Below are 144,179 nucleotides of genomic sequence, written 5' to 3'. Positions count from 1 at the left end.
CCAGGTAGTTGGCGCTAAAATGAGAAAAACTTGTCTTTCAGCGTCTCAGTCAGACCCTTCTTTGGCTACCCACTGTGGGAAATTATGTGGTGGCCATGCTAATTTACCCAATATTATGAACTTTGGAATGACAACAGGGTGGAAAACACGTATGACTATCTATAGGTCTATATAACATGTTTTTCTGTACTTGGAGTGCCATAAAGAACATGTTTTTCTGTACTTGGAGTGCCATAAAGAACATGTTTTTCTGGACTTTGAGTGCCACGAAGCAGAAAAACTGACATATTGTTCATTTTCTTGCTGTATATGCTAAATCAACAAGTTAATGTTTTGTCAAGATGTAGTATAAAGCTACCCCTGATTTTGAGTTGGTCATGAGGTGTCGTTCCGGGGTGACAGTTGTACATGGTAATCAACTTGAATCCCTCTCAATGGAAAATGACGAAATAAAGTGGCCTGTTCTCTCGGATTCTCCATCTCTCGTGCTTCTTTTTAGGACACGCATTGAACCTTCCGAAAAAACCCACACCACACACACCGGGGTCGACTCTGTAACGTTTCTTCTCTTAGCTGGTCATACTGGCTTGTCAAAGCCTGATCCCGTCAGATCTCAGAAGCTTAGCAGGGCCGGGCCTGGTTAGTATTGGATGGGAGACACCGGGAAAATCAGGAGTCACAGTTGGCACCAGTCGTTGTGTCCTTAAGCATAGCACTTCACCCATATTGCCTAGTATGAAAGTGGTGTGTGTGTGAGTGATGGTGGTGGTCGGAGGGACCGATGGCGCTGATTGCCATGGTAGCCACACTTCTGTCAGTCTGCCCCAGGGCAGCTGTGGCTACAATAGCAGTTTACCATCACTGGGTCTGGAGTGAATCAATAATGCTGAATAATGCTCTGTAAAGCGACTTTGAGACAAATGTCTGAAAAGGGCTATATAAATAAAAATACTTACTTACTTAGTCGCTCTTTCAGGCATTTGGTCAGAGCCTCCGCGTCCGGGCCTCTGCTCCACCATGGGTCCTCTGGCTCCCAACTCCATGCTCACAAAAGGCTGGGGAAGGACAAGTCACGCCTATAATTTTCTTTCTTGGCGACGGGTTAACCCACACACACATGTGCACACACACACAAGCCGTGACACGTTCTTCTACGTCGCTCTGTCAGGCGTTGGGTCCGTGCCACCGAGTCTGTGCGCCAGGTCCCGTTCTCGTTCCCCTCCAGACTCCACCGGTGTGTCGAGGTCAAGCGGCTGCAAAACAGAGAGTGCCACTTAATGCTTGTCTGTGGTCAGATCTCACTCACGCCCGCCAGGTTCCCCAGATTCGTCCCTCTACTTAGCTGTGTTAAGGCGATGTATCCGTCCTTGGTGGCGCGTCCCTCTGCTTGATCCAGCCTTGTTCGTTCCCGCTCCACATCACCTGCCGGCGTTCCCGCTCCTTCACCTGTGTTCTGTTTTCCCTTTTCCGGTGTAACAACCCCACTCCCCAGGTCTTCCTCCTCCCTCATGCCCTCTGTCTGTCTTTAAAAGAAAATACTGCTCCGGCCACAGCAAATAAGAATGAGTGGGAGAGATTGTTCAATTAGTTCAGTCCACTCAGTCCTGCACTCCAATATAAACACATCAAAAAATAAAATCACAGCAAACAAAATAACCCAGAGTAAGCACGGACTTATCTTCTCACATTTGACATGTTCAGTCATATTTTAAAGACTTGAGAGTTCAGATGTTGTGTGTGGTTCATGTTTAACAGCATGCCTGGATCGGGCTGTATGATGACATCAACATTTGGAGCTGGTCCCTGTCAGACCCGACCTACTACAGCGAGGGACAGGAGAACTACAGGAACTGGTCTCCCGGGGAGCCAAATAACATCGATGCAAACCAATTCTGTGCCTGGCTGCATGCGGATGGACTCTGGAGAGATGATGGCTGTGCCAGTACTTATTGGCCCAATTTGTGTGGATCTGACAGGTGAGACTCTAGGCTCCACTTCACCTTGACGCTGCAGAACTGACACAGTCGTTGTAGTGAGTGAGACTTGTGTATGTGCAGCGCTGGTGCTCCTCCACTCCGCTGTGCTCACACAGAAGTACAGACCAACTTTATTTTGTTCTAAGCCGGTGTTCAGCCACAGTTCAGAAAGAACCAAACAATAAAGAGAACAACATCCAGATTTACAAAGTAAACACACTCTGTGATCTGATAAAAATAAAGTTTGTGCTAACACAGTAGTTCTGTGGCGCAGTGCAAAGGAGTTGTGTCCTTAGGCAAGGTACTTCAACCACATTGCCTAGTATGGAAGTGGTGTGTGTGAGTGACGGTGGTGGTCGGAGGGACTGATGGCGCACATTGGCAGCCTCACTACCATCAGTCTGGCCCAGGGCAGCTGTAGCTACAATAGTATCTACCACCACTGAGTGTGGAGTGAATGAATAATGCTCTGTAAAGCGTCTGAGTGTCCAGAAAAGTGCAAGTTAAGACTGATGCGTTATTATATCCCCCTGTATAAAATATACAGATATCAGAGATCATTCTGGATTTGACAGACAAATAATCTCACAGTTAAACAGCAAATTCTACCACAGACTTCTGACCTGTCTTCAGTTCAGAGTTAAACTATGGAGATTCTAGGATGTTGTGATGTCACAGAAATGTCTCAGAGTAAATGCAAACAGGACTTATCTTATTCATGTGTGTGAAACTCTGACAGACTGTTTCTGTTATGTCCCAGGATCCTCAGAGACCTTTGTGCTCACTAATGCCTCCTTCACCTGGGAGGAGGCTCAGCAGTACTGCAGGCAGCACCACACAGACCTGGCCAGTGTGAGAGATGCAACCCAGAACAGCCAAATCGCAGCCCTGATCCCTGAGTTCCACTTCGCCTGGATCGGCCTCAAGAGGCAGTTCTGGAGGTGGCTGGATGGAAACAACTCCACTTTCTCCTACTGGAAAACCCAAACCTGGCAAGAGCACTGTGTGGTGGCAGACTTTGGGTCCGGAGGAAGATGGGAGGACTCAAACTGTGACAAGATGAGGCCTTTTATCTGTTATGGCTGGCCTGGTGTGTATCCTGCACTGCAGAAATATGTTATTCTTAATAACAAAAACTAACATTAACCCATTTAGATTTAATGTCACGCTAAAAATAAAAAAAAAAATTCTTCTGTTCTGTTTTAGCAAAGACATACAGATTAAAGCTAGAACTGAAAACAACCTCTGCAAATCCCAATGAACCTGTGGTGACAGATCAAGTGCTGAAGCAGGTGAGTCTAATCAAAGTCTGTGTTACAAATGATATTTAATGATGGTTATTCTCATTTGTCAGTGGGACCTGTAGTACTCTGCAGTCTGAACTCCAGTACAATAAACTACAGTCAATATGTTTACAATACACATTCAAAAGTCACATTCACAAGCCATATATTATACATACATATAAAAAAACATCTCTTCCTCACCCTCCATGGTCTCTCTCATTCTCATCCAGCTCAGGTCGTCTACCAGAGGCCTGGGAGCTTGAGAGTTCTGTGCAGTATCTTTGCTGTTCCCAGTACTGCACTTTTCTGGACTGAGATGTCTGTTGTTTTTCCTGGTATCTGCTGGAGCTTCTTCCAGTTTGGGGGTTACAGCCCTGAGTGCTCCGATCACCACGGGCTCCACTGATGCCTTCACCTTCCAGGCCTCCTCCAACTCTTTCTTGAGCCCCTGGTATTTCTCTAGCTTCTCGTGTTCCTTTTTCTTGATGTTACCATCGCTTGGTATTGCGATGTCCACACCACGGCTCTGCTCTGTTTCTTCTCCACCACCACTATGTCTGGTTGGTCCATCACCATCCTGTCAATCTGTATTTGGAAGTCCCGCAGGATCTTGGCTCAGTTGTTCTCCACAACCTTTGGAAGTGTTTCCCACCTTGATCCTGGGGTCTCCAACCGTACGCTGAACAGATGTTTCTGTACACTGTGCCCGCCACTTGATTATGTCTCTCCATGTTTGTTTCCCTGCAGCATCTTACACCTGCAGTTATGTGCTGGACTGTCTCAGGAGCCTCTTTACACAGTCTACACCGTGGGTCTTGTCTGGTGTGGTAGATCTGGGCCTTTATTGCTCAGGTGCTCAAGGTCTGGTCCTGTGCAGCCAGGATGAGCCTCTGCTTCAGACCAGCCCTCTCGAGCCATTGGTAGGATTTCTTGATATCAGCCATTTCAGTTATGTTCCGGTGGTATGATAAAAAAAGATTATTAGATTTATTGTCTCCCATGGGAGAAATTTGTCTTGGGACAGGGGATCACTGGCTTTAACACAAAGCCAAGACAACACAGGAACATAAGCACCATACAAACATCGACCATAGAACATAAAAAAATAAGAGACCAAGTACGACCACGAGTGACACACCAACAGGAGCTTTAAGTTACTCTATACAGACAAGCCCTTCAGTCTTGTATTCTATTAATAACTGCACATTACCTAAACCTTTTACTTTTATTTTTTAACTGTGCTTTCTGAGTTTTGCAGATTAATGGCTAATGGTACAAAAGAATATTTGAATTTGTTTGGGACCCTGGACCTAGACTGACTGAAGAACATGGGGTGGGTCTCTAGCCACTTTCCTGCGTAGCTTCCTAACAGTCTCCTCAAGAATTTGCTGAAGTGAACTATGGGATGCACCCTTTATTTTACCCGCTCTTTTAGTCAAGGTAAAAATCTACCATTTAAGTTTGACTGGCAGGTTACCAAACCATGCTGACATACCTTAATGAAAAATGTATTCCATACATGCTCTGTAAAACACCAGCATTATATTTTTATTCATTCCTAAGCCATCTTAAAAACTGGATTTTGTTTTGGAGGTTGCTTCTCTCAGAGCCACCAGCCTCTGTGCATCAGTGTTATGTGATGCTTCCCTCTCCCATTTGCATTTCCAATACCGGTCAGTCGGGTCTTCAATGGTAGTAATTTTAATAATTCATGACAACAAAAGTGTGAAGAACTTTCATGTACACAGATGCCCGCTGTGTGTAATGGTGTAATCCAGTTTATTTTAAACTACAGCGTTAACAGGATTAAACTACAGTGTTTTCATAATAAAACAGGATACATAATTAATGCAATCTTTATGATTTGCTAAATGTTATCATTCAAATTGAGATTGATTTGACGCCACAAATTTTGCAACCATAATTTAATAATGACTTTTTTTTTTTTTTTTTTTTAGATCAAACAATACCTGGAGAAAGCAAACGCCACTGAGCTGCTCAAACTCAACTGGGTTAAGGACACCGATGGGAAGGTTTTTAAGAAAATAGACAAAACTAACAAAGAGGACACTGTAGTGAACAACAGGTGCATTAATGTTACCTAGTGGTTTCGGCCAAGGAAACTGGTTAATTGTTCTGCTGATCCATTGATATAAAAGTACCATGTACCAAATATTCACTGTTCCTCCTCTGTTCTGTAAATCTCAACCATCTCAGTAAGCAGTGTTGGGGAGTAACAGATTACATGTACCGCCGTTACGTAATCAGAGTACAAATTATGAGTAACTGTATTCCGTTACAGTTACTGTTTCAATGAGTGGTAATTGGATTACAGTTACTTTGCTGAAATAAGTGGATTACAAGGCGGTATTTTCCTGTTTTCACATTTTGTGCTACATCCCATTTATTTATTCTTTTATTTCGGTAATTCCACTTATTGCCGGAAACCCAAACAAGAACGCGCGCAATAAGAGCGATGTAAACGTCATCAAATGCCGATGTGAGATATATATAAAAAAAACAAAACAAATATAAAATCGCCTACAACTTAAAGGTTGTATGGAGGAATTTTTTTTTGTTTTTTTTGTTTCAAGTTGTCAATGATAGCATTATAGAGGTGCAGTAGCCTTGTAATTATGATGACCAAAAAAAAGAGAATAAAAATGCATCAACTCTGGACGTGGTGGGGCCAGCTAAACATTTGCCAATAGATAACGACACTGCCTCGTTATCTGTTAGCTGACAGGCTGTCAATCAATCTCCCTACGTTTCTAGCGTAACTGACCTGCCTGCGCGCCGCCGGTACGTGGTTTACGTACGCCTGTCACGCAGTCCACAGACGCAAGACGCACAGACGCTGTTTACTCCACCAACGCAACAGTTCTTAGCGGCTTTTTTTGACCTATATCTTCCTCGCAGTTAGCACAAAGTTTGTTGCAATGGCAGACAAGAATCCAGGAGCAGTTAGCCGCAAAAGAAAGTCCGTTTTTGAGGTCGCTGAAAGAAGAAGACAAGGGGAAAAGCAGCGAAGCCAAACTAAGGTGATTCTTGAAGATTCATTCCAGCGATGGCGCAAATGAAGCAGACACAGGGTCTAAAATACTGACGCACTGGTCCACAAATTACTCCTGGACAGGTCACTTCTGCTTATTATGAAAACGTACTTTATTTCCAAGAGCTAGTCAAACGTTTTTCAGGACACGAAAGCGATATCCTATGTCTGAAAACATAATTTTCAAGGCAAAGAAAGAGTCCGCTTGCTGCTGCGTGTTGTAGCTAGTTCATTCGCACTGAATCTCCGCGCAACCTTCTCTGCTCCCCTTTCCTACTCCTGTCCCCGCTGCCCTTTCCGCTCTTCCCCCTTCTCCTCACTTCTCCGGGCACGGAATCTCCGCGCACCGCTCCCCTCTCCTCTCTCCTCTCTCCTCTCCCTGCTCCGCTCTTCTCCCTGCTCCTCACTTCTCGTCCGCGAACGAAATGTCCGCACACCCGCTCCCCCGCTCCTCACTTCTCCGCCTTGCCTAACCAACACTGTAGTTAGTTGTTTACAAGTCATGTGCAGCTCACCGGCTGTAAACAAACCTGTTTCTGGCGTAAAGAGGAGGCGGGAGAAGGCGTTTCTACGTAGGAGCTGTGGGGGAGGGGGGGTGGTTTCACGCATGCGCAACATTTGAAAAAGGACAAACAGTCGCTGGATTTCTCGTTCCTTGGAAAATCCTCTATACAACCTTTAAATGTGAAACAGGAGCTACTGGCACTGGTGAAAACAACCTGCATAGACTCATAATATCTGCACTACTGTCCTATACACAAACACACACACAAACACACACACACACAAACACACACAAACACACACAAACACACACAAACACACACACACACACACAAACACACACACACACAAACACCTTCATCATTGTCATCAACCTGAGAACCTGTGGACCACGTCTCCTTCCGTAGTTACTGCGTGGACACCGACGTCTCGTGCGCCGCGTGTGGACCGTGTTTTCTCGCATAAACCGCGCTTCCTCCTGTGCGCCTCTAAACCAGAACTAACACCAGGACTAAACCAGGACTAACACCAGGACTAACACCAGGACTAAACCTAAACCAGGACTAAACCAGAACTAACACCAGGACTAAACCAGAACTAACACCAGGACTAAACCAGAACTAAAACCCAGGACTAAACCAGGACTAAACCAGGACTAACACCAGGACTAAACCAGAACTAACACCAGGACTAAACCAGAACTAACCCAGGACTAAACCAGGACTAACACCAGGACTAACACCAGGACTAAACCAGAACTAACACCAGGACTAAACCAGAACTAACCCAGGACTAAACCAGGACTAAAGCAGGACTGAACCAGGTTTAAACTAGGACTAAACCACGACTAAACCAGAACTAAAGACCTGATCTAGACCTGGTCTAGACCTGGTCTAAACCAGGTCTAAAATCAGGAGTAAAACAGGTCTAAAAATCAGGACTAAACCAGGACTAAACCAGGTCTAAACAACATGACACCTAACAGTAGGTTGACATAATTTAAGGTGATCTCATATAAAAAATAATTTCTCTATCAATAATATTTTTTAATCTGGTGAAGGAAAGACTGATTGTTTTTGTCTTTTAACAGACAAAACCTCTGATCTTCAGATCTCGTGGTCTTTGTTTCTCTACAGTAAACAGTTGCTTATTCATGGAGACTTGGGCTCAGACAATTTGAAGACAACAAACAAGAATTTTCAGGATGTGGTTGTTACATGTTACATTCATGTCGTTTAAAAAAACATGACAATATCAAGTAATCCAAAGTAATCAGATTACGTTACTCACTTTAAGTAACTTAATGGATTACGTTACAAACTACATTTTGGGGTGTGTAATCTGTAATCTGTAGGGGATTACATTTTAAAAGTAACCTTCCCAACACTGTCAGTAAGGACACATCTGACTTTAACACCCAACACGAGTTAACCTGCATCATCAAGATTCAAGATTTTATTGTCATTGTAAACAAGGAAATTACATCTAAGGCATCAAACACTGCATAATCTTGATTCCACTGCATTCATAATTTTATTTTGTGTCCTTGTCATGTACAAAAAGAACCTTATATAAAAGTTCCAGCTTCACGTTTCTAAGACAAGAGTACAGCATCTGTAAGCAAGAAATGTGTGTAGTTTGTATTGTGTGATATGAGACCTATAAATATTCTTAATATGAAACAATGTCTGTGTCATTTCTTGGTCATCCAGGTAGCAAAGGAACATTTTAATTCCATCAATTAGACAGAAGCTTTTTGAGTGAAGACATTTCTCAGCTCATCCAAGTGGCGTCTTCAGTTTTGATTTCAGATTGCTGGTGGACACTGCCTGAAGGGAGGAGCAATAATAAAGATATAAGGCAGTGTCCACCAGCAATACAACTTTAATAAAATACAGATTTTGTTGTGTGCAAATATTCCAGAGTCCACATGTAACACAGTTTAGGGCTTAGAGGGCAGACTACAACTACACAGTTCAGCAGCAACAGAAGATTTGTTCTTTAAAGAGCCCAAGGTATGAGTGAACAGAGACACCAGACAGGATTTAGAGTTTTTGTGTTATGTATATTAAAATGAGAGGCAAATTAATTTATTTTAAAAAACAAAAGCTCAAAAAAGAGAATTTGGAAAACTCAAAACAACAAGGGTGGCAACAACTGATAACTAGTGTGTCTAACAACAAAAATCTATGTGATGAAGTGTACAGGGATCCCCAAACGAGAGTGAGAGTGAGAGATTTTAAATGGCCCTCTCCACACTGATTGGCAGCTTGCTGGCCAATCAGCTCCAGTTCTGGTCCCACCCACAGCACCTGAACACACAGGGCAGAGGAGAGAGCAGTACACAAACAAAACAAATGCTTGCATGTAACACTAAATAACATTATATATTATATATATTTAACTAGAGCTACTGAATTTACATCATTTACTATAAATCAGATTTACTTCTTTATAAATAAACAATTCAGTTATTCAACTTAGCTCTATTTTGGCATTTTCAAACTTAAATTGAACTTATTTACTTTAACTAAACTTAAAACTAATTCTAAGGTAAATTTCCTCGCCGGTTGTGTCTCTGTGTTTCCCTCACGTTCCTTCGTTTGGTTTTGTTTGTGTTTGTGCACCTGGGCCGGGGACACACCTGGTTACCTGATTGTTTTTCTTGCTGCCATCTACTGGCCAAACTAAAAATAACCTCATCAACTCATAAAAAAGGGAGGGGAGGAGAGGGGAGGGGCGGTGAAGAGGAAGAGGAGGGAGCAGAGGTGAGAGGAGACAGGGCTCAGGAGTGGAGGTGAAGACTTGGTGCAGGGGCTGGGCTTTTTGACTTGACAGTGGGACATGCCTGGAACACAATAAATAAAACAATAAGTAAAAAGTATGTTATTAGGTTCTTTTTTTCAGACCTAGAGTGTTATTTCATACTTGACAGTTTGGTCTGCTCACTAGCGTCTTCCTCAGAGTCACGTGATGTTGCTGTGACGTGTCCAGTCAGCTGATTTAAACAGGTTTTGGCGCTGTCTTCCTACCGGTGGAGGCAGGACGACAGCGCCACCTGCAGTCCGACTTCCTCAGGACAGCATCCCAGGTGTGTGAGAGTAAAAAAGCCCCTCGTCCCGGTTTACAGTCCTGTGGGCACGTTTCCGTATTTCGATTGCTTCTTTAATCCAGCGGCGATGTTTGTTTTCCTCTGTCCCAATGATGTTCGCTTCATCCCCGTCCATAACGTGGTTCTCTCTTTTGCAATGGTCAGAAATGGCCGATTTGAGTTGTTCCTGTTCTGCTTTGTGTTTTGTTGCTCGTGTTTCGCCTTCGCTGTTTCCTTCTCGCGTTCTGTTCTATGTTCCTTTTTTCGTGTACTGAACGCCCTCCCTGTTCCCCGATGTTGTGTCTTATTGCAGGACATGCAGGGGATTTCGTATATGACATTACATTTATGCTCTGGTTCTATTTTGTCTTTCGGGTTGACGAGTATTTGTCTGAGTTTTCTGTTCGGTTTCACTGGTGTGTTGATATTGTGTTTTTTCATCGCCCTCTGTACTTTTTCTGTTATGCCCCTGATGTATGGTAATGTTCCCATGCCTGTGCTCATTTTTTCTGTTTTGTTTTTGTTTCTTTGGTTCTGTTTTTCTTTCTCCTTAACCTGTTGTTTCCCTTTGTTTATTGCCCATTTTGGGTATTGGCATTGCCTTAGCACATTGTGAATGTGTCTGTCTTCTTCCTGTTTGTCTTGTTCATCTGTTATGATGTTGGTTCTGTCATACAATGTTCTTACAACGGAGAGTTTGTGGGCTGTGGGATGTTCTGATGTCCATAAGAGATACTGGTCCGTGTGGGTTGGTTTTCTGTGTATTTTGATTTTTATGCTGCCATCTTCCCTGTGTGTAATGTTCATGTCCAGGAAAGTTATTGTATTGTTTGTTTCTTCTTCATGTGTGAATTGGATGTTGCCAGTGCTGTCTATTGTGTTTAGGTGGTCTGTTCGCTCTTGTGTATGTCCGTTTTCAATTTTTTTCCAGTATGTCGTCTCCATATCTTTTCCACATAGTGAGTCTGCATGTCGTTGGTGCTGTCCTTATGGCCTTCTCCTCCAGGTCGTCCATGAAGAACCCACTCATGATGGCTGATAAGGGGTCTCCCATGGCGAAGCCCTCTTTCTGCCTGTATATTTTTCCTTTGAATTTGAAGTATGTGGATGTGGAAACAAAATGAAGGAGCCGGGTTATGTCTTCAGCTGTCAGGTTGGTTCATTTGTGTAGGGTTTTGTCTGTCCGTAGGCGGTTCTATGTGTAATGTGACATTTATGGGAGTTTTTGTGAACAGGGATACTACATCGTGGGATATTAATATTTCATTGGTTTGTACTTTGATGGTTTTTAGTTCCTGGGCCAATTGTTTTGAGTTCTTGCAATGTTGCTGGGTATGTAGTAGACGCTAGTGAGCAGTCGAAACTGTCAGGTATGAAATAACACTCTAGGTCTGAAAAAAAGAACCTAACATAGAATATTGGAAGACCAAATGAATCTCATTGGACTAATAAGTAAAAAGTGTTAAAATGTCACCATCATCATCATCATCATCATCAGTGCAAACTAAAACTGTTTATCTCACCAGAGTTTTCCAGAATCTCCACTCTCACCTGAGGTTTTTTTTTTTTTTTTAAAGATTCGTTTTCAGAAGCAACTTTGGTGTTTGCGTGTAAAAGATGGGAACAAACAAAGTTAAATGTCTCCTTTTTTGTACAGTTTGTGATGTTGGCGCTGCATAATCGTCCAATAAACACAGCTTAAAAATAAAATTAAACGTGAGAGAAAACGTCTAACGCTGAACGGGAGAAACAGTCGTGATACAAGTCGACGTAAGTCCCTGAGGGTGTGAGGGGTGCGCAGTGTCGGGGAGTAACAGATTACATGTACTGGAGTTATGTAATCAGAGTACAAATGATGAGTAGCTGTATTCAGTTACAGTTACTTTGTTGAAATAAATGGATTACACGGTGGTATTTTCCTGTTTTCACATTTTGGGCTATATCCCTTTTTTTTTTCCTTTTTTTTTTTTTCCGGTAATTCCACTCATTCCCGGAAACTAAACCAGATCTAAACTAGATCTAAACTAGATCTAAACCAGGTCTAAACCAGGTCTAAAACTGGTCTAAAACCGGTCTAAAACCAGGACTAAACCAGGACTAAAACAGGACTAAACCAGGACTAAAACAGGACTAAACCAGGACTAAACCAGGACTAAACCCAGGACTAAACCAGGACTACAACAGAACTAAAACAGGACTAAAAGCAGGTCTAAACTAGATCTAAACTAGATCTAAACCAGGTCTAAAACCGGTCTAAAACAACGATTAACCCAGGACTAAACCAGGACTAAAACAGGATTTAAGGGGACTAAACCAGGACTAAAACAGGACTAAAAGCAGGTCTAAACTAGATCTAAACCAGGTCTAAACCAGGTCTAAAACCGGTCTAAAACCAGGACTAAACCACGACTAAACCAGGACTAAACCAGGACTAAAACAGGACTAAACCAGGACTAAACCAGGACTAAAACAGGACTAAACAGGACTAAACCAGGACTAAAACAGGACTAAAACCAGGACTAAAACCAGGACTAAAACAGGACTAAAACAGGACCTCATCTTCTATCAATAATATTTTTAATTTGGTTCAGTAAAGTCTGGGCTTGTCATTTTCTTTTATCAGACAAAACTTCTTATGTGAAAATTTCCTCGTCTTTGCTTCTCTACAGCAAATCGAGTAATCCAAAGTATTCAGATTACATTACTCACTTTAAGTCATTCAATGGATCACGTTACACAACTACATTTTGGGGTATGTAATCTGTAATCTGGAGGGGAATACATTTTAAAAGTCACCTTCCCAGCAGTGGGGGTGCGGGGTCAGGGGTGTGGGGGGTTCTCCCGACACCACAGCTGTGAGGAGTCGTGCCCTCTGCGCCCCGGCCACGTTTACGCACATTACGCAGGAGAGGCCGGTCCGCTGCGGCGTGGGCGTGCGTGAGGGCGTTTTCGGGTGCGCGTGGTGTATCTGCGGTGTGGTGAGAGCGGGGGGGGGGGAGGAGGGAGGAGGGCAGCGGTGGGGGGGGGGGGGGGGCAGTCCGCTCGCATTAGCTCTGATTGGGCGGCTGATGGCGTCTGACCTACAATCTGCTGCCGTCTCCGGGGCCGGCGTTTCCATGGCAACAGGCCCGGGGCGCTTTAATCTGTTGTTCACGTCGGCACGCCCGCACGCGCATTCTTCTGCTCTATTTCCCCGCAGCTCCCGCGCGCTCCCGTGTCGGTGCGCAGGCGCGTTCCGGATCCGCGGCTCCAGCTCCGATCCGGGTCCACCTCGGGCCTGTCCAGCTCTGCCCACGTGCGCGCGGCTGATTCAGGCGTGTGATGGGGTCAAGTGTCCTCGATGAACTACAACAAGTGGGGGATTATTTTGGGGTTAAAGGCTCCTGCACTCGCGTCGATTCCATTTCTGTTACCATTTCCTTTCTTTTTTTTAATCCAGTCCAATTCATTTTATTTATTTAGCACATTTTATAAACATGACAGTTTCCAAAGTGCCGCACAGACAAATTAATACAATAAAAGATGAAGTCAATCATATTTAACCCTTCCAGACACAAGGGCAGTTTTAGTACATGTGTCCTTCTCCTGGTCCCGGACTTAATCCTTGTCTGGTCCTGGTCTGGTCCCAGATTCAGTCATTGTCTGCTCCTGGTCTAAGTCCTGGTCTCGGTCCTGGTCTCGGTCCCGGTCTCAGTCCTGGGATGGTCACAGTCTGGTCCCGGTCTCAGTCCCAGTCTGGTCCCGCTCTGGTCACAGTCTGGTCCCGGTCTGGTCCTGGTCTGGTCCCAGTCCTGGTTCCAAACTCAATCCTTGCCTGGCCCTGGTCTGGTCCCGCTCTCAGTCTCAGTCCTGGTCCCAGACTCAGTCATTGTCTGGTCCTGGTCTAAGTCCTGGTCTCGGTCCCGCTCTCAGTCTCGGTCCTGGTCCCGGACTCAATCCTTGTCTGGTCCTGGCCTGGTCCCGGTCTAAGTTGTGATCTCAGTCCCGGTCTCAGTCCTGGGATGGTCACAGTCTGGTGGCGGTCTCAGTCCCAGTTTAGTCCCGGTCTGACCACAGTCTGGTCACAGTCTGGTCATGGTCTGGTCCCAGTCTGGTCATGGTCTGGTCCCAGTCCTGGTCCCGGACTCAATCCTTGTCTGGTCCTGGTCTAAGTCCTGGTCTCGGTCCCGGTCTCAGTCCCGGGATGGTCACAGTCTGGTTCCGGTCTGGTCCCGGTCTCAGTCCCGGTCCTGGTCCCGGACTCAATCCTTGTCAGGTCCTGGTCTGGTCCGGGTCTCAGTCCCAGTTTGGTCCTGGTCTCAGTCCCGGTCTGGTCCTGGTCTGGTCCCAGTCCTGGTCCCGGTCTCAGTCCCGGTCCTGGTCCCGGACTCAGTCTCAGTCATAAAGCTAAAAATGATAAAACAATGAATAAAAAAATGTAATTAAATAAAACAAATACACAGAGGACCACACAACTCATGCAGTGTTAAAAGCCGGAGAGTTGTTTTTTTTTAACACAAATTGTATAGGCTAATATATTTTCCAAGTATTGACCCAGTTTTTTTTTTTTTATTGTGTAAAACAGGGGTCATCAAACTAAGGCCCATGGACCGACTCTGGCCCTCCACATCCCTTTGACCGGCCCCCAGCCCCTCTGTCCCCAACACCTGAACCAACCCTGGGAGGCAATCCTCAAAAGTTGCCATGGCCCATTCTTTTTTATTATTATTATTTTTGGGCAAATAATAACGCGTCTGCATCTTGTATTTTGTTGAATTTTTTTAAATGATATTTATATGAACTATTTATATTTAAATAATTATACAGCGTATTTACATTTGCCACTGAATTTTCGCCCCGTGACAAACTCGAGATCAAACAGCGACGGTCGTACGTGCAGACTTCTGTAGTGCAGTTAACGACAGCAAAATGACTCGTGTTCAAGTACCAAAAGTTGAGAGAGAGCGACGAGTTTTCAAAGAACAGTAGACGACCGAAAATTTTTTTGTTCAGTGTGAGGACCGTGCAGTTTGTCTGATCTGTAAAGAAAGTGTGGCAGTTTTCAAAGAATATAATCTGCGTCGTCAGGGTCAAACTATTCTGTAATACGACCGACCCGACTCCGGCCCCATCACGGTCAAGAGCGACAATGTGGCCCCCAGAGAAAAAAGTCTGGTGACCCCTGGTGTAAAACTTTACTTGTGAATCTTTCTACAACCCCATGTTACAAATCAAGCTTATCTTGACTTGGCCTGAACTTCAAAAACCTTAAAATCAGGCTTATATACATCTAGAAAACTATTAAAACATCCTAATTTTTCCAGTTTTTTATTGCAGTTCAGGCTGTGCAAGTCCAATGAAGAGCTTGAAATGGTACAAAGGTAAAAACTGAACAGACAGAGGTTGAAAAAAAAGATAAAAGAACAAAACACAAGTCCAAGCTCTGCCAAAACTACCTCAGGAAAAAAGAACAAGTGCCACACATTTATGGAAACTTCTGCGACAGACTTGGGAAGAACTTTCTGAACAATATTTGATTTCTATTCTAAAAAGAACGAGCCACGAGTGTGTTCAGCTGTTATATCTGCCAAAGGTCGACACTTTCATCAAGCAAAAGTTTAGAATAAGTTTTGGTCTATAAATTGATTCTGTGATTTCTTTTTTACGGAAGCCGAGAGGGGTCACAACAAACGCAAACGCTGCAACAAATACAAATGCGACAACACAACAAAAAGCCACAACACACCAAAAAAGCCACAACGGAAATGACTACGGGACTCTGTTTTAATGCAAACGCCGCAACAAATACAAACGCTACAACACAAACGCAAATGCTGCAACACATAAAAAAGCCACAACACATTAAAAAGCCACAACACATTAAAAAGCCACAAGGGAAGTGACTGCGGGACTCTATTTTCCGACGGACCGATCAAGCGGCAAGTGAAGAAGAAGAACTACAACGTGAAACGAATAATGATTGGAAAGTTGGAAACGTAAGTAAAAGTAAAATAATATTGTTTTATCATTATTCGTTTCACGTTGTAGTTCTTCTACTTCACTTGCCGCTTGATCGGTCCGTCGGAAAATAGAGTCCCGCGGTCACTTCCCTTGTGGCTTTTTAATGTGTTGTGGCTTTTTGATGTGTTGTGGCTTTTTAGTGTGTTGTGGCTTTTTAATGTGTTATGGCTTTTTGATGTGTTGTGGCTTTTTGATGTGTTGTGGCTTTTTGATGTGTTGTGGCTTTTTGATGTGTTGTGGCTTTTTGATGTGTTGTTGTGCTTTTTAATGTGTTGTGGCATTTTGATGTGTTGTGGCTTTTTAATGTGTTGTGGCTTTTTAATGTGTTGTGGCTTTTTGATGTGTTGTGGCTTTTTAATGTGTTGTGGCTTTTAATGTGTTGTGGCTTTTTGATGTGTTGTGGCTTTTTAATGTGTTTGTGCTTTTTGTGGTTGTGCTTTTTGATGTGTGCTTTTTGTGTTTGTGGCTTTTTGATGTGTTGTGGCTTTTTAATGTGTTGTGGCTTTTTGATGTGTTGTGGCTTTTTAATGTGTTGTGGCTTTTTAATGTGTTGTGGCTTTTAAATGTGTTGTGGCTTTTTGATGTGTTGTGGCTTTTTGATGTGTTGTGGCTTTTTAATGTGTTGTGGCTTTTTAATGTGTTGTGGCATTTGCATTTGTGTTGTCACATTTGTATTTGTTGCGGCGTTTGCGTTTGTTGTGACGCCTCTCGGCTTCCGTACTTTTCTACTCAAATTGTGAATGTCACTGCAAAGCATCAATTGTTTTAATTCTAGACGATATAATTTTGTGTATCTGCGATCTAACAATTGTGACAATATCCATTTTGCGAACATATCGTCCACTCCTACATCCCACTGTGAAAATTCTTTTACCATGTTTTCATTTTTATCCAAATCAAAGATAATTTTGCTGTTGTGAATTTCATATTTTACTTTTTAACATGAAATTATTCAAAATCGACCAAGTTCTGTCACAGTCTGGTCCCAGTCCTGTTCCCAGACTCAATCCTCAATCTGGTCTCGGTTTCAGTCCCGGTCCTGGTCCCGGACTCAGTCATTGTCTGGTCCTTGTCTAAGTCCTGGTCTCGGTCTCGGTCCCGGTCCCGGTCTCAGTCCTGGTCATGGTCTGGTCCCAGTCTGGTCCTAATCTGGTCCTGATCTCAGTCCCAGTCCTGGACTCAGTCATTGTCTGGTCTTAGTCTAAGTCCTGGTCTCGATCTCAGTCCCGGGATGGTCACAGTCTGGTCCTGGTCTTGGTCCTGGTCTGGTCCCAGTCTCAGCCCTGGTCTGGTCCCAGTCTGGTTCTGGGCTCAGCCCCCGTCTAGTCCCAGTCTCGGTCCCGGTCTGGTCCCAGTCTAATCCCAGTCTGGTCCTAATCTGGTCCCAGTCTCAGTCCCAGTCCTGGTCCCGGACTCAGTTATTGTCTGGTCCTGGTCTAAGTCCTTGTCTCAGTCTCAGTCTCGGTCCCAGTCTCACTCTGGTCCCGGCCTTGGTCCCAGTCTCGATCCTGATCTGGTTCTGGCCTGGTCCTGAACCTGGTTCAGTCCTGGTTCAGTTTAAGTCACATAAACGGCCGTTATACATTTTTTCCATTTTTCATTTAAACACAAAATCAAAAACTGAAAAAAACGAATCGTTATCCATTTTTCCATTTTGGTTTTGGAGTCAAATAAAGAATGAACAGTTGTTTTTTTCATTTTCTTCTTGTTGCTTTTATTTTGAAAAACAAATGAACAAACGACACACAGATTTAACACGCACACGTCGTTACTTTGGTTCAGACGCACAATAAAACGTGTTTTTGTCGCCCCCTGCTGTTCCCTCCGTCCCCCCCTCCCTCCCTCCGCTCTGCTCCGCTCCGGTCCCGCGGCTGCTGATGCGCGCTGTGTGACGGTGTGACGGTGTGACGGAAAGCTGTCGATGGCCGCTGCATCATGAAGGCTCGCGTCCTGCCCGGGATCACCGCGCTGCTGCTGCTGCTGCTTCTCTCCGCGGCGCCGCTCCTTTACGCGCTGGAAGGTAAGCGTTTCTTGTGGTGCTCCGTGGTGCTCCGTGGTGCTCCGTGGTGCTCCGTGGTGCTCCGTGGTGCTCCGTGGTGCTCTCTGGAGTCTGCGGAGAGTCGCGCCAGACACGCTCCATCACTGAAGCAGGTGGCTGGGGGTAGGGGGGGGCATTTTACCGCGAAACGAACCGAAATGGAACAACCGGATCGTGCGCTTTTTTCACGATTTAAAACCATGTGGCACGTTTTTGGACACGATCTCTCCGCGCGTAATGCTGCCTTTCCCCCGTTCGAGCGTGAATCTATATAGACTCACTTTCAGTTTGGCTCGTGTGCGCGTTCGTGTGCGTGCTTGTGCGTGCTTGTACGGTAGGAGGTCGTAGTTTTTTGGGGTTTTTTAGCAGGTGGAGCTGGACAGAAGTGTCCCGGGGAAGGGTGCGTGCTCGCCGGGGTTTTTTTCTTTGTGGCGCGTCTGGGGTCTGGTGTGTTCGGCCACAGACGATGGAGTGGAACGATGGCGTGCACTCGCTCCTGTCGTGTCACAGTAGCCTACTTTTGTCTGGAGATGTGGAGAGAGAGAGAGAGAGAAGCGCGCAGAATTAGTTTTCAGAGCATTCACGGACAGATTAACAAAAGGATTAGATATCGTAGGCCTGGTTTTGTATATGAGAACATGAGCCATAATCCCACACATCTTTGCAGCCTGCTATGAACGTTTTGGGATAAAGGGCTCGTTTACGATTCCGTTTTTCGAAACAAATCTTTGTCCTGGCTTTGTTTGTTAAAGCTACACTAAGAAACTTTTCCGGTACCTGCTTTTCTCCTTCGATCTTGACGTTATAATGTAGTTTCTTCATCATAAACAAACCCAGAGTTGTGTTTTTTTGTTTCATTCGCACATGTTTAACGCACAAACCTTGCGTATTTTAGACTAAGTTCTTCTCTCTGTTCTGTTTTGTGATGTTATTATACAGGAAGTGCTCCATTATCTTTGTTGGGAACGTTCGTTTTCTACATGAACTCGTTCAAAGTTCAGTTCGCAGATTTCAAAATGTTCGTTCGTAGTTCGTAATTTTTTAGAGATAATAGTTCGTGCATAGGTCCAAAAAATGAAATGTTGTACAGTTGTAGGGAGTATTATCTGTTACATAAGGGTGAGTTGTTGTACAGTTGTAGGGAGTATTATCTGTTACATAAGGGTGAGTTGTTGTACAGTTGTAGGGAGTATTATCTGTTACGTAAAGGTAAGTTGCTGTACAGTTGTAGGGAGTATTATCTGTTACATAAGGGTGAGTTGTTTTACAGTTGTAGGGAGTATTATCTGTTACATAAGGGTGAGTTGTTGTACAGTTGTAGGGAGTATTATCTTTTGCATAAAGGTGAGTTGTTGTACAGTTGTAGGGAGTATTATCTGTTACATAAGGGCAAGTTGTAGTACAGTTGTAGGGAGTATTATCTTTTGCATAAAGGTGAGTTGTTGTACAGTTGTAGGGAGTATTATCTGTTGCATAAAAGCGAGTTGCAGTACAGTTGTAGGGAGTATTATCTTTTGCATAAAGGTGAGTTGTTGTACAGTTGTAGGGAGTATTATCTGTTACATAAGGGTGAGTTGTTGTACAGTTGTAGGGAGTATTATCTGTTACATGAGGGTAAGTTGTACAGTTGTAGGGAGTATTATCTGTTACATAAGGGTGAGTTCTTGTGCAGTTGTAGGGAGTATTATCTTTTGCATAAAGGTGTTATCTGTTATTATCTGTTACAAATTTAATCATGTTCTGGCTACAGGAAAATTGTGAATTTTTTTCTGGCATTTTTTTCGACATTAAAAGGCCCAGACAAGCAGGTTATTGGCAGTTAGGCAGTTACAGGTCAGATCTGTGGAGAGTAGGGACAAGATCTCGCGACACGTCAAGTCTGGCGAGCTGCAGACATGAGATATTTTCCCACATTTAGTTTGGTGTGTTACACGTCTCGAGAAACTGTAGTTCGAAAAATCTGTCCAACATCACTGCAAAAATGAAAAATGAAGGAATTTAGAAATAGTGAGACCAAAGTAATCCATGTATCATTCGTTCATTCGTTTTTCAACATAAAACCAAAACTAAGAAATAAAAAAAACAGCTATTTTCTTCATTATTTGTCTCCAAATCCAAAATGGAAAAACAGATAATGATTAGTTTTTTTAAATTTTCGAATTTGTGTTTAAAAGAATAATGAAAAAAACTTATAACGGCCGTTTACGTGACTTAAATTGCGATGCCGGACTTTTGCGCCACATACAGACTGAACCAGGATTGAATCAGGACTAAAACAGGACTAAACCAGGACTAAACCGTTTTTAGTCCTGGTCTGGTCCCAGTCTTGGTCCTAGTCTTAGTCTCGCTCTTGATCCTGGTCTCTACCAAGATCTGGTCCTGGTCTGGTCCCGGCCTCAGTCCTGAACTCAGTCCCGGTCCCAGTCCTGGTCTTGGTCCCGGTCTCGGTCTCTTCCATGGTCTGGTCCTGGTCTGGTCCCGGCCTCAGTCCCGGTCTGGTCCCGGAAATGAAATTGAGCGGAGGCACTAGGTGGCACCAGCCTGATGTTCCACAGTGTGACATTAAACATCTCAACAGGTGGTTTTACAGCTCAAAAATACCTAGAAAAAAAAAAGCATTCTGACTGTGAGTGGGGTCGCCTCTCCACAGATCTGACCTGGTTTAGTCTCCATGAAAATAGAAAGGTTTAATGCCACACTGTGAAACATAACGGACAAAGCAATAACGTCTACATAGAGAAAAGCGTTTGACGGACTCTCCACCGAAAAGTTACACAATGCAGCTTTAAAAGTACATAGAAATCAGCAGTGATCTTGTGTCTGCAGAGCGCCCCCTGCCTGTGGAGGGCAAACACAACAGTGAGCAGATGATCGGAGCGGTGAGGTGATCAGAAGTGAAGCTCGGCCCCGAGGACGAGCTCCAGATTTAGACTCAGCGTGTCTCTGAGTCTCAGGAGGACGCCGACTCGCACAGGACAGAACGCCACGAGATCTGACTTTAATAATACAAAACTCACATAATATCATGGAAACGTGGGCCCTTGTGACTAAGTCAAAGTTACAGGTCAGGTCTATGGAGAGGCGACACCGCTCACAGTCAGAATGTCTGTTTTTCAATGTATTTTTGAGCCATAAAACCACCTGTAATTGAATAAATACCAGGCAGAGCAAGAACAAGCACATGACGGACCCTCCGCCAGAAAAAAGTTACACCAATTAATCTAGCTAGCATTTTTTCATTTATAGGTCTTTGTATTGCTCAAAACATATGAAAAATACATGCATTCTCACTGTGTGTTTGTTGCTTCTAAACAAGGTGTGGGACGAGACTCAAGATTGGCTCCACACGGACAAGACAAGACCAGATTTTGTCCTTAATGTGGTTCAGTTCACAATTTTGGCCTCACCATTCCTGATTTCCTTCATTCAGGCAGATCAGTGACATACCCACAGAAATAAGCAGGTGATGGACCTCCAACCAAAAAGTTAAATGGCATCTGAGGTAAATATTAGTGTTATATTGTGTTAGAACTGAGGTCTAAAAAGGAAAACTCTATCTCGAATTTTATGTCATCAGTACACAATATATCTCCAATAATTTTCATTCAGATGCTTTGTTGGCGCTCGAAATACAAAATGTTCTCTGCAAACTCGGGATGATTTAAGCAGTCAAAGGTTTCCTTTTTGGTCCTTCGTGTGGATCAATCCTGCCCATCGCCTTCACCTTTCACTACTTTTCAATTCCGTTGGGAAGAGAAACAGTTTGAATGGAGGTTTGTAATCACACACATCTGATTCACTTTTGTATTTATGGAGTTCGCAAATTTCCGAAGTCCATTTCTCGAGCTGTTTTCCGCTGTTAGAATCCAACAACCACACAATTGCGATGTCCAAATTCCAAGACTAAAATGTGACAATATCAGAACCAGAAACAAAAGCGATATGGTTCAAAAGACTTGAAAAGATCGACTTTGTCAATAGATGCATCAAGAATCTTGGACTTCCAGTCATTGTGCAATGCATACTGGGAAGGATTTTCCAAAAATCCTTTGTTTTGTTGTCAGCGCCAACAAAGCAAAACCCCGATCCCTCACTCAGCCTTGGTTATGAATTTAAAAAGTCAACGCCAAAGCAAAAGGCACCAGCTGTTTGCCAAGAAACACCTTCCACTGCAAAGAGACCAAGACGTGATGTTGCTGTAAAACCACAAGAACAAAAAAGTGCAGCTCAGTCTGTTTGTCTTCTGCACTTCACCATTAACAAACGGGATTTTGTTTTGTCGTCGCTCCACATACAAAATGTTCTCTGCAAACTCGGGATGATTTAGACAGTCAAATGTTTCCTTTTTGGTTCTTCCTGTGGATCAATCCTGCCCATCGCCTTCACCTTTCACTATTTTTCAATTCCATTAGGAAGAGAAACAGTTGAACAGAGGTTTGCAGTCACACACATCTGATTCACTTTTGCAGTTATGGAGTTCACAAACAAATTTCTCGAGCCGTTTTCCGCTGTTAGAACCTTCAACAACCACACAATTAACGATGTCCGAATCCCAAAACTAAAATATGACAATATCAGAACCAGAAACAAAAACGATATGGTTCAAACGGCTTGAAAAGATCGACTTTGACAATAGACGCATCCCACTGGAAAAACAAACGTGGAGGTTTGATGCTCACTTTTTCGGAGGACCCTTCCCAGTATGAATTGCGCGATGACCCGAAGTCCGAAATTCGAGATGCATGTATTGAATGAAAAACAGTTTATTTAGTTTTTAATTCTTGAAAACAATATATTTAACTTTTACAAACATGACTTTTAAAAATCGATTGAGACACATTTTGAATCACGCAAGAATCGCGCCATGAAATATCACGATGTATCACAGAATCGATATTTTCGTACACCCCTAGAAAGTACAGAAACCCGCTCTCAAACGTAGTGAAGGAAAAGTAAAGGGTATCCACTTTAAAATACGCTTAAGTAAAGTACAGATATGATACTTTTGCTACTTTTACTTCGTGAGCTTCCATCACTGATCTTAAACTTCTAATTAGTGAAGAGAAAACCGGCAGATATGTCTTTAACTCAATACTTCTGTTACATTTTGTGCGTCTCTGTCACCCACTCATCCCCGCCCCCACCCATCTCCATCCCCGTCCCACACTGTCAACACAAACACGTGAGCGCGGCCTATAATAAGATCACATTCAGACACATCCAGGCACGTGACACGCAAAAAATAAAGACGGCGGAAAAGCAAATGTGGAGAAAAACAATGTGCTGTTAACATAATGTGACAGGTTTTCATGTGGCTCCAAATCTGACCTGGTTTTGTGATGGAGAAAAAGAAAACTGCTGATGCGTTCAAAGGGCCTCGGTCGCTGACTTTTGTACGACTATAAGAAGGAATTTAACAGAATATTTACTTTTGCAGTGTCGTAGTTTGATGTAGAGATGCACCGATGCCGATCACAACAAAAAGTGGAGAGTTAAAATTGACTCTCACAGAATCAATTTTAACATTTTCTCAGGGTTTATATCTGTTCCAATCTGTTCTAGAGTTAATTTAATGTTTTTGGAAATGTTCATTATGTCACACTGGACCAAAGTTCCTGTTTAACCCTGAAATCAAGAGTAATATTAACGTTTTGAGAGTAAACAGATAACACTTTGTAGAGTTATCCTGATTTAGCTAAACAACACACAGGAGTTTTATTTTTACATTTTATTTGAGATGAAATTATGAACAAAACTGGTTTAAAATGGTCTTCTGGAGGAGTCAAATTAACTCTTAAGGGAAGTTGAATTAACTTAAATCATATCAGCACTCCAACCCCATTTAACTTTGAAATTGTTAAAATAACACTTTTTGTGTTAAAAAACATTCTGCAATACCTCCATGCCCTGTTTCCTTGTCCTAGCTCCTGTGTCCTAGCTCTTGTGTCCTAGCTCCTGTGCCCTACCTCCTATGTCCTAGCTCCTGTGTTCTAGCCCCTGTGTCCTACCTCCTGTGATCTAGCTCCTATGTCCTAGTGCCTGTGCTCTATCTCCTATGTCCTAGCTCCCATGTTCCAGCTCCTGTGTCCTAGCTCCTATGTCCTAGTGCCTGTGCTCTATCTCCTATGTCCTAGCTCCTATGTTCCAGCTCCTGTGTCCTAGCTCCTATGTCCTAGTGCCTGTGCTCTATCTTCTATGTCCTAGCTCCTATGTTCCAGCTCCTATGTCCTAGCTCCTATGTCCTAGTGCCTGTGCTCTATCTCCTATGTCCTAGCTCCTATGTTCCAGCTCCTGTGATCTAGCTCCTATGTCCTAGTGCCTGTGCTCTATCTCCTATGTCCTAGCTCCTATGTCCTAGTGCCTGTGTCCTAGCTCTTGTGCTCTAGCTCCTATGTCTTAGCTCCTATGTCCCAGCTCCTACATCCTAGCTCCTGTGCTCTAGCTCCTTTGTTGTTGTTTGTCCCATGTCCTGTCTCCTTGTCCTAGCTCCTGTGCCCTAGCGCCTGTGTCCTAGCTCTTGTATCCTAGCTCCAATGTCCTAACTCCTGTGTCCTAGCACCTGTGTGCTCTAGCTCCTGTGTCCTATGTCCTAGCTCCTGTGTCCTACCTCTCATGTCCTGTCTCCTTGTCCTAGCTCCTATGTCCTAGCTTCTGTGTCCCCAGCTCCTGTGTCCTAGCTCCTTTGCTCTAGCTCCTATATCCTAGCTCCTGTGTCCTAGCTTCTATGTCCTAACTCCTATGTCCTAGCTCCTATGTTCTAGCTCCTGTGTCCTACCTCCCATGTCCTGTCTCCTTGTCCTAGCTCCTATGTCCTAGCTTCTGTGTCCCCAGCTCCTGTGTCCTAGCTCCTGTGTCCTAGCTCCTGTGCTCTAGCTCCTATATCCTAGCTCCTGTGCTCTAGCTCCTATATCCTAGCTCCTGTGTCCTAGCTTCTGTGTCCCAGCTCCTATGTCCTAGCTTCTATGTCCTGTCTCCTTGTCCTAGCTCCTATATCCTAGCTCCTGTGTCCTAGATCCTGTGTCCTAGACAAGCAGGCAGAAAATATCAAGAGAGTTTAGAAGCTTCTCGCTGAGGTTTCTGATGAGTCCCAGGCGTCTCAGAGGTTAATAGGCCTTTGTAAAGTCTAATCATAAGTGTTTTCTTTTTAGCTGATGCGTTAGTCTGGGAATATTCCGGAGCTCCTGCAGTTTGTTTCATAAAACAGAGCGTCATTCATCGTCCAAGGCCAGAACAGAACATTTAGCACATTAAGTGAAGCGAGCGTTTAGTATGAAATGAGATTATTGTTCACATGACTGTTCAAATCAGACAGAGACGTTTTAGGTTTAAACCAGCTGGATTTCAGCGCTGAACCTGGCAACACAAATGAGAGAGTCACATGAGGCTCATTCTGTTTTCTGATTGGATAATTGTCTTGAACCAAAACATCAAATTATAACACAAAAAAAAAAAAAAAACTTTTCTGTCATGTCCAATGATTTTGTAATTAAAATAATATTAAATATCTTATATGTGATATCAAGACTGTATTTGATTTGTTTTTCATGTTTATGAAAATATTTTGGGGAAATTAAAACACATCTGATACATGCATCCTGAATTTCAGACTTCCGGTCATTGCGCAGTGCATACTGGGAAGGGCCCTCCGAAAAAGTGAATATCAAACCTCCATGTTTGTTTTCCCAGTGGGATGCGTCTATTGTCAAAAGTCGATCTTTTCAAGTCTTTTGAACCATATCACTTTTGTTTCTGGTTCTGATATTGTCATATTTTAGTTTTGGGATTCGGACATTGTAATTGTGTGGTTGTTGGATCCTAACAGCGGGAAACGGCTTGAGAAATGGGCTTCGAATGTTTGTGAACTCCGTACATGCAAAACTGAATCAGATGTGTGTGAGTGCAAACCTCCGTTCAAACTGTTTCTCTTCCCAACGGAACTGAAAAATAGGGAAAGGTGAAGGCGATGGGCAGGATTGATCCACAGGAAGAACCAAAAAGGAAACATTAGTCTGCCTAAGAAATCATCTCGAGTTTGCAGAGAACATTTTGTATGTGGAGCGACAACAAAGCAAAATCCCGATCCTTCGCTCAACCTCGGTTACGAATTTAAAAAGTCAATGCCAAAGTGAAAGGCACCAACTGTTCACCAAGAAACACCTTCCACTGCAAAGAGACCAAGACGTGATGTTGCTGTAAAACCACAAGAACAAGAAAGTGCAGCTCAGTCTGTTTGTCTTCTGCACCTCTCGATTAACAAATGAAATTTTACTTTGTCGTCACTCCACATACAAAATGTTCGCTGCAGACTCGGGATGATTTAGGCAGCCAGAGGTTTTCTTTTTCGTCCTTCCTGTGGAACAATCCTGCTCATCGCCTTTGCCTTTCACTGTTTTTCAGTTCCGCTGGGAAAGGAAACAGTTTGCAGTCACACAGATCTGATTCCCTTTTGCAGTTATGGAGTTCGCAAACTTCCGAAGCTCGTTTTCCGCTGTTAGGATCCAACAACCACACAATTACGATGTCCGAATCCCAAAACTAAAATATGACAATATCAGAACCAGAAACAAAAGTGATATGGTTCAAAAGACTTGAAAATAGACGCATCCCACTGGGAAAACAAATTGATAAAAAAAAATTTCAGAGGATCCTTCCCATTATGCATTGCGCAATGACTGGAAGTCCAAAATTCAGGTTGCATGTATTGAATAAAAACAAAATAGATGAATCAATGTCATATTGTGGAACATTCAAGTCACAAGAAACACATTTTTGAGGACAGAGTTTATATTTTTCATGTTAAACCGCATTGATAAAAACGTTTATTGTTGTGAAATTAACACTGAAAGACATTTATTTATCTTATTTGAAGGTCAGATGTCGCCACCCAGAGCGAAACGTGGCTTCTGTGTCTTGGTGGATTTAGACGAGCGTATAGAGATTACATATATGTGTGTATGTATATGTGTGTGTGTGTATGTATGTGTGTGTGTGTGTGTGTGTGTGTGCGTTAGGCAGAGAGAAAGCGAGAGAGAGGAGGGGCTGGAGGGGTTGGGGGGGTTATCCTATGTGGCCTAGTTTCATTCAAACAGCAGAGAAAAGCAAAGCACAGATGGACCCGGGCATTAAACTACAGACCTCTGACACGCTCCGGATATGACAACTCCACAACCGAGCTCCCGAACACAACATCACAACCGAGCTCCAGAACACAACACCAAAATGATCTCCCAAACACAATACGGGAACACAGAAAAAATGAGTTGTTTTTGTGTGAAAGTGTGTGGTGTAGTGGTGGTTTAGGGCAGCAGAAGAAAGTAATAATTCAATAAGTCATTTTTTTACACCAGGACTACACCAGAACTAAAGCAGGACTGAACCAGGACTGAACCAGGATTAAACCAGGTCTAAACCAGGACTTAACCAGGTTTAAATCAGGCCTAAACTAGGGCTAAACCAGTACTACACCAGGAATAAACCAGAACTAAAGCGGGACTGAACCAGGACTGAACCAGGATTAAACCAGGTTAAACCAGGTCTAAACCAGGACTTAACCAGGTTTAAATCAGGTCTAAACCAGGGCTAAACCAGTACTACACCAGGAATAAACCAGGACTGAACAAAGTCTAAACCAGGACTGAACCAGAACCTGATAATAATTCAATAAGTAAATTTTTCTTATGTATTTTTCTATTTTATTTTGATTTGTACATTTACAAAAGCAGCAGCGCAGTGTGTCGGCCACGTCTCTGATCTGAACAGTCACTGCCTGAACTCCAGCCCCTGCAGCTGGTCCTGGGTCAGAGCTAGTGCAGCCTCTGCAGCTCAGAGAGGGAATTCTGGAGGTTCTGAGCTTTCAAGTATGTCCTATGTCCTAGTCTTAGTGCCTATGCCCTAGCTCCTGTGTCCTAGCTCCTGTGCTCTAGCTCATGTGTCCTAGAGCCTGTGTCCTAGCTCCTACGTCCTAGCTCCTATGTCCTAGCTCCTGTGTCCTAGCGCCTGTGTTTTAGCGCCTGTGCTCTAGCTCCCTAGCTCCTATGTCCTAACTCCTATGTCCCAGCTCCTATGTCCTAGCTCCTATGTCCTAGCTCCTATGTCCCATCACCTATGTCCTACCTGCTGTATCCTAGCTCCTATGTCCTAGCTCCTGTGTCCTAGCGCCTGTGTTTTAGCGCCTGTGCTCTAGCTCCCATATCCTAGCTCCTATGTTCTAGCTCCTATGTCCCAGCTCCTATATCCTAGCTCCTATATCCCATCACCTATGTCCTACCTGCTGTATCCTAGCTCCTGTGTCCTACCTCCCATGTCGTGTCTCCTTATCCTAGCTCCTATGTCCTAGCTCCTGTGTCTTAGCCCTTGTGTCCTATCTCCCATGTCCTGTCTCCTTATCCTAGCTGCTATGTCCTGTCTCCTGTGTCCTGGCTTCTATGTCCTAGTTCCTAAGTCCTAGCTCCTATGTCCTACCTCCCGTGTCCTGTTTCCTGTGTCGTAACTCCTACGTCCTAGCTCCTAGCCTGTGTCCTGTCTCCTTGGAGCTCGGCTCACATCAGCAGACTCATGTATTTTGAATGAGGCAGGAGCAGAGCTTTTATAGAGAACATACATCACTGTGCTCACTACACACTCCACCAGAGCTCATGTTAAATACATGTGTGTGTACAAAGCCCATGCGTGTGTGTATAAAGCCCAAAGCCTGTGTGTGATATTATGGGGGGGTCATGTTCACTGTATTATCATCTGTTCAGTCTGTTAGAAAATGTTTAAAGTGCATGAGACACACAGTTAAAGAGGTTTTACACTTCTGTGCGATATTAATGCTTTTTATTGTTTTGAAAATGGTAGATTCACCAAAAATAACACGTTTTCAGTTTAATTTCTGCTAGTTTATGCTCTGAGTCCCCTCTTTTTGCTCCCTGTGCTAAGTCACTCCCCCTTCAGAGCACAATCATAACACAGCACATCAGGTTTGTCAAGCTGTTGTGAAGTTCTTGGCCTGAGACTTAGACGATATTGTTCAGCGAACCATAAAGAGAGTTCAAATCGTGCCCACTCAGTGCAGGTGTATTTTTTATATCTCATACATGTTTCGAAATTATATTTTTATGAATTTGTACACGTTTCAGATTTTTTTTGGTGTGACTTGTTCTTAAAGAATCTAGAACGTGGTGACAAAGACAAAGGTTCCGTCCACACTAGTACTTATTCGAGTCGTCTTCGTTGTGGATGCAGTGTTCGTTCACACTAATTGAAAACGGCTCCAGAGACGGAACGATCTAGTGCCTCCAGCTCCCATGAATTCATCTGAATATAGATCTGATCTGGCGCTGTGTGGACGCCTGAAAACGTTAATACACTGATGTAGTTCTGTGCGCCGCGAAGTAATTCACCACCAAAACGCTAAGAGGCTAGAATATCTGTCCATTCATATAAACGTGTGTCTGTGTGTACGACCTGCAGACGTATAATCTCTGAAAAGTTTCACATGAACCATCTCCAACACGACAGAAACACAGAACAGACTCACCATCAGCAGAACACCCCTCTGTCACAGAAAGAACACTCATATTCCACTGAGTCGTGTCCTTTAGTCCGACAGAAACTGAACCGCCTCAGTGCACAAGGAGGGAGCTGGGTTTTTTTTGAGTGCTTAGTTTATGCAAATTAGTCATGTGATTTTAAGTTTTGTTTCTGTAAAACGTAAACAAATATGCTCAAAGCTGTGTGGATAGAGAAGACTTGCGGACACAGAAACAAGTCTGGACGCAAATCGTTTCCGATACGGTGATACGGTGATACAGGGATTTGTTTCAGTGTAAACGTAGCCAAAAACGAATGTTCAATTTGGAAACTTTGACTTAAGTGTCTGCCAATACCGATATTAACTGATACCTGTGTAAGGACAGAAAATGGTGCTGATTTCCTTGAAAACACAGTAAAGTATTATAAAAGTGATCCAACTGTGTCATGGAGCTGTTTTTTTTTATCCTTCACATCACAACTGAACACAGACTTAGACTTAGACCAGGGGTGGGCAAACGACGGCCCAGGGGCCACATGCAGCCCTCCTATCTTTGTAATCCGGCCCGCCAAACTTGAATAATAATAATAATAATCATCTTCAGTCATTTCAATAAATAGTAAATACCGTGGGATTTGACAGACAGATATTTTGTTGTAATTCTTTGTAATGATTTAACAATAACAATAACATAACATTTCTACATATTATTTTCTATATTATATTATCCCATGTTATTTTTTTTTCTCTTATGCGGATTTGTCCATTTGGTCTATGTGGATTACCAAAAAACTCCACCCATCTGCTCCTGGTGCGACCCTTCTGTCAAATTTTAGAACCTTTTGTGGCCCACGAGTCAGAAAGTTTGCCCACCCTTGACTTAGGCTACGTTCAGACTGCAGGGCTTAATGCTCAATTCAGATTTTTTTGTGAAATCCGATGTTTTTGCGAGGTCGTTCACATTTCCAATTAAATGTGACTTGTATGTGACTCCAGTGTGAACATTAAACGGCCCAAAAGTGTCCCGCATGTGCACTGGAGACACGATGACGTCAACCGCAGCGAGCGTCTCTGTGTTTACAGAAGTTGTCCAAACATGGACGCAGCATCGAGCACCTGGAGATTTTAAAGTTCCTCTCGTACCGGAGCCAGAACATGAACAACTTACTTGTTTTAAGGAGGAGATTGAGAAGGAGAAGGACGAGGTTTTTGGTCGTGGCGTTTTGTGGGACAGTCTGTTGAAAGGAACGTGTGGATGTGGAGACGGAGCCAAGACTGGTGGGATAGTGATAGTGATAGTGCTTCGCTTTAGTGACACGGAACGTGTAGGAGGATGAACGCGCCTTGGCTGTTCAGCCTGAAGTCGCATGTCAAAAGATCAGATATGAATTGGTTTTAGGAGCACATATCCAAGTGTCCTGGGTCACATTTGAAAAAATCTGATCTGTGTGGTTCAGACTGTCATTAAAAGATCAGATACAGGTCACATAGGGGCCAAAAAATCAGATTTGGATCACTTCAGGCTGCAGTCTGAACGTAGCCTTAGACAAACTTTATTTCCACAAAGTGAAACCGGCTGATGAATCGAGCTAGGAGAGGATATGATTGATTTTACTAAATGTTCAGAGGTGGAGAAAACGGGATTGGGCAACTTTTTTGATGTGAAGGTAGAAGTTGAGGTGAAAATTGAGTCAAAATTGACACCGAGGTTAGTGCTGGAATGTATCCTTGCTGCAATGAGCCACTTACTTCCATTTTAAAGAATAAATCATATAAATATATTTAGGCTCGAGTAATAATCCCGTGTAAATTGGAGGTGTATAATATTCAAAGTGTCTTGTAACGTGTCGTGTTCTTGTGTCTCCGCAGAGGTGCTGATGGACTCGACCACGGCGACGGCAGAGCTGGGCTGGACCATCCACCCGGCTCAGGGGGTGAGTCACAGGGACACCACAGAACACAGCGTCCCACGGAGAGGCTCTGGCTCTGGGCTAGTGCCCCCGCTGAACCCACCCCCCGCCCACTGGAGCTCACAGAGGCTCAGACAAACCACTGACTCATAACTGAAATCTATGGAACGGAAAAGAACAATACAACAACAGAACAACAACACAGCAACATCAGTCAGTTCAGTCAGTTTAATGTATGTGTGTTTTTCCACAATCAGATTAAGTTTATTTATTTATAGATTCATTTATTTTAATTAATTTTTTGTGCCAGCTTATATTACACGGTATCAGTAGCAAATGATCTTGACTTCAAAACTTATTTTCTATTCATCACATGCTACAAGATGCAATTCTGAGTAAAAAAAAAAAAAGACACCCATGTTTTTTCTGCGTTTATGAAAAAATAAGTCATTACCGACTGTTAGAACTGGGGGTGTGCAAAAATATTGATATATCATGCCGTTTAAAGTGATGATACAGTATCGATATCATGGGCTGCTGTATTCGATATATATCGCCGAGAGTATTTTTTGATATATTTTACTAAATGATTTGGTTACAGCGCTGCAGTTTTGTTCTTTGTTCAGAGGAAGGAAACTCGTTTTTGTGACACATTTGACATTTTCACTGTTTTGATGATTAAAATGTTTGTGTTTCATATGAACTTTGCACAAGACGTGGTTTAACAAAAACTTTTAGTATCACAGCCATGATTTAGTATTTATTTATTTTTTTGTCTGTGGAGGTGTCATGTAATTCTTTGTGTTGTGTCCCAGCACGACTTCAGTAAACTACAAAGCCGCACCACCCGCAGAACACACAAACACACACGGAGCAGACAGCGACCGCACAGCGAAACACACCCACAGACACACTCATCACTCCACGCCGACGAGGAACGGAACGGAGGAACGAACCGAAAAAGCGAGCGCGATGTGCCGCTTCTAGACACGACTGAACAACTGAGTCACTGCGAACACGCCGACAATCCACCGATCCCAGACACACCCTCCCTACACGCCACAACTGAACAAAGCCCAGAGTCACCGTGAACGAACAAACAAACAAAACCACTCACCCATCACACTGTTGGGTTTCCTTTAAAGTCCCACGCGGTTTATTTGTGAAAAAAGTTTGAAAATAGACCATTTAATGACAGTGCGACTTATAATCCAGAGCGACTAATAGTATTTTTAGCAATTGTAAAATGTGCTGCTAATCTCCCATACAGAACAGTTTTAGTTCAGGTGCTAAACGTTATTGGCTTTGGTCTGGGGAGGGGGCGGAGCTTCTACTGACCCCTTTATGTGGTCAGGGAATCACCACAGTCCTGGATGTAGTGAACGTACTGAAGGATTGTGGGTTTTACAGAGTCGAGAGGACAGATAAGGTGCTGTGTTACGGAGCCATGTGCCTGACTCCAAACTGCTTTTTAAGAGAACGGTGAAATATTCATACGCGCAGAGGCGTGTGGAGCTGTCATGTCAGCTGCATAAAACACTCCGCTTTAATGCGCCCACGTTTACGACAATGGTGACACACTCGACTGTCACGAGAACCTCTGACTTTTACATCAAACTACACCCGTCACGGCCACTGTCCCTCAGAGCGACTTTTGGCATAAAGTCACGCTGGGTCAGCACGTATTCATCCACGACTCACACTGAGAACAGAAACCAAACCATTATTATTATTTTGTAAATAAACGCCTGCAAAATGGTTAAAACTTTAGCATTTACCGTCCTCCCCTTTATTTGTTTTGGTCTTTCAAGCCAAGGCCGTGACAATAAGAGTTACGTTTTAAAGGACAGTGGTGGAACGTAACAAAGTAAAAGTAGTAAAGTATTGTACTAAAGTAAAAATGTCATGTATCTGTACTTTACTCGTGTACATTTTCAAGAAGATACTTTTTACTTTTGCTTCACTGAATTTGAGAGCAGGTATCTGCACTTTCTACTCTGCTGCATTTTTAAACAGACTGAAAAGTAAAAGTTTTTTTATTCTAGTTTGAAAAGCCTGAGGGGTTATTTTTAACACATTCATAGTTTGAGCAAACAAAAATATACAAAAAATAACAAGAGCTGGAAAAAAAAAGATCGATTCAGTTGTTTCTGCTAAACAAAATTCGGCACAAATCTGTATCAAAAGCACTACATTTAAAGTTTGACTCAGACCTCAAACTCTGTGCGAAATATTTTTACTTTTTTCTCTTTAAAGGGACAGTCTGGAATTTTGGACATAGGGCCTCATTTCCTCATGATCCAGGGTGTTGGAGACGTGTGGAGACACTTTTTAAAATCTCAAACACAACGGGTTCCAGGCACTCCCAGCAAGTTGAAAAAGTTAAAAAAGTTAAAAATCCCTGATGAAGCCCTGATGAAGACCAGTTAAGTTCGAAACATGTTGCTTTGGCCATTCAAATAAAGGCCTTTTAACTATATTTTTCCTCGTGCGATTTTTTTTACTTTTTCAACTTGTTTGGAGTGCCTGGAATCCCTTGTGTTTGAGTTTTTATCCTTTTTCCAAGAGCACCCTCTACCTGCTCCTACTGATTGGAACATCTGCAGCAAACAACCACATTTTTGTTCCTCTTACACTTTTTAAAATATTCCCTCCAGTCCTTGTATTTGCAGAGGTCACTGGTGTTAGACTAGTGCATGTTAATGGCCATAGTTCTCCTGCCGCTAAAAACAGTCTTACCCACTCCACAAAACACCCCAAAAAAATCTATTATTACACCAGACTGTCCATGTGAACATCTGTGTCGATAGAATAATGTTTGAAATAAAACTAACCTTGCATCGCATGAACCGTCACATAATGAGGGACTATTTTCTCATATATCAGTCCGCCGCTCGAGTTTTCTATCAGAAAGTACAACTCGCTGCTGCTGTTCAAACATAAATCCTTCAAATGCAAAGTTATTTTTACTTCTAAATTTATTCTATTAACACAGACATTCACATGGACAATCTGGTGTAATAATAGATTTTCTTTGGGTGTTTTGTGGAGTGGGTGAGACTGTTTTTAGTGGCACCAGTGACCTCTGCAAATACAAGGACTGGATGGAATATTTTTTTAAAAGTGTCTCCGCACGTCTCCAACACTCTGGCTCACGAGGAAATGAAGTCCTATGTCCAAAATTCCAAACTGTCCCTTTAAGTAAATTTTTAACGGATACTTTAATACTTTTACTTAAGCAGATTTTTCTTACAATACTTTTACTTGCTTGAAATTCAGTTTACTTTTACTTAAGTAACAAAATTGAGTACTTCATCCACCGCTGCCTGTATTATGTTAAACTGACTCTTGTGAGCTTTAAGTCATGTTCTAATATTGGTACCTCATGAAAAACAAACCTCATGTAACAGATAATACTCCCTACAACTGTACAACAACTCACCCTTATGTAACAGATAATACTCCCTACAACTGTACAACTCACCCTCATCTAAGAGATAATACTCCCTACAACTGTACAACAACTCGCCCTTATGTAACAGATAATACTCCCTACAACTGTACAACAACTCACCCTTATGTAACAGATAATACTCCCTACAACTGTACAACAACTCACTCACCCATGTAACGGATAATACTCCCTACAACTGTACAAACAACTCACCCTTATGTAACACTGATAATACTCCCTACAACTGTACAACAACTCACCCTTATGTAACAGATAATACTCCCTACAACTGTACAACAACTCACCCTCATGTAACGGATAATACTCCCTACAACTGTACAACAACTCACCCTCAATGTAACGGATAATACTCCCTACAACTGTACAACAACTCACCCTTATGTAACGGATAATACTCCCTACAAACTGTACAACAACTCACCCTTATGTAACTACTAACGGATAATACTCCCTACAACTGTACAACAACTCACCCTTATGTAACAGATAATACTCCCCCTACAACAACTCACTGTACAACTGTACAACAACTCACCCTTATGTAACACGGATAATACTCCCTACAACTGTACAACAACTCACCCTTATGTAACAGATAATACTCCCTACAACTGTACAACAACTCACCCTTATGTAACAGATAATACTCCCTACAACTGTACAACAACTCACCCTTATGTAACAGATAATACTCCCTACAACTGTCCTCGTCTTGTGTTTCCAGTGGGAGGAGGTGAGCGGCTACGACGAGAACATGAACACCATCCGCACGTACCAGGTTTGCAACGTGTTTCAGAGCAGCCAGAACAACTGGATTCGCACCAAGTTCATCCGTCGCCGCGGGGCCCAGAGGATCCACGTCCAGGTCAAGTTCTCGGTGAGGGACTGCAGCTCCATCCCCAACGTGCCCGGCTCCTGCAAAGAGACCTTCAACCTGTACTACTACGAGGCCGACGCCGACACGGCCACGGCCTCCTCCCCCGCCTGGATGGACAACCCCTGGGTCAAGGTGGACACCATCGCGGCAGACGAGAGCTTCTCACAGGTACGGAGCAGTGTGTGTGTGTGGGGGTTTGGGTTAGGGCCGGTGTGAGAAGAAACTGGGGTTTAAAAGAAGGGCAGCGTTCTTACTTGGGATGCTCTGATCCAGCCTTTTCTACGGAAAGCCGAGAGGGGTCACAACAAACGCAAACGCCGCAACATAGGGGTGGGCGATATATCGATATTTTAAATATATCGAGATAGTTTTTAAACTCGATATGAATTCTGACATATCGTATATATCGATATAATGCTTATATTAAATTCTAATTTCGCCGCTTCACTTGTTTATCTTCTCTCTCGTCGCCTCCGCGCGCCCCCGCCTCCCTGATTTTGTTCGCTCGTGTCTCCTTCACTCCTCACTGTCGCCGTGAACGCCGAAAGTTGGTGCCAGTGAAAAACTTCAAGCACCACGAACCTTTTCCACCATTTACAGACAAGAACATCAGCAGCACATCCTCATATTCCACCGAGTCGCGTCCTTTAGTCCGAAAGAAGCTAAACGAGCTGAGCTGCAGGAGAAGTGCTGTTTATGCAAATGAGCCATGCGCTTAAGTTTCGTTTCTGTAAAATGTAAACACACGTGCGCAAAACTGCATTAAACACATTATTATCGCAAACGGGCTGATGTGGCTCTAGAGTCGTTATGCTTTATATATTGTAAAGTTTAGCAATGTAAAGTTTATTTATGCAGAAGATTTTAATGAATAATCTGCTGCAGTGTCACTTGTACAACAGTGTTTGGAAACGTTGGGTTTGATCTGCAGTGGATTGTGGGATTAAACCTCAGAGCTCCTCACTGCTGGATAATAACATGGATCTATTGAAATAAGGAACATCCTGAGCTTCTTCTGCTAAATGAGCTCATGGTTCTGGTTTGGATAACAGAGTTAATGCAAAGATGAACTTGTGTTGAGTTGTTTTATTTATGAATGAAAAGAAGAAAATATGTATTATTTCTTTTATTTTACAGTTAAATTATTATTTATGTAATTAGGGATTTTTGTAATCTTAAATGTTCTTAAATGTTAAGCTGTCGACCTCTTACACTTCAATTTAAAAAAAAGGACCTTGTGGAATTTGGCAGATTTGTTTTTGCAGTTTACAGTTTTAGGGGGTTATTTTTTCTTGAACATATATCGAGATATATATCGTATATCGAGATATAGCAAAATATATCGAGATATATTTTTTGATCCATATCGCCCAGCCCTACCGCAACAAATACAAATGTGACAACACAACAAAAAGCCACAACACACCAAAAAAAGCCACAACACACCAAAAAAGCCATAATAGAAATGACCGTGGGACTCTATTTTAATGCAAACGCCGCAACAAATACAAACGCCACAACACAAACGCAAATGCTTGCAACATATTAAAAAGTCACAACACATTAAAAAGCCACAACACATTAAAAAGCCACAACGGAAGTGACCGCGGTACGTGAAACGAATAATGATAAAACAATAAATTACTTTTACTTACGTTTCCAACTTCTCCGTTCCTGTACTTTTCACGTTATAGTTCTTCTTCACTTGCCGCTTGATCGGTCTGTCGGAAAATAGAGTCCCGTGGTCACTTCCGTTGTGGCTTTTTAATGTGTTGTGGCTTTTTAATGTGTTGTGACATTTGCGTTTGTGTTGTGGTGTTTGTATTTTTTGAGGCATTTGCATTAAAATAGCGTCCTGCGGTCATTTCCGTTGTGATTTTTTTTGGTTTGTTGTGGCTTTTTTTTGTGTGTTGTGGCTTTTTTTGGTTTGTTGTGGCTTTTTGTTGTGTTGTCGCATTTGTATTTGTTGCGGCGTTTGCATTTGTTGTGAGCCCTCTCGGCTTCCGTACTTTTCAGTTCCAGCAGAGACTGAAAACAGCGTTAATTTACTTTAAACTAAAATAAAATAATCTGATCTGATCTAAATGTGTTTTCTCTCAAGTATCTACAGAACAACTTTGTGTATGTAACGGATCGAACATTCTGCTGCACTGATTTCATGTCCAACCAGGATACTGGCTGAATCGATATTTGGTAGAAATGCACCGAAATGAAAATTTGTGGCTGAAACTGAAACCAAATAAAAATGAAATGCTTGGCCGAATATCGAAACCAAATATCAAACGTGGTTCGTTATTCTTTAATATTGCATAAATAGCCTAGAATAAATGTTTAGACAAGAAAATGTTTATTAATATTCTTTAAATATTCCAGTAGCCTTTCCAGTAAGTTTACCAGTAAGTTTTTCATTCATATTAGACTGGGCCAGGAGAGTCAAATTCAAATTCACAGAGGCCATAATTAAAAACTGGGACAAAGTCATGGGCCAAACTAAATATTTATTGAAAATATCATGTTTTCTTTTCTTTCGAGATATGTAATGTTAAGCCTTTTCTTATTAAAATAAATGTTTTAATAATAGTTTTGCTTAAACACTGAATCCAGAACAAGCAAAATATAAAATAATTACAAGATTTTAAATAAATAATGTCTCTATAGTCTGTCTGTAGCCGGCGGGCAGCTCTAATACAGATATGATATGATCTTGTGGGCCAAATATAATTATATCTCTGGCCAAATTTGGCCCCCTGGGCCTGAGTCTGACATGTCTGGGCGAGGTCTTCAAACAAAAGAACAATTCCAAAAAAACTTAAGTGCATTAAAGTGGATAAACCCACAACAAATGAATTAATGTCCTTTTGACACAAGTCTGCTGAGCCACAGTAGAAAGGCTCATAATGTAAACAGAGGCTCCAGTAAATCTCAGTAAGTGTGTGTTTTTAACCTCATCGCGTCGCTGCACATTGTTTAATTGCATCATTGCCTCATACGTCACTATTCTGTTTGACTTTTAACTCACTCCACCGAAAGTACAATATCTATAATCGATCTATAATATTTGGAAGCTGATTTCCGATACAGCTAATTTTTCAGTATCAGCACAGATATTTCATACCAGTATTGGTATCGGTGCATCGTTAGTTCTTACTGCTATAAAAAAGGGGAATACAAATGCAACCAGTGACAGAACACACACAGTTTATTTTCTGTATATGCACAGGCCATGGCTCATGTGGGTTGTACTGTCATAATTCAATGTGAGAGAAATTCATTCTCTGTATTTGACCTTTAGTTTAACGTGTCACTTCCTCCAGTAAGTCTGGTTCAGGACCTCAGCTGCAGGAGTGTGTCTGTTGTGATTGTTTTGTGTTGATTGGGAAATGGAGGAAACCCACCCAGACACAGGGAGAACATGCACACTCCACATAGAAAGTCTGCACTAGCACTGAATTATGAAGGGCTGCAGGTGCTGGGGTTTAGATCCTTTTAACCCACTGTCTTACGTAGGAATTGTAAATGGAGTAGCTGTTTTGAGTAAATGAATGTACCAAATTGTAATTGTAAATACTAAGAAATACAATACTGTTCCACTGCTCTTGTCCTGACCCTGATGTCCTGCCAGGTGGACTTGGGCGGCCGCATCATGAAGATCAACAGTGAGGTGCGCAGCTTCGGCCCGGTGTCTCGGAACGGCTTCTACTTGGCCTTTCAGGACTATGGCGCCTGCATGTCCATCATCGCTGTGAGAGTCTTCTACCGAAAGTGTCCCCGCGTCGTCCTCAACGGGGCCGTGTTCTCCGAGACCCTGTCGGGGGCCGAGAGCGCCTCCCTGGTGGCGGCTCGCGGCGTGTGCGTCCCTAACGGAGAGGAGGTGGACGTGCCCATCAAACTGTACTGTAACGGGGACGGGGAGTGGATGGTGCCCATCGGGAGGTGCATGTGTAAAGCCGGGCACGAGGCCTCGGACAACGGGACGGAGTGCACAGGTACGTGAGGCTGGTGTAGTCTGAGAACTTTTATAGAGATGTTGTATATTGGTAAATGTTTCCAGAAAATACTTAAATAATGTTGTCCCCTGATTGGAAACATGTCTGGAGTTGTATTTAGCTTAATTCACGCTTTTCACATTTATTTTTTAGTATTTCATTAATCCTGTTCATGACTCTCAGCCTCAGAAATCATTTCATTTTCTGAACTGTTTTGTTACAGGTAGAAGTTTTGTTTTTAAGTGCATAGATCATCGCCAGACTCATTCTGAACTTTTTTGCAGTTCAGTTTTTGTAGTTCACTAAAGCTGCATACTTATATTTGTATATAATTTGTATACATGCGTCAAATATGCAAACGAATGTGAACGAGCTAGAAAATATGTGAATGAACGAGAAAAAACAAATGAACAAATGATACGCGGATTTGACTCATATCCGTATTTCATTTGTTCATTAGTTTTTCAAGATAAAACCAAAAATAAGAAAACGAAAAAACAACAATTTTCTTCATTATTTGTCTCCAAAACCAAAATGAAAAAGCGCGTAATGATTCTGTCTTTTTTTTCAAATTTTGTTGAAATGAATAATGGAAAAAATGTCCGTTTCACGTTTATTGCAAATTGGCTGAATTTAAATCAAATCAAATTAAACTTAGATAGTGCTTTTCATACAAAAATTTAACCAAAAGTGCTTTACAGTGATTAAAAACAATCCCACATTTCCTTCCACCCACCCACCTGCCCAACCCCCACACCTGCCCGACCCCACACAACCAGACAACCCAGACATTGACATGTATGGAGGGCGGGACTGGTCCTGTTTTAGTCCTGGTTCAGTCCTGGTTCTGTTCCATAGTGCTCTGTTTGTTCTTCTGCTTGAGCACCACTGTTGGGCAAGTTACTTTGAAACTGTAATGCGTTATTTATTACCTATTACTGTCATTTCAAAGTAATTCGTTACATTACAATATTACTGCATTTAAAATGTAAAACATTACATTACTATTGCATTACTTTAAGTTACTCTCACCAAAATAACTTTTGCGCTGTATATGGACTGAACCAGGACTAAACCAGAGCTGAACCAGGACTAAACCAGAGCTGAACCAGGACTAAACCAGAAGTGAACTAGGACTAAACTAGAACTGAACTAGGACTAAAACAGGACTCACTGTCGGGACGGGCTCGAAGGTGACGCAGGAGAAAGGAGCGGCTCTGCTCCGCACCTCACGGAGGTAAGAGCGGCTGTCACCCTGCTGCTCGGGCTCGCGGCCCTGATTTCAGCAACTATTTGCAGGGACCCGAGCCGGTGCAAGAGTCTGTTACAGCGCGTAACTTCTACCTTCCTTCAGTGTGTCCAGAAGTCCAACTTTTTGTGTGATTAGCATCTTCCTCTGCCTTTTGGGTGTGAGCGCAGGAGCCTTTGTCGGTGCAGAACGTTTCGTGGACGTTGTGGGTTTTCGTCGGGGAGAAAACTTGCAACCGTACAGCACTTCAGAATCACACTGTTAGAGATTGAACATGTATTTAAATTTGGCAGCTGAACGCATTCTGTACTGTACAGGAGACAGGAGTCCCTTGGCCAGTCAGGACGCAGCGGGAGGAACGCAATACACATTCATACAATGTAAAAAAAACAGGGCATGCAAAATTGCACAAAAAAAATTAAAATAAAAAAAATTAAAAATCTGCGAGACAGCGAAAAGTGAACTGCGATAGAGGGAGGGACAAGTGTAAACCAGGTCTAAACCAAAACTGACCCAGGTCTAAACCAGGTCTAAACAGCGTGGAGTTCTTTGTCAGTCCTTTCGCCCGCGGTTACCTGAAGGTCTATGAGGGCACATCTCCGGCGTTTCACCGCTGCTGATATCGAGGTGATTTTAGCGAATTTGTATGAAGAAAAACCCACCACTTCAACCCAGGTTAAAAAAAACACCGTAACGCGCGTTACTCACATTTGTACCGAGTAAAATATTACTATTTTTTCCCCTGTAATGCCTTACATTACTGCGTTACAGCAAAAAGTAATGCATTACTGTAATTCGTTACTTTTATAACGCGTTACTCCCAACACTGTTGAGCACATGTTACAAAAATCATGGAGGTATTATATATATAATTGGAGAGAGTGGCCAAGTCCTGTCCCGTCAGTACTTTTGTGTCTAACTCACCTCTACCTTGTGTCCTCAGCGTGTCCCTCTGGCTCTTTCAAAGCGGCGCAGGGAGACCACAGCTGTGTGCCCTGTCCCCTCCACAGCCGCACCACCAACCAGGCTGCCACCACCTGCCTGTGCCGCTCCGGGTACTACCGCACAGACGCCGAGGGCCCCGGGACCCGCTGCACCAGTACGAAGGGAACACACATACAACACAGGGGACACATATAAGACTATGTTCACACTGCAGCCTGAAGTGACCCAAATCCGATTTTTTGGCCCCTATGTGACCTGTATCTCATCTTTTAATGACACAGTTCAGATTTTTTCAAATGCGACTTAGGACACTTGGATATGTGCTCCTGAAACTGATACATATCTGATCTTTTGACATGTGACTTCAGTGTGAACGGCCAAAGTGCATTCATCCACCTACACATTATCAACAAGCCAAAAACGTCACTATTCTGCGCTGAAGTAGGCGAAAATTGTTAATAAACTCTGTGTCAGTGAAGTGAAGCACATCACCACTCACCACTCTTGGCTCCGTCTCCACATCCACACATTCCTTTCGACGGACTGAACCACAAAACACCACGGCCAAAAACCTCGTCCTTCTCCTTCTCAATCTCCTCCTTAAAACAAGTAAGTTGTTCATGTTCTGGCTCCGATACAAGAGGAACTTTAAAATCTCCAGGTGCTCAATGTTTGCATCCATGTTTGGACAACTTCCGTAAACACAGAGCACGCTCGCTGCGGTTGACGTCGTCGTGTCTCCAGTGCACATGTGGGACACTTTTGGGCCGTTTAATGTTCACACTGGAGTCACACACAAGTCACATTTAATTGGAAATGTGAACGACCTCGAAAAAACATCGGATTTTCACAAAAAAATCGGAATTGAGCGTTAGGCCCTGCAGTCTGAACGTAGCCTAAGACACACATGGGACACTGCGTAGTATGAATGTGGCGTGAGTGTGTGTGATTGGTGACGAAATGAAAAGTGTGTGTTTTTCCCCTTTCGCAGCCATCCCCACGGCTCCTCAGAACGTCATCTCCATCGTGAACGAGACCTCCCTGCGCCTGGAGTGGAGCCCGCCGGACGACAGCGGGGGCCGTGACGACGTGGTCTATAACATCATCTGTAAGAGCTGCGGCAGCGGGCGCGGCGGGTGCACGCGCTGCGGGGACAACGTGCAGTTTGTGCCCCGGCAGCTGGGCCTGAGCGGGGGGCAGGTGCACATCAGTGAGCTGCTGGCACACACACAGTACACCTTTGAGATCCAGGCGGTCAACGGAGTGTCCGACCAGAGCCCCTACTCGCCGCACTACAGCACCGTCAACATCACCACCAACCAGGCCGGTACGAGCAGCCGCCTACTCTCACTCACCTGTCTGATACTTATTTAGGTTATGTTTACACCGACGCGAATCACCGTATCGGAAATGATTTGGTCCAGACATGCCGTTTCTGTGTCTGCAAGCCTTCCCCATCCACACAGCTTTGAGCAAATTTGTTTACGTTTTACAGAAATTAAACTTAAAACCACATGATTAATTTGCATAAACTAAGCGAGCTGAGGAAGATGGCAAACGTGAAAACTGTTTTTTCATGGACCGTGTACAAGCACATAGTTCTAGCTCCACTGTTTCCCGTTTAATTCGTGTATCATTTGTTCATTTGTTTTTCAATATAAAACCAAAAATTTGAAAATGAAAAATCAGATAATGATTAATTTTTTCAGTTTTCAATTTTGTGACTGAGTACAGGACTTAGACCGGGACCAGACCAGGACCAGACCAGAACTGAGACCAGGACTAAGACCGGGAACAGGACCAGGACTGAGACTAGGACTGAGGCCGGGACCAGACCAGGACCAGACCGTATTTGAGACCATTACTGAAAGGGGTTTAGCCCTGTTTTAGTCCTGGTTCAGTCCTGGTTTAGACCTGGTTCAGTCCTGGTTTAGACCTGGTTCAGTCCTGGTTTAGTCCTGGTTTAGACCTGGTTCAGTCCTGGTTTAGACCTGGTTCAGTCCTGGTTTAGTCCTGGTTTAGTCCTGGTTCAGTCCTGGTTTAGACCTGGTTCAGTCCTGGTTTAGTCCTGGTTTAGTCCTGGTTCAGTCCTGGTTTAGACCTGGTTTAGACCTGGTTTAGACCTGGTTCAGTCCTGGTTCAGTCCTGGTTTAGACCTGGTTCAGTCCTGGTTCAGTCCTGGTTTAGACCTGGTTCAGTCCTGGTTCAGTCCTGGTTTATACCTGGTTCAGTCCTGTTTTAGTCCTGGTTTAGACCTGGTTTAGTCCTGGTTCAGTCCGGCATTGCAGTTTAAGTCACGTAAATGGGAAACGGTCGTTATCCATTTTTTCCTTTATTCATTTAAACACAAAATCAAAAACTGAAGAAATGAATCAGTATCCATTTTTTTCATTTTGGTTTTGGAGACAAATAATGAAGAAAATTGTAGTTTTTTCATTTTCTTTTTTTTTGATTTTCATATTGAAAAAATGAATGAACGAATGATACACAGATTCCTTTTGTCTCTGGTTTTCCACAATAGCGTCACATGACCGATGTCACGAACCCAGCGAAAATAACAAGAAGACTTATTCCTCACCTCTCGTGAAGTGGCAAATATAAAGCGCAAACAACGACATGCGCTTTAAATTTTGCAGCCCTCACTGTAATGTTTGTTTCGCGTGTCCTTTCATTCAGCTCCATCGGCCGTGTCCATCATCCACCAGGTGAACCGCTCGCCCACCTCCATCACTCTGTCCTGGTCCCAGCCCGACCAGCCCAACGGCGTCATCCTGGACTACGAGCTGCACCACTACGAGAAGGTAACTCTCCACGCTGGTACTTGTAACTTTTCCGATGGAGACTCAACTATCTCCATGGAAAATTCAGGTAAAGCAATAACATCTCCATGGAGACGAGGAGTTGATGCTACTAGGACAATTACTACAAACATTTGATTTTCACAGTCGTAATTAAAGACCCTGTACGTGATTTTTTTCCCCATGTATTTGAGCAAAAGTACAGATATGTTCAGTCAGCAGCTCTTGAGGTCAAAATAAGTCCACTGTGTGCTGTCTGCATCTAATTACACAGCATTTTATAGTCTGATAATCAGGAAGTGCATATTAGCATACTAGTTGTTGCTTTACCCCAATGGAAAAACTCTCCTCTGGTCGTAGAGAGTTGTGAAAAGTGCTTATAAACTCATCACGGTGAATAATTAGGATGTTCTGAATGCAGACGGTAAGTGAAGAAGAACTTTAGGCCAGTGCAAACTGTTCAAAATGATCTAGTTCTGTTTTTCATGTTTTTGAAACATAAAAATCAGGTACAGCGCCCTCTGGAGGCCCAGTGTCAGATGCCCTGTAGTAGAGGTGTGCAAAAATATTGAAATATCGCTATATTGCATTGTTTAATGTGCTGATACAGTATGGATATCGTGGGCTGCTGTATCGATATATCGCCGAGAGTATTTTTTGGTATATTTTACTAAATTATTTTGTTACAGCTACAGTTTTGTTGTTTGTTCAGAGGAAGGAAACTCGTTTATGCGACACATTTGACATTTTCACTGTTTTGATGATTAAAATGTTTGTGTTTCATCTGAACTTTGCACAAGAAGTGGTTTAACAAAGATTTTTAGTATCACAGCCCACAAGATTTAGCCTTTTTTGAACCTTTTATTGAACCATATCAAATCGATTTGAAGTATATTTTACCAAATCGTATTGAATCGTGAGCTCACTGTATCAAGATATGTATTGTATCGTGGCCTATGTATCGAGGTTTGTATCGTATCGTATCGTGGCCTGTGTATCGAGGTTTGTATCGTATCGTGGCCTGTGTATCGAGGTTTGTATCCTATCGTGGCCTGTGTATCGAGGTTTGTATCGTATCGTGGCCAGTGTATCGAGGTTTGTATCGTATCGTGGCCTGTGTATCGAGGTTTGTATCGTATCGTGGCCTGTGTATCGAGGTTTGTATCGTATCGTGGCCTGTGTATCGAGGTTTGTATCGTAGCTCATATCCCTCGCTCTCTGTCCCCGTGTGTCCTGACAGAACCAGGCTGAGAGTAACTCTTCAGTGAGCCGCAGTCAGACGAACACAGCGCTGATACGAGGACTCAAACCCGGGACCATCTACGTGTTCCAGGTGCGAGCGCGGACTGTGGCCGGGTTCGGACGCTTCAGCGGAAAGATGTACTTCCAGACCATGACCCAAGGTGAGATCAGGAACATGTCGTTTCATCGTACAATCCAGAGCGTTCTAAAACTGATCAGGAAAGGTTTCGTTTTGTCTTTGTACATTATTTTCAGTGTCTAGCCTTGTTCAAATGATGTGTTAATGTTAATTTTTATCAGATTTCTTTTATTTCTTTTATTATTTATTTATTTAAAACAAGGACATTAATCTCAGAAAGAAAAGATGCTCTGTGCCAGATTTAGCTACAAGCTCCTTTCCATCTGCAATCCTTGGGCGGGTACAAAATACATTAAAGAAACTCAGTTCTCCTTAAAATAACCACAATCCAATTTATCAGTAAACATTTATTACAATCACAATTAATTGATTGTAATTTTCATAAGTACAAATTTGTCATTATCTTCTAAAAAATACTCAAATTCATTGTCATAAATAGCCTCTAAAATGTACATTTACCAAATTCAGTCTTATTATCCTCTAAAATACAATTCATCAACAACAATGACCATCAAGACAATCAAACACAATACATTTACATCTATTATACAGTCAGTCAGAATGTTTAAACGTTTGAAAAAGCCTGATGTTAACGTGCTACTTTTTTTGCTGCTCTGAATGAAAAAGCTGACTGTCCCATCACAGAACGTTTAAAGGGAATGGTCAAATTAGAACTTACAGATTAGTGAGATGTTCTAGATGTTCATCTGCTCTGATCTCTTACAACCCTGTTTTACGTCTCACTCAGACCGTCCTGGGTCCAGCTGTGACTCCAGTGTTGGAGCGGTTTAGTTGTGATGTGAGACTCAGAGCAGTTTTGTGTTGTTGTGTCTCACATGTTCACACCAGAACTGTTCATTTATGAAGGGAAAAGGCTGCAGCATCCAGCAAAAACAGACGCCTCACTGCACTACACTGCATGTGTCTGAGCTCCTGCTGTAAGACACAGTGAAGTGTGAACTCCCAGAAGAAGATAAAACAGACAATATCACATTGAATATGGATCCTCATAAAATTGTTGTGAGATATATTGTAACACATTATTTTTCTCGTGTGTTTTGTCAGAGGAGTACGCCTCCAGCCTCCAGGACAAACTGCCTCTGATCGTGGGCTCCTCTGCTGCAGGCCTGGTCTTCATCATCGCTCTCACCGTCATCATCATCGTCTGCCGCAGGTTTGAAACTCTTACCTGGAATTTACACCAGGAGCGTCAGCAGCACGTCACGTAGGCAGAGCTGCATACACAAATTACAAACTAGAAACAAAGAGCTGCTCCTGTGACTCCAGCCTCTGTGGATTCTCACGTTTAACACTAAACTTTTTACATTGTTCATGTATTCATTGTTGATTGGATGAATTATGTTTTAAATCACAATGCAAAGGTTGATAACAAGAGAGACAATGCTTTGCAGCGATAACGAGCTGTATTTGTGGCGCTCACATTAATTAAGCTACTCACCATTTCGCTTTGTTCGTCTGCTCCTCGTGTCTTTTCCTTCAGAAGTTGTTCTTGTTAAGTTTCTGTCTGATGTCGTGAAGTGTTTTATGTTCATCCTCCGCGGCTCTAAACTTTCCGTTGTCCATCATGAGTCATTCCCTGAGCTCCTGATGCGGCGCACGGTGTTCACGAGACTGTAGTGGCTTTAGAGAAGGTCTTATGAAAGGATGTCTGAAGTTTATTTTGACACCACATGCTTATTTCTTGTTTTGCCTCTGCTAAGATGCTCTGGAGATGCTCTGTACACATTGGAAAATTAGAACTCCAACCTTATTTGAGCGGCGATTAAAATGGAAGGCGACACCTGTTACGCTTTGTTGTAAATATTGGGTTACACTACAGAGACGCCTCACGGTCCCGAGTTTGATTGGCTTCGGGGGGCTTCTGGGTGCTCCTGTTTCCCCCATTAACCTTCAAACCAGCCCTGATCCTGCAGCTGTAGCTCCTCCTGACTCTGCTCTTTCTGTTTTGTGTGACAGGAGGAGCTCAGAGCGGCCGGACTCTGAGTACACAGACAAACTGCAGCACTACACCAGCGGACACAGTAAGTACTCTCACTCACAAAATATCCACCAACTACTCCCACTGTAGCTGGTCTATGAATGTGTGTGTGATGGGTGAGTGGTTTCTTGATGTAAAGAACTTCGAGAACCTTGAAGGTGGAAAAGAAGTGTATAAAAATGTGACTATTGACTCCTCGAATACATGCTGAAGGAGCTGTGTGTGTGAGAAGAGCCATTTCTGTCTCTGTTTTTGCTCTTGTTTCAATGAAGCGGCTCCTGGAATGAAGATCTACATCGACCCGTTCACCTACGAGGACCCCAACGAGGCCGTCCGAGAATTCGCCAAAGAGATCGACATCGCCTGTGTCAAGATCGAGCAGGTCATCGGAGCAGGTACGACTGTTTGAACTCACCGCTCACGGAAAGACAGAGACAGGGTTCTTGAAGGGTTGAACTTGGTCTCAGTCATAGGTCATGGGTTTTCCAACAGGATAATGACCCAAAAACACAAAGCTAAAAACACCCAAGAATGACTAAGAAGAACAAAACATTGGACTGTTCTGGAGTGTTCTTCTGTGAGCCCAAATCTCAATTCTACTGAACATCTGTGAAAGGAGCTGAAAGATGCTGTCTGGAGAAAGAACCCTTCAAACCGAAGACAACAGAAAACAGTTTGCTCACGTGGAGTGGGTCAAAATACAGGTTGACCAGCGCAGAAGTCTCACTGACAGTTACAGAAATCGTCTGCTTGCACAGTTTGCCTTTAAAGGTTGTGCAACAAAATATTAAGTTAAGGGTACCATCATTTTTGGCCAGGCCAGTTTCGTTATTTTGTTTTTTCTAATAATTCTGTTGAACCACAGGTGAAAAAAAATGTTTGATTTTTGTTGGACGATTTTCAGTAATTTTTTATTTATTATTGCTTTTCTCAGTTTCAAGTTATTTCAGTGATTATTGTTGATTTTTCTTTCATTGCCAGAGAGGTATCAACAATTTTGTCCAAGACTGTAGATGATAAATAATGATTATAGACATTATCATTGTAAGAGTCCTTGTTGCTGTTGCCAGGCGAGTTTGGGGAGGTGTGCAGCGGGAACCTGCGGCAGCCGGGGAAGAGGGAGATCCTGGTGGCCATCAAGACCCTGAAGGGGGGCTACACCGAGCGGCAGAGGCGGGACTTCCTGTCTGAGGCGTCCATCATGGGCCAGTTTGACCACCCCAACATCATCCACCTGGAGGGCGTGGTGACCAGGAGCAGCCCCGTCATGATCCTCACCGAGTTCATGGAGAACGGCTCTCTGGACTCCTTCCTGCGGGTGAGCGGGGGGGCGGGGCTACTGTTCTGGTCATGTTAGAAGAGTCTGAAGCGCTCGTGTTACAAGCTGGGCACTTGTGAAAGAAGTACGAGAAACTGAAGTGACGTGAGGCTTTGTCACTTAAAAAAAACACTGGGTTAAAATGAATTGAAATCTTGTACAATAATATATTAGTCATTAGTGTAGCCACAACATGCATACGAAGCAAAGGGTGAAAGATCTTGCCCAAGCACAAAACACAAGCACACAACACAAGCACACAACACAAACACACAACAACAGTTTAGTCTAGAACCACTGCTGCCCCACCTCGGTGTCCCAGTGGCACTAATCAGTAGCCTGATTCATCAACCAGTTTCACTTCGTGGAAACCGTCTGACTTCGCAGCATTAGAATGTGTTCGCTCCATGGTAGACGGGTACTTTTTTTATTTAACCAATCACAGCTATTTGGTCATGACGTTTGTAATGCGTCAAATCCCGTAGGAAGGAGGGCAATAATGTCTTTCTCCTTGATAATATTCACCAAATATTCTCTTTGTTCCGGCTTTAAATCCTCGATCTCGGGAATCGTTGACAACACAGAATGTCTGTCTTCGTCTACATCCATCTCCACGCTTTGTTTACTGTTGTGCTGTTCCACAAAACGGACACAGACAGACGCCACGAGTTTGACGTCATGGCTTCACAGCTCACAGCTGGCCTGTGCACGGTCTACAGCTTCTGGGGTTCTTGCAAACCATCTAGTGTATTCTGATTCCTAACCTAGCCAGCGTGGCTAACTAACTAGGCCCAGCGATTAAAAAAGCAAACTTGAAGCATTTGAAACTTCTAGGCAATGGTTAGATGACACTCTAACACTGGGTCATATCTTTTACTAAACTGAGAAAGTATTGTTTCTTCAAAGGAAAATCAAATATTTTGAAAATATATATTTATATATAAATTATACTTTGTAATTATATTTTTTTATGGCCTTCAGTATGCTCTTTTAGAACAAAATCTTCAAGCTCTAAAGAGTTCAGTCAGTCCTTAGTATGTGTCCTCTTGTTAGTGCTTTGAGCTCAGTTTAAGGGCCTGTTACCATGAGAACGCTTGTGGGTAAAAACGACAAAATATTTTATCAGAAGTGCCTTTCGTTTAGACGGTGACAGCATTTTTGGGGCTTAAAAATGCAAAAATCTGAAACCACCCTCCAGAGTGGAAAAGTTGAACACGCGTCGTCGTAGCGTTTCCGTCTACACTGCCCAAGACGCAAAACTCTGGTCAGATCTGCTCAGGTCGTGTACAAGTTTACGTCACATACATCACCGCCTAACGTCACCACCGAGCCGCCTGGCATGCATACACAATCGAATTCCACACACTTTTGCATCACCATATGCACGAAGGTTTCCTCCTTGTCTAAACATGGAATAAAAAGTGAAGACACGACGCCACTTTTGCGTCTTCTGTTCACACCGTCATCATATAAACATAGCCTAAGCTTTAGTTACACCACATGCTACTTTGAGTCTTGATTTTATATGAAACTGTCCTGACTGTATCTCCTGCTCCCTGCACTGTGTTCAGCAAAATGACGGTCAGTTCACGGTGATCCAGCTGGTGGGGATGCTGCGGGGCATCGCTGCAGGGATGAAGTACCTGTGTGAGATGAACTATGTGCACAGAGATCTTGCCGCGCGGAACATCCTGGTCAACAGTAACCTGGTGTGTAAAGTGTCCGACTTCGGCTTGTCCCGCTTCCTGGAGGATGACACCTCTGACCCCACCTACACCAGCGCTCTGGTGAGCAGCTGCATGTTTGTTCACTTTCACTTTAGGGATTATGTGACTTTGAAATGCTGATAAATGTTTTTTTTTTCTCAGGGAGGGAAGATTCCCATCCGCTGGACCGCGCCCGAGGCCATCCAGTACAGGAAGTTCACCTCGTCCAGTGACTGCTGGAGCTACGGCATCGTCATGTGGGAGGTCATGTCCTACGGAGAGAGGCCCTACTGGGACATGAGCAACCAGGACGTGAGTGTCTGCAATGGGGACTTTAGGCACCAGCACATACAGGGAGAACCTCCAGATACTCCTACTGTCTATTCAAAGCCCTCATTCATCCAGGAGTGTCCAGTGTAGAGAAGGTTCAGTAGTGTTGTAGTACTCAAGACCAGTATTGGTCTCGAGACGGGCCTCAAGACTGTTTTTTTTGTGGTCTTGGTCTCGTCTCAGACTCAACCACATTTGGACTCGGTCTTGTCTTGGTCTTGAAGGAGTTTGAACTCTTGTCTCTTGTCTCAGTCTCAAGGTCTGACACTCAACAAGTGATAAAATAGAGATAGATTTATAAAAAAAAATATTGATATATTTGTGCCAAAATAACAGTAAAATACAAATAAATGTCAAAAATGACAAAGGTGGCCTCGATTTGGTCTCAGTGGGCCGTGGTCTCGATCTTGTCTTGGTCTTGGCCTTTTAAAGTCTCCATCTTGTCTCAGTCTCAACCCTCAGAGGTCTTGATCTTGTCCTGGTCTTGAGACCCTGTGATCTCGGACAAATATAGCTCTTGATTAGTGTGGTCTTGACTACAAGCTCTGCGTCTTGTCACTGGTGGTTTCATCCAGGGGCAGACTGGGACCAAAAAATGGCCCTGGACTTTTTCCCCGGGGGGGAGGGGGTTTATGTCCATGATTAAACTGCAGATGGGTCTTGTTTTTCTGGAATTCTCTCCAGGTCTCGTACCACTTCGAAATGTTTCTCCCCATAGTTGTAAGAAACGGTATGATGTAATCTTTCGTTCATCCAGGAGTGGTCCTGCGTAAAGAACATTTCAACTTTCTCCACATTTCTATTCAAAGGCAAAAGTGTCTGAGACCAGAGTCGCAGGTTTTTGTGACCATCAAATCACAGTCATTTATTTGTAATTGTTTTGAATTGCTTGAATTGCTCGTATCATTAGAACTTCCCTCGCCCCATATTGTCTCTCCTGTTTTGATTGCATGTTGTCTCACTTTCAGACATTGTTTTTCCTCTGTGTTTTGTAGGTCATTAATGCCATAGAGCAGGATTACAGGTTGCCGCCCCCTATGGACTGCCCCAGTGCACTGCACCAGCTCATGCTGGACTGCTGGCAGAAAGATCGCAACAACAGACCCAAGTTCAGCCAGATCGTCAACACTCTGGACAAGATGATCCGGAACCCCAGCACCCTCAAGGCCATGACGCCTTTGTCTTCCAGGTTTGACCCTTTATGGTGTTTTTGCTCCATTTTCAAACTCAGATCAGTCACTTTGGTCTAAAATTCTTGTTGGACTAAAGACTCTCTAAAAAAAACGGAAAATCTCTCAAAACTTTTCCATATTTGTATGTATCTGACAAAAACTGCACTCTCAAGACTACACCTACAGGGGAGGCCATGCAAAAACTACTATTTATGAAGAAAAAAGTAGGAAAATATGTATTTATGTAAAGGCACATTGGCAGAAACTTGAGTTTAAACTGCTTTTTGAAAAATAAATACAAATGTTTATGTATGAAAGTGGAGAATAAATGAGCATTTACATCCCTAAACTCTAACCCCTTCCTCTTGTGTCCTCTGCTCTTATGTCCCTCTGTCCCTCTGTCCCTGTGTCCCTGAACAGTGTGCATCTACCTCTGCTGGACCGCAGTGCTCCAGACTTCTCCTCCTTCACCTCAGTGGACGAGTGGCTGGACGCCATCAAGATGGGCCAGTACAAGGAATACTTCTCCAATGAGGGCTTCAACAGCTTTAACACAGTCTCTCAGATGACCATAGAGTAAGTACACAGAGTACACACACTACACACACTACACACAGTACACACACTACACACACTACACAGTACAGTGTCAGTCAGAGCTGCTCATGTGTTTAAAGTGATTCGCTTAGAAAAGATTTGATTTGAATGTTAAAGCGTCTGTACCTGATTTTTTCTCATGTATTTGAGCAAAATGTGTCCTGCCCCAGTACAGATATAGTGTATAAACAGCTCTTCAGGTGAAAGTCAGTGTACTGTCTGAATCTAATCCTAAAGTGTTTTCTTGTCCGATAATCAGGACATGCATGTTAACGTTCTAGTTGTCTCTGAAAAATGTAAAAAGCACAAACTAAGTCAAACAAATCAGGTACATCTTTTGCAGCTGTAATTGTGTTATGCATTTGTTCTGAGGCTCTCAATAGTAGTGTATATGATCATAGTGTATATGATGGTACATACGGTACACACAGTGGTGTATTTATAGCTTTAAGGAAAGAGCTTCCATACATGAGATGAGTCAGGAACACAGAAAATGGTACGTTCGAGTAGGGCTGAACAGATTTAAAAAATATCTAATTGCGATAAGTATTGCAATTACGATTCGAAAGATTTTTGTTTGTAATAATAGGATTCTGTTTAAAGTTCAAATAACACGTCCATGAAGCAAAAAGCCTGAAATATAAACTGATAAACAAATACAAGAGTCACATTTGAGAACAGTTTGTGCAGATCTAAAGTCAAAGAGCAGCTCTAGTGTCTCAGATTCTCATCAGCTCTCGTTCCTCACAGGGACATCCTCCGAGTGGGTGTGACGCTGGCGGGGCATCAGAAGAAAATCCTCAACAGCATCCAGTCCATGAGAGCCCAGATGAACCAGATCACGTCTGTGGAAGTGTGAGGAGCAGCAGGGGGCGCTCCGCTTGGACCTGTGTGGAGACATGGAGCCGTGTGGGCTCCTGGACTGTCAGACTGTGGAACACTGGAGCCAGAGACAGAAGTGCCCTCAGTCGTGATCTGAGACGAGTCAAGAGTCGACTTTTGGTGGCCATTTTTGTACTGGACAGAAACAGTTGTGGTGTGTTGTTCCCTCACAGACCCCCAGACGCAGCCAGTTCTGGGGGCAAAGAAATGATGTAGCTCTGGAACACTGAAAATCTTTGCTGTTACTTACACAAAATAAGCACAAATCTGCACAAAGGTGGGAAGACAAGACAAAATTGTACTTAAAGGTGCATTGTGTAACTTTTTTGTTGGGAGTCCTCCACCTGCTTGTTCCTATACAAATATTGGAGAAGTTAGTATAAAAAAGTAGTGTTTACTCATTACTTGTTACTTCTTTAAAAAGTAATCCCTTACTTTTTTACGTTACTCGTCTTTTGGTTAACTTCTTGGTGGTAAACTCCATCTAAGGCTAAATACGGCACAAGACCGATAGTCGACAAGAACCATAAGGGAAAGTTGCAAAGGGCTTTGAAGAGAGAATTCAAGAGGACTTGAAACTGTTAAGAGGTAAACAGGTGAGATCTGCCTGGGGGATTAAAGTCGTTGGGTGAGGGATGGTCACTTGGTGTGGGAGGATCCCCTCAAGAGACTTCTCCTCGGGTGTCGCAGGCTCCTGGCGAGCACACTTCTTCCAAGGTGCTGCACCTCAACTGACTCTGGGTCAGTCAGGAAGAGCTTGTGGTGAAGGTGGCATGACGCTCTGGCTACTTTACAGCTCCCCCGACCTCGCCGCTTCCGGGGCCCGTGGGATCAGTGCGTGCTGCACCCTCTCCACAGAGTCCTGCATGGGCGGGTTTTAACATTCTGGAATTCTGGGCGTGTATGCGGGCAGGTAGAAATTACACAGCTTTGCGCTGCACTTACCTCCGTGGGGTGCAGAGCTCTGCGCTGGTCCTTCGTCCTGCAGTCACTCGACGGTTTGCGCGAGCGCACCTCTGAGCTCGTCCCAACAGTGAGCCCTGGTTCATTTCTAGTTTAGTCCTTGGTTAGTCTTGGTTTAGTCTTGGTTCAGTCCGTGGCTGGTTTCTTCTGCTCAGTAAATAAATCCTGTGAAGTGATGACAGTCGAGTCGTGTCTGTGAATTCGTGTTCGTACTGAAGAAAGCGTTACCGTTTCATTACATTTTGGCGTAATTTTTAAAGTCGTAACTTACATAACAATTCGTATTCTGATAAATGCTTCAGTTAGAATACTTTTAATTTGTGTGTGATTTATCACGGGCACGGATGGGTAACGGGTAGAACGTTAACAGGTCTGGGCAGGTGTGGGTTTAACTTGGTGCTGTACTGCGTGGCTGCGAGCAGGTGCAGTTCTCCAAAAATAGACCCATGCAGGACTCTGGCTCTCCACCAGCAGAGAAGGGACCCCCAGCTCGGGGACCGGCCTGCGTACACAGAAAAGCAATGTTGCGCTGAATTGAAAAAGGACCTATATTTCATTACTGTAATGTGGCTTGCAAGTCTCCATGGAGATTCATAAGTTTATGCCCATAACGCGGAACATTCTAGGCACATCTCCATGGAGACAAGCAGGTGACAAACCCTCCAGCAGACAAGTTACACAGTGCATCTTTAACTACGTTTTTCTAGAGCTGCCATTGAACTATTTAAACATGTTTTACCAGGTCTGAGGGGCTCTAAAAAGCACACGTTTGGTTTCTAATCTGAAGTCTGAATCTGTAACGACCATAATAACTCGCACATTATAAATTCAAGTTTTTGTTTGGGATGTAACCACTGATCTTCTTCCCCACACACAGGCCCGTCTTTAAATCTTAGAACTGTACTTTTGGAAAACCCCTATCGTGTTTATGACAAGTTGTCCATTTTGCACAATTTGAGTGTTGCACATTGAACTGTTGAAGTGGAGTGTGCCGCGACAGGACACAGCTGCTGCCCCCTTGTGGACATTTTCTACATATTTTCTACAGTGTTTTTTACATGGGCTCTCATGGAGGACTGTGGACATGGACCTATGGCTCCTGAGCTGTTTCTGTGCTTCTCCTGAGTCCTGTGACCAGTGTTTGTCAAACCTATGTCCCCCCCACAGGGCCCAGTCTCGCTGTTTGAGGGCCCAGTGCAAAGAAACAGTTTGGGGGGGCCCATTTGGAGGTAATTTTCTTTTTAAAGGGCGCATATCACATTATTTTCTGGTCTATTTCCTCATCGCAAACATACTGTACGTGGAGTTGTGTTTTGTTTCATAAGAATTACCGTATTTTTTAGAGTAAGTTGCTTTGGAGTATAAGTCACACCAGCCAAAAATTGCGTAATGAAGACGAAAAAAAAAAAAAAGTTGCACTTTTGAGGGGAAATTTATTTTATAAAATTAGAGACCAGGAACCAACATTTCATCTCAAAAGGCAAGTTCTAGTAACAACAATAGAACAGAACAACAGACTGTTAACGTCACATATGAACAGTTCTTCAGATAAACTATAACTTAAACAACAGAACAGAACAAGTTTAACAAACTCTCCATCTCATTGCAAATCACTAAATCCATTCAATTCTTCATCCTCGGTGTCACTTCTGAACAACTCAACCTCAACCATAGGTGTCGTCAGACTCAGCATCAGTTCCAGTTAGAATTATTCGTGTCTTTCTGAATTCCGACAGGATGGTTTCGGTGTCACTGAAGTTCAGACTTTGTCCATCCATCCAGTGACTTCAGGAAAGTTTCATGGTGCATCCTCCCGGTGGCACAAGTTTCTCTCTCACGCCAAACTTTCTTTCTGCTGCTCGATTATCGTTTTCATCTGCAGATTTCATGACTTGCAGTTTGTAATCTGCAAAATCTGATTTTGTTTTTTGGGGGCATTTGTGTTCAGTCTTCTCAGTGTTTGTCTTTATAAGTTTGTTTAAATGTTAAATTGTTCATTGGTGCAGAAGTAATGGTGCGATCGACTGACATGATACAGACAGGACAGAGGCTCTTTCTGCAGGAGACATGCGCAGTAGAGCCAAGTGACAGTGGTACAGGAGGAACAGGAGCAGCAGATACTAACACACAAGACTAAAACCTCTCCACACTTCAGTCTGAACATAAGTCACAGGAAACACCCAAACCATGAAAAAAAGAGCCACTTATAGTTTGAAAAATACGGTAAACACGTGAATGAAACAAAACACAACTCTGGGTGTTTTTTTGAGGAGGTAACAAGCTCACGAGAATCCAGTTTGTGTAACATAGGGCCTTTAAAATCCAAAAAGTGTTTAACTTTTGTTACTATTTTATTTAATAGCACAGTATGTAACTTTTTAGCCCACAAATAGGTTCAATAATTTGACTGTGTTTATCGCACTGAAAAACATACGTCCTTGCTGTGAGTGGGCTTGTATCTCCATAAACTTGACTCTTTTTTGGCCTGGAGGAGGGCCACCTTCAGCTTGTTTCCATGGAAATGTTCCTTCGGCTGTAATTTTCCACAGTATGGCAAAAAACTAAATTTTTCCGTGGAATCATGTAGTAGGTGACGTCCCGCCTCCAGAAAGTGAAATACTGTACCTTTAAACATGTTATAAAATATGTGTTTCTTTTTTTACTTTTTTTAATTTGTCATAAATGCATTCACATGTTCAAGTACGTTTATAAATGTTTAGCTTTGGGCGCCCCCTAGTGGATGTGAGGTGCTTCCAGTAGCTAGAACCGGCCCGTAGTCTGTGGACAATCTTCGGCACTGATGTTCATGTGTCCTTCCTGATCTCCGGTCTTCCCCTGGCCTCCTTCAGATCCGAGCCTGTACAGAGGAACCCCCCCGCCCCCTGTCCCCGCCCCCTCCTCTGAACGGCCTGTTTACAGTCACACTCTCTATGCACCGTCCTGTGGAAAAGCAGGCTCATCTCAGGACCTGGGTGGTACCTGTGTCTGCCGGGGCCACGCCGAGGTACCAGGGCCAAAGACCTGGATCAGACACAACAATAAAACATCTCAGTGGATACATCTGTGCTGTTTCTGTGTGAACTTTTTTTGTTTTAATTCTTTTGCAGCAATAATATCAATTAGACATTTTGAAGTTTGATATGTAAATGAACAGGGATGTAACAATAACCGAAATACACATTTTAAGTAGATTTTACTGCTGTAATATCAGGTACAGTTTACTTGTCAGTATTAACTACGAAAGGCACGACAAGTTTATTTGTATACCACAATTTGTCCACTAAATAATTCAAAGTAACCACCACTTACCACCATGATTAACAATCATGAATTTACTAGTAAAGTAATTGTTACTCATTTTTTTTAAAGTTAGAACTCATATTTATGTAAACAAATTAAGTAAGATATATAAAATATTGTCATAATTAAATGCATTGCTGCAATGAAATAATTAAGTAAATATTTAATGTCTAGTATTTACTGATGTATAATAAATGGTAAATGGTCACATTTTAATATTTTCCACCTTTTTATATTTTCCAGGCTCAAAGCACTTTACAACAAAGAACCACTCACCCATTCACACACACATTCACACACCAGTGTACGCAGACACTGGGGTCGGGATAGGTTAAGTGTCTTGTCCAAGGACACAACATCAGCATTCATCTGAGGGAGCTAGAATCACAAACGCTTTTACCAACTGAGCTACTACTGCCCCAGCCCCAAATACAGTAAATAGCTTTTCTTATCTAGAAGAATTTTGGTATTACTCAGTATTTCTGGGTTTGTGAGAAGCGACTGCAAAACCTTTAAAACGTATTGGTGATTATACAGTAGAACTTACTCATTAAACACAATATTTCAACTACATGAGTAAAATAAGTACATTTTGTCCATTTCTATTAAATAAGTAGTAGTTTTACAGACCAGGGACACGTTGGATGGACTATGTCTCTGGGCTGGCCTGGGAACGCCTTAGGGTCCCTACAGAAGTGCTGGAGGAAGTGTCTGGGGTGAGGGGAGTCTGGGAGTCCCTGCTTAGAGTGCTGCTTCCACAACCCGGCCCTGGATAAGTGGGGGAAAAAAATGGATGGATAGTTCTCATAGAATTATGTTATTTCAGTGTAAAAAATTACCACAGTTGATTTAATACAGTTTATTGCCCCCAAAAGTTATTTTTTTCAGTGTACCCTAGGTGTCAAAGTGTATTTTGTATCGGCAAAAGTCCACAAAATATCACCAATAAACAAACTGAAACCTTTACATCAGTGAGTTTCAGATTCTAGGATGTGATGACGTCATACCCCGAGATACTATTGATTACATTGTACTTTGTCATGAAATAACCAAAAAGTTTATTCACAAATCTTTAATGCATTTTTCTACTGGTTACTAAACCCATTAACTTGCTCTGTTACAACAAAAACCTACATTTTAGCTGTATTTACTTTAGCTGCCCTCCATCTGTATTACGTATTACTGGCCTATAAAATGTTGTGACGTCATCTGAAATCCTTGAATACTTTATGGGAAAAATAAAAAAAATATACAAAAAATGCCAAGTTATATATTTTTAACTGCTCATTGTTTTCACGTTTCGTGTTTAAAATCTTCATAAAAACATAATAAAAACATATTTTCAACAGCGAATTACAACATAAAAGTAAATAAATAAATAAAGAATTGTTGTTTTTGTCACGTGACCGGAAGTACGCAGTGGGAGCACAGCCAGCGTAGGAAGTGTCTTTATTTACGAAAGTGACACTTGGCTCTAATTTGTCCTAAACTGGATTTTTACGTCTCCCAGCGTCTTTAAGGGACCCGCTGCGCCACAAAGAGTCCACGTCCGAACCCGCCCGTGTCTGATCGGACCTGTTATCGGCCTGACTTTGCAGACTCTGGCGCTCGGCTGCTACATGCTAAGTCCATTCTAGCTAAACATGCTCAGCGCAGCAGTCACAACCTTGCGCTGTCGGGATCTGCGGCTGAGCTGAGGCGCTGCGCGGGGGACATCGGGACCGTTTGGAGGCTCTGTCCGGTGGGAGACGAGCCCCGGGGCTTATGGCGTGGGCTCCGCGGATCTGATGCACTAAACACGGTGAGGAAAAGCGGAGAAACGCGAACTCCCGGGGACACAGGAGGCGCAGAGGAGCCGCGGGGGTGTCCAGGCACAGGCGGGGGTGGGACGGGGGGGACATAGTTTTGGTGCTGTTTGGTTAAAGTTAGGGTGACCAGACTTTCCTCTTTAAACCGGAACAGTCCCAGTTTTGAGCCCTGTGTCCCCTGTCCGAGCAGATTTATACAAAACCAAAACAACAAAAAAAGAAATGTCCCAGGTGTCCCTATTTTTGACCAAACTGATATAAACCAGGACTATATTAAGACTAATCCGGGCTACATCAGGTCTAAACCAGGACTAAACCAGCACTACATCAGGTCTAAACCAGTTCTAAACCAGGACTACATCAGGTCTAAACCAGGACTAAACCAGGACTACACCAGATCTAAACCTGGTCTAAACCAGAACTACATCAGTTCTAAACCAGAACTACATCAGGACTACATCAGGTCTAAACCAGGTCTAAACCAGGACTACATCAGGACTACATCAGGTCTAAACCAGGTCTAAACCAGGACTAAACCAGGACTACATCAAGTCTAAACCAGGATTAAACCAGGTCTAAACCAGGACTAAACCAGGACTACACCAGGTCTAAACCTGGTCTAAACCAGAACTACATCAGGTCTAAACCAGAACTACATCAGGACTACACCAGATCTAAACCAGGTCTAAACCAGATCTAAACCAGGACTAAACCAGATCTAAACCTGGTCTAAACCAGGACTACACCAGATCTAAACCTGGTCTAAACCAGGACTACACCAGACCTAAACCTGGTCTAAACCAGAACTACATCAGGTCTAAACCAGGTCTAAACCAGGTCTAAACCAGGTCTAAACCAGGTCTATACCAGGTCTACATCATGTCTACATCAGGTCTAAACCAGGTCTAAAATGGGACTAAAACGGGACTATCACAGTTTTTGACTAATCTGATCCCCTACACCTCGGAGTGTACAAAAATATTGAAATATTGACATATTGTATCATTTAATGTGATGATACAGTACACAGGGTTCCCACGGTCATGGAAATCCTGGAAAAGTCATGGAAATTGAAAATTGAAAACCTTGAGTATCGATATATCACCAAGAGTACTTTTTGGTATATGTTACTAAATTATTTTGTTACAGAGCTACAGTTTTGTTGTTTGTTCAGTGGAAGGAAACTTGTTTATGCGACACATTTGACATTTTCACTGTTTTGATGATTACAATGGGTGTGTTTCATTTTCATTTTGTACAAGAAGTGGTTTAACAAAGACTTTTAGAATCACAGCCATGATTAAGACATTACTTTTTATTGAAACGAATCAAATTGAAATATATCGTATTGAATGGTAAGCTCACAGTATCGAGGTATGTATCGTATCAGCAACTTCTAAATGATACCAGCCCTTCTGCCAACAGTAAAGAGGAACATAAATTGTCACGTGTTTAGTCAAAATACAGAAAAGCATGTTTGTGAATGACCATAAAGCAAAAAATGCAGTGCCAGAAGTTCCTCAGATTATGACTGACACGAGAAACCACAATGTTACACACTCTTTTCACAATTGTCCAAACATCCCAAACCGGGTGTGTCCCAGTTTGGAATTTTGAAAATCTGGTCACTCTAATAAGAAGAGCAGAGGAGCCGTGGAGTGTCCAGTCATTGGGGCATAGTTTTGTGGTACTTTTCAGCTAAACTGTGCGTATTATTGGTTTTGTAGAGTGCTGTGATGTCCAGGTCTAAAGCAGGTCTAAAGCAGGTCTAAAGCAGGTCTAAACCAGGTCTACATCATGTCTAAACCAGGTCTAAACCAGGACTACATCAGCTCTAAACCAGGTCTAAACCAGGTCTAAACCAGGACTACATCAGGTCTAAACCAGGTCTAAAGCAGGACCACATCAGGTCTAAACCAGGTCTAAACCAGGACTACATCAGGTCTAAACCAGGTCTAAACCAGGACTACATCAGGTCTAAACCAGGACTACACCAGGTCTAAACCAGGTCTAAACCTGGTCTAAACCAGGACTACATCAGGTCTAAAGCAGGTCTAAAGCAGGACCATATCAGGTCTAAACCAGGTCTAAACCAGGACTACATCAGGTCTAAACCAGGTCTAAACCACAACTACATCATGTCTAATCCAGGTCTAAACCAGGACTAAAGCAGGACTACATCAGGTCTAAACCAGGTCTAAACCAGGACTACATCAGGTCTAAACCAGGACTACATCAGGTCTAAACCAGGTCTAAACCAGGACTACATCATGTCTAAACCAGGTCTAAACCAGGTCTAAACCAGGTCTAAACCAGGTCTAAACCAGGTCTAAACCAGGTCTAAATCTAAACCAGGTCTAAAGCAGGACTACATCAGGTCTAAACCAGGTCTAAACCAGGTCTAAACCAGGACTAAACCAGGTCTAAACCAGGACTACATCAGGACTAAACCAGGTCTAAACCAGGACTACATCAGGTCTAAACCAGGTCTAAACCAGGTCTAAACCAGGACTACATCAGGTCTAAACCAGGTCTAAACCTGGTCTAAACCAGGTCTAAACCAGGTCTTATTGGTTTTGTAGAGTACTGTGATGTCCCTCTCAGACCGGGGTGGGGGTCAGGATTGCTGTTTTGCAGATGACATTCTTCTGTAGTCAGTACACAAGCTGGTGCCACATTTCTGCATAGACTTAGACGTAGACAAACTATATTGAACCATGAAGGAGATTATTTGGACACATTGCTCACACATCACAATATAATATAATAACAAAGAGTAAAAAATATAAATGGTAATACTAAATTCTAAATAAGTAGCAAAAAGAGCAAGAGCCAGATGTCAAATAAGATATAATTATATAAGTGTAAATGTACGAGTCAAATAAAATAGAAAAATAAGTCATAAAAAACCTCAGTTATTTACAAGAGGTAGGAAAAGAAATAAAACTTTACTCATCTCCAAAAATTACGCAGCGCACCTTGAATGTTGGCTAGGGCTGGGTATCATTCAGAAGTTGCCGATACGATACCTTGATACATGGACCACGATACGACACATACCTTGATACAGTGAGCTTACAATTCGATACGATTCAATACGATATATTTCAAAACAGTTCAATACAGTTCAATAAAAAATAAAGGCTAAATCGTGGCTGTGATACTAAGTCTTTGTCAAATCACTTCTTGTGCAAAGTTCATATGAAACACAAACATTTTAATGAACAAAACAGTGAAAATGTCAAAAGAGTCGCATAAATGAGTTTCCTTTTTCTAAACAAGCGACAAAACTGTAGCTGTAACAAAATAATTTAGTAGAATATACCAAAAATACTCTTGGTGATATATCGGTACAGCAGCCCAGGATATTGATACTGTGTCATCACATTAAACGATAAATTATATATCGATATTTCAATATTTTTACACACCCCTAATGTTGACATAGTGAGCTTATCTTATTTTAACAAGTATAAAACACTTCCGAAGTCGTCCTGATAAAGGAAAATGTCATCTTAAACAGAGTAATAAAATGGTTTTCTGGTGAATCAGTCATGAGGTGAAAGTGAAAGTACTGAAACTGTGTACAAAGGATGTACTTTCTTTTACTTTCTTTTTAAAGAGGCCTAGAAAACTTTAGGTGTCTCCTCAGAATCACAGAAAGACCGATATGGACATTTTCACAACCGATGCTGATACTGATTGTTTAGAAACCGATGACTGATAAACTCTGCCGATATTTTTGAACTGATCTCTCGGACCGATGATGATTATTTTCCACAAATTATGCACTTGAACCAAACCAAATAACAGTTCAGAGTATAGACGGAATATAAAAATAGGAAGTTCACATCCAAGCGCTTCCGGTTCCTACTGACTCTGGCTCCCATTGACATGCTGGAATATCGTGGCTCATCTCTCTGTAACTGCTGCTGTGAGCATCGTCATTTTGGTCTTAAAATGTTCGTATTAACTCACTCTACATGCTCCTGGGGTTTTTATTTAACTATTTTGTCCTTTAAAAAAAAATTCTTAATATGTACTTGGCTCCAGATTCGCTCTTATAACCGTCAGCCTCGATGAGCTTCATTTGACTGGAGCTGAACGTTGTGGGTGACGTCACACTCAGTCAGTCCACTTCTTTATACAGTCTGTAGTTTAGGTTGGAAAGTTAAGGCCGACTGCTGATACAAGAACAACAAAACGATATATCAGTTTTTCTCTAGTTTTGCCAAAAAGACTCAAATTAAATGACAAACTAACACAAGAAACACATTTCAGAACAGGTTTGTACAGATCTAAACTACAGGGTTTGCAGTTTTTACGCAAGATAAGACCGCGAAAGAGGTTTTGTTGTTTCTGGAGGAGGTTATAACACTTCAGAAATTGCAGTCTTTGTGATTACGTCCATTCATATTTCTGTTTGATTATGATTAATCCTGCAGCTCTTGGTTTAATAACTCTATCCATATTTGCAACATTTCTATTATCAGATTAATGTTGTTACGCAAAACCGAGTCTTGTGAGCGTTTAGTCATCAAGTTACAATGTTACCTCCTCTAAAACAAACCCAAAGTTGTGTTTTGTTTCATTCACATGTTTGAGTTAGTGCTGTCATGCGATTAAAAAAATTGAGAGATTAATTAATTATGATCTGTAATTAATTAATCTAATTAATCTCATTTTAATCTCACCTAAAAATTGCTGAGAAAAGCCTTCAATTTGAGGTATTTTCATTTAAATTCATTATTACATTATTGTGGCAGATCAAAAGACTGATATAGATTAAAAAAAGTGACTTTATAAAGTCATTTATTGTTTAACAAATCTCTCCAAATTGGCTGTTGAGCCCAAGTCTCCATGAATAAGAAACTGTTTGCTGTAAAGTAGCAAAGACGAGGAAATCTGAACATAATAACTTTTGTCGACTTAAAGACAATAAAAAGTCCAGTCTTTCCTTAACCATATTAAAAATATTATTGATAGAGAAATGCTTTATATATGAGATCACTGGTTTTAGTCCTTGTTTTAGTCCTGGTTTAGACCTGCTTTTAGTCCTAGTTTAGTCCTGGTTTAGTTCTGGTTTTAGTCCTGGTTTAGTCCTGGTTTAGTCCTGGTTTAGACCTGGTTTTAGACCTGGTTTAGTTCTGGTTTTAGTTCTGGTTTAGTCCTGGTTTAGACCTAGTTTAGTCCTGGACTGGATTAGTCCTGGTTTTAGTCTTGGTGTTAGTTCTGGTTTAGAGGCACAGGAGGAAGCGCGGTTTACGCAGCGTACGCGAGAAAACACGATCCACACGCGGCTCACGGGAGCACGTCGGTGTCCACGCAGTAACTACGGAAGGAAACGTGGTCCGCGCGTTCTCAGGTTAATGACGATGATGAAGGTGTGTGTGTGTGTTTGTGTGTGTGTGTGTGTGTGTGTGTGTTTGTGTATAGGACAGTAGTGCAGACATCATGAGCCTATGCAGGTTGTTTTCACCAGTGACATTTAAGTTGTAGGCGATATTATATTAGTTATTTTCTTTTATATTTCACGTCGGGAGAATAATTTCCAAGACACGAATGTGTTTTTACCTGTGCACTGCTGCCTCTGTTCTACTGGCTCTTCGACCTCGTCCACTGTGTGACTGACGCCGCCAACGTTAACATGACGTTTACATCGCTGTTACTGCGCGCGTTTTGTGTGGGTTTCCGGCAATGAGTGGAATTACCGAAATAAAAAAATGTATAAATGTGTTTTGTGTGTGTGTGTGTGTGTGTTGTCCCAACAACACATAAAAACAGGTTTTATAATAAAGCAACTCGCATACAGAAACACTAAAGTTAGAGATTAAAAATGAGATTAACGCGATTAAAAAACATATCGCGCTCAATATGACTGTAATTAATTAATCGCAATTAACGCGATAATTTGACACCCCTAGTTTGAGTAACTCTTTATTATTAGTCTGTCTGCATCTCCAAAGCTCAAAATGCTCTGCTCCACGTTGTGATGTCGTGAAGTGGTAGTTTTCAAACTAACAGCGACCTTTTACCTTCAATTCTGGGGCTGAACTTATCCAGACCAGATCTTTGGCATTTTTTCCCATAACAACATGAAAATTGACACTGCACACACCTGTACCATTAGGACGACACCCTCCGAATTTGAGATAGGTCGGATGAGCGGTTCGAGAGTTAAGCGTGGAACTGACAAACAAATAAACACACACACAGACAGACGGAATATCGGTATATCGTATCGTTTAATGTGATGATACAGTATTGATATCATGGGCTATTGTATCGATATATATCACCAAGAGTATTTTTACGTGTGTTTTACTAAATTATTTTGTTACATTGCTACAGTTTTGTTGCTTGTGGAGTGAAAGGAAACTCATTTATGCGACACATTTGACATTTTGATTCTGTTTTGAGGATTAAAATGTTTGTGTTTCATATGAACTTTGCACAAGAAGTGGTTTAACAAACACTTTTAGTATCACAGCCATGATTTAGCCTTTATTTTTTATTGAACTGTATCGAATCGATTTGAAATATATCATATCGAATCGAAAGTGCACTGTATCGATATATGTATCATATTGTGGCCTGTGTATCGAGGTATGTATCGTATCGGCAACTTCTTAATGATACCCAGCCCTAGATTCTAGTGAAGGTGTAACAGAGTGTTTTCTGTTTGAGAGAAGAACTAAGAAGCCTAAATCTGCAGGGTTTATGAGTTAAACATGTGTGAATGAAACAAAACGCAACTCCAGGTCTGTTTGTGATGAGGAAACAACATCAGCACATAGATCAGAAAATACTGCCCTTTGAGAGTTAGGGTTTGGGTTAAAATTGGGCATTTACTAAAGTTTTGATGTCACTCTATAATGTCTTTCGTAGGGACAGCCTGAGTGGCGTTCTGTGCCGGGCTGAGCAGTGAAAATGCTTGAAGGCCTGGTGGCGTGGGTCCTGAACACGTACCTGGGCAAATATGTGAGTAACCTGAACACGGACCAGCTCTCCATCGCTCTGCTCAAAGGTCAGTACAGGAAGCACTACGGGAGGCGCCACGAGTGATGGACGGATGAAGTGTGAGGACTTAAACGTGTCGATGTGTGTTTCTTTGGGTGTTTTTTCAGGAGCGGTGGAGCTGGAGAATCTCCCTCTGAGAAAAGATGCACTGAGAGAGTTTGACCTGCCGTTTGAAGTCAAAGCTGGTGAGTTGCTCTGTTTGAACTCACTCACAAATGAATGAATGAATATTAATTGTCATGTCCCCATTATCAATATTCATAAAGGTCCAGGTGTCTGTCAGAATTCAGAACACAAACTCCAGCAATCACAAATAAATCACCAACTCTCCTTGTACAGAGTCCTTTATCTCGATGTCCAGGCCTTCTCCACGAAAACTGCCACACAAAACATTTCATTTTCAAATAACCATCACAACATTTGGTCTTCGGACAGCCAGAACAAATCAGGGTTCTTCTCTTGAATCATTTCATACATATTATTTCTTAAATCATGATACAGTGGACAATAAAACATAAAAGGAGGAAATTCAATATGTCAGCTGGACAAATGTTTACAAGCTGCTTTTTCAGTTCTGGTCAGGAGCTGCAAAACGTTTTCGACCAAATAAACTGTGCAATGAATGAGGTGTAGAATATTTTATTGTTTGGCCCCCTGTGACCCCAGCCCTTTGAGACAACGGATGGAAATTATGCTTAGGCTACAGTCCGGTGTGTTTACATTCATGTGGTGTCATGTTTGTCAGTGTTTGTTTAACACTCTCTGTCTCAGTCAAATAAATCAATAAATAAGAGATATTGAATTTCTCCTTTGCCATGGATTCTACCTGGATGACTGAGAGATTGTACATTTAAATCACCCACAGAACAGAACCGCTCCTCCTCTGGGACTGCTTTAAAGCGGCCCACTTCCACCTCTTGGAGCAGCACTCCTGCTCTGATCTGAGCACATAGGGACCTCCATCTTCTATTTAAATTATATTTGACATGGGGCTCAGTTAAGAAACTATCCTTAAACTGTACATACCTACTGTGACATGTCAAATGTTTAGGTCACCAATAATATTACTCAAGTGTACAAAGTAATGGTCCAAGAAATGACTTAAGTAAGAGTAAAAAATTATTTTGGAAAACTTCCATTTGAGTCTAGCTCAAAATTCTTTTATTTAAGTCTTGTCTTAAAACCCACTTTTATTCTCTGACTTTTAACACTGTGAGTTGTGTGCTCCTCTGTGTCTTTTATTTATTTTATTTATTTTGCTTACTTACTGCTATTTTATTATTTTTATGGTTTTGCTTTTATTAGCTTTTACTGATTTTATTGTTTTAGGACTGGTGTGACCAAATTTGATCAATTTACCTTTTGGTTGTCTTCATTTTAGGATCTTGAAAACTGCTTTTTTGTAAAATATGATATAGAAATAAAGTGGATTTGGATTTAGATAAATGTTTGCACGGCCTAGCACCCTCCTACCTCGCTGACCTGATCCACACTTACGCCCCCTCTCGCGTGTTCAGCAGATCAGCTCCGTCTTGCTGTCCCAAAGACAAAATTTGAGCTTTGTGGGGATCGTGCGTTTTCCTTTGCGGCTCCACGGCTGTAAAACCCATTGCCTTTAGAGATTAGACAAGCGGAGTCTGTATCTGTTTTTAAATCACTCCTAAAAACACACCTTTTTTCACCAGCATCTTATTGTTTTCTATAGTTTTAGTAGCTGATTGTCCTTGTCTGTTCTATGTTTGTGCAGCACTTTGGCCAGCTGTAAACTTGCTTTATAAATAAACTTGGTATGGTTTGGTTTTCTCAGGCTTCATTGGGAAGATTACACTGCAGATCCCGTTCTACAAGCCCCACAGTGAACCATGGGTCATCTCCATGTCTCAGCTCAACCTGATCATCGGCCCCAGCCCCCTGCAGGAGTACGACGCCGAGGCCGAGGCCCAGGAGGAGGCGGAGCGCAAGAGGAGGCTGCTGCAGGCTCTGGAGGACAAGTTCAGGGTACGGCCGAGTCACGGGGAAATGGGTGGAATATCACTTTCAGATAAATACTTTTTATTGTTATTTTTATACAAGTGAACAGTTAATTTGTGATCTTTACTTCAACTTAAAATGGGACAAAACACCTAAACTCCACCCACGACCACGACGGGGGGAGTTATATCGGAGCGTGTGATTGGTCTATCAGGTCTCCACACTTCGAACTCCGCCCCTGCAGTCAGGTGTTTGTATCAGAAACACCTGACTGTATTCAGAGCAGTCCTGTGCGATGTCACCAACTACTTGAAATTTGCGGAGGCCACTGAAGGCAACACGCATTTAAATTTAGGTGTTTTTTTGACGAGAAAGCTGCAAATTTACCATTTTGCACTAAAGCTGCAGTGGATAAATGCAGTAGACAGTAGGTAAAGCTATTTATTTATTGATTTATTGTTTTATTTCAAGCACATGCAGAGCACAAAGAAATCTCTACATTTTTCAGTTTACATATATGTATTCACGGCCAGCTCTAGCCCATTAGATGCCCTAGGCGGGTTTGATGCTGGCGCGGTGGCCATGTGAGGCTGTACAGTGGACGGTGACCTCCTTGTGTCTGTGCAGAGCGAGTGTGAGCAGAGGGGGGAGTCGTACTGGTACTCGGTCACTGCGTCTGTGGTCACCAGGATCGTGGAGAACATCGAGGTGAGTCCTGACCCTCTGATCTGTCTGCTATGGTCCTGTTATCATGGTGATTTTAGGCTTTTTGGGAGTTATTGAAATCCACGCAAAAGAGCTGCAGCAAAGTAATCAGGAGTACTCAACTATAAAAAATATTCGTAGTTGTATTTTTGATAATCGTAATAGGATCCGGACTATTCAGACTCTAAAACACAGAACCATGAGAGCTTTCTTCAGCATTATTAACTCTAAATGTGGAAAAAGGAATGAACAGTTTCTGATTTTCATTAATAACACTTTCTATACACGAAATATTCTCTGACTAGAATCCTTCAGTCTCCATATTTCAACCTGTATTTGATTTATAATGTATTTTTTAGGTCTCATTGTACAATAGAAATAACGGTTTGACTAGTTCGACTCATCACAATATTAATCACTGACTCTTTACACTTTGTTCATGTGTGCAGCTGAAGATCCAGGACGTCCACCTGAGGTTTGAGGATGACTTCTCTGATCCTGAGAAACCCTTTTCCTTTGGCGTCTGCATCAACAGTGTTTACGCTCAGAACCCCTCCAAAGAGGCGGTCAGTCTGTGTCTCTGTCTTCTGTGTATTATTACTATGTACTACTGCTGATTCTAACAGGTACTGTCTGTCTCTGCAGGGGAAGAAGCAGCTGCGGCAGAAGCAGCTGGAGATCGAGGACTTCAGCGTGTACTGGGACTCCCAGAGCTCCATGCTGGGACAACTGCCTGTCAACCAGATCCAGGTCACACCTCTGCTCAGTCTTCTATTTACCGTATTTTCCAGACCATAAGTCGCACCAGCCAAAAAAAATGCGTCATGAAGAAGAAAAAAAAAACATATAGGTCGCACCAGACTACAAGTCACACTTTTTGGGGGAAATTTATTTTTTAAAATTAGGGACCAAGAACAGACATTTTATCTTGAAAGGCAAGTTATGATAATAACAATAGAACAGAGAACAACAGACTGAATAGGCGTTAACATGTTAACGTAACATATTAACAATTCGGTAACACTTTATAATAACTACACCTTATTTAGCCTTAATAAAGCATGAACAAAGGCTTAATTAATAAGGAACAAAGATTTAATTAATAATGACTCACGCTTAGTAAATGCTTAATAAAGCATAATTTGTCTTCACTTTAGAAAAGCTCTCAAAAAGACTTAACTAACAAATAACAGCTGCCTGAATTATCATTGCATTGCATTATTAGTAAATCTTTCTCTCATAGCTTATTAATGATTAATAAATGCTCAAATGGTTAGTTCATGAGTAATTAAGTATGAAATAATTATGAGTAACTATTTACAGCACAGGCAAATTAAGTGCAAGTGCTAATTAAGGTAGTAATTAAGTAGTTACTAAGCGTGACTCATTATTAATTAAATCTTTGTTCATTATAAATTAAGTCTTTGTTCTGACTCCAAATCACTAAATCCACTGAATTCTTCATCCTTGGTGTCACTTCTGAGCAGCTCTTCCAGGAAAGTTGCACGGTGCATCCTCCCAGTTGCTGTAAGGCTTTGTTCTCCATTCCCACATTCTGACACTCCCCCACAAGTTTCTTGCTCACTCTGCATATTTCACTACTTGCAGCAAGACAGTGTTTTTTCTGCAGAAAACTGATACACGAGCCTAGAGCCTCTCGTGGCTGTCGGTCTGAAAATTTTAATATAGAAGTCGCACCGAAGTATAAGTCGCACGAAACGCCCAAACCATGAAAAAAAGTACGACTTATAGTCCGAAAAATACGGTACATGTTTTACTGTTGGAGATGATTCACGATTGGCATATGATTCTAGAACTCATACCAGAAATTTAGTTTATAAAGTATTTAATGAGACAAGGACAGTGCACAATCTACATGAACCTTAACAGGAGAGATGTTTGTACGAGATTGTAGCACCAGTGCTCATTTCCACCTGTCGTCCATGGGCAGGTTCACTGATTGATTGTATTTAATTGACCTTAGCTATCAGCTATTCCTCCTGGAGACCTGTGTAGCATATTTTGGGTTGAATAAAGCTCATCATACCATTTTTATACCATTTTTATACCGCTATAAATATATTTCCAAAAAAGCTATGCAGAGACCTTCTGACTCTTAAGTTTTTCTGATAAAGAACTAGAAAACTCATATCAAATTTGAAGGGCAGTTGTTTCATAAAATCATCTTCTGCAAATCCTGATTTGTCCTTCACCTGAGGCTTCATTGCTCAGAATATTACAACTTTAATCTACTTCCATGTAACTGTGAACATGCAGGGCCTGTCCGCTGTGCAGTTTTGAACAGCCTTTAGATAAAAATTAATTGCAGTATTTACAATGAAAGAAATGTAAATATTGATCCACGTATGTTGTAGTTTAATACTAAATAACTAGGGATGTAACAATATCCAAATCTCTCGGTACGATATTTATTTTGATATTGATTTGAGCTTATATAATTGTAGATAGGACACTTTTTTGCTTTTAAAATACCTTGACAAGATTTTGGTGTGAATTATTTCCGTCATAATCCCAAGAATTCAAGTAAAAAACATCTCTTCATGTTGTTTGCACTGAAATGTATCATGGGATATGTAGTTCCCTATGTTCATGAGCTGCTGCTACTATAAAACCTGCATTTAAGCAAAGGAACTTATAATTTGATGTATTGTGACAGCCCAAGATATTATTGTGAGACTTTTGACGATACGATATCATGATATTTCGGTTATTGTTACATCCCTATAAATAACGATACGCTGTAATAAACTGTCTGCAGGAGGCTATGACGGCGTGCATGCAGAGCCGGGAGCACCAGTACATGTTTGAGCCGGTGTGGGCCTCGGTGCTGCTGCGGAGAAACACGTCCAAAGAGCCGCTGCGCTCCAGACACACGCCCAGGATCGAGGGCCTGATCCAGCTGGAGCCGCTCTCCCTGCGCCTCTCACAGGTCTTTACACTTTTATACCTCCTCACGGCAACACGTGACCCTCACCGCAGTCACGTGACTCTTATGTCTGCTCTGTTAAAGGTTCAGTACCAACAGATGATGCTGTTTCTCAAAGAGCTGGACCGCAGAGAACGAGAGCTGCGCTACAGGAAGTGGAGACCCAAAGTCCCTGTCACCAACAAGTACGTGTTTATTGTTTAACTCTTTTCCCCTTGGACGTCTGCTCGGAACAACCCGTACATATATGACTAGAGCTGCCCATAGAGCATAAAAGAAAACAGACTTCCACGAGTGATTATAAATGATTTTCACACTCATGAACTTAATTGAAACACAGACATATTTGGTATCTCTGGAAACCTTAGACTCTGAACTCATTTATGGATGTTTAAATGTGATTCAACTCATTTACATGTTTATAACAGCTCACAGAAAATGAGAGTTTACCTGATCAGGTGCAAAAATCGAAAAACAAAAAACTGCATTCAGCATCTGATATATGCATGTTCTGAGCACTATATTCATTAAAAACAATATTTAAAATATATTTGTCAAAGTATTTAAACAGATTTCATATCAGCAGATACAGTAAATCCAAGTGTGCACCTGTTTTACCTGTTGTACACGTCTGTGGACCTAATTTGTTTTTTCCATTTAACTTATTCAACTCATTTAACTTATTATAATATAATAATATAATAATAAAACTCTTCCCCGCCAGTGGGTGTTCAGTATTTGTCATCTTGGTTACTTTCTCGTGCGTAGAGCTCCGCATAAGTGTTTGTTTCTGTAGCAGTTCTGTTATACATCACATCTTGGAAAAAAAGACTGAAATATTTCAAAGGACTCACCTGAGCAACATCCAGATTTTGGAGCAATTTCGGTCCATAATCGAATATAAATTCCCTGATAGTTTGTTCGGATATCGCAGGACTTTAATTCTGAATAAAAATGATTTACTTAAGACCATGTAAACACTTGAAATGATTACTTCGGAATTAAGTTTAATTCTGATGTAAGTGGGTGTTTTATTCCGATGTTTAAAGCCAAATTAATTTATTCCTCGATCATGTAAATGTTTTTTCATTTTAAAAATAATTCCGGTCGTTCAGTGCATGCTCATTGGGTCGCCCTTCTGACGCGATCCGGACGATCCAGCTCCACCAGTCCTGGCTTTGGACTTTGCGAGCAGGATGTGGGAGTGGGCTGAGGTAGAGCAGCCAGTTTGTCTTCTTCCTTCCTTCTGCGACACTCTTCCCTTCTCCTCCTCAGCTGACAGACGTAAAGCGTGATGTGAGAATTCTCCAGCTGCTGCACAATTATCATCAGAACCACTGCGAAAAAAATTTGAATCATGTTTGTGTCCGTGGCGTAACGACAAACCAAGATGACAAAAAATCTGGTAGCAACTGAAGTGTGCATTTTCTTCCGGTCGACGTAAATACGTTAGTGTCCCTGTCCAATCAGAACTCTGACCCGACGTTAAGCAGAATTAAATAAAGGCAGTTTAATGTTTTTTTGCATGTAAACCTCAATTTGGAATCATTATATCCATGTAAACTCAAAGGAGAATATTTTAATTCCAAACTATTTAATTCCCAACAGAATTTAAAAAAAACATCTTGTAAACGTGGCCAGTAACAAATGTGAATGTGTTTTGGCGTGGTCCAGTTGCAGAGCCTGGTGGAGCTTTGCCATCCAGGCCAACCTGCAGGAGATCCAGGAGCAGAGGCATCGCTGTAACTGGGACTTCGCTCTGCAGAGGGCCAAGGACGCTCAGACCTACACCAGCCTGTACTTCAGGAAGCTGAAGGGCGTGGCGCTGAGTCCGCAGGAGGAGGCCGAGCTGCAGAGGGTGGAGGAGGAGCAGACTGTGGAGGAGCTGCAGAGTCTCAGAGAAGTGGTGCATGACTGGTTCAGGAAGCAACAGGAAATAGCAGAGGTATGAGCTGTTTTGTTATGTTGTCATGCTGTAGTTTATCTTGTCTGGGTTGATAATGGGTTGGACAGGCATTTAAAATTTACATTAATAATAAAAGAAATGTGTTTAAAATCAACTAAGTGGTAAGTTATGATCATGTAACTCATAATACAGCATATTTTTGAATCTTCATAAACCTGTTATAGAGGCTGGACTTGGTCAGTACTTGGATGAGAGACGGCTGGGAAAATCAGATACCACAGTCAGGCTCCAATGGCAAAAAAAAAACAAACTGTTGTTGTGTCCTTAGGCAAGGCACTTCAACAACATCGCCCAGTATGAATGTGGAGTGTGTGTTATAAATTCCCCAGTTTAATGAAAGGATAGATAAACAGACAGATGAAAAGATACAACAAGGTTCCCACAGTCATGGAAATCCTGGAAAAGTCATGGGAATTGAAAATGTGTTTTTCTAGGCCTGGAAAAGTCATGGTATTTTAGTATTTAGTAATATTTCTCTTTCACACAACTCCAGCGTTCTGTTAAGTTCTCATTAGACTATTATGATTATTTCTGAACGTTTGCGTCTTTTGTTTAAAAGAGACGACAGTAAATGCACTGACACGATTCTGAATGTTAAAAAACTATAATCCCAAACCATAAAGTGAGTGGAAAGAGTTAACATTTCATATTTAGCCCTAAAAGTCTGATCAGCTCTACACATGTAGGTGCCGTAAAGTCATGGAAAATTCACTTTAGGTCATGAAAAAGTCATGGAAAAGTTTTGAAATTTTGTCAGTGAAAACGCGTGGGAACCCTGTCCCTGTAACATAAACTCTGTAATCTGTCAGCTTTCCCCTGGCTGTGCAGTGGCTGTTCTTCATGTCTGAAAAACACTAAAGGAAAGCTGTAATTTAAAGGTCTAAAACTGTCCCTGTCAGCTGCTGTTCTACTCATTGTGTCTGTTTTCATGAATGTCTGGAAAAAAGTGGCTGTTCTTAACATGTCTAAGAAGAAAACACTAAAGGAAAGCTGTAATTTAAAGGTCTAAAATGTTATTCTCTTTTAATATAAACCTTTAAGACACCACATTAAAGGTACACTATATAACTTCTACATAGTGGTGGTGGGGGTCTGCTACTTGCTTGTCTTCATGGAGACGTTATTTCTTTGCCTGGAATGTTCCACAGTAGAGCATTAAACATACTGTATCTCCCTTGTAATTTCCTACGCAGCAACATGGTCTTTTCATTTACAGAAAGATTAAATTACATTGGACTCTATGGTGGAGTGTGGTGATGGAGACGTGTGTGCTTTTCTTGAGAGGTGCAAATGTTTTTATAATGTGATACTTTGTGATTTTACTGTTTTGTGTTGATTGTGTTGCTGCTGCCTTGGCCAGGTGTCTCTTGAAAAAAACATTCAGAATCTCAGTGGGGCCTCCTGGTTAAATAAAGGTCGAATAAAAAATTAAAAATAAAATGTCTTCAATTACAGGTGTTTTATAGCTCAAACATACTTTAAAAAACACAAATTCTTACCATGTGCAGACTCGCTTCTCCATAGATCTGACCATTAACCTGTCTCCATTATGATTACCAAGGTTATTTCCATACTGTGGAAGGCAAAACGAAGACGAGCAGGTGGTGGACCCTTCACCAGAAAAGTTACACAGGGCACCTTTAACCCAGGAGTGTTTTTTTTTTTCTTGCAGAACGTGAGAGAGCCGAGCACAGACCCTCAGCCCGCAGAGGCCGCCTCGTCTCTGCCCAAAAGCGGCAGCTCGGGGATGGTCCAGTACCTGCAGTCCTGGTTCCCTGGGTGGGGAGGCTGGTACGGAGAGTCCCAAGATCCAGACGCTGAACATCTGCTGCCCAGCCCGTCCTCCTGGGACCTCCTGGGTACGGTATACAAGTTTTATCAGTCATGAAATACTGAGAACTACATCAATACACAATAATCAGTGGTGGATGGAGCACTCAATTTCGCAACTTAAGTACAAGTACACATACAGGGGATAAAGTTTACTCAAGTACAAGTAAAAATATCACATGAGAAAAACTACTTAAGTAAAAGTATTAAAGTACAAATTTAAAATGTACTTTAAGAGTAAAAAGTATAAGTGTTTTGCAGAGATTTTTAGAACAATTACAGGATGAAATGTAGTGATTTAAATAAAAAAAACAACCTGATTTTAACAGGGTTCCCACGGTTATGGAGATCCTGGAAAAGTCATGGAAATTGAAAATGTCATTTCCCAGGGCTGGAAAAGTCATGGAATTTTGTAAATTCAATGACAGTTTTGGAAAAATCATGGAATTTTAGTATCTCTTTCACACAACTCCAGCTTTCTGTTAAGTTCTCATTAGACTATTATGATTATTTCTGAATGTCTGCACCTTTTGTTTAAAAGAGACGACAATAAATACACTGACAGGATTTTGAATGTTAAAAAACTATAATCCCAAACCATAAGGTGAGTGGAAAGTGTTAACATTCCATATTTAGCCCTAAAAGTCTGATCAGTTCTACACATGTAGCTGCTGTAAAGTCATGGAAAATTCACTTTAGCTCATGGAAAAGTCATGGAAAAGTTTTGAAATTTTGTCAACGAAAAAGAGTGGGAATCCTGTTTTTATTGATTTAATAATTTTTCTTTTTTGTTTGCTCAAAGTTGGGTCAGAAACTCTAATTAAATGCACTAAAAATAAGTAATAATTCCAGCCATTTCAGCAGGTTTCATAATATAACTTGATGTTCTTGTGAGCTCACAGTATTGTTTACGCACACTGGGACTCCTTCCTGTGTGGCTAATGTAAAGAAAATGTTTGTGCAGCAGAGACCGAGGACTTGTTTGACCCCATGGAGGACTCCCACACGCTCAACACGTTCACCAGACGGGACAACCTCTTTGCCCGGCTTGAGTTTCAGCTGGAGAAGGGCTCCGTGACCCTGTACCACGAGGAACGAGGAGAGGAGCCAAAGGAGGAGCCGAGGGAGGAGAGGGGGCCAGGGGAGGAGCCAAAAAAGGAGCTGCCTAAACTCGGTTCAGTTCAGGAGAGCGGAGTCATACAGCTGGAGCTCTCAGGTAACTGTTCTGTTTACTGCAGACTCTGACCCCGTGTCAAGAAGATTATAACTCAATTTGTTTTGGGAGACATTGCTGTGTGTTTGTGACCCTCAGAGTAACAGAAAAATGTGCTGTGGGATATGATTTTTCCTGTGGCAACGCTTCATAACCTACAGTATTTGCAAACAAACACCTCATTTATAACTACAACTAAGACTACGTTCAGACTGCAGCCTGAAGTGACCCAAATCTGATTTTTTTCCTCCCCTATGCTCCTGTATCTGATCTTTTAATAACAGTCTGAATGACACAGATCCTATTTTTCTCAAATGTGACCCAGAACACTTGGATATGTGCTCCTAAAACCGATACATATCTGATCTTTTGACATACGACTTCAGTGTGAACGGTCAGGTCACATTCATCCCACCTACACGTCAGGCTCAGAGTCTCGTCAATGGAGGGAAAGCGAGGTTAGAGAGTTTATTCATATTTGGTCGGATTGCTGTATTCAGGCTAAATTGCAGGAGTGTTTTTTGAAACGATTGCCAAAGAAATGTCCGAGCGTGACTACAGACGGTCCTGGCTAGTGTGATTCATCAGCCGGTTTTACTTCGTTTCACTTCGTTCAAACCGTCTGACCTCGCAGCCTTAGATTTCGTTCGCTCGACGGCAGGAGGGTACTTTTTTTCATTTAACCAGTCATAAATTAAGCTTTTCCCAAATCCCGTAGGAAGAAGGACAATAACGTCTTTCCCCTTGATGAAATTCACCAAACATTCTCTTTATTCCGGTTTTAAATCCTCGATCTCGTGAGTCGTTGACAACATTGAATATATCACTCTTCGCTGATTGGCTGGTGCCCGAATCTAGTGCAGTGGTCACCAACCTTTTTCAGACAAAGATCTACATGCTTGGTCTCAGAAAGGAGCAGGATCTACCAACATGAACGTAAATAACAACAACAAAAAAAAGTGATCATGTTTATAGTTCCAGACAGCTTTATTTTTGCAATCTTGTAACTTAAGGAACACTCATTACAGAATGGGGACTAAAACACTCTCTGCAAGAAAAAATGTGCAACTGCAATACAAACAAAATGCAAACCAAATGCAGTGAAACAACCAAAATAGTGCAAATTTGACCACTAAACAGCATTAACAGTATATTGAAGGGTTAATGAGAGAAGTTCTATTATTATCAAACTCAGGGTGATGGCTGAGTCTGAATTTCCTTGGATAGTGTTTTGAAGTTTGGTTTATAGTTGCAGACAGCGAAACTGAGACAATCTGTGAGGTGCCCATCAGTCAGACTGTTTCTGTGCTTGGATTTGATGATTTTCATTTCTGAAAAGACCGCCTCACGCAGATAAGTTAAACAAAAGTAAGCACTCACTTTCAATGCACATCTAATATCACAAAATGTTGAATTAAGCTGGAGATCTACCGGGGACACAGCAAAGATCGAACTGTTGATCGCGATCTACAGGTTGGTGACCACTGGTCTAGTGTATTCTGATTCCTGACCTAGTCGCTGGAGAGAAGTGAAATTGAGCAGAGGCGCTAGGTCCTGGCTCCAGTGTCAACGAAAAATAAAGAGCCTGCGAGATACAAGGAGGATAAAGACTCAAACAAATGAAGCGACCGTGGACGTGTAACCTGTCCGTTTTACCAAAACTGGACCGGATTTTGGCAGACAAGCCCAGAGTTTAGGCGACTTCCGTAAACACAGAGCACGCTCGCTGTGTTTGACGTCGTCGTGTCCTCCAGTGCTCATGCGGGACACTTTTGGGACGTTTAATGTTCACACTGGAGATCACATACAAGTCACATTTAATTGGAAATGCAAAAAAATCTGATTTCACAAAAAAATCCGAATTGAGCATTAAGCCCTCCAATTTGAACGTAGACTAATATTCCCACAGAAACCTGCATATTTGTGATATCATGTGGTATGTTGTGCTCCACTCTGTTTTTAAACTCCACACACCTTCACTAGAATCAGTTGGATCATTTCAGCCAATCTCAACCGAACTAAAGGTAAAAGGAGCTGTTAACTTGAAAACTACTGCTTCATGACATCATAGGAAGGAACGGAGCATTTTGAGCTTTTTAGATGTCAACAGACTAAAGTGTTACTCAGACATGTGTGAATGAAACAAAACACTCCAGGTTTGTTTTTGAGGAGGTAACAGCATTATAACATGGCTTAAAGCTCACAAGCATCAGTTTTGTTTAATATATGATTGACTTTAATGCCAGTAGATATTTGTAATAAGGTTATCACTGTCCAAAAAAATGAAAGCTGATCACTGGACATGCACAGCTTTATTTGTATTCACTCAAATATGACTTGACTCTTGTGTCTCAGGGGTGAAGGTGGTCCTGGAGTCCCTGCCTCGCTCTGAGTCGTCTCTTCTCTCGGTGAAGCTGGGGGGATTGTTCCTGAGGGATTTGAGCACCCAAGGAACCATCTTCCCCGTCCTGGTCTCTCCCAAAACAGTAAGCCTAAGTCTGCGCTATGTTTCTCTTTTTTAAAACTGTTCTTCAGACTCACTCACGCTCACTCCTTTCAGGACAAAGTGCTCGTGGCCATGAACCAGTCCCCTGCGCCCGGGCAGACGAGCAGCTCCACAGGTCTGACCTCCAGGTTTATGTTACACTGGGTTTGGAGTGACAATTCTTGACGTTTAACAGATAAATAATGGTTCATGAGACTTTTTAAATTATTTTCATACAAGTGCTTGTTTCTAAACTGCACTGAACACAAACTTACCTCAAGATTTATTTTAGTCAGTCACTTATATGGAGGAACAACTGTAAACAAAATATTTTCCATAACATGGTCAGAATGCCTGGGTATACAGCCTTCACATAAGCATATAGTTTTTGCAACTTAAATTTTTATTTGCTTTTTAACAGAGAAGAAAAATTTTTAAAAAAGGAAAAAGGTAACAACATAAAACAATAGAGAACATGAGGTATTGGGAGGAGGAGTTCTACCAGTGCTAAGAAAAGTGTATGTTTTTTTAGCATTATAATTTCAGTGTCAACAGAGCAGCGATCCCCAGTCAGTGTGCTTTGAGAGATTGCGAGGTGAACTCCCATTAGTCACCCAAAATTAAAAATATAATCTTAATCAATTTGAAGTCTCTACTCAGTACTAAAGGTTGAAGTTAAGTTTATTAACCTATTACAAAAATGCCAGTGCTTTTCGATTACATGAGTCTTCAGAGCTCAGGTGAACAGGCAACTGTTTTAATCATTGTTTCGCAAAGAAGGTGGCGACCTTCAGGTGGGTTGTAAGAGATTTTTTTTGGGTCGCCTTGTCACGTTCTGCTTGTAGGTCTGTGATACACGTATATATACATATACTATATAGGGCTACATTCAGTGTCCAAATAGGCCTCTTATGGATACCTTTTTATTGCTGGTTCACTTACTCAATTACCATCAATTACCAGTTTTTCCTGCAGCACTTTATAGTTAAGGCAGCCACCTTACGTCCCTTCAAACCACACGAATCCTCATAAAACTAGGATTGTGGCAGCTTTTTTCCGCGCATCCCCCTGCTCCTCACTTTTTCGGCAGCACCGTCTTGCCTAACAATACTAATTGTTCAGAGAGACACGATCACTCAGTCAACAATAAAATATCCTCATGAATGTTCAATAATGCTCACACATTTATTTTGTGATTTATGAATAATGTCTGTTGATTTAGGTCACGAAAACTTGTGACTTTTAAAATATGGGTTCCCAGAAAAAAACATTTGGGAACCACTGTTTTAAATGCAATTTTAGAATGATGAGAATCCAGTGATTAACTTTTTAAAAATGGGAAAAAGTCCTCAAAATGTTGTGTACACCAAGAAGCTGGAATCCATGAAGAGCCGGCAGGTCACATGACAAAAATAACAAAAATACAACACATTACTGGTGATTCTAATCAAACAATGGATCATACTGGGCTTAAGTCATATGGGAAATCACAGTGGGGCACATCAACTGTAGGAAAAAACATATCTCATATTAAAGTAAGAGGCAGATTTAAGAAAAAGGAGAAAATCTATCTCTCTGTCACGTGACCTTAAACACATGACCTGTTACCTGTCAAAAGAGTTGCCTGTTCACCTGTACTGCCCTGAAGAAGACTCATGTAGTCCAAATAAATATTCATTTTTGTAATAAAAGCATTATAGCAAAGACCAGATGTGCGGGTGTCTTTTTCTGCTTTATTAACTGTTATAAAAATAGATTTGTTGTCGTAAAAACCTCCCAAACGTGTATGCGCTGTAAATGGTGTTTGACTGAATGTTGTCTGCAGGGGGCGCTGTGCAGAGCTCCTCGTCTCCCGTCTTTGAGATGATTTATGAGCGTAACCCTGTGAGGAGCACGTTTGAGAGGAGACTGGAGGTGCACACGAGTCCTCTCAACATCATCTACAACCCCCAGGCCATCAAGAAGGTCACAGAATTCTTCTACAAGGGCCGCGTCCATACTTCAGGTCAGTGTTGGGGTTCTGTTTTTCTCAGTTTGTAGTTGTACTGGTACTTTGCAGTGACATCACCCTGGAGGTTTCTACATACTGGTTATTGGCAGAATGTTCAAATAAGATTTAAGATCGTCTGAAAACACAAAACAAAAAATGGATTTAAACTCCACAAGAAAGCGAAGTTTCGATAGAGAATATGAGACAGTGACAGAAGCGTGTGTGTGTCTTTGTTCTCAGGGTTTGGATATCAGTCGGAGCTGGAGCTGCGAGTGGCTGAAGCCGCTCGGAGACAGTACAACAAACTGAAGATGCAAACCAAGGCCGAGATCAGACAGACCATCGACCAGCTCCTCGTGGGAGAGTTCATCGTAAGAGACACAAAACACAAACAAGTCTTTAGGGGCGCTATGTAACTTTTCTGATGGAGGATCAAGACACAGGTCTGATCTGTGGAGATGTGAGCCCACTCACAGTAAGAATGCATGTTTTGAAGGGTATTTATTATGGAGTAAGAAAGCTTTCAGAAATATTTGTGTGCATAAGATAGAAATTTGTGCATATTTGGAAAATCAGTGCATACTGTATTTGTCTGTAGGTGAGCATAAAATAAATATTCGTAAAGTCTCGAATCAGTCCAGTTGTACATAAAATGTGTTATCATGAAATTAAAATTTACGATTATGCTTTTTTCAGTACGAACACAAATTCACAGACGCTTCTCGACTGTCAAAAATACATCCTCACTTTACAGGCAGAAGAAACATCGAACGAAATGCTTGACTTTTGCGCCGCATATGGACTGAACCAGGACTGAACCAGAACTGAGTGTCGGGCCTGGAGGTGTAGGTCCTGGCGTAGTCCTGGTTCAGTCCTGTTTCAGTCCTGGTTCAGTCCTGGTTCAGTCCTGGTTCAGTCCTGGTGTAGTCCTGGTCCAGTCCCGGTTTAGTCCCGGTTTAGTCCCGGTTTAATCCCGGTTTAGTCCCGGTTTAGTCCCTGTTTAGTTCTGGTTCAGTCCTGGTTCAGTCCTGGTTCAGTCCTGGTTCAGTCCTGGTTCAGTCCCGGTTCAGTCCCGGTACAGTCCCGGTACAGTCCCGGTACAGTCCCGGTACAGTCCCGGTTCAGTCCCGGTTCAGTCCCGGTTCAGTCCCGGTTCAGTCCTGGTTCAGTCCTTCTTTAGTCGTATGCGGCGCAAAAGTCTGCTCAGTAAATAATGCCTGTGAAGTGATGACGTATTTTTGGTTCGCGTCTGTGAATTCGTATTCGTACCGCAGAAAGCGTAATAGTAAATTTTCATTTTGTGATTGTAATTCTTGACTTTTCAATTTGCATTCTGATGGATAAAATACACACAATACCCTTTATGTACAACTGGATTCAATCGAGAGTTTACGAATATTTATTTTATGCTCAACTACAGACAAATATGTACAAATTTCTATTCTGTGCACATGAATATTTTTGAAAGATTTCTTACTCCATAATTTATGAGCAAGAAAAGTGTGGCACATTCCAGGTAAAGCAACCACATCTCCATGGTGTCAGAACCCCCTACTAGAAAAGTTACATATTGCATCTTTTTAAAAAACACAGTTCTTACAGTGATCATGTGATATCTGCTACTGTTGCATTTGACGCCAGCTTGAAAAAAAATAATTACTGAGAAAGGAAACAACACATTTTTATAATTTTCACAATTCTTTACATGCTTTTATTCACAATCCAATCCACTTTATTTATATAGCACTTTTCATAAACAGACAGTTTCCAAAGTGCTGCACAAATACATAATAATAACAACAATAATAATATAATGATAAAATAAATGCTCAGATTTAATCATACTACTCTTAAAACAATAAAACCAGTGAAATAAAATAAGAGCAAAACCATAGAAGAGCAATAAATAAATAAAACCAATAAAATGAATAAAAAATAAATAAAAGACACAGAGGAACACACAACTCACGCAGTGTTTTTTTAAAAAAAAGCCACAGAATAAAAATGGGTCGTAAGTAACAATGTGTAGTAGATTACCAGACCAGTGGTATTTTGCCAACTTGATCCAACTGTACAGAAACATATGTCGCAAATCTAAACATTACTTCTAAAATCTGCTTTAAAAAAGTCATCTTGAATTACTTAACCAAACATAAATGCTTGTGTTTGCAGGAGAACAGTAAGCGCTGGACCATGAAGCTGGACATCAGTGCACCGCAGGTCATCTTCCCTGATAATTTCCAGTCGGAGGATCCCATGCTTGTAGTGGTGGATTTGGGAAGGATTTTGCTCACAAACTCTTTAGGTAACAGCATGCACGTTTTTTTTTTTTACACTTTTAACCCTTCAAACCACCTCCATCGCTCAAACTCTCTCTAACTTTTTTTTCAGACGATAATAAGACTCACTCCAAAGCCGATCATGAACTGGACGACATGAGTGACGATGACTTCCAGACCCCACTGGCTACTCCGCCTGAGTCTCCTCCTCCAGAACTTAACGTGCCTTCCAAAGAACCACTAAAAAGCCCAGACATACCCAGCCTTCGCTCTCCCGAAACCGCGCTCGCCTGTAGGAAGAAGCTATACGAAAAGTACTCATTGTCGTTTAAGGACTTGCAAATCATGGTCGGCCATTGTAAAGACAACTGGAAGCACCTTCAGGAGAGCGAGGTCGGCCCCACTCACGTCGTGGAGAAGTTCAACGTTCTTCTACAGTTGGAGCAGAGGCTTCGGTACACCTCTGATCCACAGCTTCCCGGAGCCGTCCTGTCAGGAACCCTCCCCGATCTCAAAGTGCACATCAACTTCGAGAAGATGTCCGCGCTGAGGAACTGTCTGGCCCGACTTGGAGGTTCGGCCGATAAAGACAGAAGCGGGCAGGAGAAAAGCGCCAACGTGAGACCCACGGACCCCTTCAGGCATCAGAACATCTTCAAGAGGGACAACAGCTCCTGGAAGCTCCACGGATCGGCCAAGAACCTGACCCAGAGCGTGATGACTCTGGAGCAGCACACGCGGGAGGTCCTGGTGGAGTCCCGTCTGCTGCTAGCCGAGTTCAACATCAACTACATGCAGCTGGGCGTGGAGAGTGACGGACGCTACATCTCCGTGCTCAAAGTCTTCGGCACCAACGCCCATTTCGTCAAGAGACCTTACGACACTGAGGTTTCCCTGACTGTCCACGGTCTTCTGCTCGTGGACACCTTGCAGACGTACGGCTCAGACTTTGACCTGCTGGTGGCCTCTCACAAACATCTCAGTTTTGACATCCCGACAGGCAGCTTGAGAGAGAGCCAGCCCTCGTCTCCTGTGTCCTCTAATGAGAAGCCCCAAGAAGATCACAACCTGAACAAGGACTTATCTACTGGTGCGGCTCTGGACAGCTCGTTCCTGAAAGACCAGAACGCGTTGATAAAGCTGGAGTACCAGTTTGTCAGCTCCGACTGCCCCTCCATGAACCTCGACAGCTCCCTTCAGGTCACCACCATGCAGGTCAACAACTTGGACATCATCCTCAATCCTGAAACCATGGTGGAGCTGCTGAAGTTCTTGCAAAAGTCTTTCCCAAAAGAGGAGAGCGATTTCACCTCAACAACGCACCAACCTTCTGTCTCCGACGAAGAGGACGGCACGTACCAGGTGACGTACGATCAAAACACGGAGCTGACTGTGGAGATCCAGCGGCTGAACGTGCTCCTCTTGCGTACGGTGTCCACTGGCTCTGTGCTCGGGGCGGAGAAGAAGTGTCTGAAGATCGCCACGGCCAGCATCACCGGGACCAAAGTCAACGTATCTCTGGGCAACCGCATGGAGGTCCACGGCTCCCTGGGCTCCCTGCAGCTGGTGGACCTGACTCACGACGCCGTCCGGAGCCAGTTTGTGGTCAGCATCGGCAACGTAGAGGACCTCTCAAATACAGAAGGTGTAACGTTACTTCCTGAAACCGCAAGCGTTCCGTGCGAAGCTTTGAATTTCCACTTCTCGGAAAAATCCCAAGGAGAGTGTTTCTTGCAGCTCGAAATGGCTTCTTTGCATTATAACCACTCACCCAAGTTCTTGAAGGAGTTGACGCTTTCAGCCAATGAGGTTGAAGATAATTTCCGCTCCATGTTGAAAAGCGCGGCGTCTAAAGTGTCCACGGTCCTGGTCACGAAGACGGCGGAGTACAGTGGAATGGTGTCCCTGTTTGAGACCCCGTCCCGCAGAGCTCGCACCCAGAGCCAGTGCTGGATGTACCCTTGCGATGAGGGCGAGGAGGACCTTCTGGAGGAGTCCCAGAGCAGTATAGACACGTTTTTAGTGAAGCTGACTTTAAACATCGAGATTGAGTCACCGGTGGTTTCTCTACCGCGTAAACCGGGGCACATGGAGCTGCTGGTTGGTCACTTAGGGAGAATCTCCATCCAGAATTTTGTGACCGGGCAGGGTTGCGAAGAGGAGCAGCTGCAGGTGTTGGTGAGGGACATTCGGCTCTACTCGCTCAACCTCAGTCATCTGGATTTGAAAAAGGCTCACGCAGCGGACAAGGACACATCTGGTTTCTCTGAGGGCTTCAACCATAACACGGTCCAGTTCACACGTCATGACTTCTTTGAATCACTCAGCTGTGGAAAAGGTCATTCTCATTTAAAATAAGATGTTTTTATGAAAGCTTTACGTTTATACTTAATGTGTATGTGTGTTTCTTGCGTTATTTCAGCTTACCATATTCTTAAAGACACTACAATCCAGTTCACCATGGAGAAGATCCCAGCAGAGGACAACAATCACTTTGCGTTCCTGAGCACAGAGGAGCCCTGCAGGAGCTCAGGGTTACTTAAAGTCCAGGGCAAATTTATCACCCCTGTTCAGGTAATTATAATGTTTCCAATAGGGATGGGCATGATTAGTCGATTTATCGATAATTGATCATTAAGAATTTCATCGATTACGTTAATTTTAATCGACAAACCGAATGTAGGTTGCTGTGTGTAGTGTGACCAAACGGGGTTCGTACATGTGTCTCTGCATCAGAAGGAGCGAGACACAAACAGTCGGTCAGTCTGCAACGTACCGAAGCACAAATGCGTATTTAACGATGACTTGTACAAGAAATTCCACGCTTTCCATTGCGTTCGGGACAAGTGTGAGGCCATGTGCACAGTGTATAGTGGGAAAAAGTTTTGTCAGGTGAGAGTAGCCAATGTCGATGACGAGGTCCCACCTCCCTCCCCCCGTACAGTGTCCTGGTTTTGACAAACGCAAATCTGGTCACACTAACCTGTATTCCACTGAGTTGTGTCTTTTAATCCGACAGAAATTGACCGCATCAGCCACACAAGAGCTGTAGTTTTATCTTCGCTAAGTTTATGCAAATTAGCGATGTGGTTTTAAGTTTCGTTTCTGTGAGAGTTGCGCAGATCTGCATTAAACACATTATAATCTCAAACAGCTGATGTGGCTCTAGAGTCGTTATGTTTATATGTCGTAAAGTTGAATTTATTTATGCAGATTAGTGCAGATAGTAATAATAATGATGATAATTTTAATATAAAAACGTTAATCGATAATCGATCGACGATTGATTAAGAAAATTTCATCGAATGCCCATCCCTAGTTCCCAACCTCACCTCAAACCAGCATCAGCTAATCACAGAATGTAGACTAAATGCACAACTCTAGCAGAAATTTATTTTTCTGATAACAATTCTAAAGCTGATTTAGGCTGGTTATTAGGGATGTAACGATAACCAAATTATAATGATATCGTCAAAGTTCTCACAATAATATCGTGGACCATCACAATATATCGAATTACAAGTCTCTTTGCTTAAATTAAGAGTTATGGTGCCGCAATAGCTAAGAAAAAACAGAGGGAACTACATAGACCATGATCCTTTGCTCCATTTCAGTGCAGACGACAAGAAGAAATAACAGTTCTAACACTTAAGTCTTAGTTCTTTGGATTAAGGCTTGTCAAGAGGCATTTTAAGAGGAAAAAGTAGCATATTCACAGTTAAAATATCGCAATAAATATCGTACTGTGAGATGTATATCGTGAAAATGTCGTACAGAGAGATTTGGATATTGTTACATCCCTAATCGTGAGCCTCCTCACCATATTGTGAGCTTACGTGACGACCAAATAGCAGCGATTGGTTAAATGATAAAAAGTACCTGCCTACCGTAGAGCGAACGAAATCAGACTGTTTCTACGAAGTGAGATGAAGGTGAACCGGCTGATGAATCAGGCTAGGTTATCTGATCAGAAAGCAGAATGCATACAGCCCCTACAGCTCAGGGAGGGAATTCTGGAGGTTCTGAGCTTCCACATGAGGCCTGTCCATAAACTGAGAATGAGAAAAACTTTATATTTATATTAAGTACTTTATATTACATATTGTTACAGTCCTGGCTCAAAAGACAACAAAGAAGGAGGGAACACGACAACAGCTGCGGTTTTTAACACTGGTATGGGCGTTTCTTATAAAAACATGATGGTAGTGATAGTAGTGGCTGCGGCGTGGTGGCGTGGCAGGAGAGGAGGGGAAAAAGGGAGGAGACGTGCCTCCGCAGGCCTTTTATACTCCTGCTGAGTCACGTGGGTGGAGCATCAGGCAGGGCAGCTTAGGCAGGTGAGGACACAAGCCTGGAGAAAGAGAGAGCGACAGGAAGGCGCAGGGCGAGTCACAGCCTGGGCCCTGACACATGAAGATATTTACATACAGTATCTTTCTAGCTTCTGTTTTAAATGCATGTTTGAAAGCACATATATGGTCTTTGTTATTTGTGTGAGTCCATAGTCCATTTGTGGCTCTGTCCTCAGGTGTTCCTGTGTAAACCCGTGTACGAACAGGTCATACAGACACTGGACAGCCTCTCTCTGATGGAGGAGCAGCGGGTCACTCCGAGCCAGCCTCCTACTCCTCCTCCACCCACCCCTCCAGCACCCGCCCGCACCGCTTCCCCAACCCGCCTGGGGGTCTGTTCGCTCGGGACCCTCCCCACATCAGCTTCTCCTCCCCTCTGGCTCTACAGGCCCATGAGCCCAACCCGGACACTCTTTCCTTCACACAGCTCAAAGTCACACTACATGTGCCAAAGCTACAAGTGCAGCTCAATGCAGACCTGACCCAGGGCTCCCAGGGGCTGGTGAGTTTGAGCTTCCTCGACCTAGAAGGCGACATCACCAAAGACCATCCTCAGCTCCTGGCTGTACAGCTGGCCCTGCGCTCACTGCTGATGGAGGACCTCTTGGAACACAACCCGGACTCTAAATACAAACATCTAATGGTGTCCAGAGGAGCTCCAAAACCTTCTACCTTCAGCACCAGGGAGTATCTGTCTCAAAGCTGCCCTTCCGTGTCCAACGTCCAGTACCCGGACATGCCCCGCTCCCTGCCCGCCCACATCGAGGCCGCGCAGAACGTCTTCCAGCTGTACCAGAGACACCCCAGCACCCCCTCTGCCACCCGGACCAAAGCTAAAGAACCAGACTGTCCGAGCACCCCGCCCCCCTCGCCCACCCACAGAACGCCCTCACAGCACGGCACAGACTTTGACGACTCCTTGGTGCACATTAACATTCTGCTGGTGGATCAGGCTCACCCGGAGTTCAGGTCACGGTACGGGGGCGTGGGGCGCAGCGTGGACGTGGACTTCAACTGCCTGGACGTCCTGATCACTCTGCAGACCTGGGTGGTCATTCTGGACTTCTTTGGGATCGGGTCCACGGCCAATAATCACGCGGTGAAGGTGACCGCCATGTCCCCCCAGCCTGTGTGCGAGCCTTACGCCGAAGACAAAGAGGGGCAAGCTGTGAACACTAAAGTAGATCTAAAGGTACAATTTGAAACAATATCTGTACAGAATCTAAGTTTTTGTGTCTCTGTTTATTGTCTCATTTTATATAGATGGTGTCAGACAGTGTTTTAATGAGGTCTCCTTCTTTTGTGTCCTTTTCTCAGGTGCATTCTTTGTCTCTTATTCTGAATAAGAAGGCAAATGAACTCGCTCGAGCCAGTGTTTCCAAGTTATCAGCTCATCTGGACATGTTGGGTATGACTCATAATTAGGATCAACACTCATCTTTATAAAGCCAGTGTACTAGTTGTTAATTTTATCTTTGCATAACAGATGGTGATTTAGCTTTGCAAGGCAGTCTGGGAAGTCTGTCCCTGAGCGACCTAACGCCGCACGGAGATCTGTATCGAGAGCGCTTCACTACAAGAGGAGCTGAGGCTTTAGTTTTTAATATCCATAAGTATGTACTTATATGATTCTGTCATGTTCTAGTCTGTGAGATCTCTGACAGTAATCTCTGTCCTGTGCAGGTACGGGCAGCCCGACCCCTGGCTGGAGCGAGACTGTGACGTGCGCGTGTGCCTGCAGATGGCGTCAGTGCAGTATGTCCACACACAGCGCTTCCAGGCCGAGGTGGTGGCCTTCATCCAGCACTTCCTCCAGCTGCAGGATGTCCTGGGCCGACAGAGGGCCGCTATGGAGGGTCAGGCTGTGAGTGCTGCCCGGACAACCAAGTCACATACATGTAACACAGGCTTTATCGGGGCTCTTCTTTGACAGAATGGAACTTGTATCTTTTTTACTTTTATATTAATTACATTATAGTCCGTGGCTTGCCTTTTAACACACAACAGAGACACAGATGACTGGAATGTCACTGATGACGCACACACAGGTGCAACATCAGACAGGACATTAACCATACTGTAAATCATCATCAGTACTGCACAGCTTCTGCTGCTGCACTTCCAAGATGGAGTTTCTTTGATAAACATTTGACTAACCAGCCCTTAACCTGGGACAGCTGTTTGTTCTGGTGTGTTAAAGATAAAATGAGCCTGTTCTTCTTCACATAGACATTCACTTGTTATCGTCAGTATTGTGGTGGTGCTTGTGTATTGATCGATGCTTCTCTGCTCAGGTTCGGGACCAGCCTCAGCGAGCCTCAAGAGTTCTCCTGGACATAGAGGCCGGGGCTCCTGTCATCGTGATCCCAGAGAGCTCGCGCTCTCCCAGGGTCATAGTGCTGAACCTGGGCCAGCTCAAAGTGCAGAACCGCTTCCTGCCAGCAGGGGCACATGGCACCTTCTCTCTGCGGGACAAGGTAGAGAAACTGACCATGGCTCATGCCTTTCTGCCCTGTCTGGTGAGTCTGCCACACGTGTGACTCTGTGAGCATGTGCGCCGCTGGACTAACACGCCTGGGCCAAAACACACTTTTATTATTTATATGGTTTTAAAATGGTAACTAGACAGAATTATATGATTTTCACATTAAAATATCAAACTCACATAGATCTAAAGGTAGAGCGTACAGAGATAAAGCGTATGGGCTCTCGGAGTACTTGCAACAGCAACAATCATTTATTATCATGTGTTTTTTTGCTGCTTTAAACTGTAAATCACTAGCTCTGTATTGTTCAGCTGTTCAATGCTAGACTAAAATCCTAAAAGAAAACAAATCACTCTAATACTGCCACACCTCTGACTTTCACCACAAGGTAACCAAACATATTGCTTTCCAGCTATTTAGTCAGGTGTGTGCAGATGAGTTCACAAACCCATGTGTTGTACTTAACAGTGCCACACATATGAGTCAGGTGTTTATTATTCTGCCTTATAATAGCAAATTTATGAATCACTTTCACATGAGACTGTGCCTGATTCTGACCACCTTGTGTTTCTTTGAAGAACTTAATACTGCATGCAAACTCATACAAGGACCCGTCCCATTTCAAGGTACTAGTGCACAGGGAGCTCTGGTTTGTGTAGTTTAATGTAACATAACCAGTGTTCTTTCTGACTGATCTGGAGTTGTGTGAGTTTGCGGTGCTTTCTTGTTACTCATATTTGAAGCATGCCACCAGCAGATCTTTGCTGCTTGACCATAACTGATGTCTTTTGTATTTTTGGCACACACTTTGCAAAGCATTGGATTTTGCTGAATTTGTTTATTGTGTGCAGTCCAACGTCCCACACACCAGAGTCTAACTGTGTGACACTGGCTTTGTGCTTGTTTTGTTTGTGAAGGAGCGTGTTCAAAAGGCTGCAGACAGAAGTGAAGAGGAGAGAGCTCAGAGTGTCATCAGCGCCCCCTCTGGGTTCTGCCTGGGACGACCACACGCTGCCGCCTCTGGATCGGTGTCAGAGGATCTGCCAGGTATCAATTACATATCTATCTTAACTTTTCTATCTAACTTTTTCATGGATGGGACAAGAGTTCATGAGATAAAATAGCCACAAGATTATGCACACACGATGGCCTTGATTTGTTTTCCATTTGTTTCAATTTTTTTTCATCAGGTATAAAAAGACATGAACAGTGTCACAACATCAAACATACAAGAAATGAATGAAAAGGAGCAGAAATCTTATGTGATCTTATGTTATCTGCCATCTTTTCCCTTTTCCAGACAAAATATCAACACCGATAGTCACTTCAAAACATTTCAAATCAGCACATTTCAGTTCAGGCAGTTCAAAAAAGCAGTGCTACATGACAGAAATACATAATAAAATAAATTAAAAAGGTCAAAAGTAAAAAAGTGTGAACTGGGTTGAAGCAATTTATTTATTACAAATTCTTATCTTGTGTGTTTTGTCCCACCAGTGCTACTTTAATATTATCAGTATCATATATAAAAACTAAACCTGTGTCTCCAGAGCCTTTACCTGCAGACAGAGACACATACAAGTTTGTTTCACTCTCAGTTTATGTTCAGGCCTCATGTGAAAGCTCAGAACCTCCAGAATTCAGTCACTGAGCTGCAGAGGCTGCACTTGCTGATTAATCATTGGCTTCCTCCTCTTTGTGGTTTGAAAATCAGGTTTAAACAGTCAGTAAATTTCATAACTAGCGTTTATTTATTCATTTATTTATTTTTTTTCTTTTCATCCTTTCTAGCACACATGTATTTGTTTTAATTTGAAAATACCTGGCTGACCCGTCTCTGTTTGTTGTGCACAGAGGAGCACGTGTGCCTGCTGGACTGTATAGCTCTGGACCTGGAGGAGATGGACATCTTCGCAGCCGCTCGCGTTCCCTCGGACAGCTGTGGTAAAGCAGCGGAGGGCACAGACCTGGTGTTCCCCTCGTACCTGATCCAACGCACCGGCGCCAACATGCTCAAAGACTGCTGCCGCCTCAAGCTCAAAGTGGAACGCAATCTGGACAAGTGAGAGCTTCAAACACACTTCAGCTGGATTTGTGTTAAATATGTTGTGCTGTTATTGTTCATACAGCTGAAAAGGAAACAGTTTCTAGATGTTGATGTGTTAATTTTAGATGGAGCACGTAATCCAATATTATTATTTTAAAAAGACACATGAGAAAATCCACCTGTGTAAGGATTAAGCTGCAAACTGTACATTTAAAAGACATGGCTTAGTGTGTTTTCTTGTGACTACAATGATGTCTGTGAAAAGGAGGAATATTACTTACTTTTGTAGCTATAAAGTACTAGTATTTCGTATTTAACTTTCACTTAAAGGTGCACTATATAGCTAGAGTCCACAACCGGTTTGACTCCATGAAGATATTATTGGGTTGCCTGGAATGCCTCATAGTATGGCATTAAACTTGCCTATCTCCATGGGGATAGATAAGTAGGAGGTCCCGGGGACGACCCAGGACATGCTGGAGGGACTGTGTCTCTGGGCTGGCCTGGGAACACCTCGGGGTACCACCAGAGGAGCTGGAGGAAGTGTCTGGGGTGAGGGAGGTCATGGGTCCCTGCTCAGAAGAAGTGGAAGAAAATTGATGGATGGAACTCCATGGAGACGAGCCAGTGGTACAACCTGACCAACTTACTGGTCACTCCATCTCACATCAAAAAGATCTTCATGAGTAACTTATAATTAAAATAAATAAATAAATACATAGATAATTTTAATTTAATTTTGCGGAAGAGCAGTAATAACATCTCTACAGACACTGGCAGGTTGTGGACCCTGACCCAGAGAAGTTACATAGTGCAACTTTAAGTTCTTGTGCGCTGTAAGAGTTAATAAAATGCCATTCATTTTGACAATGACAACAACAACTTTATTTATAAAGCACTTTTAAAATCAAGGTTTACAAAGTACAAGCAGCAAAGAACAATACAAAAAGGATAAAAATAGCACGCAGAAGGCATACAAAAACAGACAATGATGCAAATAATTCAATTAATTATAATAAATAAATAAAAAGAAATAAGGAATAAAATCAAGCTAAAACCAGTTAAATAAAAATTAGCCTTAGGAAATGATTTAAAAGATGGTAGTGACGGTGTGAGCCCTAACTCCTCAGGCAGGTCGTTCCAGGACTGAAAAGGCTCCATCACCTTTGTCCAGAGCCTGGACTTTGGAACAGACACAGTGACCTGCCTGAGGATCTAAGGCTGTGGGAGGCTCGTACGGGGTTAAAAGTTCTGAAATCTAACTTGGTGCGAGACCTAAATGAGCTTTAAAAGTGATCAGTAAAATCTTAAAATCAATTCTAAAACACACAGGAGCCAGTGAAGGGAAGATAAAACAGGGGTAAACCAGTTGGAGGCGGGAGATAGATTTGGATTTTAAGGCCGGAGAGGAGGGAGTTGCAATAGTCTTATTACAGATACAGTAAATAAAAATTGTTAGAACTACTTTTAACTTGTTTTCAGTAACATGATTTTCCAGTGGTCTGAACAAAGTATGTTAATGGTGATGTAATTGTTTTAGGGAGCTGAGCCATGCTGTTCCAGACCTGACCATCCACGGCAGCCTGTCGTCAGTGCACTGCTCTCTGGACCAGGACAACTACAGGCTGATCCGGGGCCTTCTGGAGAACAACCTGGGAGAACCTGTGGAGGAGTTCTTAAGACCGTACAACCTGCAGGACCCCAGTATCTACGTAAGACCCCAGTATCTAAAAAAAAGACTACTGATGCAGACAGTGGTCTTTTTTCATCCACCAACCTATAATTTAAAGGTGCACTGTGTAACGTTTCTAGTGGAGGGTCTGCGCCTGCTTGTCCTTATGGAGATGTTAACAGGGGTTTTCACACACACACACACACACACACACACACACACAGGCCTTTGAAGTAAATGCATCTTTTGTGTTCCTGCAATGATGAGTTTCAATAACAACTCATAATATATATTTTTTTATATTGTATTTTCATATTTTTCTAAAAGTGCATTCATAAATGATTTTTGCAACAGTAAATAAAATCCAACTTCATGCAGGCCTAATTGAGGCGACTTTAACATCACTGGACATCAGAAGGACACCAGGTCTAAACCAGGTCTAAACCAGGTCTAAACCAGGTCTAAACCCAGACTAAACCAGGTCTAAACCAGGTCTAATCTTGGACTTGAGAGAGAGAGGGAGAACATCGAGTTCGTAGAGCAGGGTGTTTGCAAAGCGCAGTCAGGCGACAGCTGCGCTTAGCCCCCGTGGGGCGTGGAGCTCTGCGCTGGTCCTTTCGCCTGTGATCACCCAACGGTCTACGCAGGTGCACCGCCGGGCCTGTCCCAACATTCAGTCCTTGTTCATTTCTGGTTTATTGCTGTTTTAGTCCTGTTTTAGTCCTCTTTTAGTCTTCTTTTAGTCCTAGTTCAGTCCTGGTTTATTCCTCCTAGTTCAGTCCTGGTTTATTCCTCCTGGTTCAGTCCTGGTTTAGTCCTGGTTTAGTCCGTGTGTGTCGCACCTCCCCAGTGGCTCTTTGGTGCCCCCCAGGGGAGGGGGGCCTCACCTATTGAAAACCGCTGGTCTAGATGGTAGAGATTAAACTTGTCTATTTGAAGGGAAACAACTATAGGCTACATTATAGGTCAGATCTGTGGAAAAGGAGCCCTATTCACTGAGAGAATAATTGTATTTTTGAGCAATAGACGAATAAATGTCAGATAGATGTGTTTAGTGTCATACCGTGGAACGTTCCAGGCAAACCTTCCACCAGAAAAGTCTTATCTCTGTTATAATGTTGTTTCCTCATCACAAACAGACCTGGAGTTGTGTTTTGTTTCATTCACACATGTTTAACACACAAACTCTTACATATTTAGTCTGAGTTTTTCTCTCAATCTGAAAACTGTGCTTTTAAACTTCACACACCTGCAGTAGAATCATTTGGATAATTTGAGCTCTGGTATTGCTAAAATATAATGAACAAAAGGTAAAAAGGACTTGTTAACTTGAACTTTGAGCCTCGGGTTGTGACTGTGATCATAATCTGCTGGTGATTGTTGTGCTTTCAGACGGTGCTCAGTGGAGATGTCTACACCACCTTCTCCTTCCTGGTGGACATGATGGACGTGAGCCTGGAGATCCTGGACTGTCCGAAGGCGAGTGAGGACCAGGGTTCTTTAGCCAGGTAAGAGACAACACAAGGAGCTGGAGACTGAATAAGACTGGTCACCACAGTATTTAAAGAGCTTTACCGGCCAGAGTTTTTCTTTTTTTTCTTTTGTTTGTGGTATGTATGGTAAGGCAATTGATTTATTATTATTTATTGACAACAGCTTCTGCAATTGATCCATAATTAAGAAATAGTTTTAAGGTGCGTTCAGACATTCACAACATCAAAACTGGGTCTAAACAGGACTATACCCAACTCTAAACCTGGACTAAACCAAGGACATCAGGACTAAGACTGTGGGACCAAAAAACGACTGCACCCTTACTTATTGAGATTATAGTTTTATTTAATTAAAATAATGTTATTCCAAATTAAAAGTGCACTATGTGACTTTTCTCTGTTTTCAGCATGTTTGTCCTCATGGAGATGTTATTGATTTGTCTCGAATGTTCCACTGTATTGCTTTAAACTAACGCATCACAGTGCTTGAGTGCTTTCTCACTGTGAGCGCCTCTCCACAGATCTCAGAACTCTTGTCTACATTGAGATTTTAAAAGAAGTTCGATGCCATACTCTACTCTGAACTTATTGCTTTGCCTGGAATGATTAAAAGTTCAGAGTTTGCTTTATTTTCAGTTTCTTCACATGTACTAGACATACAAAGTAATCGAAATTACGTTTCTCTCTGTCTCATGCTTAGACAACGACTAAGAGAACGAGAGGCCGCACGTCATAACACCATTCAATTTTTGCTCAAAAAACAAAAAGAAGTAGTAGTAATAATAATAATAATAAATACATAAAAAGAGTAATTTTCCCTGTAAGGATAATAAAATCTTCCTTAACCTTACCCTAACCTCATGAATAAATAATAATACATCTCCACGGAGAAAAGATGGTGAACCGTTCACCAGGAAAGTTACACAGTGCGTCTCTGAATACAGTTTTATGTGAGTTATTTACCTTCAGAGCACATGAGAGACAAGAGAAGTCTTTGACCTTAAATGTTTGTGACACTGAATGTTACAGGAGATGAATAGAAACAGCATATGTACTAGTACTAGTTTAGAAACTAGTACAAGTTTAGAAATAAAACTACAATGCCCATCTGAAGTTCCTCTTTCTTGTTATAATTATTTTGAATGCTTCTGTGATTTTAGTATTTCTGACTTGCATCACAAAGGTCATATTTCCGCTCGCAGGTTTGACTTCATGAAATCCAAGCTGCTCTTTGAGAGTTTCTCCAACGGCTCTAAGTCGGTAAACCTGGTGTCCCACTCGCTGCTGGCGTTTGACACGCGCAGCCCCGACCCGCACGCTCACCCCAGAGCCGGACACAAGCACAACGTGTTCGACTGCATCCTCCAGCCCTCCAAGACCGGCTCCAACCGCGCCTCCCTGCAGCTGGAACTGCACTACAGGTACAGGACTGTCAGAGCATAGAAATGTGTTTTGTTTTTTAGTTTAGTTTTTACTTTGAATTATTGAGCATTTTTTTGTAATTTAAGAAAAAGAAATTATTATTTTTATGGTAAATGGTCACTTTTTATACAGCTTCAAGGCACTCAAAGCTTTTTACAACAAGGAACTACTCGCCCATTCATACAACAGTGTACGCAGACACTGGGGGCAAGGTGGGTTAAGTGTCTTGCCCAAGGACACAACAACAGTATTCATTTCTGGGAGCTGGAATCGCACTGCCAGCCTGTGGGTCTGTGGATCTGAGGGCTCTTTTTTTATGTTGAACCACTTCATAGTTCCTCCAGCGTGTCCTGGGTCTTCCTCGGGGCCTCCTCCCGGTGGGAGATGCCCGGAACACCTCCCAAGGGAGATGCCCAGGAGAGGAGGCATCTGGAATAGATGCCTGAGCCACCTCAACTGCTCCTCTCAATGTGAAGGAGCAGCGGCTCTACTGTGAGCTCCTCCCGTGTGACTGAGCTCCTCACCCTGTCTCTAAGGGAGCACCCAGCCACCCTGCGGAGGAAACTCATTTCGGCCACTTATATCCGCGATCTCATCCTTTCGGTCATTAGCTTTTTATTTTATTGCATAACGAAAGAAAAAAGGGCAATGCAGAAACATTGATAATAGTTAATCACATAAAAATAATATTATAAAACTGGATAATGTGTTCTCAGTTTTGTTACTGTTGTCAATCTAAAATATTTAAAACTAGAATTTAACTTTTTTTTTTACTTTTCTGTGTGTTTTTATTTTTTTTTTTAAAAGATCCACTAAAGATTCATCGTCCTTCACCGTGGTCCTCAACAACCTGCGTGTGTTTCTGATCTTCGACTGGCTGCTGCTGGTGAGAGACTTCCTGAAGATGCCCGCAGAGAAACCCCCGAGTGGAGCTCCGTCCAGGCAGCGCTGGCCCAGCAACACCAGCACAGACTCCGCCTCCTCCGTCACCTCCATCACTATGCCCAAGACGGTCAAGAGCGGAGTCGTCACCAAGAGGTCCACAGTGCCCGTGAGCCAAGACCGCTGCCTCGAGGTCAAGATCAACGTCACAGGTACAGTTCAAGTCTCATTGTGACCGAATCAGGACATGGATCTGTCCTCTATAACCAAAGAGAAGATTATTGTATTAATCTCTTAAAGGCAATACAAAACACAGCAGTGATTTTAATGAAATGGCAATGGCTCTCAGAAAATGATTTCTAGTCCCATTTTCATTCTTTTGTTTTGTGCAGGCACAGAGTTTGTGGTGGTGGAGGACTCCTCGTGTCTGGACACTAATGCCATTATTCTGAAGGGAACCACAGTCCTCACCTACAAACCGCGACTGCTGGACAGGCCCTTCTCCGGGAGCCTCGCTGGGATTGAGGTAATAAACATTATTCACTGTCTTTGTGGAAAGGAAGCATTCACTTCAGTTTAATCTCTGGATACTCTGTGAATGAGACCCTGTTTATCTTGACTGGTGTTGTCTGTTCCTCAGGTGTTCTCCTGTCGCCTGGGCAGTGAGCAGGAGACGGCCCTGTCCATCATCGACCCTGTCAATGTCCAAGTGGAGCTGTGTGGAAGCCCCACATACCAGAGCAGCTCAGGTCTGCTGGACGCCTTCAACGTGGAGGACATCCCCCCTCTGCTGGAGGTCAGACAAACCCAGTATATCTGCTTTTTGTTGTCATTCACAAGCAAACATCTAGGTGAACGCTAACACCTAGGTCAGGGGTCTCCAACCTTTTTCTTCCGGTGATCAACCTTTACAAAAAGAAAATGCCAAAGAGCTACTAATTTTAGCTGTAAAAAAAAAAAAAATGATTTATCAGTGCACAGAGTTAGGCATCAACATGATACTTTTATAATTGTAGTTCACCAAATTTGAGTCATTTAGCACAATATGTATAATTCAGAAATCCTTTGGTGAGCTACTTGGAAGGGGGTGAAGAGACACTGGTAACTCCCGAGCTACAGGTTGGAGATCTGATCTAGGCTAACTCTGCTTTTCCATGTGCAGATCCAGTTCCCTGCTCTGGCCATCCGCCTTTCCTACAACGACATCCAGCTCTTTTTGGACATCGCCAAGTCCCTCCCTTCATGGGGCACTCAGGAGACAGACACACAGAACCCCCCAGGCCCGGAGCCCACGCCCCCCAAAGACAGCTTCACAAGGAAAACAGAATCTCTAATCGGTAACCACAATACAGATAATATTTGTGTTCATGTTATTATTATATACATTGAGTTTTACAATATTATTCTGTCCTTGCAGCATCTCAACTCTCCCATTTACAAGACCTCGGCTTTAGGAAAGAAGACTGTAAAAAAGCTCTGATGCTCTGTAAAGGCAAGTGAGAATAACACCATAACACACACACACACTCCTGTAAACTAACGTGTGTGTACCTGCTGTGTGTGTGTGACCACAGGGCAGCTGGACCAGGCGGCCACCTGGCTCCTGGAGAACGCAGAGAACATGGGCAGGGCCAGGGCAGACTCGAGCTCGGGTCACGGCGCTCCTCTGTCCGGTCTGGAGCTCAAGGCTGACAGTGTGTGCATCTGCTTGATCGACGACTGCCTGGACTGTGACATCCCCCTGGCCGAGCTCACCTTCTCCAGTGAGTCCAGAATGACCTCTGCATAACCTTTACTTTTACTGCACAGGGTTAAATAATAATACAAGTCTGCTCTGAATATTCTGCCTGCTGAAATAAAGTGTTTAAAATATCACGGATGTGTTTCAATGACTCTAACCCTGAGGTGTGTTCTGTCAGGGCTGTACGTCCTGCAGAGGATCGGCTCCACTCAGGAGGGCACCGCCAGCTTTGCCCTGTCTGGAGACTTCTACAACAGAGAGCTGTCAGGTAATCCTCACTGTGCAGAATCGAACTGACCTTGTGATAAATCCACAAGAAATAGAAGTAACTTTTGTGGGGTCATAGTATCATTAAGAAAAAGTGAAAATGATCTTTCATCACTCTGACTATAGAACATTTCTGATACAAGTGAAGCTGACTGTATTGTTTGCTGTGTGTTTTAGGCTGGGAGCCCTTCATTGAGCCCTGGCCGTGCTTCTTGTCCTGGCAGCAGCAGGCGGCCGGTCGCCTCCATCCTCCACGACTCAAGATGGCCGTCAGGGCCAAGCAGAGGCTGGACATCAACATCACCTCAGTGCTCATGGGTAAGAATGTTTCAGGACTTCAGGACGGAGAATAATAATTTAAGTCTTCAGTGCAGCTGTGTGTCTAACCCTAACTGTTTTTCAGAACAATACAACACGACCAAGAGCTCGTGGATGGCGGACTACTGTAAAGAGGAGGAGCAGAGCCCCCAGAGCCCGGTGCCTCTGCCCTGGGTGGGCTCCTCTGTGGACCCTCCCTGCTTCGACAAAAGTAGGTCCATCACACACCGTATCAGTCTGGAGGACGAAAAGGACTCTCATTATATCACATACTTTTCTTTGTTAAGAAAAGGTTTTCTTTGTTAGTTTGCAAATTATCTTCATTATAATCTACTAAAATAAATGCCAGTGTGACATTAGGAGTAATTTAGTAGATATACTGTATATATAAAACTTATATGCAGTATATGGATGGTTTCTTTTAAAGGTTTCTCTCTTTCTAGCAGCTCAAATGCAGCTCATGCAACTAAACATCTGCTCCTGTACCTGACTTTTCCATTACTGCTCATTTTCAGCCCTTTTAGTCTGACTTTCCACCCCATCATCCCTCTGGTGTGTCTGGTGTGTCCTGTGCTCTACTGTCTGTGTGTCTCTCTGTGTGTGTGTGTCTCTGTGTGTGTCTGTGTGTGTGACTAACCCTCCTGTGCTCTTCCTGCATGCCTCTCGGGGACGACCCCACTGTCAGGTGCTCCTCTTGCTCACCTTAGAACTAGGAGCACAGTGAGCCTGTCCTGCCTCGAGACTCACAGAGGTACTCTTCCTTTAGTTTCCCGTCTGTTCAAACAGTTAGGGAACTTTGTGAGCATTTCTTATGTTCAACATAATTATGAAATGGTGTGAAAAGTCTCCACCAATGGTTAAGAATATTATATCATATTACAGTTTTTTAATGAAGCGGCTCTTGTGTCGTGGTGACGACACTGTTCCACCTCAGTGTTAAGTGTCTGTGTGTGACTCTGATGGACTCAGATGGTCTGAGTTTTTTTTTTTTCTCAAAGGTTTTGTTCTGTGGACTTAGAGTTACTCGTGTTCTTGTGTTGTTAGTGAGTGTATGTGTAATGTAATGTTTCAAATGTTTATGGTGGGAATGTGATCTTAACTGTGAACCAGCTGAAATTATTTTTTTTCTCTGTAAAAAAGAAACTATTCCCTCTCAGAGAGGATCCTGGTCCATAGTGTTATGTTATAGTGCAAGAGCAGAGGCTCAGGGCACATAACTGTTAAATGTGGTTCAACTGTTATAACTGTTATTACACAGTTGTGTGCCCTGTGGGCCTTTTCCTTCATTGTTGTTTTCCACAGATGTGAAGTTGTCCAAGAGGAGACAGCCCTTTGTCCCGTATGCTCTGAGGAACCACACAGGCTGCACTTTGTGGTTTGCCACTCTCACTACAAGCCCCACAAGGTAAATCTCAGAGGATACCTCACATAAATTAGTAATCATTAGGAAAACAAAGCTGCAAGTTAGACATTTTCTTTCTTTCGTAAATTTTTATTCTGATGTCAAAAATGGTAACACCAAATGTAGCTCATTTGATTGTGAATGTCTTTAAGCCCCAGCTCTCCTGTGTGTGTTGTGTATCTCAGAGTGGCCCTGTCCCACAGCAGCAGTGCAGACTCCATCTCAGAGGTGCACGGTCCAGGAGCTGATGACCCCCACAGTGTGAGCCAGTGGAGGGAGGTGCTGCCTGGAGCTGAGCTGCCCTTTGAGTTTGAGGCCAGAGAGAAACTGCGCCACAGGTGGACTCTCTCTCTGTGCTCTTTCTCTCTCTGTACATCTCTTTGTAGATTTCTCTGTACAGTTCTCTCTGTACACGTGTCTGCTCTGGCTTACCTGAGTCTAACCCTGACTGAATCCCTGTGTCCTGTGCGCAGACACACCCATGAGCTGAAGCTGCACCAGCTGCTGGTGCGTGTGTGTGGGTGGGAGCAGATCAAACCTGTGTCTGTGGACAAAGTGGGCGTGTTCTTCAGATACGCCGCTCCGGACAGAAACAGCTCCTCCAACATGGTGAGCACTACGGCCTCTGGCTTCTATCAGTCGCCCATAATCACACTGAGCTCCTCTGTGACAAATATTAAAGACAAAACCAACCAGTCTCAGGTTTGTCCACTGTCCTGTCATTAGTTTTACTGGTGAGGTATTTAAATCTGTGTTTGCTCACTTAAATTTACCCAGAATCCTATAATAATGATATTGTTACACAGATTAATAGTTGTTATGGTGAACATTGAGCTTTCATTATGTCTATAAAGATTTTACAATGTTAAATGTCAAACTCACCAAATATACGGACATCATATCACATGTGTTTATAGACTGAACGTACTGAGCATTTCACACTTAGAACTAAATAAATCTAGAAGTAAATGTAATGTGCCTCCTGTCCACAGGTGGGCAGTCCAGTGAGCAGAACAAACATCATCCATCCACATGTCTATGTAAGTCTGAGTGTCTGTCTTTGTTCACTCATTCATCTCTCACTCTGTCAGCTCTGTGGTTATTTTATTTACATGTACATCGTTAGTTAATGAGGCTTTATTAATACAACATTACCACTTTTATAAACTTCACATTAAAGTGTGCACCCGTGTGTCGTCACAGTTCTCCGCTCTGCCCCCGGTGCGGGTGGTCTTTGCCATCACCATGGAGGGCAGTGCCAGGAAGGTGATCACAGTGCGCTCGGCCCTGATGGTGAAGAACAGACTGGACGTGCCGATGGAAGTTCGCCTGGACAGCCCCTCAGCCCCAGACAGTAAACTGACCCAGACCTATGACACTTGCCACGTTTACATGACAGCTTTAAATCTGAATAAAAATAAATTAATTCCAACTACGAGCTTTTTAACTGCAGCAACTTTAAGATAATCTGTTGGAGCTGGAATTACCCTCCAATTGATCCTCGTTAAAGGATTTGAATTGTACTCGTTCCAATTACAGGACCTCAGAAGAGTCCTGTATTGTTATTAAAAATTAATTTCACTTTAAAAAGACCATGTAAACACTTAATTCCTAATAAAAATTATTATTTGGAATTAAACTTAATTCTGAAGTAAGTGGGTGTTTTATTCTGGTTTTAAAGCCAAATTAATTTATTTCTTGATCATGTAAACATTTATACTCCTTCAAAATTATTCTGGTCGTTCAGTTCATGCTCGATCCAGACAATCTGGCTCCACCAGTCCTGGCTTCGAACTTTCATCCACGTCTCTTTGGATTTGTGAGCGGGATGCGGGAGTGGGCTGAGGTAGAGCAGCCTCACACTCAGTTTGTCTTCTTCCTCCCTTCTCCGACACTCTTCCCTTCTCCTCCTCAGCCGACAGACGTAAAGCGTGATGAGACAATTCTCCAGCTGCTGCGCATTTATCACCGGAACCACTACAGGAAAAGTTTGGATCATGTTTATACCCGTGGTGTAATGACAAACTGAGATGACAGAAAAGCCGGTAGCAGCTGAAGTATTTTCTTCCGGTCGATGTAAATACGTTGGAGTCTCTGACCAATCAGAACTCTTCCCCACACCCAAACGTCGAGCGGAATTACATAAAGACAATTTAACGTGTAAACCTCAATTCAGAATTATTATTTCCATGTAAACTCGAAGGAGAATATTTTAATCCAGAGCAATTAATTCGGAATTAAAAACATCATGTAAACGTGGCCACTGTGAGGAGGATTTGTTGGTGAGTTTGTGTCTAACCTTTACCTTTGTCTTTCAGAGCCCGTGGTCCTGCCCCCCATCCTGCCCACCGAGGCCCTGGCAGTGCCCCTTCACCTGACGTCGTGGAGGCTGCAGGCTCGGCCCAAGGGCATGGGGCTGTTCTTCTGTAAAGTGCCCATCCACTGGACCAGCGTGGAACGGCAGGGGGAGCTGAGCAGCAGCAGGAGGGAGTGCCAGACTGCCGACTTCGAGGACTCAGAGAAACGCAACTTCAGGTCAGATAATTTTCCTCATTTTCTTGTGCATGATCTTGTGGCACGAGATCTGTGTTTTGACCCTGCGCCCGCCTCTGTCCCAGGTTCTGCGTGGTCATCAGAAAAGAGAACTACCCAGACCAGCAGCCGGCCAAGAGGGTGAGCGGGGGACCTCAGCAGATCTATCGACAGCCTGGGCACACCGTCTACCTTCTGCCCACGATGGTCCTGGTCAACCTTCTGCCCTGTGACCTCAACTTCTACATCAAGAGCAGCTCCATCAAGGGCTGCCTGAAGCCGGGGAAGGAGGCCGTGCTCCACTCCGCCGACACCTCTCAGAACATGGAGCTGGGTAAGAACTGAATGTGATGATGACCTCCCTGCTTTAAAAGTCCTCGCTTCGTTTTTATTGAAAATTTTGCACATTAATAGAACAAAAACAAATACAGTTAAAGGTCTTATATTACCGTATTTTTTGGACTTTAAGTAGCTCCGAAGTATAAGTCACACCAGCCAACAAATGTGTAATGAAGAAAAGAAAAACATGTAAGTTGCACTTTTGGGGAACATTTTATCTTGAAAGTCAATTTCTAGTAAAAACAATAGAAGAGAGAACAACAGACTGTTAACGTCACATATGAACAGTTCTTCAGATAAACTATAACATAAACAACAGAACAGAACAAGTTTAACAAACTCTCCATCTCACTCCAAATCACTAAATCCATTCAGTTCTTCATCCTCGGTGTCACTTCTTAGCAACTCGGCCTCGACCTCCGGAGGTAAACAGAGCGACGCAAACTCTTCTGTGTCGCTGTCGTCAGACTCAGCATCAGTTCCAGTTAGAATTATTCGGGTCTTTCTAAATCCCGACAGGATGGTTTCGGTGTCACTGAAGTCCAGGCTTTGTCCATCCATCCAGTGACTCCAGGAAAGTTTCATGGTGCATCCTCCCGGTGTCACAAGTTTCTCTCTCACTCCAAACTTTCTGCTGCTCGATTTCTGTTTTCGGCTGCAGATTTTCCTACTTGCAGCTCACAGGAAACACCCAAAACATGAAAAAAGTGAGACTTAAAAATACGGTATGAAAAACTGACTCTTGTTCAAATCCAGCACTGTACCTCTCCAAATTTTAGATCTCTCTAAATTGTCCCTCAAATCAGGAAGACATCTCCTCTAAAATTCTCATAGCATTCAGCACAAAATATATAACTTCTTTTACCTGAAGTAAGTCATAGTTTGGTGCTTCGATTGTTGATTTTGTAAAAATCCTCTCTGTTTCTCAGTCCTTCATGTAGTTTTTTCTCCTTTTTACATCCGCTATTGTAGAAGTTTTCAGCTTGTCAAAGAAAATGTGGAAGTAAAAAGGCTGAAGACCAACGGCAAATCCTAAGCACGAAAAGTTTATTTACCATAAATAATACGGACTCGGGGGGAATTGAAACATAGTCAACATAGTTTGATTTCAAAAGTGAACATCGTCTGATCTTTGAGTGTTTAAGCCCCTTTGCTGAGCTTCCAAAGGAGGAGGAGGAGGTTTATAAAGCAAGTGTGGTGAGACTTTGAAGGCCAGTAGACACCGGTTAGTCAGAAATATGCCACAATTTAGATAGTGGTGTGCCAATGGTCTGCCAAGGGAAGCTCATGGTGTAAATATAGCTTTTGTGAGTCAGCGGTGAACTGAGTGACCACCAACCACCATGTTTGTTTTTGACGCGACTGAAGCATGTGTCTCTCTGATTGTTTAATCCACCGGTCAATCATATCCTCTGAAATCATCAAGACAGGACAAGGCTCCAGATCCACTCGTCTTTGTGAAGTTTTTTCAAAGTGTGTCGTTCTGGCTCTTCAGGCAACCACGTTATAATACTGGTACCTTCTCAAAAACAGACCTGGAGTTGTGTTTTGTTTCATTTGCACATGTTTGAGTACGGTAATCCTTTATTATTAGTCTTTCTACATCTCCAAAGCTCAAAATGCTCCACCTTGTGATGTTATGTAGTTGTAGTTTTCAAGTTAACAGTTAACAAGTTAACCTTTTAAGTTTAGTTTAGTAGAGAGTGATAGAGTTTCGGGTCTGAAATTATCCAAATGATTCTAGTGAAGGTGTATTGAGCTTTAAAACCCACTGGACTTGGATTTTTTTCAGTTTGGGAGAAGAAATATGCAGGATTTGTGTGTTAAACATGTGTAAATGAAAATAAAAACACAAATCCAGGTACGTTTTTAATCAGGAAACAACATTATAACAATGATCAGAAAATAGCGTAATACGGGCTCTTCAGATACGCTGTAATCTTTTATATCTTTGTTTTTTTTTAGGTGTTCTGCTGGAAAACTTCTCTGTGTGTAAGGAACTTCTCATCCCGCCCGGGACTCAGAACTACGTGGTGCGCATGAGACTCTACGACAGCAACAAACGCCTGCTCTGCCTCACCATTCGTATCATCCTGAGGGCACAGGGGGCGCTCAAGATCCTCATCTCTGCTCCCTACTGGCTCATCAACAAAACCGGTACGACTTTTAGACTTAGACAAACTTTATTGATCCACAAGGGAAATTATTTGGACACGGTAGCACACACATCACAATATAATATAATAACAAAGAGCAAAAATGTAAATACATTTTTAAAAAGGAGCAAAAATAATGAGGCAAGATGCTCAGAAGTGTTTGGTTTGGTGGGAAAGTACCTGGAGTAAATATTTATCATAGTTTAGTAGCAGTTTGTGGAAAAATGTTAGAAAAATAGAAAAGTACAAAAATACAGAAAGTAGCAGTGAGTTCTAAAACAGAATCCCTCTGACTATGTCATCAACACGGAGACAATTTACTCACAAGGGAGACATTTTTCTGACAGATTTAACCTTGATTTGACAAAAAAAACAGGTGTTGTCATTTATTTTTCTGTGTATCATTTGTTCATTCGTTTTTCAATATAAAACCAAAAATAAAAACATGAAAAAGCAATTATTTTCTTCATTACTTGTCTCCAAAACCAAAATGAAAAAAAACATATAATGATTCATTTTTTTCAGTTTTTGATTTTGTGTTTAAATGAAAAATGGAAAAAATGGATAACGACCGTATCCTGTTTACGTGACTTAAACTGTGATGCCGGACTGAACCAGGACTGAACCAGGACTGAACCAGGACTAAAACAGGACTAAAACAGGACTAAACCGTTTTATGTCCCGATCTGGTCCCGGTCTGGTCCCGGACCTGGTTTAGTCCTGGTTCAGTCCTGGTTCAGTCCGGCTTCGCAGTTTAAGTCACGGAAAAGGGAAACAGTTGTTATCCGTTTTTTACATTCTTCATTTAAACACAAAATGAAAAGTGAAAAAAAGAATCATTATCTGTTTTTTTCATTTTGGTTTTGGAGACAAATAATGAATTATTTTTATAATTTTTTATTTTGCACGTATAACATAACAATAAACAAACACACTAGATAAAAAAGTAGGTGCCAGAAGAGGCAAAAAACCCCAAAAGGGCATAAATATAACATGATATGAGGAAATAAGATTATAACAGATCAGAAAACAGCGTAATAAGGTGTCCTATATTCTTCCAGGTTTGCCGTTGATATTTCGTCAGGACAATGGGAAAATGGACGCGGCGGGTCAGTTTGAGGAGCACGAGCTGGCCCGGAGCCTCAGCCCTCTGCTCTTCTGCTACACGGACAAGGAACAGCCAGCCATGTGTGTAACTCCCTCCTCCACAGCACAATCTCAAAGGGTTTACCTGATTTTAAGTTATTCTGGTCCAGAGAAATGCTCTTTACATCAGGCAGGCCACAGGCCACACAGTTTTTTTTGTGTTATGGTGCAATATCACATTGACTGAAAAGTGGGTGGGGCTAAAAGTCACCTGCCCTGTCTGTTCCAGGTGTACCATGCGCATTGGCAAAGGCATCCACCCCGACGGCGTGCCAGGCTGGTGCCAGGGCTTCTCTCTGGATGGAGGCAGCGGCGTGCGGGCCGTCAAAGTCATTCAACACGGCAACAGACCCGGACTCATCTATAACATCGGTGAGCAGCTGCAGGCACAACAGGGGATCATTCTCAACTCAAGACTAAAGTCTCTGATAACAGGAAACGCTGCAGGAGCTTTAGTGTTCTGTGTTGGTTCTGCATCAGACAGTAACAAGAAACAGGTTCATCGACAGAAACTCGGGTGCTCCTTTAATATAAAGTCATAGGAAGAGGGTCCAGTTTTGGGCCCCTAAAGCCCTGGACCCCTTTGTCGCCCTCTGACTGTAAGTGTTTGTTTTTGCAGGTATCAGTGTGAGGAAGGGGAAGGGGCGTTACAGAGACACTCACATCGTGACTTTCGCCCCTCGTTACCTCCTGGACAACCGCTCCTCTCACAAACTGGCTTTTGCACAGAGAGAGTTTGCACGAGGGAAGGTAAAGAAACATCTGTACCACAAAACAAACACACAGACACACACAAACACAATATCAAATCCCTGACAATGACAATGGTCTTGTTCACATTCACACCAAAGTCAAGGCCCATGATCTGAAAGAAAGATCATGCAAACTAAAAGGCTAAAGGCCAATTTAATTACTTTACGGCGCTAAACTTCACCCTTAAGTGTTTCATTCTGCTGTTTATCTATTTCAGCTCTTTTTCTTTTTTCTTTTTTTTTACAGTATTGTAGATTTAGAATAGTTTTTGTGTTTTTTATGCTGCTGTGTTTTTGTGTCAGTGACATAAAGTAGTTTCAATATTATTATTATTATTTTTTTTTTTTTCCCTCAGGATCTATCTCTCTGCTACTCTCTCTCTACTCTCCCATTCTCTCTCTGTCTCTACTTCAAACTTCATGACAGTCGCTCTTGTGTGTTTGTAGGGGACGGTGAACCCGGACGGTTACATCTCCACTCTTCCCGGCTCCAGTGTGGTTTTCCACTGGCCTCGCAACGACTACGACCAGCTCCTGTGCGTGCGCCTCATGGACACGCCCAACTGCACCTGGTCCGGAGGCTTCGAGATCAACAAGAACAAGTCCTTCCACATAAACATGAGGTCAGCCCCTGCACACTCACCTCATATGTAACTCTTTGACTTTGACCCTGACTGTAAACACGAGATGCATTTTGTAATAATAATAATAATAATAATAATAACAATGCATAACACTTATAGAGCGCTTTTCAAGATACTCAGAGACGCTTTACACGAAGAGACAACAATCAATAAACCACGCGTGTCAAACATACGGCCCGGGGGCCAGATCCGGCCCTCCAAGACCTTTAGTCTGGCCCTCGGCTGATGAAATATTTCAATTATATTTTCTATTAAAATCTTGTTAATTTTCAGTGGTGTTTATCACAGCAGCGTCTCCAGCGTCTCTGTACGTGGCCCCTCCCACCAGAGCAGCACAAATACTGATTGTCTCTTTCCAAACGCTCTTAAAGGACGATCGTTTTGACTGTTGACCGTGACACCCTCATCAGAAAAATGTCCAACATGAGAAAAGTGGAGCCGAGTGCAGGATTTTTTCCAAGAAAAATTTACTTATTCCTATTTGTATACAAGTTAATGTTAAAACATTGTGTTGAAATAGCATTTTTCTTAAAGTTTCAGGTTGTTCATAATATTATATATATATATAATATTTAGTAAAAGAAGAGTTCATCAATTAAAAAAGATTTCTGTAATAGATTTGTGTTTCTCTGCACAAATATTTGAACTTATTGTTATTTTTGGGGTTTATATGACATGAGTTTTCTGATCCGGCCCCTTTGGGATCAAAGTCGGTTGGATACGGCCCCGAGACCAAAATGAGTTTGACACCCCTGCAATAAACAAAACAATCTTACACATACACACTCTGCTCCTCTGGTGTGAGGTGTGTGCCACTGCTGTTTTGTCTTCTCATCACAGAGACACTTTGGGGAGCTGCTTCTTTCTGCGCACAGAGATCAGTCTAAAGGGAGCCACGTACCAGATCTCCTTCAGCGACACGGACCAGCTGCCCCCGCCCTTCCGCATCCACAACATCTCTGAGGTAAGTCCACAGCCCCACCCACTGTCCACAGCCGTGCAGAGTCCTGGAGAACAGGAGCTGATGGTCCGACCCGGTTTCCCATAGTTTTGGCAAAGATTATGATGGCACAAATCATTTTTATTAGTATAATTTAATCTCATACAAGCCCCAAGCACGAGGCCTGTTGACGTGTGTGGGGCTTATTAGATTTGGGCTGAACATAAAGGACCTACATTCACAATCCGTCTGTTACACGGATCTATTAAAATAACTGGATAGGGTATTTGCTGCTTGTATCTGCCTCCAGTTGACGTAGTGACACACACTGGTACTTTAGCAGAAAAAATCCCTTGGTCTGAGAAAGGATTTTTCTCATAGAGGCAATGTAATCACAAACGTCTCGTGTTCGTCTGACAGGGACTTTGGATTTTGTGGAGATTTTGAACTTTTTCTCAGCTCAAAACCCTTCAGTTGTCTTAAAAAACACTTTATAATCTGCTCCTGCTCCACTCACTCTGATTGGTCAAAGCGATCCGTCAGTGTGCATTGGTGTGTGTCAATCTCTGCAATTTTTGGTGCCTCCCTGTTTCAGATTTACCTAATGCGCTCAAACGGGCCATAATATTTATCAAATTACTGGCCCGAAGACTGATTTTACGTAACTGGAAACTTCCCCATCCCCCTTCACACTTCCGCCGGGTTTGTGAATTTCTTTACAATCTTAAGCTTGAAAAACTGAGGTCGTCACATTGACTCTTTAACCCTTCCTCAGGATCTGGAGGATGGCTAAAGTATAAGGATTAATCTTTTCTTCCCCTCTTTTTTCCTCTTCTTATCCCATGTAAACTTTCACCTCTATGGGCTTCTTTTCTCCTCCTTAATTTATTTTTGAATTAGTCCTTCTTATTATTATTATTATTTTTCATTATTATATATATATATTTATATATATATATATATATATATATATATATATATATATATATATATATATATATAATGTAATCGTACTATTCAATACAGTGCACTCCGTTTCTTTGTTAATGTTAAAAATGTTCAATAAACAAAGTTAAAAAACAGGAAAATGTGAGCTCGCTTGTGATTATAATGTTATTTTAAAGCACAGGTGTCAAACATAAGGCCCGGGGACCAGATCTGGCCCTCCAAGACTTTTAATGTGGCCCTTGGGTGATTTTCTACTAAAATATTTTAATTATATTTTCTATTAAAATATTGGTAATTTTCTGCGCTGCTTAGTATAGCAGCGTCTCCAGTGTCTCTGTACGTGGCCCCTCCCACCAGAGCAGCACAAATGAAGACTTGTCTCTTTCCAAACGCTCTTAAAGGACGATCGTTTTGACTGTTGACCGTGACACCCTCATCAGAAAAATGTCCAACATGAGAAAAGTGGAGCCGAGTGCAGGACTTTCCAAGAAAAATTGACTGAAACATTGTGTTGAAATTGAATTTTTCTTAAAGTTTCAGGTTGTTCATAATATTATAAACTTATAATAAGAAAGAGTTCATCAATTAAAAAGATTTCTCTGCACAAATATTTGAACTTATTGTTATTTTTGGGGTTTATATGACATGAGTTTTCTGATCCGGCCCCTTTGGGATCAAAGTCAGTTGGATACGGCCCCCGGACCAAAATGAGTTTGACACCCCTGTTTTAGAGGAACAGCACAAACCAGCTCACCTGTTGTAGTTCAGTAGTCAGTTTTTTTCTGGTCAAATTGTGTTAAAACAAAGCTCAGATCAAATTTAACTTGAGTAACAGAACTTCAGACATGTTGGTGACACCAGCTTGAAATCATGAGTAAATCTGCTTGTCCTTTGCCCGCAGGTGCCCATCCAGGTGTGGCAGCACGGGGTGGCGGACATGAAGCTGCGCACGGAGGTGAAGGCCGGAGCGGAGCTGGACTACGCCTGCGACGAGCCCACGCTGCCGCAGTACCTCAGCCTCACCGTGAAGGGGGCGGGCTCGTCCGAGGTCACGGCCGACATGAACTTCTTCAGAGAATACAACAAGCTCTACTACGAGAACTTCATCTACATCGCCGCCACTCACACCTTCTCACAGTGCGGATCCTTTCTCTTTTCTCTCCGTGTGCAAAGTTATAGTGTGGTTAAGTCGTGATGTCAGTTTCCAACTACAAACTACACATTTGATTTCTCTCAAACAACTACCTTCTGAAATAATTTTGTGGTCATCTACCATAACATAGGATTACCAGTTAGGGCTGGGTATCTTTCAGAAGTTGCCGATACGATACACACCTCGATACACAGGCCACGATACAATACATATCTCAACACAGTGAGCTTACGATTCGATACGATTCAATACGATATATTTCAAATCGATTCAATATGGTTCAGTGTAAAATAAATCCTAAATCATGGCTGTGATAGTAAAAGTTTTTGTTAAACCACTTCTTGAAACACGTCCATTTTAATCATCAATACAGTGAAAATGTCAAATGTGTTGCATAAACAAGTTTCCTTCCACTAAACAAGCAACAAAACTGTAGAGCTGTAACAAAATAATTTAGTAAAACATACTAAAAAGCAGCAGCAGCTCACGATATCGATACTGTGAACCAGTAGTCTCCAACCAGTAACTCTCCACTGCTTTCCAAGTAGCTTACCAAGGGATTTATGAATTTTGTGTGTTATGGATATTAAGTAAAATTTGATTAATTACAACTCTGAATGTATTATTTTGATGCCTAACTTGGTGCACTGATAAATGGATAATGGTTTATGTTTTAGAAGCATCTAAATGTTCCACATCTAAGGCCATAACTCTCATACATTTACTCAGTTTCTCAGTTTTTTAGCCTGATTCCGGTTTCACTTCGTAGAAACCTTCTGACCTCCCGGCGTTAGAATTCGTTCGCTCGACAGTAGGCGGGTACTTTTTATTTTTCATTTAACCGATCGCTGCTGTTTGATCGTGACGTCTGTAACGCGCCACTAATGGGGCTTTTCCCAAATCCCGTAGGAAAAAGAGCAATAACGTCTTTCCCCTTGATGAAATTCACCAAACATTCTCTTTGTTCTGGCTTTAAATCCTCGATCTCGGGAATCGTCGCCAACACATGATGTCTGGCTCTTCACTGATTGGCTGGTGCCCGAACTCACACTTCCGGAGTTTTTGCAAACCGTCTAGTGTATTCTGATTCCTGACCTAGTTGCTGGAGAGAAATAAAATTGAACGGAGGCACTAGGTGGCGCCAGACTGGCTAGAAATTGGTCACTCTCTGGTATTTTTGTTCCGTAAAAATAGCTCACTGAAAAAAAAAGGTTGGAGACCCCAGCATTAAACAATACGAAAAATCGATATTTCACTATTTCAATATTTTTGCACACCCCTATTACCACTGTGTATATCTCACTAACTGCCAGTCGCTGCTAAATTCTTAGTTTAGCCTACCTTCCTACATCATCCTCCCTCATACACAGACAGTGTTGTGAAGGTTACTTTTAAAATGTATTCCCCTACAGATTACAGATTACATACACCAAAATGTAGTTTGTAACGTAATCCATTAAATTACTTAAGGTGAGTAATGTAATCTGAATACTTTGGATTACTTGATTTGCTGTAGAGAAGCAAAGACGAGGAAATCTTCATGTTTTGTCTGATAAAAGAAAATAAAAAGCCCAGACTTTACTCAACCAAATTAAAAATATTATTGATAGAAGAGGAGGAGACACGGTCCACACAGCATGATTTAGACCTGGTTTAGACAAGGTTTAGATCTAGTTTAGATCTAGTTTAGACCTGGTTTTAGTCCTGGTTTAGTCTTGGATTAGTCCTGGTTTAGTCCTGGTTTTAGACCTGTTTAAAACCTTGTTTAGTCCTGGTTTAGATCTAGTTTAGATCTAGTTTTAGTCCTGTTTTAGTCCTGGTTTAGTCCTGCTTTTAGACCTGGTTTAGACCTGGTTTAGATCTAGTTTAGACCTGGTTTTAGTCCTGGTTTAAATCTAGTTCAGACCTGGTTTAGTTTCCAGCAATGAGTGAAATTACAGAAAAAAGAAAAAAAAAAAAAAAGGGATAAAGCCCAAAATGTGAAAACAGGAAAATACCGCTGTGTAATCCATTTATTTCAACAAAGTAACTGTAATCCAATTACCATTCACTGAAACAGTAACTGTAACTGAATACAGTTACTCATAATTAGTACTCTGATTACGTAACTCCGGTACATGTAATCTGTTACTCCCCAACACTGTACACAGATGATATATGTTATTACTAAAAATTATAAATTGTAAACATGTACATTATTTTCAATCAGCTGATGTGTCTTAGACCGGGTAGTATCACACTTAACACCTGCATTTGTTCAAACTGGAGCTGTTTTTGTGTGTGTAGGACTGTGGACGGGAGGAAGAAGCGCCTCGTGAGCTGTGCTGAGCTCGTGCTGGATGTGGACACAAAGACACAGAGAGTCATTCTGAAACAGAAGGTACAGAGTCCAACTTCTGTGACTCCAGGAGCAGGAAGCACCGATCCTAAAATCATGAAGGTTGAACGGTAGAGCCTTAACCGCCTTTGTCTGACAGGAGCCAGGGAAGCGCTCGCAGCTGTGGAGGATGACGGGGACAGGGATGTTATGTCACGAAGGCTCCTCCCCTCCACAGAGCAAACCCGCCCAGCCCCGGCCCCTGGACTCTTCTCTGGTGCTGGACATCGCTGGGTTGGCCGCGGTTACAGACAACAGGTGGGTTTAGCTGCAGAGAGGATATTTCTGCGCCCGTGTCTGTACAAAACAAAGCGTCACATGGTTGTTTCTGTTCCAGTTATGAGCCTCTGATGCTGAGGAGGCCAGACTCCCGCCGCAGCACCACCCAGACCTGGCACTTCAGCTCCGGCATGCTCACCTGTGGCCTGCCCCGCCTGGTGGTTCAGGTGGGTACTGCATATTCATGCTCATTTTACTAAAACACAGTGAAGATCATTATATGTAAGATTTACCTCACCATTTCAAACTTCAAAATTTTACTAACTCATTGGAAATCATTAAATCAAATTAAATTCCACAAATGTTTCCGAGCAAACATAAAAGTGAAATAATGCACAGCGCACTCAGATGGCCGATGGACCATGGTATTTAGTAAACTGTGATCCAAAGCAGGAAAAATGCTTTTTGCAGAAACGTTATCTCTTTCTTTTGTGTAAATTGGATAGCATATTCCCTAGTGAGATATCCTCAATATGTTTACAACTTGCTACTTCCTGTAAGACTTAGACAAAATTTATTGACCCGTAAGGGAAATTATTTGGACACAGTAGCTCACACATCACAATAAAATATAATAACAAAGAGCAAAAATATAAATGGTAATAATAAATTCTAAAGAAGTAGCAAAAAAGAGCAAGAGACAGGTAGAAGAAATAAGACATAATTATATAAATGTACTGTAAGTCTGTAAATGTAATTTAGCATATTTTTCAACTTTCCTTCACAAACTGCTTCTTGATTGGTGTCAGACTTTTATATTTACAACAGGTATTATCACACCAAATTAAGAAAAAAAAATAGAGTATGATTAAAAACATATTCACTTTAATTCTCACTAATTATATTCTGTTGCCCGCTGCTAACTTGTTCTCTTTGGTGTTGTCTCAGGTCAAAGGTGGCGTCGCGGGTCTGTATGACGGGGCTGAGGTGGTTCTGGGCCCAGACTCGGGTCTTCAGGCTCCCAGCCCAGAGCAGCAGTTCATCAACCAGAAGATGAGACCTGGTTCTGGGGTGCTGTCTGTGCAGGTGCTCCCTGACGGACCCACCCGTGTCCTGCAGGTAGGTTCTCAAGGCTTTGTGCTCAGAGTGTGTTTTCCTCATACACGGTCGTTATGTACACTGTTTTTTTCTGGTGTGTGTAGATCAGTGATAACTTCCGCCGCAGCATGTCGGGCTCCCCCACCACAGAGCTGGAGCCGGACAAGGAGGAGAAGCCCAAGGAGGTGGAGCAGGAGCTGGAGGTACAGGCTGCGCTGTAACATCATCTGTGTGCTGTGATGAGAGGAGACTCTGATGGTCCAGACACATGACTGTCTGTGTGCAGGTGCTGGTGAACTTGGACGATGGGGTGGGGGTGTCCCTGGTCAACAGAGCCCCAGAGGAGCTCGTCTTCACCACACTGTCGGGGATCAGCGTCCACTTCACCAGGACGGCCGCCAACGAGGTGTTAGAGCTCAGCATCCAGAGCATCCAGGTGACCACACTCTGCTCTTTAACTCAAGGATGTGTTATCGTGTTCACTGTATGTGATGTAACATACAGTACATAGTATTATTATTCTTATTTATTACTAAAGGGAGAGCACATATTTAATATGTAAATATGTAAAGATTGTAGCCAGCGTGACTAATTTCCATCTTTGGAAAATTGTGTGTGTGTGTCTGTGTCTGTCTATGTGTGTGTGTCTGTGTGTATGTGTCTCTGTGTGCGTGTGTGTGTTTGCAGGTGGACAACCAGCTGCTGGGCACCACTCACCCGGTCATGCTGTGTGTGAGCCCGAGCTCTGGGGAGGGCAGTGCGGCCGACTCAGGGGACGCCCTCCAGGTGAACTCTGTCAAAGTGCCCAGTACTCGGCAGCTCACACAGCTCTTCAAGGTGAGGAACTGTCACTGTCACACGCTCGGCTCTAGAAACGTCCACAGAGAATAACCACGTGCATGGACCTTTGCTTTTGACAGATTTAATAACTTCTGGAATTCAAAAGTATTATAATTATTGAGCTCACTTTGGCTGTACGTCACTCGTGTTGTGTGTGTTGTCACGATACTAAAATTTCAATCTCAACACTAAAGAATTTAAAGGTAGAAGAGGAGTTCAGGTATCTCGGGGTCTTGTTCTCCAGTGAGGGGAGGACGGAGCGTGAGATTGACAGGTGGATCGGTGCAGCGTCGGCAGTGATGCAGTCGCTGTTTCGGACTGTTGTGGTGAAGAGGGAGCTGAGCCCAAAAGGCAAAGCTCTCGATGAGCTCTGGGTAATGACTGAAAGGACGAGATCGCAGATACAAGCGGCCGAAATGAGTTTCCTCCGCAGTGACTGGGCCCTGGGCGCTTCCCTCAGTAGGTGTTCCGGGCACGTGCCACCGGGAGGAGGCCCCGAGGAAGAACGAGCACATGCTGGAGGGACTTTGTCTCTTGGTTGGCCTGGGAACGCCTTGAGGTCCTCCTGTAGGAGCTGGAGGAAGTGTCTGGGGTGAGGGAAGTCTGGGAGTCCCTGCTTAGACTGATGCCCCCTGGATAAGTGGAAGAATGGATGGATACTAAAGAATAGACTCGATACCCAATTCTGATTCCAATACCACAATGACAATAAAAACATTCACTTGTGTCCTGTGACTTTTTTAGTCAAATGTCTGTATTTTCAATACTATTTTTAGTTGATTGTATCTGATTTTTAATACTTTTGTTAAACCTATAATCCACAGCAGGTCTAATACTTGTACTTATGTTTTGTTTATCTTTTTATACCAAGGTATTGGTATTGGTATTTATACCAATACCAACACTTGGCTATGTGTTCCACCAAGCCCAGTGAAAATTATGTGTAATATGTGTAAATATGTGAGATAATGTTTGTGAGATAATGTTCTTGCTCTGTCCACAGCATCTCATGGTGACCACACGGCGCTTCACTGTGATCGTGGAGGAGAAGCTGCTGCTCAAACTGCTGCACTTCTTTGGCTTCGGGGAGACGGAGGCCGGTGAGCGTTAAGCCATATTATTGTGCTATTACCTCGTCAAAAACATATCTGGAGTTGTTTTGTTTCATTCACATGTTTTAGTAATCCTTAATTATTATTTGTCTGTATTTCCAAAGCTCAAAATGCTCTGTACCACCTTGTGATGTCATACAGCGGTAGTTTTCAAGTGAACAGCTCCTTTTACCTTTTGTTCAGTAAAGATTGGCATTTCCAGGGCTGAAATTATCCAAATGATTCCAGTTGAGCCAAGTTAGTGGAGCACGTCCTGTAGATTACCACATGGCATCACAAGGTGGAAGAGAGTGTTTTGTGTTTGACAGAAGAATTCAGCCTAAATCTGCAGAGTTTTTGTGTTAAACGTGTGAATGAAACAAAACACAACCAGGGTGTGGGTGTGATGAGGAAACAACATTATAACATAGGAAAATGAAGAAATCTGGACATTTTAAGTCTTCGGATTATGACAGAATCAGAGTCTTGTCAAGGCATTTTAGCGTAATCTGCAAAACATCACAATAAATATCGTACGAAGTGATTGCAATATTGATACATCAATAGTTATCACAGATTCCAGAGTGTGTAGATGTTTGTAGATGCTTGTAAATGTTTGTAGATGTTTATAAAGGTTTGTAGAGGTTTGCAGATGTCTGTAGATGTTTTTTGATCATTGTAGATATTTGTAGATTGAGGGTCTGGAGTTTCATATGCACTTCTGTACAGAGCTGGAGAAGCTGGACGAGAACATCCACGAGAAGCCCAATGAGAACGCCGGAGCACCCACGCGATACTACTTGAGAACCTGAAGATCAGCCTCCCACAGATCAAACTCAGCGTGCTCACCTCTCACAAGCTGCCTCCAGATCTTAAGGTAGGTCCAAATACACTTTCAACATCCCTGAACATGAGTAGGACACTTATGTTTGGCATAGGAACCTTGAGGCTTCCTGCAATTTAGTGCACATATTCCCCAAAGGTTTTCCAAACACAACCGATCTCTGCACGAAGAGTTTGTAAACTGTTAAAAGTTTCATTGCCTTTGACATTATATGAAACAACTTTCTGGATAAACCCAACCTTATATAAGAATGAAAATAAAAGCTGCCAGTTAGGATGGTCAGATTATCTCTCCTTTTCTACCTCTGGAGCTACATCCCAGGGTCAACCATAAGAGTCCAAGGCACTGGGGAGGTGCAACATACACAGACTAAACCAGGTCTGATCCCAGGACTGAACCAGGACTGATCTCAAGACTGAACCAGGACTGATCTCAAGACTGAACCAGGACTGAGTGTCAGAACGGGCCCAGAGGTGCGCCCGTGTAGACCATCGGGTGACCGCGGGTGAAGTTCAACTGAAATTAAATTCAACAAAAGTTTTGAAAAAGTCATGGAATTTTAGTATTTCTTTCACGCAACTCCAGCATTCTGATAAGTTCTCATGAGGCTATTCTGATTATTTCTGAACGTCTGTGCCTTTTGTGCACTGACAGTATTTTGAAAGTTAAATAACTATAATCCCAAACCAAAAGGTGAGTGGAAAGAGTTCACATTTCATATTTAGATCTAAAACTCTGATCAGTTCTACACATGTAGGTGCTGTAAAGTCATGGAAAAGTTCTGAAATTTTGTCAGTGAAAAAGAGTAGGAACCCTGATTGTATTTTACAGTAAAATGTTCTGAACATTCACACCCTCCCCTGCAGGCTCTCAAAGGCACTCTGGGCTTCCCTCTGATCCGCTTTGAAGATGCCGTCATCAACATGTACCCCTTCACCCGAGTGCACCCCTACGAGACCCAGGAGACCCTCATCAACGACATCCTCAAGCACTTCAGAGAGGTACGCCCCCTACTGGGCTGAGTCGAATCAAAGAGATAGATGCATTTTAAAATGTACTAGTACAGTCAGACTAAGAGTATGCCCCTGATGGTCGCGTCCGTGTGTGACAGGAGCTGATGAGTCAGGCTGCACAGATCCTGGGCTCCGTGGATTTCCTGGGGAACCCCATGGGCCTCCTCAACGACGTCACCGAGGGCGTGTCCGAGCTCATCAAGTACGGCAATGTGGGAGGCCTCATCCGGAACGTCACCCACGGGGTCTCCAACTCTGCTGCTAAAGTAAGAACACTTTCATACCTTCATCTTGAGAATTGTGAGAAATTAAATTAAAGGCAAAAGTCAGCGTGTTTTTAGAGAAAGAATATAATTTCTACAAGAACACAAACTCACTATTGTCTGTCTATGTGTTCAGTTTGCAGGGACCCTCTCGGACGGCCTGGGGAAGACCATGGACAACAGGCACCAGAGTGAGAGGGAGTACATCCGGTACCACGGGGCCACCAGCGGAGAGCACCTGGTGGCAGGCATCCACGGACTGGCCCACGGTACGTCCCCTGGGAGCTGTCCTGGTGTTTAGTTCTGTCCTCACTGTTTGTATTCCACTGCCCTTCAGGGATCATTGGAGGCATGACCAGCATCATCACGTCCACAGTGGAGGGGGTGAAGACGGAGGGAGGGGTCAGTGGGTTCTTCTCTGGCCTCGGGAAGGGCCTGGTTGGCACGGTGACCAAACCTGTGGCTGGAGCTCTGGACTTTGCCTCAGAGACGGCGCAGACAGTACGGGACATGGCCAGCCTCAGTAACCACAGGTGTGCGCCCTCACCTCACCTGCACACACACCAATGCACACATGCACACGATCTGTTTCAGTGTGTTTCAGAGTGTTTCAGTGTGTGACAGTATTCTGTTTTGTCCAGGCTGAACGTGCAGCGCGTCAGGAAGCCTCGTTGCTGTAAGGGCACCCAGGGTCTCCTGCCCCGATACTCCTCCACACAGGCCGAGGGCCAGGAGCAGCTCTTCCAGCTCACAGACAACATCCACTCAGAATTGTAAGTGTCTCTCCAGTAGAGCTCACACTCAGATTGAAGATTTGTCATTGCCACATTAGAACACAAATATGTTTAGTTTACAGTGTTGCTGTGCAGGGTTAGGTGCTCTACAGTTTCATCTGTGCTGGACTCACACTGTTTTCTTTCCAGCTTCATTGCTGTGGAGCCCATCGACACGTACAGCGTGCTCATCTCCTCTAAAGTGGTGTACTTCCTGAAGCCGGGGGAGTACGTGGACAGAGAGGCCATCTTCCTGGAGGTGAAGTATGACGATCTGTACCACTGCCTGGTCTCCAAGGACCACGGGAAGGTCTATGTGCAGCTCACCAAGAAGGCAGAGAGCACCAGCAGTGGAGTGGCTATTCCCGGACCCTCTCATCAGAAACCTATGGTGAGTCCGAGCTCTGCTGCCTGTGACCTAAAATATATATCCAGTCTGTATTTAACATGTTTAACCGTCTGTGTGCCTCACCTCAGGTTCACGTCAAGAGTGAAACTCTGGCCATAAAAATCTCTCAAGAAATCAATTATGCCAAGAGCCTGTACTACGAGCAGCAGCTGATGCTTCCTGCCTCAGAGAACGAGGACTGTCTGCTGCTGGACTCCTGATCCTGAGCCAATGAGGCTGTTGGTTCCTCTTCTGTGGTCTCACGTTTGACTACATCAAGTGCAAATAAGAAAATAAGACTGTGCCCACAGGGTGGACTGGGGCAGGTGAAGCTTAGGACACATATGCAAATGTGTATTTAGTGTATTTCTACTGAATGAAGATGCCTGCGATGACAGTGCAAATATTTGTTATAAATAATTTTATGAAGAGATGTTAATGTAAATATGTCTAGTTTCTAAATACCTACAGCAGTGTACATACTGTATCATGAACTCATAAGTCCTATTTTGTGTATTATAGATTATCGTGTGGGCAGAACCCAGAGTGCACTGATCCGTGCTCATGTAGAGAACACATGACACTGTTTAATAAATAATAAAAGCACAGTCACCTCACAGCGGTCTGACACATTTCTCTGAGCTCACCTCGTCTCTGAGCAGCAGTGGTTACGTTTCATCAATATTTGTTTGATACTTTAATAGTTTTCACACAGGTCAGGGGTGAAATCAGTGTCCATGGAAATGAAAAATAACATCTCACTGAGTAACTTCTCCAACTCTACAGATGAACCTTGAACCTAAATTTGATCAAATCCTAAAGATTTATGCCGCTTTGTGTCATGTGTGGGGGTATTATTAAAATTATTTGAATTGTGATACAAGTTCATGGTTTGCAATGTTCAAACCCAGTCTTCTCTTTCAAACTTGATTTTTTTGTACATGAACATGACTTCTTTGAGTGTATTTTTTCACTTTAAGATTACAACTGCTCTGTGTTTTACAAATGTTTTCTACTGAACCTTTTGAGAAGAGAAGAAAAAAGGCTGTGGTGCTCCCCATCGTCTAAAAACAGGCCAATGTGGAGTTCAACAAAAACACACCTTTGCCCATTGTATTCAGCCATAAACATGAAAAACAACTGTACTGACCAATATCCATGGCTTAAATATCAAACTAAGATTAAAGTAAAAACACAAAAAAATAACAAGAAACTACAATAATGAACTCAAAACACTTTTACAGTATTAAATGTGTCTGAGCCTTGATAATGGAGCACACGGGCATGGGGGTTTTTACTTTGAAAGAAGAACACTGCCTAATAAATACGCAGTGTGTGTGTAAAAATGTGTGAATGAAACAAAACAAAACTCCAGGCCTGTTTGTAATAAGGAAAAAAAAACATAACAGATCAGAACACAGTGTAATACTGGTTCTTTAACTCTGTTTACCGTCTCTCATTTCATAAAACCACTGAGCAGTTTGACTCAAATCTTCTCACAAACACTCCTCACTTTTGGAGCTGTTTAGGACTGTTTGGAGCTATCTGGGAATGTTTGAGGCTATTTGGATTTATTTGGATCTGTTTGGATCTGTTTGGGACTTTAGGTTGGGACCGGAGCGTGAGTACTAGCCACTCAGCCACTGTGCCGCAGTTTGGAGCAGTTTTTGGCTGTTTAGAGATACTGGGGAATGTTTGGAGCAATTTAGAGCTGTCTGGAGCTGTTTGGGAATGTTGGGGGCAGTTTAGAGCTATTTGGAGTTATTTGGATTTGCTTGGGTCAGTTTGGGACTTTGGTTTTATCTGGATCTGTTTGGAGCTGTGTGAAATGTTTGGGTTTATCTGGATCTATCTGGATCTACTTGGAGCTGTGCCCGCGTGGCTGCTCCTCTCTCTCATCCCGGTGCCAGGTCTCTCAGGGCGGCTGGATGCTGCTGCTGGAGTCCTCCTCCTCCTCCTCCTCTTCTTCCCGGCGGTGGTCCTCCTCCTCCTCCTCCTCTTTGCCGGCGCATCCGTGGAGCAGAGCGCGGTGCGGGGATGGAGGGAGCCGATCACAGCCACGGGAGCAGGGGGAGGAGGAGGAGGGCTCGCTGTTTCCTGTATGAATAGTAAAAGCAAACCACGTGGTGTAAAAGCAGACTGCAGCTTCTTTTGTTCAAATCAATCAAAAGTTTAGAGCTATTTAGAGCTGTTTAGAGTTGTTTAGAGCTGTTTTGAGCTGTTTAAAGCTATTTAAAGCAGTTTAGAGCTATTTAGAATGGTTTAGAACCTATTTAGAGCTGTTTAGAGTTGTTTAGAGCTGTTTAAAACCATTTAGAGCTGTTCATAGTTGTTTAGAGCTGTTTAGAACCTATTTAGAGCCTATTTATAGTTGTTTAGAACTGTTTAGAGCTGTTTAGAACCTATTTAGAGCTATTTAGAGCCTGTTTATAGTTGTTTAGAACTGTTTAGAGCTATTTAGAGCTGTTTAGAACCTATTTAGAGTTGTTGAGAACTGTTTAGAGCTGTTTAGAATCCATTTAGAGCTGTTTAGAACCCATTTAGAGCTATTCAGAGCCTATTTATACTTGTTTAGAGCTATTTAGAACTTATTTAGAGCTATTTAGAGTTGTTAAGAACTGTTTAGAGCTGTTTAGAACCTATTTAGAGCTGTTTAGAGTTGTTTAGAACTGTTTAGATCTATTTAGAGCTGTTTACAGCTATTTAGAGCTGTTTAGAGCTCATTAGAGCTATGTGGAGCTATTTTGAGCTTATTTGAGCTTTTTGGATCTGTTTGGGACTTTGGTTTTATCTGGATTTGTTTGAGATATTTAGAGCTATTTAGAGTTATTTTGAGCTCTTTTGAGCTGTTTAGAGCTAGTTAGAGCTGTGTGGAGTTCTGTTTGGGGCTCTTCTGGAGTTGTATGGAGCTCTTTTGAGCTATTTGGAGCTATTTGGGAATGTTTGGAGCTTTTTGATCTGTTTGGATCTGTTTGGGACGATGGGTTTATCTGGATCTGTTTGGATCTGTGTGAAATGTTTGGGTTTATCTGGATCTGTTTGGATCTGTGTGAAATGTTTGGGTTTATCTGGATCTACTTGGAGCTGTGCCCGCGTGGCTGCTCCTCTCTCTCATCCCGGTGCCAGGTCTCTCAGGGCGGCTGGATGCTGCTGCTGGAGTCCTCCTCCTCCTCCTCCTCCTCTTCTTCCCGGCGGTGGTCCTCCTCCTCCTCCTCCTCCTCCTCTTTCTGCCGGCGCATCCGTGGAGCAGAGCGCGGTGCGGGGATGGAGGGAGCCGATCACAGCCACGGGAGCAGGGGGAGGAGGAGGAGGGTTCGCTGTTTCCTGTATGAATAGTAAAAGCAAACCACGTGGTGTAAAAGCAGACTGCAGCTTCTTTTGTTCAAATCAATCAAAACGGAGACGGACTGAGAGCTGCTCATTCAGGAAATCACCGGTACATGAAGTAGATTTTTTTGGTTTTTCCACATTTAGATCGACACGAAATCACAAATCCCACTGAACGGCAAAGGCGTAGCTTGCCCTAAAACGCAAAACAAAACTGCATAGAAAAGTTTGTGTACTAGCTGCATTTTTTTGTTTAGGTTCCGTGTTTTGACCGCTATTAGCTACGCGGGGAAGAAAGCGTTAGCCCATTTAAAATAATATGATTTTACGCCACGCTCGAGATAATTCCAGGTTTTGTGTGTTGTTCTAGTAAAAGTTTGTGATCTCATCTGTCATACATTTCTACAGTTTTGTGTTTGATTGAGCATAAGTCAGCTTTAAACAGAATTGAGTGAACAAAGAGCGACTTAGCTGCTTAGCCTAATGACGCTAATGTTAGCCGTGATGCTAAACCCACTCCGGCTCCGTGCGCTTTTGTCCGCCGCTTCTCACCGGGCACGTTTAAAGCTCTACCGGGATATTTAGAAGCAAAAAACAAACAAAATATGCTTAAATGAGGCAGGGTAGAGCTGGTCCTCCGGGTGTGTGGGTCTAAAAAAAGTGCTGATGTTGTGAGTTTTTTGTTGTTGCTTTACAGGAGCGGACCGCGTTTGGACAGAGATGCCCCGTAAGAAGGTGACAGAGGTGTCCGGGAACGGAGCCGTGAAAAAGAAGAAAACCGGAGGCAAGAGGAAGGAGAGGGACTTCAGCAGCGATGAAGAGTTTGACTTTGAGCAGGAGAACAACAAGAAGCCAGGGAGACCGGCGACCAAGTCCGGTCTGCAGCCCGTCACTGTGGCAGACGACCTCAAGGAGAAAATAGTACGTCTGACTCGGTCCTGATGGTCCTGATGGTCCTGATGGGCACAACTTTACTGTCACTAGTTTGATATAAGGTGACCAGATGTCCCCATTTACCCGGGACAGTCCCAGTTTTGAGTCCGTGTCCCCTGTCCCAGTAGACTCATCCAAAAAAACAAAACCATTGATTTGTCCCACTTTTATACTAGAAGTGTCCCAGATGTCCCCATTTTGGACCGATTTGATCCATGACAATTGTAACAGGGTAACCGCGGGGTCTTTAAAAAGGTCTTAAATTTCATTTTCCTCAATTAAGACCTTAAAAATTTTCCTCAGTTAAGATCAAAAGTTTGACTTTGAGCAGGAGAACAATAAGAAGCCCGGGAGACCAAGTCCGGTCTGCAGCCCGTCACTGTGGCAGGCGACCTCAAGGAGAAAATAGTTCGTCAGACATGGTCCTGATGGTCCTGATGGTCCTGACGGTCCTGACGGTCCCGGTCCTGACGTGCCGGTCGTGACGATATAAACTGACCAGATGTCCCCATTCCCAGTGTTGGGGAGTAACAGATTACATGTACCGGAGTTACATAATCAGAGTACAAATTATGAGTAACTGTATTCAGTTACAGTTACTGTTTCAGTGAGTGACTATTGGATTACAGTTACTTTGCACGGTGGTATTTTCCTGTTTTCACATTTCAGGCTATATCCTTTTTTTTTTCTTTGTTTTTTAACACTACACAGGACTCTTAACCAGGTCTAAAACAGGTCTAAACCAGGACTAAAACAGGTCTAAACCAGGACTAAAACCAGGTCTAAAACCAGGTCTAAAACAGGATTGAACAGGACTAAACCATGCTGCATGGGCCGTGTCTCCTCCTCTTCTATCAATAATATTTTTTATAGGTTAAGTATTAAGTAAGTCTGGGCTTTTTATTTTCTTTTAGCAGAAAAATCTTCTTCTGTAAAGATTTCCTGGTCTTTGTTTCTCTACAGCAAATCATCTAATCCAAAGTATTCAGATTACATTGCTCATTTTAAGTAATTTAATGGATTCCGTTACAGACTACATTCTGGTGTATGTAATCTGTTGGGGAATACATTTTAAAAGTAACACTCCCAACACTGTCCATTTACCCGGGATAGTCCCAGTTTTGAGTCCTGTGTCCCCTGTCCCAGTGGATTCATCCAAAAAAATAAAACCAAAACCACTGGTTTGTGTCCCAGATGTCCCCATTTTGGACCAATTTGATCCCTGACAATTGTAACAGGGTAACCGCGGGGTCTTAAATTTCATGTTCCTAAATTAAGACCTTAAAAATCTTAAATTACATTGTCCAAGTTTTATTTTTTTCACAAAAGTCTTAATTTTCATTAGTCTATTTTTTTATAGACTAAACCGGGCTGCAGTGCGATGTTAAATGGAGAGAGGAAAAAAAAACAAAACATGAATGAACGTCTAATTTGGAGTATGCGCAAACAATACTTTGGTTTCTGGCGCCGACCGCAGTGAGTAAACGATCAGTAGAGATGGATGTATCATGAGGAAGTGTAGTTTAATCCACAGTGGCTCTTAGATTCTAGATATCGTACTGTAGTTGGTTGGTCATTATTAGAATTGGATCTGGTGTTTGTTGCCCTCATAACGGGTGCAACGTTGGTCTTAATTTTCATTTATATAGTTTTAAAAAGGTCTTTAAAAAGTCTTAAATTTGGGGTAGTCAAACCTGGGGATACTCTGTGTGAAGAGAGGCATACTTTGACATTTGTTGAGGTAAAATACAGAAAAGCTGCTTAAAAATGAGTAAAACACAAAGAAAATGTGACTGCACTGAGTCACATGTTTGTCATGAATGGGCCGAGTGCGGAACAGTTTTCCTTACTTACTCACTCATTTCACAATTTTATTATTGCCAACCACCACAAACTGAGAGTGTCCCAAGTGTTTTTGATTATGAAATTCTGGTCACCCGAGTTTGACACTTAATCTTGTTAAAGCTGCACTAAGTTGCTTTTTCCGCTGGTGGGTTCGTCACCTGCTTGTCTCCGTTATTGCTTTGCCTGGAATGTTCCACAGTTTGGTATTAAACTTCTGTTTGTCTTTATGGAGACAAGCACCAGGACAAGGCACTGGTCAGATCTGTGGAGAGGCGATGTTGCATAATACAGCTTTATGTTTGTTTCAAGTGTTGACATTTTTCCTCTTAGTTTTAGATTTAGTTTTTGTCCCATTTAATCCTCTTTTTGAGTCTAGTACAACATCCTGCCATTACAAACAGAGTTCCATGTTAAACTACCGTATCTGTACTTTTGTTAATCAGTCCTGTGGTTATAGTGGAAATTTCTCATGCTGGGATCCATCTCTGGCTCATACGACACGATGTTTGTTTTGCCTGGGAACACAACTGTAGGCTGGCACAGTTTGACCTGGCAACAGATGGGCAAATGCTCTTCTATACCAATCACACATAACCAGCTTTAGTAAAGCTGATGTTTTTACATGTTTACATAACAAATACAAGATTTATATTTCTATATTTTGATTTGTTGGTTACTTTATGTTAAACTTGATCATGGTGTATGTGGACACAGCAAAACTGAAATATAAAATTAAATCCTGAATGCTCCTCTTTTGTTTGGACTTTTAACAGAAACTTGAGTGTCCAAAGGCCAAAGGACAGTTGCTAATCTTTGGAGCGACCAACTGGGATTTGATCGGAAGAAAAGAGGTTCCCAAACAACAAGGTATGTGTAATACTAATTCATTTTGATGTTGTTAATTGTGAATTACCAGCACTCTGCGGGGCAGACATTTGGCTCTGCCCCAGCACAGTTGGAGCCCCCGTACAGACTTTTGTGTATTTCAGCGGCTTTCCGAAACCTGGGGCAGAACCTGTGGGGGCCTCATCGTTACGGCTGTCTGAACGACGTCCAGGTGAGCAGTGTGGTGTCAGGGCCGTGTGCAGCCTTCAGCCTCATCATCACCGCAGAGGGAAAACTCTGGAGCTGGGGTGAGTCCTGCTCTCATCATGTCTCATGTCAGAGGCTTTTAAAAGCTCACGACTAAACACTCTGTGTGTTAGGACGAAATGACAAAGGGCAGCTGGGACACGGAGACACCAAACGCCTGGACGCGCCCAAGCTCATCGAGGCTCTGGCCGATCACGTGGTCGTATCTGCAGCCTGTGGACGCAACCACACACTGGCCCTGACAGGTGTGTAGTCCTCCTCATGCACGCACAATATACACATGCACAGATACACACATACACACACACACACACACACACACACACACACACACAATCACCATGTTCTGTAGAGAACTGTAATAGTTTGTGTTCACAGAGGACGGCACGGCCTACTCTTTTGGCGAGAACAAACTGGGGCAGCTGGGACAAGGCAGCCAGACGGACGCCGTGCTGAGCCCCGCCACAGTCAGTCTTATTTTATTCACTGATTTATATTATCTATTATCTATGTCCAATATACTATATTTATGTGCTCTGACTGGGAGGCAACACCTGTGTGGTTTGTCTGGAGCTGTTAGAGTCTTTGTAAACAGAATTTACAATGTCAGAATGTAGAATTCACCACTGTCATATGTTTATGAACTCAATCTGTGTTTTTAAATCAAATCTCTCATGATCTGTCTCTTCCAGATCTCGTACAACGGGCAGCCTCTGGTGAAGGTGGCGTGTGGGGCGGAATTCAGCATGGTGGTAGACTGCAAAGGAAACCTTTACTCCTTTGGCTGTCCAGACTATGGACAACTGGGTAAGTACGACCCACCACACGGAGGAACAAACGTTTTACTTTGATCTGTAAGTAAGTGGCATGAACTCATGTTAATCATTTTATGCTCACATTAGGTCACAACAGTGATGGCAAGTACATCGCCAGATCTAATAGAATCGAGTTTGACTGTGAGCTGATCCCGCGGCGAGTGGCCCTCTTCATAGAGAAGTCCAAAGATGGTCAGATTATGCCCGTCCCAAACGTGGTGGTGCGAGATGTGGCCTGTGGAGCCAACCACACAGTGAGTGGTTTATCTGTGAGCCAGAGCTTCTGTTCTAAACATGACTCTAAACAAACGTGCTCACCCTGTCACTGTGTGTGTGTTTGTGTGTTTGTGTCTGTTTGGTGTGTGTGTGTTTGTGTGTGTCTGTTGTGTGTTTGTTTCTGTGTGTGTAGCTGGTGCTGGACTCTCAGAAGCGTGTGTTCAGTTGGGGCTTTGGGGGCTACGGGCGTCTGGGTCACACGGAGCAGAAGGATGAGATGGTTCCTCGTTTGGTGAAGCTGTTTGACTTCCCCGGCCGCGGGGCGTCTCTCATCTACACCGGGTACCAGTGCTCCTTCGCCGTCAACGAGATGGGTAAGAGCCCGCCGCGTCCTTTCACTTCTCTCACACTACAGAATGGGGCACAATGGTTCACATCTGATGAGTGTTTCTGCTTTTTACAGGAGGTCTGTTCTTCTGGGGGGTCACCAACACCAGCAGAGAATGCACCATGTACCCCAAGATGGTGCAGGACCTGTGCGGCTGGAAGATCCGCAGTCTGGCCTGTGGGTGAGTGTCAGGGGAGCAGGGTTTAAACATCTCAAAGTATGCGGCTGATTAGAAAGAACTTGCCTCTGCGTTACGGTGAAGCATAAAAACAAAGACAATAATATAAACTATGATCCATCTTAATCCACCTGTCAATCACTCCCTCTGAAATCAAGGAGGCAGGATTTGGCTCCAGATCCACTCGTCTTTGTGAAGATTTATCAAATGTGTGGTTCTGGCTGGTTGGGGAATTGCCAGAGGGGATGTGGGGCTAAATAAGGATCTGATGTGTTTATAATCTCGTAACGTTCAGTCCAAATGAGTAAATATAAACTGTGATCCTCGTCTGTTTAGAGAAGTGTTTTTGTTTTCACGTGTTAAAGTGTGCGGGGTTTGTGTTGTGAACAGGAAAAGCAGCATCATCATCGCTGCGGATGAGAGTACAATCAGCTGGGGTCCCTCGCCCACCTTTGGAGAGCTGGTGAGACCCTACACACACACAAACTAAATACACACACACGCACACACGCAAACACACATCCTTTTCTATGATGGGCACAAAGATGCAGTGTCGATGTTTTGTCTTATTTTATTTTTGTGTTAAGGAAATAAATGCTGTTTTGCATCTGCACTGGTATCTGTTGATCGGATATCTGCAAATAAAATATCAAAACTGGTGTCGGAAATGAAAAAGATGAAGTAAAAACATCCCTAAAGAGTCCTGTTGTATCCCCTCTGACCAGCAGAGGGCAGCACTGACTCATGCACCCTCCTCCTCCTGAGCGTGTTTAAATTACTCACAGAGGTCTTTGTGAGGCTGGTGTAATCTAGGAACATTCAGTCCAAATGAGTAAATCTAAGCTGTGATCCTCGTCTAATGAAGTGTGTTTGTGTTCAAGTGTTTAAGTGTGTGTGGTGTTTGTGTTGTGATGAGAGTACAATCATCTGAGTGTGTGTTTAAAAAGACTGACAGAAGTCTTTTGTGAGTCTGGTGTTTCTTGGTGCATGTGACAGTGCTGTGGTTTCTTCTCAGGGTTACGGAGACAACAAAGCCAAGTCGTCCACCAGCGCTCAGGAGGTCAAGACCCTGGACGGGATCTACGTGGAGCAGGTGGGAGCCCATTTTAAAAGTGTCTTTATTGTAGAACTGCTTCTTTTTTTCTACTGTGTTTTGTATTTGTTTGAAATTGAGACTCATGAACAAAGCTACTGTTTATGTTTAGTCACTAACACAGTGTGTGTTTGTGTGTTTGCAGGTGTCCATGGGCTACTCCCACTCTCTGATTATTGCCAGACAAGATACTGAGCAGGAGCAGGACAAACTCAAGAAGCTGCCAGAGTACAACCCTCGGACAGTGTGAGGCTCTGGGGCCCTGGGACCCTGGGGTTCTTGGGTTCTGGGGCCCTGTGGTCAGGCAGTGGACCACAGCCTCGTCCCTTCAGACTGAACTGGCTCTACACTGTCACTGTTCGGTGCCACGGTTTACACTCTCTTTACACTCCACAGTGCTTCCTCCTGCTCTCTGAAGCGGTGTTTGGTTCTTGTTCTGGGTGCAGTATTGATGGCCGTTTGAGGCGTGGATCTCGTCTGTGCCTTGGGCGCTTGTGTAGTTTAGTGTTGGTGGATGTGGCAGCAGGGTTTGTGAAGCTGCCAAACATGCAAATGAATTTTGTACTTTTTGACTTTCGTATTCACTGTTACATTCCTTTGTGTTCAGTGTTGGCATCATAGATGCATACCTCAGTCTGTTAGACTTGTGACCACGTTTCTTTTTAAACGCTCAAAGCGACTTCTGGAGCAGCTGAACTGGAGCCTGCACTGTGCGAGTGGAGGCCATGGATGTTTTAGCTGTTCTTTTATTGTGACATTTTTCACTTCATTTTCTTGTAAAATGATCCAATAAAGTTCTAGTAAAATGTTGGTCTGTCGTTGTGTTTATGCTCACACACTTTCACACGTCTCCTGCTCTGTCTGTTTACTGTAGGACACACACATTTACAGACGGGGAGTTTTTCTGCCTCAACTCGTAGTCTCAGGGGTCCACATTTAATGTCCCGTTCTAGGGAGGAGGGGAACTCGAGGAAACCTGTGCACACAAAGGGAGAACATAGAAGCTGCACAGACACACATACACACACGAGGACGGGGTTGCTGTGAGGCAGAGTGCAGCTCTTGAGAACAGCTGGTTGTGCTCAGATTACAGAGATGGTTTCCCAGTGTTTGTGTGATAACTTGTGTTAGTGTAGCACATGAACAGCTCCTGTTCTCACAGGTCCTGCTGCTCGTCTGTTGACCCTGTTCTGAGCTCTTTCGGTTGTACTTCGCTGTTGTGTAACTCTGATGAGTGTTGCAGACCTGTTTCCTGTGCCCCACTGCAGACCAGGGGCGCCCGTGTGCCCAGAGGAGCTGTTAGCCTGTGGAGGAAGCCCCTCTGTTTGGGAGAGGAAGAGGAGTGCTCCAGCTCGTGACATCAGAGAAATTTGAAGCCTTCAGTGGGACCTGCTCTGCTCAGCTCTGCTCCCCCCTCCTCAGACCCTCTCCTGCCTGAGCTCCACACAAGGCAAAACCTCCACGTGCAGCACCCAGCTCTCTCTCACCTTCTGTGGGTCAGCTTCACACCTCGTCCCCTGCGCGCTCCTGGAGGTAGGTTCTTACCCTTCTATTTGCAACTGCACTGCTTTTGGAACAAACTTTACTTGAATAAATTTGGTCATTGGTGAGATCGTGGAGAGCACAGAAATCCTGCACGTTTTACTTATTTTTTAACCAACTAATGAGTTTTATTAACAGAAAAGAAGTTGTGTTTTGTAAGATGAACAGGATGTAGTAGTAGTTTTTGTTTTTAGAGCAGTTTTCGTAGAGAGGAGGATGCAGTGTGGTTCTTACATAAGCAGCAAACGTACACATTCCAAGAACTGAGGGCAGGGCCTGTGCTGCACACTGTGTTTTCAGTGCACGCGCAGACTCTGACCTGTGAGTATTAAAATAGAAGGAATAATATATAGATTGTAAAGATGGCTGCAAATGTTCTTCAAATGTACCGTGTATTTTTCATGTATGAAATGTTGCGTAATGTGTGCTAGGACTGAGCGATTTGGGGGGAAAATGTGGAACTGTAATTGTACATTTTAAAAAGTTTTGTGATTAAATTTGCCAGAGCTTTTAATGTTTTTAGTTCAGAGTTCATACTGTAAAACGCTAAAACTAAAATTGGTAGAGGTGTACACTAATGAATCCATGTGTTCATTCGTTTTTCAATATAAAACCAAAAATAAGAAAATGATAAAAACAACTATTTTCTTCATTATTTGTCTCCAAAACCAAAATAAAAAAAAAAAAAAAAAAACAGATAATGATTTGTTTTTTCAGTTTTTTCAATTTTGTGTTTAAATGAAAAATGGAAAAAACGGATAACGTCCGTTTCCAGTTTACGTGAGTTAAACTGCGATGCCGGACTGAACCAGGACTGAACCAGGACTGAACCAGGACTGAACCAGGTCTGAACCAGGACTGAACCAGGACTGAGCCAGGACTGAACCAGGACTGAGCCAGGACTGAACCAGGACTGAACCAGGACTGAACCAGGTCTGACCAGACTGGAACCGGACTGGGACCAGCCCAAGACTGGGACCAGACCAGGACCAGCCGTGATTGAGACCGGGACTGAGACCGGGACTGAGACCGGGACTGAGACCGGGACTGAGACCGGGACCAGACCGGGACTGAGACCATGACCGGACCACAACCAGGACTGAGGCTGGGACCAGATCGGGACCAGGCCATGATTGAGACCGGGACTGGGACTGGGATCAAACTGGGACCGGGATCGAACTGGGACCAGACCGGGACTGGGACCGGGATCAAACTGCGACTGAGACTGGGACTGAGACCCGGACCAGACCGGGATTGAAAAAGGTTCAGTCCTGGTTCAGTCCAGCATCACAGTTTAAACGGGAAACGGTCGTTATCCATTTTTACCAAAAACTGAAAAATTAGTCATTATCTGTTTTTTTCATTTTGGTTTTGGAATAATGAAGAAAATTGTTGTTTTTTTCATTTTCTTATTTTTGGTTTTATATTAAAAAACAAATGAACGAATGACACACAGATTCTACTGGATAAGCAAGTCTAACAAAGAATAATTATGACATTACCCGAATAATTGCATCATTTTTTTTTTATTTTTTTTTAGTTTAAAGCCACAGTGTGTAACCTTTGAGCCAAAAATAGAGCATGTTTTTCATTTGGTTGTATTTATTGTACTGAAAATGTCTGAAACACAGGTTAGGTTATGTTAGGTTGCTTTTATTTTTATTTTTTATTTTATTCGTAGGTAAATTTGTTTTGCAGATTTTAGAGGCTGGTTCCATATTTCACAATTAATTTTCCAAACTTTTTTTCTGGGGACCCATATTTTAAAAGTCAGTAAATGACAAAATAAAAGTGGATTCGAGCATTATCGAACATTAATGAGGATATTTTATTGTTGACTGAGTGATCGTGTCTCTGAAAAATTATTATTACTCAAGTTTTTTTCTTTTTTTGAGCTTTTATTGCCACAAATCAATTCACATCAGCAGTGTCCTGAGACCGGGCCTTCACACAGTTTATATATTTGCTAAAAAATAAATGAAAAAAATAGGCATGTTATTTGAAAAAGTCAATCACTGGACCCCATCCTCTTTTCAAAAGCCGTAGTTGAGCCGTTAACAGTTCCTTTGTATAAACTTGTCTGGTTTTTGATCTCCGCTGATCAGTGGTCGGTGTCTCAGGTTTCAGCCAGCAGAACGGGATCATTTTTCTTGCAGTCATCAGAAGAAAATGCAACAGAAAGCACTGATCATGAGCGAGACCATCAGGAAATGTATCAAGCAAAAAGATCTTTGGGTCCATCAACAGGTCCACAGCCAATATATTCTGTAGAACATCTTTAACATCAATCCAGAAATGTTGTATAGTCCCAAAATGTGTGAGTTTGGTCACCCACAAGTTCTCAATTCATTACTCAAGTTTTAAAAATTAAAAACGATCACTGAAGCAGCAGTAAAAGGATCCAAGTCGCCTATTTGGACTTTAAATATAGCCCATTTCTTTTTCGTTTCAACATTCAATTGAAGCAGCAAAACTGGAACAAAATAGTCAATAAAATAATTATAAAAAGATTAGAAATGATACAAAACATGTCTTAACATTTCAACATTTCTAGTGAGATTGGTGGACCTGTCTGTGTTTTTGTGGCGTGTTCAGGAAGAGACGCAGCAGCAGATCAGACGCAGAATTTGGTCTGTTTCTGTTTTTGTGTTTTGTCTTCGTTTTTGTGAGCACAGAAAATCCCATTTCACACACATATGTAATAGTGAAAGGAATAAGCAGAGAAACACTGGCCCTACTGAGGACAGGAGATTCTGATGAAATGCTGATGCAGGATGACAACACGGTCACAGATCCACGTGTCAGAACTGTAAATCACAGATCTACATGCAGATCGTGACAAGGCGACCCCAAAAAAAATCTCTTGTGACCCAGTCTATGGGAAACAAACACACTGTACATTATAAACACATATCCTCCTGAGACCCGGCCCATTCTTTTGTGTCCATTACAGTGGACATTGAGTCAACCAGTCTGTCTTTAGAGATTTGAGACTCTTGATGGGGGGACTAGGTTCCTCTTTCTAAATAGGGCTGGGGGATTATAGGGTACTATCATGTCCTGGATAAATAAAATAAAATAACTCAATAGGAATTAGTTTGTGGCTGCACTATGATAATAAATATATAAATAAATACATACATAAATACATAATTAAGAAATTATCAAAAATAAATACATTTGAGGTGACTGTAGAAGCTTGTCAGAGATGTTGTTCATCAAAAAAAGTAGTTTTTGTCAGGTTGTTAACGTCACATGGATTTAACACCAAAATGTCCCCGGCGTCCATTGCAGAGGACATGTTATAAAATTAGAAATAGAAATAAAAAATAATAAATCTCAATGCTAAGGTGTTCATTTACCTCCAAATAGAAAGAAAATCACAAAAAATATATATTGCAATACACTTTTTTTCTTCGGGTCCCAGGAGGATATAAAAACACAATTACAAATAAAGTGTTACAGTCTCCAGTGCAGAATGGTTTTGTTCCATAAATAATTAATTCATCCTTACCAACAGCAAATAAAGGCATAAAATGTCATTTGTTTAAGTAAAATACAGAAAAACTGCTTAAAAATCACCAAAGCACAAAGAAAAATGCAACCGTACAGACTCATGTTCGTCGTGAATGGGCCGAGAACAGAACAATTTTCCTTAATTACGCACTCGTTTCACAGTTTAATTATTACCAGCCGCTGCAAACCGAGGGTGTCCCAGTTTTTTATTTCGAAAAGCTGTTCGCGTTATACATGTATGTCTATATAGTGGAATGTTCAGCAGTTATCATGGAGATATAATTCACATATAGACCTTTTTCATATCGGTGCCGCGATGTAGAGTAAACGTCATGTCCGGTCAGTGGTTTTCTGTGGCAAAATGTGTGTGTAAATGTGTGTCGTATTCTCCAGCAGCTTCATAAATCTGCCCCATCACCAAATCTTCAACCAACAAGGTCCACAAAGGATAAACATTCTAACATGAAGAATTTATCCACAACTGTCAGCGTAAGAAAGACGAAAACTTAAAGGAGAACAACGACGACGATGACACATTAGGAACTTGTTCACTCAGACTGATTCTAGAATTAAAATAAAAAATTGATTTCATGATGTCGATACTGGCATAGACAGAGAGATCTGTGCAGTTTAAATGTAAGACATGTGATCTGTGAACATCTGTAGCATTCGATCTGCACAAATGTCTCTGAATATCAACATCATGACATCGATTTATAATTTAAATTCTAGAATCAGTCTGAATTAACACGTGACTTTTTTATGAATTACTTATTATGTTTTATTCATGTCCATAATGTTGATTTTGTTCAATGTGTCACTAATGCGTCTTCGTTGTTTTCCTTTAAGTTTTTGTCTGTCTTACATTGATAGTTGTGGATAAATTCTTCATGTTAGAATGTTTATCCTTTGTGGACCTTGTTGGATAAAGATTTGGTGATGAGGCAGATTTATGAAGCTGCTGGAAAATATTCAAGCCATTTCCACAGACATTTTGCCACAGAAAACCATTAACCGGGAGTTACGTTACAGGAAGTGCCTACATCACAGCGCTTCCTGCCGTTGTGAAAAAGGAAACAAACAGAAGTTTTTAGATAAAAACTCAAACAAAATGTATTTAAACAAAAGTCTGTCTTCAATACGAGCGTTGTTTTTAGGAGTTTGATTAGCAACAAAAAAGGTGAAAGTGACTAACTGAAAAATTGTCGACTAATGCTAATGCTAACGCTAATGCTAGCTAGCTTGTAACTGTAATGAGAGGGACTTGTTTAACAGCATAAATCAGTTCATCTGTTGTAATTATTTTTTTAATTTATTCATTCATTTTTATTTAATTAATTTATTATGATTTACTTCTTACGTCTTTTATTGTGTTAATTTGTCTGTGCAGCACTTTGGAAACTGTCATGTTTATAAAATGTGCTATATAAATAAATGAATAAATCAGTTCTCTCAGATTGTGTTAAAACAAAACTCAGGTTAAAGTCTAATTTATGTGACAGAGCTTCAGACAGAGCAGTGCCTACAGTTAGCGTCACACCCCCAGTGAACTTATCAGTATTGGTGGAGTACTTTAAAATATTTATCAGTCTCTTACCATGACACATTAGATTTAGACAATTAATCCACAAGGGAAATACTCGGACACAGCAGCTCACACATCACAATATAATATAATAACAACGAGTGAAAGTAAAAACGGAAACAGAATAGAAATAAAGTAATATAAATATATCTCAACTATATACAAGAGGCTGAAATGAAAACAGTGCAAAAATGATCTGATGATTGACAGGACATGGGGTTATCTGTTATATAAGTGCGAGTTCACCTGCGGCGCAACTGGACTCGTCTGGTTAGACCCGTGCCCACGCTGATGCTGATATGTGCTCCAAACTCCAAACTCTACTGTTTATTTTATTTTTATCATTGTGATGTGGAAATCTATGTCAAGTCTTTTCCTTAGTATTAATCTTCATATTTGTGCCAGTTTTTATTTCATCTGAATTGGCTCAGTAATTACACAGATATGAACCATAAACCAGTGAACTGTCAACAAATGTGACAGTTAAACAGCAGATTCCACATATAACTGTGACCTGTTGTGACGTGACCCCAGCCTCTCGAGTGTTTAAAGTACAGTAAACTTACTGTGTCAACAGGTAGTTGGTCGTAGTGTCTTTGCGCGCCCCAGAGTTTACTAACACTACTAACATGTGACCAGAGAAGGGCCATGTGTCCGGGCCATGTTGGACTTATCTGTCTGTGGTCATGTGTGCGTGGGTGTGTGTGGGGGTGTGTGTACGTGTGTGTGTACGTGTGTTTGTGTGAGCCCACCAGCTGCTCAGCTACTGTCAACAGAAGCACACCGCTCTGCTCACATGGCTGATGTAGGTTCTAACTGGATGAGGCAGCTTTATGAGAACAGGGTTATTTTATTGTCATTTAACCTCAGTAAACCCGTACACGGCTCACTCGGCTCACTCGGCTCACTTGGAGTCAGACTCCACGTGTCAGGAGTCACTCCACTGTAAGTACAGCTCACCCTGAGTGACTTTAAAGCTCCACTGTGGGGCTTTTCTGGAGTGATTTGACGTCTGTTTGCATCTTTTATTGAATCAATAACAAGTGTTTCTATTGCTCATAAATACCTTTTTACTGTAGCTGGATCGCCTTTGCACAGATCTGAGCTGCTCATATTCATGGAGATGAATGTGTTTAAAGCCAGAGTGTGGAACATTGGAGGCTTTGTTAATGACATGACGTACCTTTAATGCCCGTCAGATTAAATACACAGAGCACATACATTAAGGCGGGTTGGCATTAAGGCGGCACATGTGCAGTGGGCTCTTGGAGCTGATAGGCTGTGGACAGAGTTGCTCTGGCATCTGTGGGTGCACTGATACTATTATCTGTACATATGAGGCGCTCGGCGCCCGAGGCCCGAGGGTGAACTCTGCCACTGTATAAAAGTCATAAACATGTTGCCAGATCCTGCGACTGCGGCGCACCCCTATAGAAATCCTCTTATATGATGTGTTCTCAGTACATGACAGTTAATGTCACCCCAGGTTAAAAACCACAATCCACGTTGGCACGGCGCCGGTGTGATGGGGCTCGGCCCCTGGTGACCAATCACTGGGCAGCAGTGTAATCTGGGCACAAGCCAAAAGTGAAGCGCCCAAACCAACCAAAACAAACATGGCACCAGAAGGAAGCGCTTTGTGTGTTTGTGGACGGGGAAGGTGGAATACTAGTTTGATTTTTTTTTTCATCTGTTCCGCTGTTGTGACACTTTGACCAATCAGATTCAAATATTTGTCACGGTGTTTTGCCTTTTGATGATCATTTTCAGTGGGAGCTGTTCTAGATCAATCTGCCTCAGGGTAGGTTCAAGGCGCTGCGCCTGACTTTACCATCGTAAAAACCTGAAAAACGTGTTCATTTTAAACAGTTTGCAGTGGTCCAAAGTTATTCCTCACTTACTTTATGCATTCAGAGCATTTAAATTATTCACAATTACACAAAACAGCTAGCATGCTAACAAATTATCCTGATTATCTGACAGTAAACCGCTTTATAATTAGCTGCATACTGAAAGAGAATGGGTTTAGGCATACAGGGCCTTTGAGTGGTCATTTTGTTGTCTCTTTAAACCCGTGCGTTGGCGTGAGGAGCACATGTTGGCTCTCCCTCCTGCTCCAGTGGTCTCGGCCCGTGTCCTCCTCACAGGCTCGAGCTTGTTGGAAGAGGCTGGCGGCAGAGACCGTTCTGTACCGTGTTCTGTGTTCTGTGGACTTGTCTTGACACGTATGTGCACTCCGCCGGGTCTTATCTGGTTCCTATAGTGTCTGGGACTCAAACTGGACTCATGTACAGGTGACAGAGGCTCTGACATGTGAGCGTGTGTTTGTCCAGCTCTTATCACTGCCTTTCCCTCAAGTCAAGTCCACCTCGGAGCAGGTCTGATCCAGCTGCTGTCTACACACACACACACACACACACACACACACACAGAGGTACAGGGTGTGTGTGTGTGCTGAGAGCTCAGTCCTCCCTCCAGATCTATCTGTAAAAAGAATTCACACTGGATACCTAATCTATAGATAGGTGCTCCTGACCGATGCTCCTGACCATGAACTTAAAAACTTAAAGGAACTGTATTTAGCCTGTGTACTTGTTTTTTAATAAAAGTAACATATTTTTTGGAATATAAGTCATTCTGGAGTATAAATCACACCAGCCAAAAAATGCATAATGAAGAAAAAAAACATATATAAGTCGCACTTTTGGGGGAAATTTATAAAATCCAGGAACCGACATTTCATCTCGAAAGTCAAGTTGTAGTAAAAACAATAGAAGAGAGAACAACAGACTGTTAACGTCACATATGAACAGTTCTTCAGATAAACTAGAACATAAACAACAGAACAAGTTTAACAAACTCTCCATCTCACTCCAAATCACTAAATCCATTCAATTCTTCATCCTCGGTGTCACTTCTGAGCAACTCGGCCTCGACCTCCGGAGGTAAACAGAGCCGCTGTTGTCAGACTCAGCATCAGTTCCAGTTAGAATTATTCTGGTCTTTCTGAATCCCGACAGGATGGTTTCAGTGTCACTGACGTCCAGGCTTTGTCCATCCATCCAGTGACTCCAGGAAAGTTTCATGGTGCATCCTCCCGCTGTCACAAGTTTCTCTCTCACTCCAAACTTTCTTTCTGCTGCTCGATTATCGTTTTCAGCTGCAGATTTCACGACTTGCAGTTTGTAATCTGCATTTTATTTATTTTATTTTTTTTTGTGCATTTGTGTTCAGTCTTCTCAGTCGTCTTTATAAGTTTGTTTAAATGTTAAATTGTTCAGTGGTGCAAAAGTAATGGTGCGATCGACTGACATGATACAGACAGAACAGAGGCTCTTTCTGCAGGAGACATGCGCAGTAGAGCGAAGTGACAGTGGTGCAGGAGGAACAGGAGCAGCAGATACTCACACACAAGACTAGAACCTCTCCACACTTCACTGTCAACATTTTAATATAGAAGTCACTCCGGAGAATAACTCACAGGAAACACCCAAACCATGAAAAAAAAGTGCAACTTAATCTGAAAAATACGGTACTATAATCACAACTCAGTTACCAGTGTCTTAAACACTACTGTACTACTACTGTACTACTGTACTACTACTACTACTGCTACTACTACTACTACTACTACTACTACTACTGCTACTACTACTACTGCTACTACTACTACTACTACTACTACTACTACTACTACTACTACTACTGCTACTACTACTACTACTACTACTACTACTACTACTACTACTACTACTACTGCTACTACTACTACTACTACTGCTACTACTACTACTACTACTACTACTACTGCTACTACTACTACTACTACTACTACTACTACTGCTACTACTACTACTACTACTGCTACTACTACTACTACTACTACTACTACTACTACTACTACTACTGCTACTACTACTGCTACTACTACTACTACTACTACTACTACTACTGCTACTACTACTGTACTACTACTACTACTACTACTACTGCTACTACTACTACTACTACTACTACTGCTACTACTACTGCTACTACTACTACTACTACTACTGCTACTACTACTACTGCTACTACTACTACTACTACTGCTACTACTACTACTACTACTACTGCTACTACTGCTACTGCTACTACTACTACTACTACTACTACTACTGCTGCTACTGCTACTGCTGCACATTTTTATACAGTGCTTTTCCACCTTCAAGGCTGGGGGTGAATTGGGTTAAGTGTCTTGCCCAAGGACAAAACAACAGCATTCATCTGTGTGAGCTGGAATCACACCACCAACCTGTGGGTCTGTGGATTTGACTGGGATTCAAACCGCCAACCTTTAGATTAGAGGACAAACGCTCGACCAACAAAGTTTACAAAGTGCTGAACAAGTTGCAAAGAACAATACAAAAAGCACAAAAACAGCACAGAGAAAGCACACAAAAACAGACGATGATGCAAACAATTCAATTAACTGCGATAATAAATGAAAAATAAATAAGAAAATATGAATAAATAAATAAAAATAATAAATAACAAAATAATATAAATAAATAAATAAAGCTAAAACCAATTAAAGGAAGGCCAACTGATAAAACAATTTTTAAGAAGAGAGTAAAAGATGATCCTGATGGTGCGAGCCTTAAATGAAATATAACTTGGTGCAAGACCTAAACGAGCTTTAAAAGTGATCACTAAAATCTTATAATCAATTCTAAAACACACAGGAACCAGTGAAGCGAAGCTAAAACGGGGAAAATGTTGTGAACTCTGTAAAACCCAGTGAGGAGCCGAGCTGGAGACTCTGTTGGATCATGTTTATGGACTTTAGTCTTTCACACTTTCCTTTTAATATCTAAAGATTTAAGTGCCTGATTGTTATGATTGATGGACCAGAGGACAAATTTCACTAGAAAAACTGAAACTAGAGATGCACCAATCCAGCTTTTTCCAGTATCGGCTTTAAATATTAAGTTATTCAATACCAACCGATACCAGAACAGGCTGAAAACATGATTTATTTCCTTTAAACACTGCATAATGTAATGTGTTTTGTAATTTTTATTTATAATTTAAAGTAACTACATAATGGTTTTATAAAAATGCATGTTTAATATTTTGTTTTGGGTTAACAATGTCCTTTTAAATTCGTCTTATTACCAATGTTCTGCCGCTGATATCAAATACCAGTATCGTATCGGTGCATCCTTTTTTTTTTTTTTTACATTTATTATTATTTAGTTATTTTAGAACTTAAGCCATTTCTGTTGTGTATTACGTACAATATGTTCATTCACTGTAACATGTTTTCTTTTTTTTTCTTTTGCAGATTTCGACCTCCCTTTGTGAATCTAAATAAGCTCATACTTGTGAATCAAGATGGAACTACAAAAGTTTGCAAACGGGAACCAGTTCCACGAGTCGTCGGTGGAAGGAGGGTATGTTTCTATCCGCTCAAAAAAATAAAATAAAATAAAAATAAAATAATTT

The 144,179-nt window shown here is 42.5% G+C and overlaps 4 protein-coding genes across 8 annotated transcripts in view; all 4 read left to right on the top strand.

The window, feature by feature from the left end:
• Positions 1 to 29,148: 29,148 nt before the first annotated feature.
• Positions 29,149 to 54,064, top strand: ephb2a (eph receptor B2a). Of its 3 annotated transcripts, XM_055165657.1 has the most exons (17): positions 29,149 to 29,172; positions 31,334 to 31,396; positions 35,572 to 35,892; positions 39,347 to 39,710; positions 41,903 to 42,058; positions 42,896 to 43,231; positions 44,581 to 44,705; positions 45,943 to 46,105; positions 47,149 to 47,257; positions 48,061 to 48,125; positions 48,355 to 48,477; positions 49,153 to 49,400; positions 50,972 to 51,187; positions 51,269 to 51,418; positions 52,432 to 52,625; positions 53,029 to 53,184; positions 53,956 to 54,064. In XM_055165657.1, the coding sequence occupies exons 2-17, from the start codon at positions 31,340 to 31,342 to the stop codon at positions 54,062 to 54,064; spliced, it is 2,892 nt and encodes a 963-aa protein (XP_055021632.1). In that variant the 5' UTR covers positions 29,149 to 29,172; positions 31,334 to 31,339. The 3 variants fall into 3 exon arrangements, with proteins under 3 accessions (XP_055021632.1, XP_055021631.1, XP_055021630.1); XM_055165656.1 differs by lacking the exon at positions 29,149 to 29,172 and having other exon boundaries at positions 31,322 to 31,396; XM_055165655.1 differs by lacking the exon at positions 29,149 to 29,172 and having other exon boundaries at positions 31,340 to 31,396; positions 44,581 to 44,727; positions 45,968 to 46,132.
• A 5,708-nt stretch (positions 54,065 to 59,772) lies between these two features.
• Positions 59,773 to 122,779, top strand: vps13d (vacuolar protein sorting 13 homolog D). Its single transcript, XM_055165599.1, is given in 70 exon segments — positions 59,773 to 60,151; positions 67,047 to 67,185; positions 67,286 to 67,363; positions 68,986 to 69,176; positions 69,777 to 69,857; positions 70,304 to 70,420; positions 70,500 to 70,604; positions 72,634 to 72,804; positions 72,886 to 72,986; positions 74,476 to 74,746; positions 76,440 to 76,626; positions 77,562 to 77,813; positions 80,166 to 80,296; positions 80,371 to 80,431; positions 82,121 to 82,300; positions 82,526 to 82,656; positions 84,458 to 84,590; positions 84,677 to 86,902; positions 86,987 to 87,138; positions 89,093 to 89,228; positions 89,231 to 90,108; positions 90,234 to 90,324; positions 90,403 to 90,529; positions 90,600 to 90,780; positions 91,211 to 91,393; positions 92,320 to 92,449; positions 93,257 to 93,464; positions 94,990 to 95,161; positions 96,514 to 96,629; positions 97,817 to 98,035; positions 98,844 to 99,130; positions 99,311 to 99,444; positions 99,559 to 99,714; positions 100,081 to 100,255; positions 100,336 to 100,410; positions 100,493 to 100,681; positions 100,838 to 100,927; positions 101,104 to 101,244; positions 101,330 to 101,455; positions 102,547 to 102,649; positions 102,832 to 102,984; positions 103,120 to 103,255; positions 103,639 to 103,686; positions 103,850 to 104,000; positions 104,965 to 105,181; positions 105,265 to 105,512; positions 107,483 to 107,674; positions 108,735 to 108,861; positions 109,049 to 109,191; positions 109,439 to 109,569; positions 110,019 to 110,194; positions 111,056 to 111,179; positions 113,005 to 113,240; positions 115,543 to 115,636; positions 115,734 to 115,891; positions 115,971 to 116,079; positions 116,801 to 116,971; positions 117,055 to 117,153; positions 117,237 to 117,386; positions 117,638 to 117,787; positions 118,794 to 118,890; positions 119,611 to 119,679; positions 119,682 to 119,758; positions 120,592 to 120,726; positions 120,837 to 121,004; positions 121,138 to 121,270; positions 121,339 to 121,534; positions 121,643 to 121,774; positions 121,925 to 122,165; positions 122,252 to 122,779. Coding segments are annotated over 69 exon segments (12,975 nt in total). The 5' UTR covers positions 59,773 to 60,151; positions 67,047 to 67,088; the 3' UTR covers positions 122,384 to 122,779.
• A 2,658-nt stretch (positions 122,780 to 125,437) lies between these two features.
• rcc2 (regulator of chromosome condensation 2) lies at positions 125,438 to 132,859 on the top strand. The gene is made up of 13 exons (XM_020936148.2): positions 125,438 to 125,598; positions 126,187 to 126,410; positions 129,041 to 129,134; positions 129,257 to 129,400; positions 129,473 to 129,604; positions 129,738 to 129,826; positions 130,052 to 130,166; positions 130,262 to 130,428; positions 130,584 to 130,764; positions 130,854 to 130,959; positions 131,347 to 131,419; positions 131,972 to 132,049; positions 132,195 to 132,859. The coding sequence occupies exons 2-13, from the start codon at positions 126,210 to 126,212 to the stop codon at positions 132,297 to 132,299; spliced, it is 1,485 nt and encodes a 494-aa protein (XP_020791807.2). The 5' UTR covers positions 125,438 to 125,598; positions 126,187 to 126,209; the 3' UTR covers positions 132,300 to 132,859.
• Positions 132,860 to 133,236: 377 nt separating this feature from the next.
• LOC110170492 (sodium-coupled neutral amino acid transporter 3-like) overlaps positions 133,237 to 144,179 on the top strand; it is a 35,308-nt gene continuing 24,365 nt past the window's right edge. Inside the window, exons 1-2 of one of the 3 annotated variants that reach the window (XM_055165823.1) lie at positions 133,237 to 133,582; positions 144,019 to 144,127. In XM_055165823.1, coding sequence (XP_055021798.1) covers positions 144,069 to 144,127 — 59 coding nt within the window. In that variant the 5' untranslated portion in view covers positions 133,237 to 133,582; positions 144,019 to 144,068. Of the gene's footprint in view, positions 133,583 to 133,895; positions 133,913 to 140,298; positions 140,494 to 144,018; positions 144,128 to 144,179 lie in introns of those variants that run through there. The other 2 variants (XM_055165825.1, XM_055165824.1) reach the window with 2 other exon arrangements.

The sequence above is a fragment of the Boleophthalmus pectinirostris genome, unplaced genomic scaffold, assembly GCF_026225935.1.
Source record: "Boleophthalmus pectinirostris isolate CB_2022bp ecotype Guang Dong unplaced genomic scaffold, ASM2622593v1 HiC_scaffold_8, whole genome shotgun sequence".
Classification (NCBI taxonomy): Eukaryota; Metazoa; Chordata; class Actinopteri; order Gobiiformes; family Gobiidae; genus Boleophthalmus; species Boleophthalmus pectinirostris.
Note: the sequence above shows the minus strand (reverse complement) of the source record. Positions and strands in the feature narration are given on the sequence as shown.

What these genes read in the sequence shown, in the direction of transcription:
- ephb2a (XM_055165655.1), top strand. Translation starts at nt 31,340, where the DNA reads ATGGACTCGACCACGGCGACGGCAGAGCTGGGCTGGACCATCCACCCG. An exon ending in CAACGGGACGGAGTGCACAG is followed by an intron (nt 39,711 to 41,902) that starts GTACGTGAGGCT and finishes TTGTGTCCTCAG; the next exon opens with CGTGTCCCTCTGGCTCTTTC. An exon ending in GGGACATGAGCAACCAGGAC is followed by an intron (nt 51,419 to 52,431) that starts GTGAGTGTCTGC and finishes TGTGTTTTGTAG; the next exon opens with GTCATTAATGCCATAGAGCA.
- rcc2 (XM_020936148.2), top strand. Translation starts at nt 126,210, where the DNA reads ATGCCCCGTAAGAAGGTGACAGAGGTGTCCGGGAACGGAGCCGTGAAA. An exon ending in ACGACCTCAAGGAGAAAATA is followed by an intron (nt 126,411 to 129,040) that starts GTACGTCTGACT and finishes GACTTTTAACAG; the next exon opens with AAACTTGAGTGTCCAAAGGC. An exon ending in TCCAGACTATGGACAACTGG is followed by an intron (nt 130,167 to 130,261) that starts GTAAGTACGACC and finishes TGCTCACATTAG; the next exon opens with GTCACAACAGTGATGGCAAG.